Source organism: Phycodurus eques, chromosome 11 (assembly GCF_024500275.1).
Source record: "Phycodurus eques isolate BA_2022a chromosome 11, UOR_Pequ_1.1, whole genome shotgun sequence".
NCBI classification, from domain to species: Eukaryota; Metazoa; Chordata; class Actinopteri; order Syngnathiformes; family Syngnathidae; genus Phycodurus; species Phycodurus eques.
In genome coordinates, this window is record NC_084535.1 from 3,733,183 (window position 1) to 3,877,361 (window position 144,179).

Consider the following 144,179-nt stretch of genomic DNA (forward strand, 5'->3'; position numbering starts at 1 on the left):
AAAATATTGCTTTTTTTTTTTTTTTTGTCAAAACGGCCAAAATAAAAACACTACTATGTTTTTAGGTTTCCACAAGCACAATCTAGTAAAAAGAGTGATTTTGTTTCTTTGCATTTTTACTGAAATGTAGTTTTACTATGCCAGTACTAAGCAAAAAAAAAAAAAAAAAAAAAGTGTATTTTGTGACCATTTTTTGGGGTTATTTGTAGCTAAATACAGTGTTGGGTGGATATTTGCTGCCAGTCTTCCTGAAGTTCTTGTTAATTCTTTTGGCCCCCACACCCGCACCATGTCCTTGTGCCCGCACCCCCCAAACCGCCCCCTCTCCCGTGGGTAATCCTAAACAGGGGCATGAGAGGGTGTGAAATTAAATACATTACAGCATTGCAGATTAAAGTCCTCCGTAGGCAGTTGCTCATCCACATCAAACTGTTTTGCTCCTGAAAGGGGCGAACATTTGAGCCGGGCTCGAAAGGGAGGAAGAGGTCGGAACGCACGCGGGGGGCGAGGCGGGGGCGAGGCGGTCACGTCACCTTCGGGCGCCGTAGGAAAATAACCAGCGTGTTGGACTGAACGTTTACAGTGGTTTGCAAAGCAGACGACGGTACGGTACCACTTTTCGCAAGTCGTAAAACTTAACGCGCCACGATTACTCACGTCGTCCGTCACGGCAGCACAATGTGGGCCACACGTGGATGACATTCAGATACGTGAAAAACCACATTTTTTTGTTCCACTTTCCCTTTAAAGTTCTTGTTAAGATTAAATTACTCCACAGTCTCCACTTGGCTGCGGTAGCCCATTTTTAGCTGCCTTCAGTCCTGGATATAAAATGATGGCATCCTTGTAACATTTGAGTATACATGACTACAATAAACACACACTATCATTAGCGTACCCTGTTGCTGTGCCTAAATTTATTGGTTGTACTCCACAGTCTCCACTTTGCTGCAGCTGCCAGTTTTCTCTCTCTCAGATAATAAATGACTAGATCAACATTAACATAAAGACATGGCGAGAAAATACAACAATAAACCCTGTTGCTGTGCAGAATTACACGCCACAGTATCCACTTGGACGTAGCGGCCTGTTTTTTTGTTGTTTGTTTTTTTGCCCTGAGTTGACTGTAGTAAATATAATTATCACGTTATTTTAACATTTGACGAATTGACTACTAGAAATGACTAAATTAAGTGCACCTAAATGTTGTGTTCCCTGTTGCTGCGCCTTATTCCACAGTGTCCTCTTTGCTGCAGCTGCCCGGTTTCTTGCCCTTAGTGTCTTTTCAAATAAATATGGTCTTACATGACCATTTTTAAACCTTACAAAAAGATGTTTAAATTGCGCATTTGACGTTTGCATATTTTCTTTTCACCGTGACAGCGCCAACTACTGGCCTGGCATGCAAACTTTACAGCGTGTGAACCAACAGGGATGTGATTATTGTTGTCATTCTGTGAAACTTTAACAAAAGGAAACGGAAGAAACTTTACTGTTGTCCCTTGGAGGAGAGAAGAATGGATGAAATATGCGTGTATTCGGACGAAAGGGTCCTCGGGGGGAGGGAGGCAGGGAAAAAAAGTGTTTATAAGAGAAGAAAAGAGGAAGAATGCCACTTAACAGTTTGGAATGCTTGTATTCAAATGGGAGGTTGCAGCTGGAAAATCCTATTGTGCGGCTCGGGGAGCGACGGATACAGTCTATGAGATGAGCATCTATGCGGCCCAGGCGCGTACACTCGGTCTCGCGGGGTGCGGGGGAAGCGGTAATAATTCCCCGGTGACGAGAGCGCACACTGGCTCCTTTATATCGGCCCCCCAACAACCCGCCTAATATCCAATTTAAGGGCTCAGGCCCCCGGCCAGCGCGGCCTTCCAGAACGCCAGCGTGAGATGGAATTAGGGCCAAGTTCTCTTTCTCTTGCCAAAAGTTTGAGGCTTACAGAAATATGAAACCGTTTTCCTCCTTCTCAGTCCCTTCACCCACTTTTGCCTTCAAAATCTCATATGAATAAGTAACTCTTAATGAGATTAAAAGACCTTTTTTTCCCCCCTTTTTTTTTTGGCTCTAAACAACCTCAAATGTTTGTGTTAGAGATTTGTAAAAGTGGAGAGGGACTAGGGGGAATTTAAGGTAGGGGGCAGTGAGGAGAGTCCATCATGCTTTGATGAGTGGAGATTTATTAGTCCCCCCCCCTCAAAAAAAGTAAAAGTTAGCAAGTGTATACATGCTTAAGAGGCGTGATATCCCCCCTCTGCTGATCTCCTTATCCTCTCCTTAGCCGCCCTAAGCAGCACACACACACTGTGTGTTGCCTCCAGCTGTATTTACTCATGACAAGCGCTTCGGTCAATGCGAAACTACTGTATGCTGATTTATTCTGTGACCACTCGAGGATTGTGTTGCTTTTTTTCTTCACACTTTGGTCAACTCTCAGTCACATGCGCGCACACACGCGCGCGCAAACATAAACGCTGCACTCTATTATACCACCTGGATGCTGCAGCGGTAGTATACTCCGCAGTCTCCACTTGGGTGTAGCAGCCAGGTTTCTTACTGCTCTCAGTCTGTATAGAGTGTAAAATGTTTGCGTCATTGTAACATTTGAGGATACACACGTAGAAATTACTCGCACTAACATTAGCTTTGCCGTAGCGTCGGACACAGAACTATTGTACTCCGCAGTCTCCACTTTGCCGCAGCGCTCCGTTTTCTTGCTACCGTCGGTCTCCTAAATATTTGTGTCTCTGTAACTTTTGAGGGTACATGGCTAGAAATTACACATACTAGCCTTAGTTTTATTGTAGCTTTGGATGCAGCAGTATTACACGCCACAGTCTCCTCTTTGCTGCAGTTGCCCGGCTTCTCGGCAAACACAGTCTCTTCTCGAATATATTATTTCCATTAGTTGTTATTATTCTCGTGTACATCGAGCCTCCCCACCCTTGACAGCCTTGAGGGAAAGTTGACTTGTATTTGTAGGCTGCACAAATAAGATGGCCGTGAAGGGAGGGGGACGCACGGGCGTCAAAGTGTTGCAAAAGACGGGTGGCGGCGATGAGCAAAAAGGTCCCGAAAAAGAAGAAGGAGACGAGCGAGCGAGGGCCAGCGCGGTGCCACGGAAGGTTGCTGCTAATTCTTCCATATCTAAGCCTCTTTGCACAAACTCCCTTTGTCTTCCAAGTCGCAGTCATTAGAGCCTAATCCTATCAAGCAGGGGCTAATCTGAGGCCACGGGGTTCAGCCCCCCTCAGATCCGCCGGCCGGCCCCTGACACGCAAACGCACGCACACACATACAGATGCAAACGAGCCAGCAGACACTCCGATAACAGTTTGCCTTAAACAGCTGCAACACTTTGTCATCCACGGCATGGTGTGACCGACATGAAAAGCAAAGATGGGTGGAAAAGATGGAAATGTTCTCAACTTTCCAGAGGAATTAAAACATTTTTAATAAATCGGGGCATGTCAAGGCTCGCCAAAAATGGATTGATTCATTGTAATAATAACAATAAACACAGTGATTCCTGACGACGATGGAATAAGATAAGTCGGTCGTGTCCCTCCCAAAAGTTTTGAAGACGTGTGAACCTCCGGCCATGTGTGTGCGTTTGTGTGTTGGGGATTTGATTGCAGCGCATCAATTCCCCTCACATTCCGGCACAGCCCGTTCTCCCAGGCCCATCATCATCACTCTCGTCTTTATTTCAGCGCAGACGACGGGCTCGAGATTAGTTATTGATCAGCCCACGTATAAATTATGCTCAAGTGAAAGCCAACAACACAGAGACTATGGATCGGCTATTGACCCGCTCCGATTTATCATCCCGTTTCCGCCTCGGCGGGGGGCGGGGCTGGGGGGAGCTGAAAGGATGCCAAAATAATGAGAGGAGAGCGACGTTTACGACCAACCCCGAGCATTCGGTTTCACCTTTCAGACATCAGAAACTGCGAAAAACATGCCGCATTGAACGCGTCATCCGGATTGAGAAACGCTAGCAAACGACGACAATACTGTGGAGCGGACCCGGGCCCTTCTTGTGTTTACGTCTACGTGACATTAGGGAGACCCGTTTTATCCGAGAGGAGACTGAGGGCAGCTGCGGCAAAGTGGAGACTGTGGAGTATAACACTTCAGTGTCCAGTGCTCAGCGACAGGGTGCCCGTACACGTGTGTTTAATTCATGTACTGTATGGCTAATGTTCTAATGAAGCATATTTACATCATCCTGAATATGTTTTATGGCGCATGTTTAATGTCTAATGTAGCGAGGGAAGAGGCGGAGTTTTCCAACGCTTCTCAGACAGTTCACAAGTGTCCAAGAGCGTTCACAGATTTCTTCTCAAACAATTTTCTCCACTTTTAAATTGGTTAATAATGTGTAAGAATGACTGTCGGTGTGAGGACAGATTTGTGCAAAAATATGAACTTGACCAAATGTGGACAAACGAGGTTTGCACCAGGCACTGACAATATGTATATCATATTTAACGTTCAACAGATCTAATGCGTATGCCATATTTAATGCTCCAAATGAGCATATCTTTGCAGTACTTAATGTCGATACACCTAATGTGCCATATTTACCTCATTTTTAATCATGAGCCAGCACAAGTAACCAGCGTATATTCAGTTAAAAATATGTTATGTTTAATTTTAAGACAGTAATTAATTTTTTTTTTAGCTCATTGTTGCATTAAAACTGACCCAAATAATCCTTAGACGAGTGTGAATAATTAGTGACCGGACCCGGTTTGTGACTAAATTTAAGAGTGGGGGGCTGGACTACCTATTAAACATTCCCAAAAATATTTTTGACAAATAAATTTGACCTATACACAAAAAGTCCGATCTTCTATTATTGAAAGGTCAAATAGAACTAACTTTGCTATGGCTTGAAGGACGTTGTCGAATACAAAAACATGGCTCATTTTGTTGAAAAACTAAACAATTGTTGACATTTTTACAGGTTTTTTCCTGGCAAAAAAAAAAATGAAAGCAACAATAGGGAACAGCTGGGAGGAAAATACAGATCTATTGTGAAGATGTTGCAGGTGTTCTCATTGACAACTTGTGATTTTCTTTTCCTCAAGCAGACGCCCGGTGTTCGGCGTCTCAAGGCCGAAAAGAAGGCGGCGTAATTAAAGCCACGCAGGTGCGCCGCCATAACAAAGGACGCCGAGATGGAGGCTGTCACACGTTAGCCACGTTCGTCATAATTAACGGGAAGAAAAAAAGTGGCAATCCCGGGATTCGTTGACAGTTGGCGCGACGTTTGCGAGCCGCCTCGACTCGGCTGTTCTGAGCCGCGTTCGCCTCCTCGATCCCTCACGCTTGGGAAGATTCCTCGTTGGGATCGCCTCGGGAAGACGTCGCGTTACCTCCGACCTCTCGGTGAACTCGGCCACAGAGAGTCACAATATTAGGCACGCCTGCACGGTCTCAGCGGATTTGTCGTCGTGAAGATTCGTTCAGGAAGCCAGAAAAAAAACAATGGGCAAACGTTTCGAAAGGGAAAACAATCCGAAACATGCTCAAATGGTCCCATAATAATCATAGTCAATAATAATAATCCAGTATGAAAATTTGAGGTGTGTATTTTAAAGTGAGAAAACAATTCCAAATCTGCACCAATATTTATTTGATATTTTTCAATCATAATGATAAAAATAATTAAGTTTGTACAAGAAAGCAAGATACATTTTTGAACAATATTACAATTGAAAAGTGAAAAAGAATTCCCAGATCTGTTTCACTATTGAATTTTTATAATAACAACAATAACTGTAATAGTCCTCATAATTAATAATTTAGTCCAAGTAATCAAGAGGGATTTGGAAAAATTATCACACAGAAAAAAAACTATACCTGCACCAATATTTAATGGCTCTCTTAATAATAATAATAATAATAATAATTTTAGTTGAAAATAACCTTTCATCTGCACAATATTTAATAGATGTCTAAATAATAATCATAATTATAATCATAATGTTTATTTTTTTTAAGTGAAAACAACCTTTATCTTCAGAAATATGTATTGGATTTAATAATAATAATAATAATAATGCATTATTTGTTTATTATTATTTTATTGCTTGTTAATTTGTTCATACATTTATACATAAATAGTTTAGGCTTATTTTTTATTAACAATCATATTAATGTGAACATCTTCATCTTTCATGTAGCTAAATAAAGCAAAACTATTAGGCACAATGCGCACTTAGGAAAAAGTCAAAACAAAGCCAGTTTAGAGCCAGTAAATAAATACTCTTTAATCCTAACAATCGTACAATCTTTTTTTTTTTTTTGAAAAGCAGCTTCAACCAGACCGCCATTACATGCTTAGCCCCCGGGGGCCCGCACACCGCAGTTTGGGAAGCGTCGTTCTCTCGCAACCAGAAAAAACAGTTGAGCCATAAAAAAAGCAAAGCAGTGACATAGTACAGCTGTAAAAAGCTGATGAATACGCTGCTATATTTTTACATTTTCATATTAGCTAAACAGTCTTCCAAAAATAAGAATAATCTGGCATTCGCTTTAAAGAGCCGTCTGCTGCCGAGTCAAACAGAGGGGCTTTAAATATGAAATTATTACTCGGCTTTGGAAAATTACAAATCTTTCCCTTGACTGAAAATAGTGACTTGCTCAGCAATAAAACCTGAAGTTTTGTTGTTGTTAAAAGTTTAATATTAGGAGTATTATTAGCGGGAATTGCATCCAAACACGTAATACGATCGTCGAGTTGCTCGGCTAACGTTGCCAGCGGCATCACAATACAGCAATTGTGCAATCATTTATATACTGGAAAAACGTCGAAAGCTTCTCATAGAAAGGATGAATTGTGGAGTAACAACATCAGATTTCTGTCAACAATATCAATGGTATCACGCAGTAAAATTGTATTTATTGCAAGAAAAGCATCTGTATATTATACATTACAACATCTACTGTATACGACTAAAGAAATCTTTTCGTGTGTGCTTAATTTGAACAAACGTGAACAATGCAAGACGATTCAGTCGAATTACAATACGGTTCACGGCAATTGCGATGAAATACTCATCGCCTAATGTCTAAGCGCACTTACGCAAAAAACGTTTTAATACATAGTAAAACATCGCACAGGCTGACGATATTTTTTTGCAGTCTATGCATAAATATCACGATATTTTGCCAATGACACAGTCTTTGCACGATCATTTATGTATTAGGAGTAAATCATTTACGATATGTTACGACATCCATGCAACGAATCCGATTTGATTGCAACAGGGTACGATTCACTCCAATTGTGACGTGATACGATTTCTTGTATACTGTGATACAACACATACCATTGATTCCAATTACGATACGACACATTACAAAATCATTCCAATTATGATGTGATATGATGCGATCCAATACAATACCACAACATCCGCGCCAATTTGGATACGATTCACTCCAATTACTGTGCGATACGATGCAATAACACGCATCGCGCGTTCCAGGTTCACTCAAGATTCACCCCAATTTGAATGCCATTCTGTACGATGCGATATGATTAAGTTGACTCCGATTACGATGCGATACGAGGCATTCCGATTCACTCCGATTATGATGTGATGCAATACGTTCTGATTCACTCCAATTACGGAAACCTTTATGTGTATGTTTCATGCTAAAGCAGACCTAAGCACTACCTAATAATAACTACACAATGTTTTTCAGTGGTCGTGTAGCTGCTATAATAATAATATGGATATTTGAAGTTTGTGTATCGATACTGTTCCACAACAGAAAAACAGTACGACACAATGCGATATCGCTGTTCGGTTCCACCCGTTGTGTTGAATTGCGATACGACAGCATTGCCATAGTTTGTGTGTCATTGTATTATTATGATTGATATTTTGATGAAACTCACAAACAGCAAATATTTATAATACATAAAATCATTACTAAGCATTATTTTGTTCCGTGCTAATTTTGTGCTGTAATATTGTCACGATATGTTGCCAGTGAGGTCAAAATCGTGGTGACGTGTGCATACGAGCAATATGGCATACTGCAAAATACTTGACTCCCAAACAAAGATCTTTTATTTTGTGAAGATGTCCTAACTGAACTCAAGCCATTGGCGTTTTTTGTTGTTGCGTTTCAGAGGCCACCAGGCTTTCGCCACTCACACCCGCCACCATGAAAAAAAATGAATCTTCGCACCTCCCTCCTCTTCCTCCCCCTTCTTAACTCCCCCTCTCTCCTCATGTCCTTCCCCGCTCTCCTTTCTCACTTCTCTCCATCCGTCCCTCCGTCTCTCCCCCTCCGAGGAGCTGATCAATTCGCAGCCTCCCTGCGAGGTGAGACCACCCCTCACCCGTGCACCCCGTCTGTCCTCACCCTCAACACTTTTTGGGGAGGGGGCGGGGCAAGAGATGGTCTTCAGCGTGTGAGGCCATTAGCACACCTGAAACAAAAACTGCAGTGGCAAATGCTCAGCGGGAGGAGGTTAATTCAGCAGTCTGCTATGACCCGATTGGTCTTTGCCGCAATGTGAGAATGGATTTTATGACGGTGGGACCCCTCATACATCTCGGAGTGGTGCAGATCCATCCTTGAGGCTGCCAATGAGACCGTACCTGTACATTCAACGTAGGTTTTCAGGGACTCACGATGCAAGACGATTTATTCCACGTACGATACGATACTGTACAATGCAATGCGATACATTCAATCCAATTAGAACGCGATGCGATTCGCTACAATTCCCATCAGATACAGTACAATGCAATATGGTCCCGTTCACTCCAATTACGATACAATTCACTCCCATTACGATATGACACGATGTGTTGCAAAACGCTCTGATTCACTCCAATTATGCTGCGACGTCACGATTTGAAACTGCACGGTGCAATTTGCAGAAATGACAATACGTTACAAATAATTCAATCTAACTACGACATGATTCACTCCGATTACGATACAGTACGATGTTCTGATTCACGCCAATCCCATTACAATACGAATCACTCCAATGATGATGTGATAGGTTGCGATATGATACGATTCACCCCAAAATAGATACGATGTGATGTGACACGCTACGATTCGTTCCAAAGATGATGCGATACGTTACGTAACGATTCCCTCGATACCATGTGGCGCGTGACATCGCGATTCACCCCAATCTAAATTCAACGAGACAATTCAGTCCAATTACGATACCGCACGCAAATTCCCTTGCGATACGTTTCACATCATTCGACACAAGGACGGTAAGCGCTGTTTCGCCACGTTTAGGACTGCACAAACAGTTTGCTTTTATTGTTGCCTTATCACTTTGATAACACCTCACGTATTTAACACTGAGGTAGGGAAAAAAGTGAACACCGTGCCTACTTAAGTGAGTTACTTCCTCATGTATACATCTAAAGTGTGTGAGCGTGTGGTGGCGCACTGATGTCTTTATCTGCAACGACGCCACACCTCGCAGCGTCTTTGACGCCTCTCGTCCGCACTTCACAATTCACTTGGAATTCCAGCAATAAACGCGCGTGAACACATCTGCGCGTCAAACAGTGTGAATGCCGCACAAGATACTTTTTGTTTTGTTTTGTTTTTCGTGCCGAGTCAGCAAGTTGACTTCCTGACGCGCACGCTTGACATTTGCGATGAAAAGAAAAAACACACACAAGAGGCTCTGTTAAGACTTTTTTTTTTTTTACATTGTGTTAAAGATTAGAGCACAAACAACTTTATTGCACTAGCCAGACACTTTATTAGGGACACCTGCTAATGTCTTATGACATCCAATAAAATCATTTATAAAAATGATAATGCCCAGTTTTGATCTTTGTTAGTACAGTCACACAAATACACACAAACACGTGTATAGAGATGCAATTTGTAGATATAACAGTATTTATTCCACTGTGCCTTATTTGCACTTATGAATTTAGTCTTGGCTTAGCATAGTTATGAAATGATTCATTTCTGGTTCTGTCGTTGCCATTGTTGATCATAGAAACTTGGAGTTGTCAACTAATGTTGTAATATCTGCACCATCCAATGACAATAGAAGATGTCGCTTCTCTCCTCGGCTTCATTAAAATGCGCTGTGTATAAATGTAATGTATTATTATTCATTATTATTATTCTTTTATAATTGTGGTTGAAGTTTGCTGTGCATGTAGCACTTCAGTGTATCCTAAAGAGAGAGAGAGCTGTTCCTAATATTTTGGCCCTAAATAAGGTCTTAAGAGAAGCTGAAAATGATTTCATCAAGTGTATTTGAATTCATTAGAAATATATTGAAAGTGTACAGGATCCGTGTAACGCTGCGGCGTGTTATGCTGACAACTGTTCTTCATAATTTGGCCCTAAATGAGTGTAGGTAACTACAATATTACGACAAAGCACTGTCGTGTTACACTTATTTTAAACTTAACATTGTTTTTATGAATCAAGTGTCACTTATTCATTTTTTCCCCTAAAAAAGATCATTGTACACATCTATTTTATCATAATTTTATCTCGATTATGCATTTATCAGTGCCCTAGCTACCCGTTTAATATGTACTATATGTACATCTTAATAGACTTTGCGGGGGTACCTAATATTGTGGCTGTGCAGATCGATATGTGATCAATGTGATATGTGATCAATCCTGTTTGCAATGTGGCTGCCATTCCCAAAATGTGCGCTAGGAGGCGCACGCGATTAAGTATTCATGTGTGTGAGAAGCGAAAGGAGACTCACGCGCAACGCTCCCAAAAGAAGCCAACAGGACTTTTGGTTTTTTTTTTTTTTAATTCAAATGCGACTGACAACCAATAATCACATAATTTTCAACACTTTAGGGCTGGCGAGCTCACAGTGGTCAAAACCAAAAGCATTATTTGCATTATGACCTCACAACTCCAAATTCACAGTGTTGAAATGCACTGTGTTAATATTGATCAATGTAAGTGCATTGAAAACACAACGCGACGTTGCAAAATGATACAACTTCATGTTACACTGGAAAAACAAAATAGCAGTTACTGTGATTTGATTTCATTCAACGTCTCAACATAAAATGCTGATCGGAGAGGTAAATGTGTAGATACATATTTTTTTTTTTCTCCACCCCACCTTCATTTCATTGACAATTTAGATCGAGTGTGACAACTTGTCAACACGTTTGACCTCACTTTGACTCCTGCAGGCGACCGGTTGCTCCTGGGATGTACAAAATGCATGCACGCAAAAAATAAAAAATAAAATAAAAAAGTCATTTGAATACAATGTTTAACGTAAAAACATACACACACACACACACGCGCGCGCGCGCTCACACAAATCACACCTTAAACGCAACATACTGACTCTTCTTTTATTATTATTATTATTGTTTTTTTGTCAGTCAGCTTGATTTTCTTGCAGCGGTTGCTGTCCCGTGCTTGGCGTTTATAAACGCTAATTGAAGCCACCTAATGACTTTACAATGCCTTTGGCGTGACTTTACTGCATGGCCAGCTGCTCAGAGGGCACCTTTTTTTTCTGTGTGTGTGTGTGTGTGTCCACCTACAGCCACATCAGTCAGTCACTCTTGTTACTATGCTTTAAAAAAAATACAAATAAATATGGCTCATACTCACTAATTGTTTCAAACTAGTCGATGTCGTAAAAATCCCTGCGCCCTGCTCGGGAAAAGGAAAAAAAAAAAACGCATTGAAAAAGCAGACAAACAAGAAGAAGAAGAAGAAGAAGAAGAAGAGGAGGAAGAAGAGGGAGCCCTCTCGCACTTCTTCCCCGCGCCTCGTCGCCCGCAGCCCGGCCTGCTCACCGCCGGAATCCCCGCTGAATGTGACGGAGGACTTCCATGCAGCCACCAAAAAGCAGCAGCAGCAGCAGCCCGCCCCCAACTTAATATTAGCATAATTACCATCATCATCATCATCATCATCATCATCATCAAGAAATACATGGAAGAAGTATTAGGGTGTCGTCATGCAGTGCACTAGTTTAAAGTCCGTATCTTCTACAAAAATGACATGAATTGCACTTTACCTGCACATTTACCCATTTATTTTGTACAGCATTGCTAATAAATGCACGGGAACTGTTAAATATGATGACGTCACTGGCTCTGAAGCCATCTCTCTATACAGAAACCACACGCATATACTGGGAATTTGATGACATCACTGTTTTAAAGTGCTAACCATCCACCTGTGCATTATGAATGGCATTTACTGTTCTACTTTAACTGCATATTTACTCCTTTTTATATGCTGGGAAATGTGACGACACGACTTGTCAAAGTCTGATCAAACTATGTCAAGAAATCACATTTATTGCATTTGAAGGCTATACGAATGCACATAGGAGGCAATGTGACGACGTCACTAGTTAGTCTTATCGACCAAAATTCAGAAATCATATTTCTGTAAACGCTACAGAAATGCACAGGCTAGATTAAAATGATGACGTCGCCAGTTGTCAAAGTACTTTATATATAGATCACATTTTTTAAATATTTGACTTGACTGTGCTTTGAAATCTTCGGATTCCCATCATTAGTTGAAGCCTCATCTCCATCCAGAAATCCCATGGATATTGCATTTAACACTTAACATGCATGCATGCATGTGCTGTACGAGGACATGTGATGACGTCACTTTTTAAGCCCCTCATCGAGTATCATAACATGCGGTTGTGCGTCTTGTCTATGAGAATGAACCTCATTTACGAGGCAAGAAAATGCACATCGCAACTACTTACTGTGACATAAAAGTATTCCAGACGCATTTAAAGACTCGAAATTAAAACCGTGACAAAGATAATTCAAGGATCAAAGTATTGCGCTCATTCGTGATTGCATATTAATTGGGGGATTTTAAAAGTAACCCGCACGGGCCAATTGTCTTATTTTGTACTTTTTTTGTTTTTCTTGAAACAAAAAGTGACCATAAACAAGCGCCACAAAGTTGAAATAAATTACAAGTGTGGCCTGATGAGGAGGATGATGATGATGTGTTTTCTTTTGCACTTTCTCACCAATGTGGCCTTGGAGCAATCAATCAATCATTCCGCGGATCGATCGAAGAAGGCAGCCAATCAGAGCGCCTCCCTCCAACAGCCCCCGCGTGAGGCCCGCCGCCATTGGGCAGACCGGACTGACCCATTCGGCTCAGCAGCAGGGGTAGACACGAGGGGGCCAGTCGGCAAACTACTCGCCAATTGTGATTTAACAGCAAACGAAGCCAACAAAACGCCATCGTCTCCTCTCTAAACTCATTCTTCTTTGTTACACGTCGCTCAAGCTGACACGCAAAACACGAAAGAAAACTTGGGCGCACGAGGAGCGAGCGGGCCCCCGAAACCGGCCGGACGGGACCGGCTAGGTGGCGAGAATGTCACGCACGCAACCGTTATACAACGCATGAATGGCCGCGATGCGGCCATGTGACGCGTGACTTGGCAGCGCCGAGTGACGGCGATGAATTCGGCGTACTTTACGACGGCATACCTGGCGAGGTTCCGGTGGTTCGGGACGTAAATGAGCTCACGGCGGAGCACTAAAATGGCGAGGTTTTTTCAATGGACTCTGGTTTTCACCCCCCTTGGGTTTCCGCGTCACTTACTGCGGTCCGACGCGACCTGTTTATGGCCACCGCTACTTCCGGGTTCGAGCACACGCACACACGCGCGCGTTCATCTCCATCCAAACACGACACCCACGCGGCTCCTTTAAGAAAAGCCCCGAGCCGGAATGATGAGCCCTCCTCCTCCTCCTCCCCCTTCCCCCCCTCCTCCTCCTCCTCCTCCTCCTCCTCCTCCTCCTCCTCCTTCTCCTCTTGAGCTCCTCCACACGTCTTTGCATAAGTGAATCAAGCCGCGGGAGAGCGGGCAGCCAGCAGCCGCCGAAGCCAGGGAGAGACGCTTCATTCCCGGCCGTGAGTGGGAGCGCCGAGCCGGTGTTCGACTCAGCGGACCGAAGCCTGCGGGAGGAACGCCGCAACCGCCGACGCCGCCGCCGCCGACGAGCAAGCAACGCCGGACACGCGGGAGCCGGAAAGAACGAGCCATGAGAACCACCGGGTGTCTTCTTTTAAGGCTTTGAATTTATTTTTTTATTTTTCTGCGGTTGGGGGCTGGGGGGGGGGGCTGGGGGCGGACTCGGAGCGAGAAGGAGAGCCGAGGATCGACTCTCCTCGGCCGGGTTCAACTTGGCCGGCACCGCGGTGACGGGCCGGAGGGGAAAACATCCCCAAAACAAAACAAAACAAAACAAAAACCCAAAGGATTTTTTTGTTGTTGCTGGTTTTTTTTTTGTATTTTTTTTTTTTTTTTTTTTTTTTTTTTTTTGCTTTTTAACATTTTTTTGTTGTTGAATGTAACCACCTCCCCACTCTATTTTTGTTTGGATTTGCTAATTTGCCGTGCAAGGCTGGCTTCCGAGCGGATTTAAGTGCGGGACTCGAATCACGAACTGCGGGCGGCGAGGAGGCTCATGGCGCAAAGGGTACGTACGAAAACACGCGTGCACATCGGAGAGGGTGGGGGGGACCAAAACAACAACAAAAAAAGTTACTTTTGCTGTCTTTTTGTTTGGCACCCACATTACGCACGGACGAGCTGGTTTTGCATTGCCCCCCCCCCCCCCCCATTACCCCCGCCCCCACCTCCCCCACGCACACATCTACGCACACTTCTTTCGTGGACGTGTTTTTGCAGATGACTTGTGACAGCACTGCGTGGATTCTCTGGGTGACAAATCTCAAACATTTGTCTCGTGACTTTGGATCTCCACGCACCCCCACCCTCCAACACACACACACACCCTTCTTTAATAAAATGCCCTCAAACGTATGATCACAAAAAAATAATAATAAATAAATTCGTAGCGAGGCGACGACAAAATGATTTGATTTGTGATTTGATTGATACATTCTGTCCCCAAATCTGCCACGCTTTCGCTTGGAGGTCGCTGTTGTTGTTTTCCCAAATAACTCCATCAACACTGGAACACTTTTTTTTTTATAAATTTCTTGAACAAAGCAGCACTTTGTTAAAGGCAAACAGTGACATTGCCTTGCTATAAAATGGCATTTTAGTGTTTTGATGGCACAGTTTTAAGCCTTTAAGATGAGGAAAAACTGTCCGGAATCTCACTTTATTACTGGCTGAACGATTGTGATAATTCCTCGAATCCCTACTTTGAAGTTGCTGCATTAGAGCAAAAGTGAGTATTAAAAAAGTCGGAATTTAGAAATGAACCAGTCCAGTTTTGAATTGAATTACTTGACGCGTTAACAACTTCCCCATTTGCTGCAATCGTTGGATTAATTTGCACGCTCGCTCCTGTTTTAAACGGATCTTGAATAATGGTCGTATGAGTGCAATTGTTGTGTGTGTTTCGGTGCAGTACGACGACTTGCCCCACTACGGGATGGACGGGGTGGGCATCCCGACCACCATGTACGGAGACCCGCACGGCGCGCGCTCCATGCAGGCCGTGCACCTCAACCACGGGCCCCAGCTGCACTCGCACCAGTACCCGCACACGGCGCACACCAACACCATGCCCCCCAGCATGGGCTCGTCGGTCAACGACGCGCTCAAGAGGGACAAGGACGCCATATACGGGTACGAGCACCGGAGGCATTGGAGTGCGCGGTGGGGGCGGGCGGGGTGGGACCTCCGGGACTTCCAGCGGGGTGCTCGGCTCGCCTCGCCCTGGGACAGTGAGCGCTTGTCGGGCACGACTGTCTCGGCGGGTCGCTGAGGCCGAGCGGACCTCCGCGCACTTTTTTTTTTTTTTTTTTTTGTCTTTTCCTAACAGTTTATCATATTTGATAGTTTTTTTTTTGGTAATATCCCGTTTGCTTGTATGTGTTGTTATAAAAGTACATTGCACTGTAAAATGCGGGAGTGGTCTAATAATTGCACACTTTCAACCGAGCGGGAATAATTACAACCAATTGCTAATTTCATTAATTGTCGCTCACGAACATTTAAGTGTGCATCACATTTTAGACAGGTGCTGCCTGTTAATAAAACATTTTTTGTGGCTTTTTAGCATTTACATAATATATATATATTTTTTGTTTTGTTTTGTTTGTTTCATCACATGAAATGATCGATGCGTGTGTGGCTCAGGCAGTTTGCATTGCTCAACGCCACCCTATGTATTCTATATAATAAACACACTGTACGTGCGCAATTGTATTACACTTTCCAGCCTCTCCGCATGCATGCATGCGTCCACGCGGGGAAGCTCCCCACGGGCGGGTCGCTGCGCGCGCGCGCACACACACACACACACACACACACACACAAATAATAAAAAAAATCCCAAAATCCAGCCTGCAGTGGTGATGACCCCGTCGCTGACATTTGCTATTGTGCGGCCTGTATATAACTGCGCGTGCGCGTGCGTGTGTGTTGCCATGCAGGCACCCCCTGTTCCCGCTGCTTGCACTGATTTTCGAGAAATGTGAATTAGCCACGTGCACCCCCAGAGAGCCCGGCGTGGCGGGCGGGGACGTGTGCTCGTCGGAGTCCTTCAACGAGGACATCGCCGTCTTTGCCAAACAGGTCAGCGAGCAGCAAAACACAAATCGAGCTTGAGCAAGAAAGTGAACTGCATTTGAATTCCCATTTTCTTGGGGTGCACTGACGTGATTTGGACAAAATGATCACATGACTGCTTCATTTATGTATTTATTTTTGTTTAGATTCGTGCAGAAAAACCTTTATTTTCGTCAAATCCAGAACTGGATAATCTGGTAAGTAAATACATGTGTGTGTTATGCACTTGATCTGAATCATATTGGTGGAAAGTGCTGGGAACTGCGCATGACGTCACTTTACGCGAATACGCGCAAATGACTTAAATGGCTTGGTTTAAAAAATATATATATATTTGTTGTTATTTTGGAATTTCTGCAGATGATTCAAGCCATTCAAGTGTTACGGTTTCATCTGCTGGAGCTGGAAAAGGTAAAAAAAATTAAAAAAAATCTCTTTTTGTTCCCCATCATTTGCATAATTGTATTTTTGCTCGTCTCTTATAATTAGCGTCCAAATCAATCACGGTACGGTTTTTTGTTGTTGTTTGTTTAAATTTTGGTGCCTTCGTCCTCGCTGTGCATGTGTTGCCGGACCGGTCCCGACCCATTTCTGTTAAGTCTGCCCACATTGCTTTCTTCGTGTATTTAAAAGAGAGCGAAAAAAACGTCGACAAGTGCACGAAATCCGAGCGTGACGCGGCGGGGTGGCCTGTCTGTGGCGTTTTTTAAAATGTTATTATTTTTATTATTATTGTTATTATTATTATTATTATTTTTAACACGCGTGTTGAGTGCGTCGTGGCCCGTGTGAGCCCTCGTGTCACTGCCAATTTTCGGGGATATCTCCATCCTGAGGGGGAGCGAGGGGGGGGGGGGGGATACCATCGTCATGCACGGCCCTGGCCACCTCATTAGGTACACCTGCACCCAGGCTCAAATATTATGTGTTCATTATGTTTTGTGGCTGGTGACAGCTGTCCCTAATATTTAGCAATGAGAGAAGGGGTCCAAATATCAGGGACACCTCTGAACCACAAGGTCTTTGTACAGTTTACGCGCTGCAAAGTTGGATTTTTTTTTTTTTTTAGCCCGCAGAAGACAGTGCAGGCATGCATAATAGTCTCACTAGTAACAATTATTATTATTATTATTATTATTATTATGAAGTGTTAGAAAAAGTTACTTGGATCTAATCTACTCTTCTTGTCGTGCTTTTTAAAAAAAAAAAAAAAAATCTTTTGGTCAAGAAGGGTCAATATATTAGAGACACCCCTGAAAGTACACACTTTGTAAATTATTATTATTATTATTATAGCTCTTAATATGCAGCGTAGGTGTACCTGTTGTTTTGAAAAATGAATGGTAGTATTTGTATGAATTAAAAAAAAAATGTGGCTGGAATATAATGCCCTTGTTGTGCTGGAACGTACTTTTATGATTAATTTCCCATGGCTAGTTTTACGCTGTATGCGGTTCTTGAACGTCGTTCCTAATAATTTGGTTTTATGAAATTTGATTCATTTGTAGCTCTTAAAAGACAGCCATATATCCATCCTATTTTGACCACTGACCGGTATTATTATTTCGAATTTTTCTAAAACTGTTGTTGGAATATAATCTTTTCTCCTTTTTTTTTTTTTTTTTTCTGTGTTTGATGAGTTTTTATCAGGTAATTTCTGGCATCTTGGTATATGTTGTGTGGAGCAGAAGGGATGTCAGCGACACTGAGGGCGAGAGAGGGTCACAGTATTAGAAACCCCTTTGAAACGTAACATTTTTGTAAAGTTTGTCAGGCTTCATTATTTGTAGTTCATGAGATGCAGTGCAGGTGTGCCTAATATTTTGACCAGGGGTTGGATTCTTCTTCTCCTTTTTCTTCTGTAGACAAAAACAATGTTGCTGGATTAGAATGCATTCTCCTTGTGGTGTTACATTTGTTAGTTTTTGGGAGTAATTTTGTGGCTGTTTTTGTGGTTGTTTTGTTGCGCGAGGTCTGTTTCTAATAATTTGGTTGACACAATTTGCGAAGTTTGTTTGATTATTTTTTTTTTTTGTTCTTTTCCTAGCTCATGAAATACAGTCCAGCTGCATCTGATAGTCTGACTAGTGATTGGTATTGGTTTTTTTATGATTTCTTTTATTATTATTTTTAAAATTGATGCTTGAATATAATCTGGCTCCTTTGTGATTTAGATTAACAATGACAGAATTTATTTTCTTGCTTTTTTTGATATTTATTTTTTTTATTTTTGCTCGTGAAATACAGTGCAGGTGTGCCCAATTTAAAATAAACAAAAAAAAACATTTTTTTTTAGATTGTTTCTTGAATATCGTCTCGTCTGCTGGTTGTGTCGGGTTAATTATTACGAGTCATCTCTTGCCTCTTGTTTTTTCATGGTTTGAGGACTGTTCGTAATATTTTGGTTAGCAGACTTTGTGACTATTGCGAGATTTATTTTTGCGGGGGGGCTCATGAGATGCAGTGCAAGTGCGCGTCATCCTCTGACCAGTGCTTGGCATTATTTTGATGATTTTGACGAAAATGATGCTGGAATATCATCAGATCTTCAGTCCTTTACTGTGCACATCTCGCCGTTTGTTTGTGTCTCGCGCCCACGCAGGTGCACGAGCTGTGCGACAACTTCTGCCACCGCTACATCAGCTGCCTGAAGGGCAAGATGCCCATCGACCTGGTCATAGACGACCGCGAGGGCGGCTCCAAGTCGGACAGCGAGGAGATCACCCGCTCCTCTGTGGCCCTCGACCAGGTACACGCACACATAAACACCCAACCCCCCGCCCTAACTCCCCCTCCCTCCAATCATCCCCTCCGTCGGAATGAGACATTTTCTGCATAAATGCTCTCATGGGCTCGTTAAGACTCGACCCTCTTTCCTGCGCATTTTCCTTCACGGGGTCCGTTTTGCAGGCTCCGCCCTTCGCCCCTCGCCCGGTAGCGGGGCGCGAGGCCGAGGCGCTCCCCGGTGTAGCTTGCGCTCGGTCCCTCCGCTTTTTTGTTTTTTCTTTCTTTTCCCGGTCCTCTTCCTCCTCCACTGCGTGCACGCTTCATTAGGCGTCTCGTCGGTGCTTCTCCTCAGACATGAGTGCACATTGCTTATCGAGAGACCACCGCCCCCCACCACCGCTCCCCCACTACATCACAGCCCTCTTCATTTGGATTGTCAAGCAACGAGAGGCAAAATAGAGAAAAGGTACATCAAGGCGAGGTGGTAAAACCACTGGCACGCTGTACTTAAGTAGATGATAGCTTTATGATAATTGAAAAAGTACACCTTGTATAATCCGCTTTCCCCTTGAATTGAAATGCAATAAATCCTTTTCCAGTCCCTCCAAATAGCGCCAACATTTTTTTGGGGTGCTTTTAATACAGACAAATAGTACTGTATTGTGTATAAATGAAAACATAAAAGTAATAAACTGCTTTTATAAAGTGTAATTACCGTACGCACTGTAGTATTTGTGAGCTGGACGTGTGTCGTTTAAGGGGCGTGGCCTAGTGAGTGACATGAGTTAGTCCGCGTGTGAGCGTCTGGGCGCGAGTTGTGGCCTACAGCAGCTCCTTGCGAATTTCTGTGTCTGACTGACATCAGAGTACCTTAATTGCGCCGTTTCATCTTACGCTTAACACACTACACAGCGGAAGGAGTTAAAAATGGCGGCGTCAAAGTAAAAAGTCGTCGGGAAAATAAATACTCAAAGCACGGTGCCTGAAACATCGACTTAGGTACAGTAGTGAAGTATTTGTACTTCATGTCCCCGCCATTGAGAATACAGTCAAGTGGGTGTTTCCTCTTTTTGCGGACTGGTCCTCCGTCACGTTGCCACCGCGGGGGGGGGGGGGGGGGGGGCGCCCGTGTGCGTGTTGCGTATATTCGCTCACGATCCGTTCGCCTGGGTTTGAAATATCGCAGGATAGCGGTAAAATTCCGCATTTGCGCACGGGGCGACGGTGCAATGAAATTAAAGGCGCGTGCGACATAAAAAAGTCACCAGGCTAAATAATTTAAATCCGTGCGGCGTCCATATGGGTGAGTGGCTGGGAGAGAAGGCTTCAGGGAAGGAGGGGGAGCAAAAGAGGGAGGGAGGGAGGAGGGCTCGTTTTAGTGTGTGCGTGTGTGTGTGAGATTATGGAAATGAAGATCAGACGGCAAAGATAACACAGCGCCTTTTAATCCAGAACGAGAATGAAATAACACACTCTTAAGTGTCTCTTTGAGGGGCTTCGTGTATCCTCTCGAGGATTCCTTTTTTGTCCAAAGTGGTCCTTTTTTTTTCTCTCTCTCTCCCCTCTATAGATGGAGCAGGTCAGCGCAGGCTGTGTTAACCCTCCTGTTGTTTTGTAGCGGGTCAAATTGACCCGTTTTAAAAGTACTGTTTGTGTATGAAACTTCAACATGTACAATGCAACTTTTAAAAAGTCCATTTCACATATTTTCAACAATGTTAACTGAGAACCATCCCCTTTCTGACACTTTTGGATCATCAAACAGGCCCCGGGTCAAATTGACCCAGGGATGTTTGTGCTGTTCCTGAGAAACAAACTTTACAGGAGAGTGAAAAACTCCTCGTTTTTGAAAGGTACATCAAGACAACGATGTTGTCAATCCTCTTATGAAATTCGTTTCTTTAATGCCTCAAAAAATGTTCATGGGTCAATATGACCCACTGTGTCTAAATGGTACATATCTTCCTCCTTTTTAGCCCATTGTGTCACTGTGTCACTCAATATATTTAATAGCGCATGCTAATTAAAAAATGCAGCAGAAGATGTTTTAATTAGAAATACATATTAACATTAAACATTAGCATGGGTCCATTTGACCCGTAATATAACAGGGGTAAAAGTGGACAATGGGGTTGTGCTCCAGGGGTTCACTGATGCAATTCTTGAACACTCCTGCTATGTTTGTTTCTTTGGTTCAAATGTTCACGGGTCAAATTGACCCAACCCTAAAAAATGTATGCCCCTCTTCAGTCCTTTGTGTCAAAATAATAGGATCAATATATATACTATGCAAATTCAAAAATATTCCTCACGTAATGTAGAATATTAACAAGGGTCAATTTGACCCGTAACACAACCATAATGAAATATCGCAAGATAGCGATGAAATTCCGCCTTTATGAAGACCGTTGTGTTGCGCTTCCGTTTTTTTCTTTCTTAGTACAATGTTAATTGGTCAAATTGACCTACTATATGTTTAGCCGTCAATAATGCCTGCCCTTTGTGTCAATATAATAGGAACAGGGTAACAGTTGAAATAGCATGTAAATAAAAAAAACAAATACATGTAATAATTTATACTGTAAAATATGAGCAAGGGTCACATTTGACCCGTAACATAACAGAAGCAGGCGTGACATATGAATCATCTGAAGAATAAAACAACTTTTTTGACACAATGAACATGCATACTTGCAAAGTTAAGTTAGTTTTATTTTTTATTTTTTACATTTTGTGGTCTATTTTTGTGTGACATCTTATCCGCACTGGTGACATCCTTAACGAATTGGCCTTGAATGTGTGTGCATGTTATCTTGCCCCCCCCCCCCCCCTTCCCCTCCTCACGCACACACACAATTGCGCGCACACATACACACACACACACATATATGTATTTTTAATATATGCCCCCGGGCATAAAGTTGAAGAGCAAGAGCGGCCTGCAAATTTGCACAAAAGCTGCAATGTTAACAAGAACGCACATTTATTCATAAAGCAATTTATTCCGGCACGAGGCGTGTAGCAGAGAAAAGAAAATGTCAGGGAGAGAGAGAGAGAGAGAGAGAGAGGAAAAAAGACTGAATGTATTCAACTGGACTTTTTTCAAATGTATATTTTTTTTATTATTTTTATTTTATTTATTTATTTTTTTTTTTTTACAAGACTTGACAGTGTTTTGGAATTATGCGTCCGCCGTACATGTGTCACGCCGCTAATATTCCGAATATTTAAGCCATGTTGTTCTTAGCCTGCCCGAGCAGGCCGTCGTACAGAGGTGAAAAAGTCAGACGAGGCTGGTGAATGCGACCCAGCCAGTTTAGTGTGTGCGTGCGTGCGTGTGTGTGTTGAGGCCGACCTGATAAATGCAGCACCCCCTCAGGTGCTGCGTTGAGTGGAGCGACTGGTTAGCACCGGTTGGACCGAGTTAACCGTTTCCCCGCTGCTGTTCCTCCAGCTCCCCGGCGAGACTCCCGACACGTTCCCGTCCGCTCGCACGCTGGCGCCATCGCTGGCGATTCCTCTCTCGCAGCTCGAAAGTGCTTCACTTGTAATGTCGGAGCATTGAAAAAGTGATTCTATTTTAATTTCATCTGCTTTAATATTAGATCAGTTTAGACGGGAAAGTGTGGTTGACGCAACTTCTTTTAAATTTAGTCTTCCAGAGCTACTACAAAAACATAATTTGTTTATGGCATTACATCTAACAAAAGCAATAATGATTTTTTTTTTTTAATTGACTGCAGTTGTAAGAAGCCGGGGAAAGTTCAATTTTGTGTGTAGAAGTGCTTTAATAGGGCTTGGAATTTTTTTTTTTTTTTTTTGTACGATGACGAATTGGTTACATTTAAAATGGTTGGGAAGTGAGAAGTTCAACTTTGGAAATTGCTTTAAAAGTGTGTCAAATCATATATAGTTTATTATTATGAACTTATACATGGAAATGATGCTTCTTCCTTTTAAATACATCCCCCAGTGCTACGAAAAACGTAGTTTTGCTTGTTTTTTTTTGCACAATTCCGTCTATGAAAAGCCATCATTCTAAAGTTGTGGTCGTGTATAATTGACAACGGCTGTAAGGATCTGGGGAAAAAAGTTTAAATTTGCTTTTAAAAGTGATTTCAAAGTGTTTACATACCTTTATATTTATATATATATATATACATTTTTCTTGGTCAAAATTGATGTGCCGTGCTCGAAATGATCAATACGTTCTTTGTCAAAGCATGAAATGTGTGTATCTCTTTAAATATTTCCTCCTTAAGGTGCTGTTAAAAGTTGCTAATTGACTTTAAAAGTACTTGAAAATTGTAAGAATATCTCAGTTTCGTATTTACTTTAAACTGCCATCCTTGTCTCGTCAAAAAACATGTTTTAAATACTGTTAAGACATCATTTGAATCCATACTGCAGATTCAACATTCACCTTAAAAGTGTATGAACCCCTGACCTGACCTTAATTGCACATGCAGGGGCGTAGGGAGGGGTGGGGGTCGATGGGGCTAACGAAGTGGGAGTGGGAGGCTAATACCGCTAAGGACTCTCTGCGTGTCTGGAGAGCCTCTCCACGATGTCAAGTGGGGCTGCAAAGAACTGAAACTTTCCTTGAAAAATATTCAATTTTTATGATTTTTTTTTTCATTTTTCAATGAAGAGCCAGGAGGTATTTTGGTTACTGTCTAGTTTTTGTGTGTGTGTGTGTGTGTTTGTTTTTGGAGAATTGAATCCGATTTAGCCCGACGTTTATGATGTGTTTTGAGTCCCAAGCGGGCCGTCCTGTTAGTTGTTAGCTTAGCGCACGGACTCGGCAAGACGTGTTGGCGTTAGCTTAGTGCAGGGATTCCCAAATTGTGGTGCGCGCCCCCCCTAGAGAGTTGGCATGGTTCTTTGGCCTGTAATTAGCAACAATAGACTGGGGATCCCTGAACTGCCAGATTTCTTTTGGGTACAAACTTAAAAAGGTTGACTGTTGTTGTTGTTTTTTGAGGGGGCTGAGGACTTTAATCCCATGTTATGATTCCCGGGAAAGCTGTACTCGAGTTAGCGTTCCAATTTGTTCTGCGAGAGCCCTCCAGGGCATGCGTTAGAAAAGTGTAATGTAGACATTTACGTTTGGGTGCAGCAAGTGATCAATAAAGCGATGTCGTGTTATTATTATTATTATTATTATTATTGGCACAGTAGCGATACGCCAGCATTTGTGCGCCAACTCTCTGGGCATGTTGAAGGAGGTGCGCTTGGGCAAAGGGTCGCGTCACATTCCCTCTTGATGGCGGGCACGGGCGAGCGTCTTGTTTTAAGCTATTTTATTTGATATTTATTTTTCAGGTAGGCCAATTCAAAAGGGGTGCATTTAGGGAAAGGCTGTTTTTGGTTTTTTTCACCAATTGAAAGAGTTAAATATGATCTTTTTTTGAATAAAATTTAAATTTAAATTTAACTCTGGAAATGAAAACATTTATACGATTGATCTAATAGTTTTGAATGAAAATAGTTTTAATTATATAAAAAAATGATATTTTTCAAAGATGTGATTTATTTTTCAAGACAGTTTTTTGGCATTTATTGCGGTAATTAATAAACATCATTAAAAAAAACTAAACATGCCTTGGATATGGTGTTCTTTATCAAATTTTAATCTGTACAATCCAAAAATGGAATCACTTTTGGGAGTAGTGACAAAGGTAGTATTTTTAAAAACATTTTTTAAACCAATTTGTGTTGTGTGTGTATATATATATATATATATATATATATATATATATATATTTATATAAGGTTGTATTAATATTTTTCAAGTACTTTCTTTTTTATGGTATTTATTTTGGTAATGAATTTGTTGTTTTAGTTTAGTCAGTCTTTATTGATATGCGTAGGGGTGGGGGAGATACATGGTGTGCAACTTTGGGGGTGCGTCCGGGAAAGGGCCCCTTTAGCACTCTCGGGCTATCTTTCGGCAACAATCGGCTATGCAGTTATGCAATGCGTCTTTCCAGGTCAGCAGTGTTGGTTTAGGTAACACTGCTGGTCAAAGGGTGACCCCCCCCCCCGAGTCGGGAGTGGAGGCGGGGGTGCGTCATCCGCCATTTTCCTAATCGGGTCGGCCCTGGTATCGCTAATCTATTAGCTTGCACCCGCCGGCGTCACATGCGGGCTTCTTTTTGTGCGCCTCAAATGGCTCCTCTCAAAGCAAACTTCTGAGTCGCGGCGGAGTTGGGGGGGTGGGGGTTTGTCGGTAATGGCGGCTTTTGTGGCGGCATAAAGGGGTGGTTTGACCCCCTCCTATCCTCGCCCTCCCCCCGCCTTTCGGGGCGGAGGATTCAACAAGTGGCACAAAAGAGAGGCGACCATGTGACTTGTGTGCCCCTTAGCCTGCTGGAATAGCAAGTAGGCTCATTCAAAGGAGGGGGTCCTTATAGTCAACCAACCCCCCCCCCCAAGTCTAAAAAAAATGTCAGTCCATTTTGTACCACCAAAGTTATGACGGCTGACGCACAGCCATGTTTAAAGTCGGAGCAAACAATAACGTGGCTTGTGTGTACTTAGCTAAAAGAAAGACCCCCAGCCCCACCATCCCTGCACCCCACACCCCCCTTTTTAACTCCCCGCTGGCTGCCCACAATGGCCGCCGTGGCCAATGTGCTCGGCTAGGCTAAGCTAATGAGGAAACTGGGCAGCACAACAACATGTCATTCACAAATCAGGCCTTTCCATGAAGGAAGGCGGGGGGGTTTAGGGGGGGCTCCCTAAGTGTAAACAAGCAAAAAGAGAAACTCATTAACAGAATGCGCACGCCACGTTTGCTTTGACTTTGGCTTTTTTTTTCTTTCCCCACAATACTTTCTCCAAAAGGAGCCGAAGAACATGCACAGGCAGTAATGCAATTTGTGTTTTTCCGTTGTAATATGAATAATGTGACGAGACTCGCCTCCCAGGCAGATGCGCGCGTCTTACTCACACGCGCTCAAAGCGGAGTTTTACACTTGTATGAATCGATACTGAAAATAACCTTGAGAAAAGTGCTTTTGATGGCCACAGAGCAGCACGGTGCGCTAGCGGATGTCACTTCTGCTTCCTCCCACGTTCCGAAAATCCTGCCTCTCCTCCATTCCGCTCCTCTCACAGGCACAATGAATACATAGCGTCAATGACGCGAAAGTGCATGTTTTTGGAATGTGGGAGGGAAAGAACACGCGAACTCTACGCAGGAAGGCCCGAGCCCAAATTCAAACCCAGAACCTCTCGATTGGGAGGCGGCCGCGCTAGCCGCTAGGTCACCGTGTACTTCCTTTCGGCGTGGAGGGAAAACAACTGCGGCAGCAAAGCATTCTGGGGGATGGAGTTGTGTGTGTGTGTGTCGTCTTCGATTCAAGTGTGCCGCTGTGGAAGAGTTAATATGTGTGTGTGTATGGCGCTGGTGGGGATTATGTATATTTACTCCTGCGCCTCTTAAGTATGCACATATGATTATTCCTGCAACCTGGCCAACTGTAAATAAGTGGAACGTCTCCAGAAAAAAAAAAAAAGATTTCAGCACCTCAACCTTAGCCGTTATTATTATTACTGCAAATCAATCAGCGAGGCGACGTTCCTTCTTGCATGAGCGCCTGCTTGCTTGCATGAGGAATCCCCCACCTCCTGCATGCGCGCACACACACACACACACACACACACACACACACACGCACACAATGAGAGCGCACTGGATCGGAATGCCGGATCACAATTTCCAGCAAGAGGAATCTTTTCACGGAGAATTAGGGAAGAAAAACGATGATTTAAAAAAAAATAAAAGTGGAAAAAAATGCTTAACTCAGGATGGGTGGGGGGTGGTATGGGGCTTGTGTGCGTGCGTCGGTGAGCTTCCCTGGGCGGCAGATTTAAGAAGTTTAGCGAAAAGCGAGGCAGAACAGAAGCAGGGAAATTGAATTTACTTGACAATTAAGCGTTGGAATACAAGCTAGTGCGCACGCAGCAAACGGAGAGAGGGAGAGGCAAGGATGGAGGGATTTGGGGAATATGCAGAGGGAGGAGGAATGGCGGCTCATTAGGGGAACAGAATAAATCAAGTGTGTCGCTTTGTGTGCAGTCTGCCTGTCGCGGTCTTTCTTCTCCTTCTACGTCGGGCCTGTTCAAACTTTGGTATTCGTCAGCTTTTGGTGTACTGAACACAGTTAAAACAATCCAGTATGGGTTCTATTTCAAGAAGAAAGCGTCTACATTCAACACTGGTGACAGTCAGTAGTTATCTATCATTAGTATTATGTAACATTTGACATGTATTTATTTTTTTCCTTCCTGACTTTTTTTTCTTTTTTTGCTTTAATCCTCCTTCATAATGTACTGATGGAGGTAGTGTTTAATGATTTTTTTGATTGATATATTTTGTTGATATTTCTATTTTCAAAATTATTATTATATTTATTATTATTGGTCATGCTAAATTTTGAGATGGCATTTTTGGTTTAATAATAATAAATATGACAAAAAATATTATTATTGTAATTATAATATTATTTATTATTATTATTAATGCTGGTTTTGCATTTCCATTATTTTTTAATTTAAATTCATTTTAACACCTGTTTGGAACATCCCACAGGTGAACAGTCTAATTGGGAACAGGTGGGTGCCATGATTGGGTAGAAAAGGAGCTTCCCTGAATTGCTCAGTCATTCACAAGCAAAGATGAACAAGTGGGTGAGAAAATAGTCGAACAGTTTAAGGACGATGTTCCTCAACGTACAATTTCAAGGAATTTAGGGATTACATCTCCTACGGTCCATAATATCATCAAAAGGTTCAGAGAATCTGGACAAATCACTGCATGTAAGCGGCAAGGCCGAAAACCAACTTTGAGTGCCCGTGACCTTCGATCCCTCAGGCGGCACTGCATCAAAAACCGACATCAATGTGTAAAGGATATCACCACATGGGATCAGGAGCACTTCAGAAAACCAATGTCACTAAATACAGTTCTGCAGTACATCCGTAAGTGCAACTTGAAACTCTACTATGCAAAGCAAAAGCCATTTATCAACAACACCCAGAAACGCCGCTGGCTTCTCTGGGCCCGAGCTTATCTAAGATGGACCGTGGAAAGGTGTTGTGTGGTCCAACGAGTCCACATTTCAAATTGTTTTTGGAAATTGTGGACGTCGTGTCCTTCGGGCCAAAGAGGAAAAGAACCATCCGGACTGTTATGGGCGCAAAGTTCAAAAGCCAGCATCTGTGGTGGTATGGGGCTGTGTTAGTGCCAATGGCACGGGTAACTTACACATCTGCGAAGGCACCATTAATGCTGAAAGGTACATACAGGTTTTGGAGAAACATATGCTGCCATCCAAGCGACATCTTTTTCATGGACGCCCCTGCTTATTTCAACAAACCACATTCGGCACGCGTTACAACAGCGTGGCTTCGTAGTAAAAGAGTGCGGGTACGAGACTGGCCTGCCTGCGGTCCAGACCTTTCTCCCATTGAAAATGTGCGGCGCATTATGAAGCGTAAAATACGACAACGGAGACCCCGGACTGTTGAACAGCTGAAGCTGTACATTGAGCAAGAATGGGAAAGAATTCCACCTACCAAGCTTCAACAATTAGTGTCCTCAGTTCCCAAACGTTTATTGAATGTTGTTCAAAGAAAAGGTGATGTAACACAGTGGTAAACATGACCCTGTCCCAGCTTTTTTGGAACGTGTTGCAGCCATAGAATTCAAAGTTAATGATTATTTGCTAAAAACAATAACTTTTATCAGTTTGAACATTAAATATCTTGTCTTTGTAGTGTATTCAATTAGATATAGGTTAAACATGATTTGCAAATCATTTTATTCTGTTTTTATTTATGTTTAACACAGCGTCCCAACTTCATTGGAATTGGGGTTGTATTATATATATATATATATATATATATATATATATATATAATATTCACACAAAATGTGTGTGTGTGTGTGTGCGCGCAGATTTTTTCCTCCATTGAATAGAAGAAAGAAAAAAAGGCCGTTGTATGTATTTGCCAACGGGTGTGTGAGCGCATGCTGTGTGTGTATTGGCATGTGTGTGTGTGCGATCTCAGCATTAATTGCGCGTCAGATCAGCGCTTGTGTCTAAGGGCGGCCTGTGTGATTATAAATAAACTCCCCCCCCCCCCCCCCCCCCCCGTCCCTGCAGAGATGCCATCCGGCCCCCCGTTTCAACGCCCCCGCCCCTTTCCCATGGGGCCTGGGCGGCCACCTCCCAGCAGGCATTGCGTTCTTTTGTTCAATTACAGCTACTGCACAACTTTGCCTCCCCACACTCCATCGTGTTCTAATTATATTTTCACATTTAAACACAAAGAACTTGCACGCATCAGGCTCTCACGTACGCGATGAGCACGTCCGCCTCACAGTTTGGAGGTTGGCGGTTCGAATCTCGGCGACTCCAACTTCCTCGCACCTTCCAGAAAGATGCTTTTCGCTTCATTGACATTGTCCGGAGGTGTAAAGGCTCATTGATTGCGCCCTGTGATGATCTGGTATGTCCCGCCTCTCTTTTGTGTAGCTCCTCTCACCAGCACAATGCATACATGTTTAAGTCATGTCTAGCTCACCCGCCATAGAAAATGAATGGATCCAGTGTCAAACTGGAACCGTTGTGAAGTCTTTTTCAATGTGGAGAGGGCTTTATAAGGTGGAAATGAAGATGCAGAGGTGTATTTAAGGCACAAATAAAGGTCTAGCTATAAGCTTAAGGCAAATTTCGAATGTGGATAAGTGTTTATATGGTGGAAATAAAGATACAGCTGTATGGTTAAGGTCGAACTAAACATGGATTAGTGTTTGTAGGGTTGAAATTAAGGTGGAAAATATGTTTAAGGCGGAAGTTAATTCTACTTTCTACGTTTCTGATGCATATTTTTCCCATTTTATTTCACATCGAATGACCATTTTAGGGTCCCATGCGCTCTACTCATTCATTCAAACTCCTTTTCTGCACGCTGAGCATGCGGTCCGGATTACCTGGCATCCCAAAACACTTCCTCCGTGGCGTTTATCCTGGATTTTAGGGGGACTTTCCTCGTCATGGACTGATTTTGGGGGAAAACAACGACGATATTGTGCATGTAAGCGTCCAGATGATCATCTCACAGCCAGGCGGCATAAAGCCAGGCCCCAATGTGTTGCATTTACAGCGTCTTGTGCATTTAGACGCAACACCATCTTGAATAATGTCCTTTTGTTCCCCGTTTTTAACACTTTCCAACTGTCTCCAGTTGTACACCATGAAAGGATCCAGATTGGAACCAGTTGTTGTGTGTTTTTTTTTTTTTTTTTTTTCTTTTTTTATCCCGGCCCCCCTTCCCAACTTTCCCGTCCTCAACCAGATCGTCCATCACTCACTTTGTCACATCGGGCCCGAAAGCAAAAAAAAAAAAAAAAACTCGGCTCGGATTTGACTCTCACAGGTGGTGTGTTGATGCATCTGTGTGTGCGTTGCGCGCGTGTGTGTGTGTGTGAGGGATGCCGTGATAGATCCCTTTTGAAGTCCTTTCAGAAGCGGAATAAGAAGTAACATCTGGTTTGGTTGCAGTGCGAGGCGGCCACATCGGAGGCGGCTTTTGTGTGTGCGCATGTGTGTTGATATATTTCTGCAGTGTGTGTGTCTGAAAATAACTCGGTCAATGAGAGGTTCCCCCCGAGTTCGGTCACACTTTGGCAGCGTATTCATCAAACTTTCGCTTGAGTTTTGTCACAAATAGTTCTGGTTCTGTTTGGGGAGGACTTCCTCGCTTCTGGTCTGCCTCTGAGGGGTACTTTTAGACCACAGAAACCTTTTTCCCTTTTAGGCTTTTTTTTTTTTTTAAACTTTGGCCCAAAGACAATAAAAAGGTTCATGCAGGCCTGCAGAGACTGGAAAACATGATAACATCGGTTATAGAATTCGACGTATGGAAGTAATGCGACGCCACTGTACGCTTTAGTCAATGCGCACTTTCGTCACGCAGATTTTATGCAGTAGAGCAGTCGTCGTCTTTCGCATAGAACTCAGCAAAGAATGCGACTACCCAAAAAAACAAAACAAAAATTTTAAATCAGGAAAAGCCTACTAGAACAGCTGACCTTCATTTGGGGTTGCATGCTAACTGATGGCAGGTGTGTGCTGACTCATTCAAGCTTGAATGTGATTGGTTTATTCTGAACACAGCCACATCCCCTGTTATAAGAGGGTGTGCGCACTTGTGCAACCATATCTCTGTTTATTTTTACTGTCCCTCTCTATTTTTGGAATTAAGTCGTAAACGTTATAATGGTGAAAAAAGCTTTGAAACAATTCCTCTTGGTCTCAAGATGTGACAATTTCTGCGAGCGACTGCTTTCAACACAACAGGGCTAAATTTCACAGCCCTGTCCCGGCGTGCCGCTAAACCCTTTAACGCAGCTACCGTCCCACCGCTGATACTACCTCCGAAGCTGGACATTTAGTACGTCTGTTTCTTTCACGCGGAAGAAGAAACTGGAACAAAAGTCTGAAGTTTCCGGGCTTTAATGGACGTGTGAAAGGGAAAAATTACAAGCAACAACAGTTTGCTAGTCATGTACGCTAACACTTGTTAGCGCACGCTTCATCCATCTTGACATTTAACGATGTCTTTTTTCACACATTTTGATGTGTTTCCAGAGCCATATTTCTCCACGCAGCTCTTATGTGGCACTGTATATATTTGAATGAATTTCTTTGCGGATGACATCACTTTCGCCGGTTGCTCGCTGTTGTGCTTGTTGTCATCTGCTAGCAGTTTGTCCCAAACGGAGACAGCCGTTGATCGCATGCTTCACAAAGCTGGGAACTCATGCAACATGTTGGCTTGCTGTTGGCTCGTCTTTTTCTTTTTTTCTCCCCACTCTTCTTTTTTTCTTCTTTTTCTCAACCCTCATTCCGTACGATGGTGTCATGCACGCTCGCTTGTGCCTGCACGCCCTTATATGAGTGCGCTACTTGCGCTGTGCGCAGAACAACCAAGACATGACGGCACTCGAAGTCGAGCGGAAACCTCCGCCAAGGCTGAGTGACAATGACACATAGTGTCATGTGTTGTTTTTATTTCAATATGCTTGTTATTTCTGGTACGAGACGGACAGCCGCATACTCATACATATTTTACTGTGTTGTATGTGTAGTGCTGTGAATAATGAAGATCGATGTCGGTACTGGCCAAATAAGACTCCTGGAGAGCAGAGTCTGTTTTTTTTTTTTTTTTTTTTTTTAATTGAGTAAAAATGAAAAGTAATTGTCATCTAAATGAAAATAAATACACTACTTAATATACCAAAGGAAATGATGAAATAAATCAAGCAGTGACATGCGGTTGACTGTTCCACTCCAGTCCTCTAGCTGGCAGTAATGTTTATTTTTAAACCAATTGTTTTGCTGTTGATAAAAGCATCGAGAAAAAAAAATCTTAAAAATGAAGAAATATGATTGAAATAGAAATATTGTAAATATGAAATTAAAAAGTGACAATGTTGTGCTTTTGAGAATAGTGGAAATTAAGTGTTTAACACAAATGATTAAAAATGTTTGCAATAAAGACATCATATTACAACGTAATTATTATAATGAACCATATAGTCAAATAAATACATGAAAGTAGAAAAATCTTCAAAATTATTGTATGATAAATTGAATGTTTTTTTTTAAGATTTATAAATAAACAAATTGATCATGAATTGCAGTCGATGCTATTCCACTCCAGTCCTGTAGATGGAGGTAATGTTTGTTTATAAGCATTGTCTTGCTTTTGATAAAAGTAGAAAAAAGTCAATAAACTGAACTTAATAATACAGAAATAGACAATTTCACAAAAAGAAAGCAATAAAATAAATAAATGAAAAACTTGACACTTTACCATTCCAGTCTTGTAGGTGGTGGTAATAATTCTTAATATTATTTGTTCCAAATAAATGATCAAACTAATGATACAATAAAGTCATGCAAATACAAAGTAATCAATAAGTAATATACCTAATATTTTCATTTATTATGATAAAAATGAATGGAACCAATGTGCTGGATACCCACCTTCTTTTAACCGCATCCACGCTGAATGTGTGAAACCCTAAAGTCGTCCCTTTTGTGTTTCTCTCCAGACGTCGTGGAACCGAGACCACGACGACACGGCGTCCACGCGCTCCGGGGGCACGCCGGGCCCGTCCAGCGGCGGCCACACGTCGCACAGCGGCGACAACAGCAGCGAGCAAGGTAAGAGCGGACGCTTCGTTGCGTATGGCGCTCTGCGCGATACATCGGCCACATCAAAAGGTGGCAAGAGTTGACACTCCCAAAGCCTTCTGGACCCTCAATCCCTTCTTAAGGCGACAGGAGCCTGCTGAGTGATGACAGAAAGCTCGGTCGTCCTCTGGTGCTTCTTACCCTACTGTATTGTATTCCATAGTCTCCGGTTTGCTGCAGTAGCCCGATTTATTGCTGCCCTCGGTCTCTTTTTGATGACACAATTGCAGAGCCTTCGGAACATTTGAGGATGAGGAAGTGATCAAATTATAAACTTGCTTGCAAACATGCCTTAAAGATGGAGGCTGCAGTATTATGCTCCATAGTCTCCACTTTGCTATTGTAGCCCAGTCCGTTGCTGCCCTCAGTCTCCTCTCCATGATATTATTGTAGAGCCTTTGTAACATTTGAGGATACACGGCTAGTGTGACAAAATATAAAAACTCACATGCAAACGTACGACTCCATAATCTCCAATTTGCTGCAGTAGCCGCCCTCATTTTCCAGTCGTTTATAAAATTGTAAATTTGCAAGACACACAGCTTGAATTCATGGTAACGTTGTCATACAATGCTGTATTCTAATCCACAGTCTCCTGTTTGTTGAAGCGCTCCAGTTTCTTGCTGCCCTCAGTCTCCTCCCAACTACAAAATTGCCTTGTCGTTGTAACATTTGATGATTCACAGGACCAACATTAAACGCACGTGCTAACATGCCGAGCTCTGGACTCGGAGTGGTATTATACTCCAGAGTCTCCACTTAGCTACATCTGCCCTCTGTCTCTTCTTGAATATAAATGATCAGTATTTTCATAACGTTTAAGATATATACAGTTAGAAATGACAACAATAAACACACCTTAATGCTTGCTCAGCCTGTTGCTGTGCCTTAGCGCTGAACGCTGTAGAATTATACTCCACATTCTCCACTTGGCTGCAGTGCTACGCTTCTCTTCTGCCCTCAGTCTATTCTCAAATGAAATTGCTGCGTCACTGCAGCATTTGAGGATACACAACTAGAAATAAAAAACACACTTGCTAACTTGCCTTAGCTTTGGACGCTGTAGCAATACACTCCGCAGTCTCCACTTTGCTGCAGCTTGATTTGCACCATGATTTGCACCTCATCAAGTTACCTTGACGGCAGTGCAGTTGAACGGCTAGCTCCTCACAGTGTCAATCACGACTGAGCTTTGTTATCTATGACAAAGGCAAAGTCGTTAGGGTTGCTCGGGCGTACCTAATGAAATGCCCGGTGGATAGTGCCACAGTAGAGAGGGAAAAAGGAAAATTCATACATTATTAAAGGAGAGTTAGCAGGGTTAGCCAGTGGCATGGCATAGACGCCGCTGCCACCATGGCTTCCGCTCCAATGAGTGGACATTTTGTGTGCGTGTGTGTGTATGTGTGTGTGTGTCAACAACACATATTGTGTCATTGTTGTCATTCCTGGTCGCAGACGTGTTTGGAGAAAGACCTCATTTCTCCCATTTGTGGAGTTTTGTTTGGGGGGGGGGGGGGGGGGGGGAATCTGCTTTTGATGGCTTTTTTGAACATGTAGAGTCATTAACTTCTTTTCTACACTTTAAGAATGTGGGATGGGGGAAAAAAATACCGATACGGTGATGTATGGTATTGTTATCTGTCACGATATGATATTGAAAAACCTGTAAAAATATTGCTGTAATATTGTAGCGTGAGTGACTGTGCAATTCCCTAACGCTATCTGTAGAGTTTACTGCTGGTGGTTATTTATGTTATAATAGGAACGTTAAAATGGAACTTTGTTAAAATGGAACTTTGTGAAACCATTGTAGAAGTACCGATACCGCAACGTTTGGTATCATTATCTGCCGTATTGATGCACCCACATCGAATCTCAATATATCACGATACTGTTGATATCGTCAGAAAAAAATCGCCACATTTTATGCTGAGCTCCTTTGCAATTCCCACTCATCAATAGCCAAAGTTTACAGTGAATTATATTCATGTAATGATGGTGACAGTTGGAAAGCACAATTCCAGAGAGGAGTGTGTTACACGTAACATGTACTTTGTATCTACTGTATAGTAGTGTATATGAGGTATGTACTGTGTTGTGTTTGTAGTGTTCCAAGCCTTTCCTTCATGCTACATAATTATGACGTACAGAACTTCATAAGCTTGTCGTGGGCCGCTGTCCAAATATTTTTGGTCATCTGGTGTGTCTTCATTTGAAGTCTCGTTCAATTATGGAATTATGGTATATTCCTATACATCCGTCAGCTTTCCAGCTACTAATCATATACTCGGCTATATTTGCTGTGTTTTCATGCTAAATTCTGCACACTGTTGTGGTTCTTCGGCATCTCGGCGTGAGGCGTTCAGGCTCCCTCGTGCTTTATGTGACTCTAAAAGCCATGGAACGTAATTTAGAAAGAAAAAAAAAAAAAAGTATTTTGGGATAAATATAAATTGTAACAGTATTAATAAAAACAAACAGAAACTATTCACACATTAACATATTTACATATAATACGACACAAAATTAGATACCAAAGGTCCCAGATGAGCCGAAGGAGTCTCTACTTGCGAAGTATTTTTAATATTTTTGAATGTCCAAATAATTCATTTCAATACGTACAAATGTTGCCCTTTATTTTGTTGTTGTTGCATATATTCTTTTAAATGAATAGGAAATGATTGAAAAAATAATTACAAATAAAATGTCAATACCAGGGTAAGATTTTTGAATGTGCATGTATTTTGTCAAATTGAAATCAAAATGAACAAAAATAACAACAATAATTAACAATGAGAAAATACACATCCAGTATTTACACAGGAGGCGCGTACCTAACATGCTATAACGTGATTATTACTTCCTGAATTGGATTATGGGCTGTTAACGTGTATTGTCTTCACAAGCTTCATGTTGCATACAGTATGTTATTGGGACATGGGGTGGCGTGTATTACACGCACACGCGGGGACACGAGTAAGTACCGGAGGCCACGTTGGACGCGTTTCAGTATTTATGTGGGTTAAGAGCGCTGCCGCCGTTGCATATTTGCCTCTGTCAGTCACTCTGTAATCCCGCTAAGATGGTTATTTATCTGTTTGTGGCGTTCCCCCTCCTCACCCTAAACTCTTTCATCTCCCACCTACTCGCCGATGTCTCGTTCGCCGCCGCCGATTGTTTGGCTTCCCACTCGCTCCCGGAAACGTCGCCTTTTGTTTATCTTCGCCTCGCAACTTTCTCCCGCCTCCTCCTCACGTTTTCTTCATATCTCCTCCATCCTGTTGTTGTTGTTTTCGCTCTTGCTTTCTTCTTTTTCTTCCACTCTTCCGCCTCTGATTGCGTTCTCCCTGACCTTTTCCCTCTCCCACCTTCCTCGCTCTCTCTTCCTTCGGGGTAAGATGTCGGCCGGCCGAGCGCTCCCAGCGTTTTTTCTTTTCTCCCTGAACGCCTCATTGGACACCGGTCGGAAACATCCTCCACCGCTCTGGTGCGAGGATACGCAGCTAGGAATGACAGCAATAAACTTTCATGCAAACGTTTCTTCGCGCTGGGCGCTGTCCGATTGTGCTCCAGAGTGTCCGCTTTGCTGCAGTAGCCCGGTTTCTTGCTGCCCTCAGTCTCTCTCCTCGGTTATCCAGTTTGCAAGCCATTGTTACACTTGATACACGGCTAGAAGTGGCAAATGTAAACACGCATGCAAATATGCGTTTTGCAGAATTGTCCTCCATAGTCTCTACTTTGATGCAGTAGCCCAGTTTCTTGCTGCCCTCAGACTCCTCTTGATTGCAATGTGGTAAAATTAGATATAGTATATGGCTAGAGATGACAAAAAGTGAAGAACTGTTAGCTTACCCTGCTGTATTATACTCCACAGCCTCTACTTTTCTGTAGTAGCTTGTTTTTTCCTGCCCTGTCTCTTTTTGAGTGTAAGATGGCAACATTAGAAGGTACCTGGCATTTCACATCCACGCAAAGTGCTGTATAAATAAAATGTTGATTGATTGAAAGATAAAGGTGACAAACAGTGAATACCCTTTTTTTTTGTTTTGCTGCCCACAGTCTCCTCTCGATTTTGAAATCGTCACGTCATTGTAACATTTGAGGTTACACAGCCAGAAATGACAGAAATAAACACACATAATTGCATGGCTTTGCGATGGAAGCTGTAAGATTGTGATCCACAGTCTCTGCTTTGCTGTAGTACTTGGATTTCTGGCTGCCCTCAGTCTCCTATTGATCGTAACATGGCAATATTGGAATATACTGATACTGTATCCATGATGAAATACTGTACGTGGGTAGCAATGACAAACATATAAATACACGTTAGCTTTCTGTGCAGTATTATGCACCTCAGTCTCCCGTTTGCTGCAATAGCCAGGTTTCGTGCGGCCCCGAGTCTCCTCCTGATTATAAAATTAATATGGATTCAATTCCTTTTTTCCCCTCAAAATTATGTGCACATTGATTTGACAATTTAAAATAAATAAACAAATTACATATAAATACATATTCACAGCATTTACTCAATACTTTGCTCATGCAACTTGGCAGAAATTATTTATTGAAAAAATATTATAAATACACACACACACACACACAAAATGATGTTGGCACACTGAGTGTTGCGTCTTGAATTTTGATTGAAAAAAATATTTTATTGGAATAAGGCTGTAACATGACACAATATACTGTAGCAAAAGTGCAGCGCTGTGAATACTTTCTGGATGTATTGTACTTTATTTATTGATGTATTTATTTTTTAACCAAGACCCACACCCTTGCAGATATTGGTGAGTTATTGGCCAGTTTGAGGGCCCCACAAATAAGCCATCCAAGGGGTGCTCGGCCCCAAACGAGACGTCTTAACTGCACTCGAGTCTCAGCCGCCACTCTTGCGTCTTTAGTGTCACGCACTCGAGCCTCGCACACTTGAGCGTAACACCGAGCCTCGCAGGGAGCTGTTTGCCTTGGCGCGGCCCCGCGCTCTCCTCTTTTACAAATGCTGCGGGTAATTGGCGATACATATCTAATACGGCCAGTCATCGCCTCGCTCCCTGGATGCTTCTGACAGGCGGAGGCGGGAGGAGGGAAGAAGGAAAGCCGTGTGGCGGTCCAAAAAGGAGAGCAAACACTCGGCGGTGTGTTATTCTGTTTCCCTCTCGCGCGCCAGGCAAGAAGGAGCACTTTATTCCCTCCGCGGGGCCGCGTACGTGATCTGATTTGAACCCTCTTAACATGTAACCAGCAGTTAATATGAGTGTTGCCAAAACAACAACAAAAACAACAACAAATCCAAAGGAAAAAGCACAACGCACAAGCAGAGTTGATCATTTGATATACAAAGATTGAAATGCAGAAATGTTCCACTTCTAAGACACTCTGCTTCCAAAGTAATTCAATATCCTGACGGAAGAATACAATATACCGGTTTGTTTCATGATTCGAAATAATAAGTGAAATCATAAAGCAAATACAACGTATGGCGCCAAAAGCACTGGCAAATCGGAAAGTAGTCATTGGCGTCAAGGAAGTAATGTTGGAGTGATCCATCTCAACTGAGCGATGAAAAAAGCTGCATGTTGGGGAGTAGTTAAGTTTAGCCTGGGTTATTAGTGGGGAGTTACGGGGAGTTGTGAACCTCAGAACTGTGAGGCGGACGCGCTAACCGCTTGCTAATAGAGTTATACTACAGTTTTAAAAAAATATATATCTTTGTAATTAAAAAAAATAATGTCAAAAAATTCTGCTTGTATTTTCTTTTGGACATGTTTAAAAAATGAATGAACGCAGCATTTGTATTTATTAAAATAGATAAAGAAATAACTCATTTAGAAAATACAAGTCTATATTTTTTACATTTTTTTTAGTAAGTAAAAAATCTGTCCCTTTTTGTTTTTAGGTTATTTATATATTTAAAAAAAAATACAATGGTGCCTTGACTTACGAGTTTCATATCTCATATCATCTTTCCCCACTGAGATGAGTGGAACTGCCTTTAATCCATTCTCGCCCCCGTTAAAAAACAGACAAAAATGTTTGTAGTGTGTTTTTAATAAGAAAGATAGCACTCTACAGTATTGCGCTTTATAAAAATATCAAGTAATATCATTAAATAGAATATAAAGAATTCAGAATTTCATGCTCAATTCCATGGACCTCTTACTGGTGCGCACGCCTTGGCGACCCAGGGGCGGTATGATACATGCATTCCTACACTAGATACACAAAGAAGATGGTCACAACTCATTGACATCGGTAAGCGGCAGTAATATTAGTCATGTTTCACAGAGGATAAAGATTTGAATAAATGCATGAGTATTCGTAGAATGTCTGTCTCCCTGTTTTGCAGCACAGCTTGTGATCAAATATCTGTTTGGTTCAAGGGTTATAACATCGCAACATTGATGCTAGTTTCGTTAGCCCGTCTATGGCATTTTGCATCGTCAGACAAAGGTCTGTGCTGTTTGGTGAAATACATAACGTAATTCTCTGTTTCATGTTTAGTTTTACAGTCAACGCCAGGCGGGAGTAATAAACAGCTCGAAGCAAAGACTTTTTGGAAGAGTTGTTCACGACCTGCCAAACTCAACTCAAACAACCGCTAGTTGGGTCACTTTGAAGTCGAGGTGCCGCGGTACTGTACGTACGCGATCAGTCAAACGTTCGGACACAGTTTCTCATTCAATATCACTACAAAGTGCGTTCAAACTTTTTACTGGTAGCGTATGTAAACAAAAGCACCAAAATAAAAACCATTTACCCCCAAGAAGGAGCAGTTTATTCCCTCCGCCCTCTCTTTGGAGTTGCGGTAGCTTTGACTAGCGCCGATGGCTGCTAAACGAAGGGGCCCCGTTGGCGGCGGCTCGCTGGCAAACAGCTGGGCTTATAGAGAGGGACTAATTAACGCCACCATCACCGCCATTGCTGCTGCTGGCGAGGAGCGAAAAAAAAAGAAAAAGAAGAAGACTGCTCTTTGGAGACGCTCCGTTTTAATGACATGTGCCAGACAAATGTGTGTGTGTGTGTGTGGTTTTTTTTTCTTTCTGTACATTAATGTCGATGGAATCCAGCGAACGTCTAGAAAGATGTCAGCGGGGGGAAAAACGGCACCAGTAGGCTTGTGGTCAACGCATAAACACCCGAGCTGGGAATGCGGCGTGGGAGCCACAAAAAAAAGGGGGGGGGGGGGGGAAAAGAGTGCTTCTCCTAATTGCTCACAGCGAGACGGCGGCGGTGCGTGTGTAAAAAGTCTCGTGAAAGCTGGGATTTTATATTAAGTCACATTAGCACGGTTGCGCTGACTCACGTCTTGGGTTGGCCACTTCAAAGCTGAGGAAAACACGGCGCATTGAACGCACCACGAATACCAACAATACAGTGTTCTCCTTGACAGTTCATTGTTCGCACTGTTTTTGTTGTTTTTTTTTTTTTTGTTTTTTTTTACAGCATGCTTACTGTAATGCCCTCACATGTGGGAAAGGAGAGCCACAGTTGCCGATGCGCTTCATAGAACATTTCGCGAAAGGTGATTTCCCCAATTTCTCGTATTTCCTTGTGAGCGGTAATTATTTAGCACAGCGTGGTCATCTCATTCCCTCCACCCAAACTACCCGGCTTTGGGCTCCCATCGATCCGGCCGGGCTGTTTCGGATCCATACCCTCTGACCTCCGCCAAGGTCGGTCGCGGCCGGATCGCCCTCGTCCAATGACTCGGCTCGACGTGGCGTCCTCTTCAAAGCGGCCAATTAACGGGCGCCGTTGTCCAGCCCAGCAGACTGGAAGAGAGAACTGAGTGTCTCTCGCTTTCTCTCTCTCTCTCTCTCTCTCTCTCGCTCTCTTTCAAACTCCCCGTGGGCCTGGCTCGCTCGCTCGCTCGCTCTCTCGCTCTCCTTTGGAATCAAAGCGTGTGGAATTAGCTCCAATTTAACAGGCCATCAGTGGAGAAAGAACACAGGGGTACGTTTTGGCTACTCCGCACTCAAGCGTAGCGTAGCTTTGGAGGACTTCCATGCTTCCAATGCAAACACTGCCGCACTTATGGCGGTAACAGTAGTTTTTCTGACAGAAATAAGCAGATATAAAGTCTTAATTTGCTTTGGCCCGTGCCTCATTTACTCCACCCAAGGAAGTTATGTCATCACAAAACCATTTGTCCCATAAGAAACAATGTACAGTGAAGTAATATGTTCCAGGGTCAAACAAAAACTTTATTTACACCACTGCCACTTTTTTTAAAGTCACATTTTAACTGTCATACAAGTGTAAAGTAGTTGTTTATTACATGTAATATAAGAGTTTGATGAACTGCTCTATCATTAGGGACAACTAGTAAAATTCCCAACTGTACGACTTCTACGGTAATTCCATATAGTGAAAGAGAAATACAATGGGTGGATTTATATAAAAATGATGACTAATAATCAAAAATAATAAATAACATTCACATATTATAAATACAATGTACATAGGATATTTATCAATGCAATAATAATCAAATATTAGGGTATTCGACTCCTGCTTTTATTTTTGATATCTGCATTTTTTAAAATTCATTTGAATACATTTAGCCTTTTTCATGCATTTGTTTCCGTATTAAAGGAAGGCAGCGTTTGTATTTATTAAAAAAAAAAGCAACAACATTCGAAAATCCATTTTCATTTTCTCTTCCATTGATTTTAACCATTTAAAAAACTAATATATATTTTCAAAAGTTTCAGGCCGACGATTATGTCGCTCAACAAGCTCAAATCGGTAAGGGTGAAGCTTTTCCCCCCTCCGAAGTAACCGTTTTGTTGAAGCCGCCGTAGTGCAGCCCTCCAGATTGACTTTCCCTGGCTTTGCGCTCACGCCTGCTCTAGCAGTTCGCTGTTTTCATCTGTGCTGGTATTAGCAGGCCTTTCGCTGCGTGGTTTGTCCAGAACATTTTGAGAAACATGCCATGGATAGCGGGAATTGTACTACGCATTGGAGCAGTGTGACAAGCATAAAGCCTCTCAAACTGACACTGAAAAACATTTTGAATGTTATTGACAAAATGTAGACACACTTGTATGGACAGGAGGCATGTACGCTATGCGCTTGTGGATCCAAATTAGGATTGTTTGGCTTTAGCGGAGGTCTAGCCAATGCTCACAGAAATACGATTTTGTGTGTGTGTGTGCAGCTATGTTAATAGTGTCTTTAAACGTGGGCAGATAAAGGCGCAAAAGTCATAAAAGTGTTCTCGTTGTTTGCGTAGGCATAAACACTTTTGAGGAAGCTGCAGGCAGCTAGTAGTAGTAGTAGTAGTAGTAGTAGTAGTGTTGTTTGTATTTAGTGCATGGCAAACGCTCTTTATGAGCTCACCTGGGGAAGAAAAAGACTTTACAACTTCTCTGTCAACGCTGTAAAACGATAAACACTATTAAATATTTGATATCGCGCGCGGAGCGATAAGACGAGTCGCTTCCACGGGAATGTGGGAATGAGCAGACAGCGGACAATATGTGCAGAGGGTGACGCTAATGATTTGTTCCGTGAGCGTGGAGGGATGTGAAGCAGCTCTGTGATGACTTTTCACATGACGGCGCGGTTGTAAAAGTGAGGCGAAAAAGAGGAAACGCGGCTCAGGTTCTCACGTGGAGGCTTTGCCTTGCGGATGAGCGGCGAGGAGTCACGTGGAAGACGCAACGGAGACACTTCCTGTGTCCCTCGCGCTCGAGCTTCCATCGACGAGGGCGAACTGCAAATTTGAAGCACAATTAATTGTTGTACACGTACGTTCATCAGAAGCACTGGAATATGCCCACTTTCTATGGAGCCGGACTTTTCGTTCTGCATTCATTATGACTGAGTCACCAGTGTATTAGAAACAGCTGTCAGTAGGATGAAGTGCAGTTAATAATAATAACGCCCATTCTTACATTTGTGCCCCTCTGACTGAGTGCATCAAAACTCATTTTTACTTGATATTAATTTGTAATCTTTATTTCATGTCGAATTATTTGTATGATTATTTTAAAATAGATGAATATATTTTAGATATGTTATTTAGCCAATAAAAAGTCTGCCTTTATTTGAGCTGCAAGGTAATTATTTATTTTAATGAGTACAAATCCTCAATGTATTTGTTTTATTTGAATCCCAACCAATTTTTAGAAGAAATTGGAAAAAAAAAAAAATCACCTAAAAATGAAATTGAATTATTTTTTGGGAATTAAATATGATGAATGATTAGTATGTGTGTTTGTAATATATTTATTTAAATATATATATTCTCATCCAGAACTAGGCAATATTTGTTTTGCATTAATTGAAATAAATAAATACATTTGAAATGAATTTTTAAAATAAATCTGCACATAATAAACAGAGGCATGATTAAAAAAAAAATTAATTTTTCAAAATATAAATATATTTATACTTTTAAACTTCAAACTCTGCCTATTTTTAATTATAGTTGTAATTTAACATTTTAAATGATTTATTTAATGAATCCATGTATTTTTACTTTCCTTCTTGTTATGAGCAAAACTCCTCTCTTCATTTTTCAATTTGTTTTCATCTCAAGTCTTGTGCGCTCATTATCTGTACCTAATGAAGTGGCCAGCGAGCGCCTATTTAATTCGCAAGCTGTTGCGTTTACGCGGAGGGGGTAAATAAAACGAGGCTATACTTCATTGACTGCAGCCAGGCGACGTTAGAGAAAGGAGGGAGGCTGTCGGTGGTGCGTTTGGGGGCTTACTTGGTATAAAGCATATCTTTAGCTTCCATGTTGTAATTGTGGGCCCGCTAATGATGTACGCGCATTCTCGCTCGTTTGTTTCAGGAAGCGCTCTTCTTTAATTTGGGAGCGCCGAGCTTATATCTAATTGCTGGTGTTTTGCTCAAAGATACTATTTCCACAGGGCAGAGTTCAACGCGCAGCAAAGCCCATTGTGGAATGTGACGTTCTCAAGAAGCGTCGCGCGAGGACTCGATTCTTTTAGTTCATGTCGGTGGACGCGGCACCATAATTAGCGCGCTTCGTTCGTCGGCCAAATGACTGCGTGTGAAGCTTTGGATTTTTTGCAAATATAGATTTATAACGCAGTTCAAATGTGGTATCATGTCCATATCAAAAGGTTAAAGAGCAGCTTCCACCCGTGGGAACATCGGAGCGCAGCATACCGTAGTTGGATGCTACATGGACTAAAGCAGTCGTTTTTCAAACGTTTTACATCAAGTACCGCCTCAAAAATGACTTGGCAATAATAATTCTGCAGTTTAAATGTATTCCGCAGAAAAGTTAAACGCAACGTAACTGTACTTAATAAATCTACTGTACTAGATTAAAAAAGGTTTAAGCCACTGTAACATTTGCACACTGAAGTCAGTCATTCTTATGTGTACCACTCGAGGGAGCCCATGGACCACCAGGGATACGTGTACCACACTTTGAGAATCACTGGACTACAATATTGGGCTAATACAAACAAATGTCATTTTTTTCCCCCTCATTGTACCACTCTAAGGGTTCCCACTCTCCTGGGAAGACTTTCTACACCTCCTCAGGTTGTGTTCTTCCACACCAAACTCATCCAACTCATCTCATCTTTGTCATCAACCTCATCTTTGTACCCGAAGAACAAAGATGGACTTTCCCCCCAAACTGTTCCCGTTGAAAGTATTTGTGAACAAAAAACTTTAGGGCTGCACAATCCTGTCTAAAAAGTTGTTCTTCGGAAATGTATCAGCTTGGAGGGATGTACTTTTCAGAGGTTCGTGAAACATTTGGTCGTAGGGCTTACATCTGATTGGAACCTTTAAGGTCCAGGATTAAGAGGGAATTTTGTGTCATTTCTGCCTGAAGTTGCAAGGGCTTTTCTTTATCGTCGCAAGTAGATCCTGGAACAAAAAGGTTCAGTGATGTAGACCGCAAGGTCTCAAAAGTAGTTCACTTCGAGTCAGGTTTCTTTTGGCCCTGATAATTTACCTCAGGACTAAATTTCGACAGTAATTCTTTGACCATTGTGTGTTTGGAGCGTGGGAACTAATGTTTAAAATGTAGTTTTGGGGTAATTGATCAGGGACCACAAGACGCTGCATGTCGGTAGTACTTTTGAGAGGTCCAGGAGCCATTCTGGATAGGAACTGCATTTGATTGGATTCAACAACATCTACAAGTTCCTTCAACTTTAGGTGGAAATTCAGCGATGGAGGAAATACAACAGCCGCTTGAAGTAAGTCCGAATGAATCCGACACCGAAAACGAAGAGAATGAAGCATTGTAGCACCAAAACGTTAAATCAAACCAGCGAATTTTGTCAAATGAAAAAGTCTGCTAGCTTAATGCTAATGGGATCGTTATCGAGGTACGTTATGCAGGTTTCGTATCGAAGTCCGACCTTTGTTATCGTGCCACTACCGCACACTCCACCCTAAGCCTCCTCTCCAGTTCACCAATGAAATGGTCTCATTGAAATGAAATGACCAATGAAATGATTGACTCAGCGCCTCGTCTCAATACATTTGTCCGCTTTTGCAACGAATTCCTCTTGGCTCACACACACTTGCGCAGATGTTTATTTAAGCGTTTGATGAAAAGATTAGTGCCATCGCCATCCTACGCGCTTAAGCCAGCCAAGGGGGGTCCATGTTGAGGAAATCCAGGATTTCCTGACGTGCGGGGGTCTCGGCAGGCGAAATTGCGACACCTGCGTGACGCCGCTCCTAATGACCGGTCAGTCGTGTCCTGCTAATAGTGGGTGAAGAAACAGGAAGTGGTGGTGCCCGCCTGGCAACCTGGTTCTTTGTCGTCTGTTGTTTTTGCAGTTGTTTATTATTAGGCCCGTCACAGTGGTCTGGCTTAGAGCTACAAACAGCAAAGTGCTAATTTTAGCCTGCAAAGAGGATGATGAGGATAAATAGCCTGCTGCCTGCCACTGTGCCATATGCTCTCCTTAGCATTATACCGTTTTGTCTCAGGGATATTTGTACCTCCTGCCTACCCTAACGCCACCCCACTCACTCTTATATTATGATATGGGACTATATCATAAGATATCGTAGGCATACGGAACATTTCGACCGCAGGACCTGTACCTCAAAACTAGGACCCTTTGGAGGACAATTGTGTGTTTGGACTGCATGAACTCTTGTCTAATTTTTGTTCTGTGATCATTTATTCGGGGCCAAAAGAAGACCCTGCTAGGGGTTACTACTTTTGACAGATCCAGGAGGAAATGCCGCTAAAAAGGAAATATACTTCTCAGGTCACTGTATCTGTACTTTGACCTTTTACTTTTACAGACCTCACCTCCAAAGGTTTCTGGACCTCTGAAATGTACGACACCCATTGCAGCGTCCTCTTTTGGCATTGATAAGTTACCCTGGAACTAAACTTGCAGAATAGTTCCTGCTGTCCAAACTAGTCATTGGCCAGTCACTGGTTTCAAGATTTACCGTGGTTAGCGGACAGTGAGCCAGACAACTTTTCCCCTTGTCCCAAAAGTTTTCTTTTGGGAGTTTTTCAGGTACTTAGTGAGTTATTTTTTTCCCATCTTGGTAGAGACGTGCTTATGATGTGTGGCTGTGAAATGGGGCAAATCTTGACATTTCCAAGAGCGCCGCCCATCATTGTTCACATTTTAAACATATTTCCCTCTGGGACAATAAAGTTCATCCTGATCCTTTTATTTCTTTATTTTTTGGGACAAATTTCACTAAACTAGTCCCTATTTTACTATAACGTTGTCCTGAAATAAACGTTTGCAAACAGCTCCAAGTGTTAGCATGTGTACAATTGGTGGATACTATAGACTCGCTACTGAGGCAGATAACGAGCTAAAAAGCTAACTAGCATGGGTGACACAAGTTCGTTTAGTAGCTATTAATTTTCTGAGCAATAAGTGCTTTTACTGTTGTAGTACATTTTGATTTTATTTACAAAAAAACATACGAAGTGCATTCAATCAAAATACCGTATGATGTTATTTACCCAAACATTTTGAAATGATACATTTAGAGCTGTAATTGCAATACTTTGATATTGTGAAACTGCAGTATTTTTTGCTCACGGCTATCATATGATCAGAATTTGATACCGGCCCATGCCTAGCGAAAAACACACACAATGGTGTGTCAAAAGTCTCTAGTTCTGGCAGTTCTGCGGAGAACTTCTTGCGGTCAAAATGCCACCTAAAATTCCAGTTTAGTTTTTATTACATGTAGTTACTGGAACTAAAAGGTTTCCATCAGATCTGTTTAGCACCGTAAACTGTGAATGAGTCTACTTTTAACTCTGATAAATTACCCAAGGACTGAATTGAGACAATCGTATTCATGGTCCCAAAAGACATGGGTCCTACCAAAGTTCCTTGTTCAAGGGTTAAATTGTCACCTAAATTTACAGGGATTATTAGTTTTTGGTACTTAAAAGCTTCCAGTAAGATCAGTAACTCCAAAGCTTTCCCGGAACTCTTGAAAGTACTTGCCCCACGAGCAGGATCTTCTAAATGACCCTCGAACTACATTTCGACAATAGTGCCACAAAGTGCGAAACACAAAATGGTTCTCCAAAAGTTCCTTGCCGCTCTGGTGCAACTGCTTTCTACGTCGTGTGTAAACTAAAAGTGGGTTCATCGCACGCTCAAAGTGGAAATTTCCGAATGTGGCGATAGTAGCGTAGTGGCGGTTCCCTTTCATCCGCTATCGCTTCCAGCTGCAAGGTAACATCCCCCCCCCCCCCCCCTGTAATCTCCCACAATTTACTTGATATTCCCACTTGTAAATGTGAGCCTGCAGTGGAATAGAGATGAGCACTCTCTCTCGTACTCTCTCGCTCTCCCTCTCTCTGCATTATTCTCTCACATGCTCGCCCTCAAATTGAAATAATTCAATTTATGGACACAGTTCCAGACCTCCCCGGCTAAAACCATTATGCACGGACACCCCCCCCCCCACACACACACACACACGGCCTCCTCCCTTCTTGCTGCCCCTCCCCTCTTTTTCCAACAAAAGAACAGGAGAATTTACCAGCGGGCTCTCCAAAACGACACCCACGCAAAGCCAATTTCATGCCAGCCCAGAAGACTCGCGAGAGGCGCCATTTTAACCCCACCCCTGTTTCCCCACAGGATTGTCTTTATCATCCGATGTGGGTCGATACCGCTTTAAATTTATTCTTATGGATTATTTTATCACCTCGCTCTGCCGCATAGCGAGGGTTCCCGCTATGATGTCGCCGGTTTGATCCCTTCAATAATCACCTGATGTTTTATACTCAAGTCAAACCTGACACTTAAAAGGTGGAAAGATGGTGCCTCCTCTCATGGGAATTTAGTCGGATTTTTGTGCAAAAAAGTCTCCAATGTGATTCTACCCCCCGAAAATAACTAAAAAATGGAGGCCTTAATTAGCCTTCAAAATAATGTTTCAGCCGTAAATCTGCCATTCAGCCATCTTAAAAATGCAGTTGTGTTAAATAGTAATTTGGTCAATATAAATAGGCAGATTTAAATAGTTTAGATGAATAAATGTAAGATCGTAAAGAAATCGTGATTGAATATTGAACCCGTATCGCCCACGCCTAGTGGTTACATTTATTGCAGGAGAGCTTAAATTTGACCCAAAGTAGCCTGAAAGAAAATCGTAAATTGGGTTTCCTTAAACCTACAGCGATATTTTTCAAACAATTCAGTATATCGAAATAAATGCTAACATATAACAATATAACTTTAATGTATTAAATATGTAATATTGTCATATTATATTAAAAAAAAACAAATGTTTTGAAACATGAGGTAGAAGGCTTCATATATTTTGAAATATTATTTAAACACATTTTACAAATATTTCTATTCATTTTTTTATATTATTTTATGTCACTATTCATTTGTAAAAATGAATATGTTTTATAATATAAAATATCAGGCGTGGCTGTTTAGAATTATGGTCAAATGTGTAAGTTTTGTCATTTGTTTGAATATATTGTTTTCAGTGCAGCTACATTTGTATAGAAAAAAAGAACCTCAACCTTCTGAACCTCATACCTCGTGTAGCGCTTGACTTTTTCATACAATTTCCGACTAAATTGCCATTTTGAATGCGGTATCCCTGAACGCTCGGCGCTAATGGCGAGAGTGCTTGCGTACCGGCGGGGCCAAAGCTTGACCCGAGGCTGACCCACACCGAACATGCCTCCCCCCTACCCTCACCCTCCTCACCTTCCATTACCTCCCTCAAGACCCCCCCCTCCCCACCCCCTCGTGCTCCCTTTGACATGGATAGCAGCTATAGGGCTTTAAGTGGAAGATAAAGACCTGGCTGAGTTGTGTGTTTAGAGGAAAGCCAGGGCCCAGATAACAAATACCTGTAGGTAAACACACAGGAGGGGGCGGGGGAGGGGGCTTGTTTTGTTTGTGTGTTTGCAAAGCAACACAAGGCAGGCCACTTGTGGCTTTGCGCTACACACATTAGGATGTAACCTGATCGTCCGCTGTTGCTGCGAGTCAGTGAAACCCAAAGAGATAAGAGGTGCTCACCTGAGATGACCTCCTGACTCACGCACGCACGCAGGTCGTACTCTTACAGGAAGTCACCCCGCCGCCTCCAGGAAGTGACTCCACGGGGCTATTCGGGAGGTCATATCACTCGGTCCACACGCAGGAAGTAGGTCTGTAAAAAGCCAGCTTGCGTCCTGTGCCTTGGTGAGGCTGCGTATACATAAGGACACTTGATAGGAAATAGTACTGCCCGCCCCCCAAGGGTCCTCTTTTGGCCTCAGAACTACATTTCGACAATATTGAGCCTCCAAAAGCACCGAGCTCCACAGTAAGGCTCCCACAGTTGAAATGTCATCTAAAGTTCCAGGAGATTTTTCTTTCTCATATTTGGAGTTCTTGGAACTAAAAGGCTCCAATCAGATCTGGCCAGAGACGCAAATTCCGCTGAAAAGTTCTAGGACTGTCCTACTACTGCCCCCCCCCCCCTAATAAGGTCTGCTTTTGACCCTGATAAAGTACACCCAGAACTGAATTTAGTCAATAGTACACATGGTCCAAGCACACAAGTGTCCTCCTAAAGTTCCTATTTCCTGTGGGTCAGATTCCACCTTAAGTTCCTGGAACTTTTATTTCTTGGCACAAAAAGGCTTCGATCACATTGGGTCAGTGCTGCAAACTCCGCTATGGTACACAATGGTCCTCCAAAGGTTCCTAGTTCCAGGGTGAAGCTCCTACATTTCAAACACCGCCTCGAGTTCCCGAAACCTTTGGTTCTTGTTCCTTACAGGCTCCAATCAGATCTGTTTTGTGCAGAAGTACAAATGCCACATACATTTCGTTTAACTTTTAATTCTTGGTAGTTGGAAAAGCCAGTCAGATCTCCCCAAAGGTTCCTGGACCGTTCAGAAGGGCTACCCACTCCCAGCGTCGTCTTTGGGCCCTGATAAATTACGTCAGCTCAGAACTCAAGGGTGTACCGATGGTTGAAACGCACAGTGGTCCTCCAAACGTTCCTCTTTGTGGCGCCAAAGGGCCGTTTGCCGCCCACACGGGGGTCATATCGCTCGGTCCACACGCAGGAAGTACGGCCGTAAAAACCCAGCTCACTTCCTGTTTCTCTTCGAGTCCTTATCTGGTACGCGTGGGGAGACTTGATAGGACTACAAATCCCCCCCCCCCCCCACCTTCCCTGCCATCTTACGCCGCATCCTGCATCCGTCAAGGATGTGCTGACAGCGAGGAGGAAGTTGAAATGTTATATTTAATCCACACACAACAGCTGAAACGTAAATGAAACAACGATGCAAAGCAGCTTAGCAGGTCTGACCTGTTTGTCAGTCCCACTTCCCACACTCGACTCCTTGCCAGTAACCAGAACAACTAGAAATCATTTAAAAGTCCCCAGCATAAACTGGCACGCGGACCCGTGGAATGTAAGAGTCATAATTAACGTGATGAGTCCTATCGCCATCCACTTTGCACAATACACTTCGAGCGATGAATTGCGCAAAACAATTGAAGAATGTCAACTGAACACACTTATCAAAAAAAAAAAGCTATAAAATCTTACTTGAACATGATGTAGCGTTCAACATGTGAATTGGACCTTTTTAAGCTTCATAAACATCTGTATGCATTATATTTCTTCTACAATTGTATGTTTTTTTCTCTCTTTCTCTGTATTGTATATTTAAGTGTATTGAGTTTTAGTGTTTATTATTCTGCACCCCAGGAAGATTAGCGTCGACTTTTTTTCACGATCGCGACATGTTTTCTACGAACGACCGCGACACAAACTTTTTAAATTGTTTTTATTAACCATCCATATACATTCTCTGTTCGAGTGTGAGGTGCCTAAACCTTTCACGACAAGCTGAAATCCACACCCTAATCTTTATCTTCATATCTTTACAAAGAGAAGTCAAAAAACAAGTCGGCAGCACGCACGTGGCGCAGTGCCACGTGCGTGTCGTATAATGAGTTCGTTCCTATCATCACTGTCAACACTGTTGAAAATTACACAGTAGAAATAAGCAGAGCGACTAGAAATAATCCATAGGGTACGGGGGAAAAAAAGGAAGGAGAAACCTCGGCTAAATCTGGCACGGTTTTCAAGACCCGCTGTTAAGATGTATTGATGAAATGGCTGCCTTGTCACATTTGAGCTCTCTCCCTCTCACAATTGTTTGGCTGCGTCTTCGATGGCTTTTGACACCTCCGAGCTTCTGAGCGAAGAGCGGTAGATGGAGAGCGAGGGGGGTCAAATGGAAGAAGGGGGAAAGGGGGCGCTAGGGGTGGGAGGCCACACAAAAGCCAAGAGCACTTAGCGGCACAATGGCACGGCGGACGGCCTTTTTCCAAAAGTCAGCTGACAAAGTCCTTGAATGCGGATGCGGGACAAAGACGGCGACCCTTCGGGCTCAACTAAAATAAAAGGGGAAAACCATACCGGTCTTCCCCCGATTTGGTTTAGTTAAGTAGGTGCTTGAAAAGACTAGAAAATGAATGACATGTCTCAAAGAGTCAAGGACACAGACTTCTACTCTGCCTGGAATTAAGCCCGGAGGTTTCGGGGGGCATCTGTCGGCAGAAGTATCCGGGGAAAGTTGCGCTATCACGGGTGATAAAACAGGATTTTACCCCCTGCTCGCTTATCAGATCGATAATAGCGCTGCGGGCTAATAATAGCACCTCCGCTAAGGTTATTCAAATTTCGAACAACAATGTTGTTACTTTGGTACCTCAAGAATATTTGTCGCTGTGGATTAGTTTTATTTTTCTGTTATTTCGACTTTGTAAGGTGCTGTTATCACTTTTGGAGTTCGTTCATCATCAAACATTTTTATATGTGCCTTTGTAATTTTCTTTTCTTTTCTTTTTTTTACTCTTTGGATTATTTCTTGTCGTTCTGGAACAGTAATCCACGCCTGCATCACATCTCTGCTGAATTAATGTATTGCACTTTATTTTGGAGTCAGCCAGGCCTCCCTCAATCGTCTCCAGTTGTTTCCAAATGCTGCCACTCGCTGCTTAACTGGAACACGCAAGAGGGAGCACATAACTCCTCTTCTCGCTTCCCTCTGTGCATTTTGGAGTTCATTTTTAGATTTTGCTTTTTGTTTTCAAATCTCAAAACAGTCTTGCACTGATTTACTTCGTCTGTGTGCTGCCCCATCCCTAAACTCCTCAAGTCTTCTGACCACCTGCTGCTTTCGGTACCGAACGAAGTCAAAGTTGAAGCTTGGGGGGGGGGGGGGGGGGGGGGGGGGGGTAGCGCCTTTTCTGCCTTGGATTTATTTAGTTTCTCTACTCTGTCACTGTGGAATGTCTTTTTTAATTTTGTGGATTATTTCTAGTCATTCTGTTTGTTTTTATTGTCCAGTAGAGTGGTGAGCGGAGCGATCGCCTTCATCACATACGCTCGTGCGTGACTCGCCTGCTGTGGACTTTTTTTCTTTTGACTCTATGGACTTTTCTTTTTTCTTTTTTTTGTAGTCCTCTGTGCATTATTTGAAGTTGCTCTCTTCATTTCCATTGCGCAAGATGGCTGTTATTACAAATAACTGGCGACAGGAGTGATCCCATTCGTTATACTTTGTAGTACACCGGACATGCTCTGGACTTCTTTCGTTGATTGTGGATCATTTCAAGCCGTTCTGTTTATTTCGGTTGGGGACAGTGGCGGCTATCGCGGTAAAACAAAGGCAAGAGCGGGGGTTAAAAAAAATAAAAATAAAAGAAATCAACACAGGAGCTACACAGGAAAAGTGCTCGACATGAAAGGGTGAACTCATCACCCGACAATTCCATCCTAGCTTGTACCGTCGGCCCCTTTCTCCCGAAAGTGGGAATAAAAGCCAGTGACTGTGTGTGTTTATGTGTGTATCTGTCGTGTGTTTGTTTGTGTGTGTCATAGGTTTAATGTCGTGTCGCTGGCCGGCGCTCGGGGCCGTTTTGCGGCGTGTCAAGGCAGGCCCGTGGTGATGACCCTTTACGGTGGGGAAAAACTGCACCGAGAGAGCAGTCACATTTACGCTGACATTTTTTGCCGTCACCTCTGGCGATGTCAACGGGAGCCCCACCCACACCACCGCGCATAATCCCCCTCCCCTTACACACAAACACACACACACACACACACACACACATAAAAAACCACACTCACACAGCCCTTACATTGTCATAGACACGAGAACAACCATATATTTGATGCTCTTTCAATCGAAGTAACGTTAACAGTCATTTCAAGTCATTATGATGTCACAATATACAGAAATAGTGTTGACCTACATTCAGCGATAACACGCACACGCACATCAGCTGACCTTTTGCTCGACGCATAAAAGCATTCCAGTGTCTCCTGTTCATTGTGTATTGTATGTCTACTTTAAGAGCAGCACTTTGTGTATAAAGGGAGCACAGCTTGCAGGTTCTCTGTGTGAAAAAACGCTACGGAATCGGCACATTATCGTCCGTAGTTGCTCATGACGCCGACTACTAATCAAAGAGATGACTTTTATGAAGTTTAAGGGACCGTTTAATTAGCAGCGCTGTCATGGAACAATACCTCATACAGTGTCTGCAAAAGCTTTTGCGATGACAGGTCAAATCCCAAATTCCGTTGACATCGATCAGATTTCGTGTACTTCAGCACATTGTCCTAAATCCCATAAAGGATGGCTATTTTGGCTCGCAACCTGGACTGAACCGTTTGATCGTAATGTGCGCGACAATGACGACGATCGGATTTCCTCCGCTTCAATACGGGGCCCCAAATCACATAAAGGGAGGATCTTTTGCAATGCAGCTTCTTCAATCTTAACCGTTTGATTGGAACCTTTGCGCGACAATAACGTAGACATTAGCTACCAGCGACATTACCGGAACATTTTTACAACGCAACGTCAAGCAGAACCGTCGGATTGGAATTTGGGTGACGATATCGCTTTCTTCTGTAGAAGTCGTTCGGATTTTGCCCACTTATACAAAGGATGGTTATTTTGCTGCGTGACCCCAATTGGGATCAGAATCCGTTCGACAATAACGAACGAATAATCAGATTTTCGTCCACTTCAATGTAAATCACATAAAAGATGGGTGTTTTGCAATGCGATCTCAAGGGGTAAATAGTTTGATTGGAATTTGTGCACCAATAACGTTATTTTTCATTGACATCGATCGAATTTTGTCCACTTCAACACAAATCGCCAAAAGGGGAGATATTTCGTAAGATACCTCAATCTGAACAGTTTAATTGGAAATCTGAAATTCGGCCACAGTAACGCTTCGTCGGTCGATGTCTGTCAAATGTTTTTGCTAACTTTATTATAACATCATTTTATAGGGAAAATAATTTTTAATGTGTTCACGGACGAGAATGACAGACTAGCACTGGACTCTTTCATCAAATGTACACGCTGTAGTGTTGTTGTCATTAAAACTACAGCAAATTATACTTTTCAACAACAACAACAACAACAACAACGTGCCTTGCTGTATATGTGACTCAGCAGCGAAATTAAGTTGAACCGATTGCACTTTTTTTTTTTTTTTTTTTGTTTGCCATGACAACGCCACTCAATTCTTTTTGTTTGTTTTTACGTTCCGCTAAGTGAAATGTACCCCGGCGGAGGGATGCGAGCCGACCGCATTGCGATCCCAAAATAGTGGCGTGGCTCTCTGGCGCGGGCAGGAAGGGAAAGTCTAGACGAGACGCGCCGCGAAGTGCCGCGCCGCCGTTTTGTTTTGTCCACAGCGCATGTCATTATGCGCCCAATGGTGCGCTGTCGGGGGGGATTTCTCTCGCCTCTCCTCCGTACTCGGACTGAAAAAAAACCCAAAAACTTTCGGACACAGAGAGTGTTCTGTGTCAAGTGTGTGTTGTTTGGAATAGTTTTAGTTGCCATTTTTGGAACTTCGCTCCGTGCAACATCCCAGGGAAGAAAAAAAAGGAGAGATGCTTTTGAAAGCGTACCCCGTTTTTGGAACCTCCCAGGAATTCCGGCATGTTCAGAATATTTGGGAGATGGGAGGGTCCTGGAGGGCCCCCCTGCACGCCGCCCCCCCACCCCCCCCCCGCTTTAGAGCTTTTGAATGGCCTGAATACAATAAGCGCCACTTTTTTCAAGCTCACCGCCCGCCCCCTTCTGCTTTTTCTCGGGAGCCCTGCATAACCCAGTGAGGATTGTTCGGAATGCAGTGTGTGTCTATGAAAATGTTTTTTGTTTCTTTCTGGTCACATTGTTTTTATAAACGCGACCTCGAATCACCGCCCGCTTCAGTTCGTGGTCCTAAATCCGGTAAAGGATGGATTTTGCTCAACGCCTAAAACCTTTGATTGTAATTTCTTACAAAAATAACGTGACGTTCTGTCAAGGTTATCGTCCATCGACGTTAATCAGATTCAGGCCACTTCAACACGTGGTCCTAAATCACATAAAGAGTAGGGAGTTTCCAATGCAAGCTGAAAAGTTTTATTGGAAATGATCTTCCCGAAACCATGTCTTCCATTGACGTCGATTGTATTGAGTCCACTTCAACATGTGATCCTGAATCACATAAAGGATGGTTATTTTGCAATGAAACCTCAAGCTACACTGATTGATCGGAAGGTATTTTTCAGAGATGTTATCTCCCATCAGCGTCAATCAGATTTCTCCCACTTCATCCTGGTCCTAAATCACATCAACGATAAGAATCCTTGATGTGATTTATTGTCAATGCAACGTCAATCTCCACAGTTTTATTGAAAATAATCTTTCGTAGCCGTTAGCTTCCATCAAGGCCAGTCTGATGTCACCCACGTCAACATGTGGTCGGTCCTAAATCACATAAAGGATATGTACCGTATTTTGCAGTGCAATTTGAACTGTTTAATAGGAAATGATTTTTTATAGCCATTATGTTCTATCGACGTTGACAGGATTTCGGCCATTTCAACACGGGGGCTCTAAATCCGATTTTTTCCAGATTTGATTCCATGTCGTTGCCAAGAAAAAGTCATATGTGAATGACGTGTGTGTCAAAAAAAAAAAAAAAAAATCCAAGCTGGTTCTAATTTTCCCCACTGTGTGAATGTTGCCTCTGTGAGCACCACCTGGATTTCAGCTGGTTTTCTCACCTGCTACACAAGAGCCCAGCGCGGAACACGATAGCGAGGCCCCGAGGCCTGGGTCTCGCCCGGCCCGGCCCGGCGTTACGTGAGATGCTCCGGTTGTGAAAGTCCAAAAAGAACCCGGGCCCGCGGGAGGGGTTCACTTGACCGAGCAGAAAGAAGCCCTTATATGACATCACCTCAAAGCACTTCTTCTCCCTCTCAATCCACCTCACGCTCCATCAAATCTCACACAAACATCTCCAAAAAAAAAAGCGTTTAGCCATCTGTAAATGATCCCTGTACTCGTGACAGCTGGCACAAAGCTAATATTCATCACCCTTTGTGCTCTTGGCAAAGTGGGGGGGGCTAACAAATAGACATGTTAGAAATCTTAAATGTCATAATTCTCCCACGTGGTGCCGGGAGTGACACGCCGCAGTTTGGAACATGACCGACTGGCAGAAATTGGCGGACGTTCACTTTTTCAGGCAGCGGAAAAACGTCCGACACCTCCGACGCGGCGCGCGAGCGACGGCTCGTAATCAGATCATAACAGATTAGCCTAGATAGCGCTCGATAATGTCAGCGTTTGCCTTGAGACGTAAGACAAAGGAGATGAAGCGTCATTAGCCACCTTGATAGCGCTGTTTTGTTGAGCCCTCCTCGTATGGAAATTGGACATGAAAGACTAATCCATGCTACGTTTGCGTTTACAATTTGGTAAAATAAGGTGTGTGTGGGTATGACATAAAAAAATAGGTTTCTATTTGCAACAAAAGAAATGCTATAAATGAGATGTTTCTGCCTATTCTTTAGCCCCATGTGTCATTGCTAGGTAAACATTCATTATACCAATGTATGAGGGTCCTAAGTCTGGTAAAGGTTGGTAATTTTGCAATGTGCCCTCAATAGGAAACGTTTGATCAAACTTTGTCGGACAATAACGCATTTTACATGGATGTTCTCTTCCGTCGACTTGGATCAGATTTCGTCCATTTGAATACATGGTGCTAAAGCCCATAAACTTTCAATGCAACTTAAATCTAAAGTGTTTGGATCAGAATTTGTGCGGCAATAACGCTATCTTTTTTTTGTAGATGTTTTTGTCCATCAATGTCAGCTGGATTTCACCCACTCAAACTTGTGGTCCTAAATCCGGAAAAAGATGGCGAGCTTGTTCAAAGCGACGTAAATCTGAATTGTTGGATCGGAATTTGTGTTGATCAACACAATTGTATGTGTTGATCGCACTTACAAGTTTCTTACTGAAAAAAAAAACTTGAGAAACGGGACAATTTGACCAGCAAAATGACAGATTTCCCCCCCCCCCCCCCTCTTCTTTTGCTGAACGCATTCAAATATCCTCTCTCCTTTCTTCAGCAAAAAGTAACGCAGGGATGACGTGGGAATTCAAAACGAAGAATACCAACTACCTGCACCGAATGAGCATGGAAGGGGCTAATGCTAACAACGCTAGTGGAAACGCATGGCCAAACACTACCAAGGCTAACCTACTTTTTACGTCATTATCTGTTTGCTCCCAGAATGTGTGTGTGTGTGTGTGTGTGTGCGCGCACGCGGGCGCGTGTGTGTGTGTGTGTACGTGTGTGTGAGTGTACTCGGCGTGTGAGGCGACTGATAAAATATTCTTTCCCTTGGTTGGCCCCGGGGCATTTCAATTGCCCCTGGCTCCTTCCAGTCACTGGCCTGCTCCTTAATTGCCACACACACACACACACAAACGCGCTTGCACACAGTGCCGCCGTGCTTGGAAACACACATGCATAAAGAAAAGGCCGCATACACACACGTACACAGACCGATGCACATCCATGCATGCATGCATGTTACACACACACACACACACACACTCAAATACGCACCCACCATCCAGCCTCGCACCCCCACGGCCATGCAGCACCCTTCATTGATTCGCCCCTTCTTCAACCTCATCCTCGTCCTCGTCCTCGTCTTCTTCTTCTTGCTGGTCGGTGTCGTGTCTTGAGTATTTTTGGGGCGTTTTGGTGCGAGCGGGGCCATCTTGGATGTGGTCACTCGAAGCTTAATGATGTAATGAGATCGCAGTCGGGTTACTGTTAAGACATAACCTGCTTAGGTTTTCCACTTGTGATGCACTTGGATCGTTTTACAGACCCAAACCGGGTCTTAAAACTCATATTTAAAACCCTAGTCCTGGCTTGAAACCCTAATTTCAAATCCCCACCGTGATTTGAAACCATAACACTGGCTAGAACCCTACCTTCAAATGTTAACCGTGGCTGGAAACCCTAATTTGAACCCATAACACTGGTCTGAAACCTAAACCCTAGCTGGGAACCCTACTTTCGAATTCAATCCTGGTTTGAAATCCTTACTCTGATTTGAAGCCCTATCTTGAAATCCTGAACCTGGCTGGAAGGCACTACTTTCAAACCCTAATCCTGCCCTAAAACTCTAATTTGAAACCCTAACCCTGGTTTAAAACCCCATCTTGAAACCCTAACCCTGGTTAGAGACATTACTTGCGAATCTTAACCTTGGCTAGAAACCCTCATTTGAAACCCTAACCCTGACTTGAATTCCTAACATTAAAACCTAAGTGTGGCTTTAAAACACTACACTTAAACTCTAATCTTGACTGGAAGCCCTACTTTCAAACCCTGGACCTGACTTGAACGCCACCTTTCAAACCCTAAACTTGCCTTAAAACCCTATCGTTGGCTCGAAAGGCTAATTTGAAACCCTAACCCTGACTGGAAGTCCAACTTTGAAACTCGTATTTGACACATTTTGATGCCAATATGGTGAGCTCTGTTTTGTTTGTTGAGATGGCAAATGCTTGCGTGACAGTCAGAGAAGAAAACGAAAACAAGGCAAGCGTCTTCTTTTAGCGCTGTAGTTTGCCATACTTCTCATGGTTTTCCTCATCCTTCCTTCCCTCCCTCCATTTCCTCCCTCCCTCACTCGCTCGCCATTTGCTTCTGTTTTCCCAACTCGCACGGGACGAGCCCCTGGGTTTGTTATTGTAGGCTTTGCTGAACATGAGCTGGTCTTTACAGCGGATTCAGAGCATTTGCTTCCAATGAAAATCTGCTCTTGGATTACAAACGCCTCGGCTGCACGGACGGACCCGCCCGTACACGCACGCACGCACGCACACACACACACACACACACACACACACACACACATACACACATACACATGACTCGCACTGTTTGAACTTCAGGGGTGCTCAGCCCCCAAACCCAAAATTTATTTTTCAAGAAACACTGATAATGGAACACTTTGCATGTTTTTTTTTTTTTTTTTTTTTAACCCTTTAAAGCCTCCGTACTTGATAACAAACTAGCCTGCACAAGGTAGTTTTACAACAAACAGACTGTAATGAGCATATGTATGAGCGACATGACTACAGACCAGCTGTTGCATTCTGCAAAAGGTAGTTTTAGTGTACAGTATATGTTCTGTAATAAAGGTTTGAATATACTCTATCGAGTGTACTGTATATTTGATGGTTCCTGAGCCTTTGGGGAATAGTAGTGTCTTTATATCCGAGAACTGAGTTTAGACAGTAGTTCAATTGAGTCCAAACGCACGATGGTCCACCAAAGAGCCCCTCGTTGTGGAGTAATGGTCAGCCCTGGTTCCTGTACCTCACGAAATAACCCACCTTTGTAGACCCTGATAACTAACCCTGGAACTAAATTCAGGCAATAACAGACAATGGCCCTCCAAAGGTTCCTAGTTCTGGAGTAAAGCTCCTGCTCCCTAAAGTTCCAGGAACCGTTAGTTCTTGGTACCTGCAGTTCCCAGAACTAAAAGGCTCCAGTCAGTTATGTTTAGAGGTCCAGAACCCAACCAAAAGGTTCCTGGAGCTCTCCTAAGTCCTACCTCTTTAGCAAGGTCTTCTTCTGGCCCTGATAAATCACCCCAGAAATTTTTTCCAAACAGGCAGTGGTCATCTTTTAGTTTCTGGAACTAAATTTAGACTTCCAGCAGTCCAAACACTCAATTGATTACCTGAAAATTCCAAGTTCTGGGGTACAGTTCCTGCTGCCGAAAGGTTCAGTAAGTTCTTGGTACTGTACTTGTTGTTCCTGGAGGTGCATAGCCTTCCCCAAAGTACTACCTCCTTTAAAAGGTCTTCTTTTGGCTCTGATGAATTACACGCTGAAATACACTGACTTTAGACGGAAGTACACTTTAGGCAATGTTTCCAGACAGGCAATGGTTATCCAAGGGTTCCTAGATTTGAGGTAAAGTTCCTGTGGTTGACATACTGCCATAAAGCTCCATGAACCTTTAGCTATTGGTACTTGTCGTCCCTGGAACTAAATGTAGACACTTCTAACTAGATTTCGACTTCCCGCAGTCCAAACACAAAATATCTTTCCAAATGTTACCGGTTCTTGTGGCCGATGTGCCTCCTGGGTACAAGTTTGACAAGTTTTGACAGTAAATGAAGTCATCCAAACACATGATTCCTTTAAAATTCTTAGTTCCGGTGTACAGTTCCTGTTGTCGACTTGTCAGGAAGTTCTTGATACTTGTAGTTGCTAAATTTAAACATTTATTCCGATATGATCGGAGGTGCATAACCCGCCGCTAAGGTTCCTGGAACTCTTCAAAGTAGTAGAACCCCGACCAGAGACTTCTATGAACCTGGAAAATTTCCCTGGAACAAAATTTCGACAATAGGTCACAATGGTCTTCCGAAAGTTCCTTGTCCATGTCGTCCGAACACACCGTTTGGCTAAAAGCGTTGCATCCGCACGCTCCGCAGTGGTGCCTGCACATATGTGCATTATTAATGTTCGCACCTGTGTTTCTGGAACCTCTCTTTATCGCTGCAACTTCATTAAAAAGCTCTCCATATGTGCGCATATGCATCTCGGCGTTGCGGGAGCTGGCAGTACGAATCTGGGCGCTCTCGCTATCCTAATGGCGTGTATAATTCAGGTCCCCCGCAGGCGCGCTTTCAGGAATTCTTTTGCCCGAGGTAATGGGGAGCAAAGGCCCCGGGTTTTAGGCCGCTGATTATTCCGCTGATGGCGGCGGGCGTGGAAAAAAAGTCATCTCCAGCCGGATTAGCGCCAACATCCCCATTAATTATCAATGTGCTCGGGGTTTAGCGAGGTGTCACTCACGCGCCGCTGGATGCCGAGCGTGCTTTCGAAGTGCTTTGCGCTTAATCAATAAATAACCGCAGCCAATTCTCGCCGCGCTTTTTATTTGTATTTTACTTTTCTCCGCACTCGCAGCTCAGCTCTGTCGCTTGTTTACCGCTCCTCGTGTTTCTTTGATGAATGTCATCTGCCTTCTTTTTTGAATACCGATAGCAACAATTAGGCTCATATGGAGCGCCTACAGTAATTGGTGAGATGTGCGTGTGTACCGTACATGCGTGCATGCAAAGAAAAAAAAGCCTTTTGAAAGCCCCCGCCCTTCTTAAGCTCTCTTCCCCCTCAGGTGAGGTGAACCGGCCTTAATATAGCACCTTATCGAAGCCCTACAGGTTGCTGTAAGCATCCGTGACGCCATTGTTATGAAAAGCAGCTAGCTTTGTTGGTGCCGTTTTTTTGCACTACCTTCCGTTTGGCAGCCTCCCCTTTTGTACCGCCGTGTTACTCTTTTCCAGTGCAAGTCAAATGGTGGAATAACTATTAACCCCCCCCCCCCCTCCCAAATGCAGAATAATAAAGACTAAATCTCTCTGTCAGTTTCAATTCTGCGCGGGCCGGGATGGCTGAGTGGGGAAATGCGACCTTACAAGTCCTTTGTGCTGGGATGCGAGCTGTGTTTTGACTGGCGGGGGGGGGGGGTTATGAAAGGCAAGGATATTTATAAAAGTATTAAAAATGAATGCGTTTATGATGCGCTATTCACTTTGGGCTATTGTTGCGTTAGCTTACAAAGCCCCCCCAAGCCCCGCCCCCCCTCCAACCACCTGGGAATTCCTCGCTATTTTATCCCCCTTTGAGGTGCTTGACGTCAACAAATGGCGCGTTTAATCTCTCGCCTTCTTTTATTTCTTTCTTTTTTATTTCTCTTTATTTTTTTTGCAGGCGACGGCCTGGACAACAGTGTGGCCTCGCCGAGCACGGGCGACGACGATGACCCGGATAAGGAGAAGAAGCGCAACAAGAAGCGGGGCATCTTCCCCAAGGTGGCCACCAACATCATGCGGGCGTGGCTCTTCCAGCATCTCACGGTGAGTTCGGATAGAGAAAACGGAATTTGTTTTCCAAAATACTCCACCATTACATTCATTCAGTCAGCATGTATTAATCCCCTCCCAGCGACTTCGGTTTCTTTGTATTCCTTACATATTAAAGAAAAAGAAAAAAAGAAAAAACGCCATCTGCTGGAATTATGAAGTAATACCATTGAATCAGTCGGCATGTATTACTCCTGTCTGTGACCTGGGTTTGTAAAGACAAACAGAATAAAACGCTGGGATTTTTAAATAACTCAAGTCGCTGAGTTGGCATTGACTACTCCTCTCTCTGAGACGGGGGTTTCTCTTCTCTCTGGTCAGATAAAATGCTGGTATTTGAGAATAATTCCATTTACGCAGTCAGCATGTATTACTCCCTTCTCTGGGACTTGAGTTTATCCTTTCTCGGGATATAATCAACATTTACCACTGAGATTCCATTCGCTCAGTCGGCACATATTACTCCTCTCTCTGTGACTTGGGTTTCTTAAGTCCTGTACCGTCACGTGCTGGCTTACCGAAAATAGGACGGTGGCCACATTGATTTGAAGATGCCATTTTTCCTGAATTGGCTGAATGATTACTTTCAAATGGCACTCGCTAGTAATATATAATACATTTTGGTCCTCGGTCGCTCTCGGCGTCACATCTCATGTGAAAACATCTCCACGCGACCGCAGCCACTTTGGTTTTTAGCACATCAAACAACACATCGACGCTCGCCAGATCACAGCCGCTCTCATTCTTCTTCTTCTACTATCACGCTGCACCGCTCTCTCACAGACACACGCTTGTGTTGGCGTCCGCTCCGAGCGAGGCACGCCCCCCGGCTCGCGAATCGTGGAGACACTTTGATGGAGCGCTTATTAAAAACAAATATGTCATTCTTTCAAAGAAACGTGAAATGGTGAGAAGGAGCTTGTGATTTGACTCGATGCGCCGATAGCCTCAGCGGCGGCGGACCGCTAGATCACACCAGGGCACTTCCTCGCTTAGTGAAGGCTTGATGGAGTTCATCTTTACACTTGAACTCATGCAACCCGAAATGTCACGCCAACACTGCGGGCTGGCTTCGCTCCATCAGCATATGAGGCTGGTTTGAAAGTCCAGAACTAAATGCCCAAGAGATCTGTCATGACAGTACAGAGAACCCCCGTTTATCGCGGCCGGTACGTTCAAGACGCAATAGCTGAAGATCTGCGACGTAAAGAACATTTGTTTTTAGTTTATCCCCTGCGACTCTCTTTAAACGCATTTAGACTTATTTAAAAAACGTTTTAAAGGCATTGTAAATGTATTCGACCACAAAAAAAAAAAACAAGCATAAAATGCCTGCTGGGGTCTGCGTGTGAGTGTCTGGGCGTGAGCTGTGGCTGGCAGCAGCGCCTGCGTGCAGAGCTTATATTTACGTTTTACTGTTCTCCTGTGGCCGAAAAGTGCATCAGTGACTGTGGCTCCCTCCCTCTGTCGTAATTTGTGATATTCTTCAACTGCTTTTTGTTATCTAAACATTCCAATCTTATTACCGCTATTCCATTCAGTTCTCTATCGACCAATCAGTGAGTGGACAGCACAAGTCAAGCTATATTTTGTAGTGTGCTGCTTAATGGACGCAAGACTATCACGCAGTAATCTGCAGCAGCCTGGTTTTATTGGACGCATCATTTTTACCGTATCGCCATCATTTTAATCGCACTACTCTCCGGTTAATGCCACACTTACGAGCTAGCTGCCTCACTGTCTCAGCTGCCGCTTTTTGTCTTACACCAATTGCACACAAACAACCCCCCCCCCCCCCCCCCCCCCCCCATTATCTTTCAAGTGTATTTAATAATTGAGCGCGCATGCAGGGGAAGATGTTGATACAGCAAAACTAGACAAGAGCAGCGGGCCCGCCGCTCACGTTCGGGCCCTCGGGGGAGGCGCCATCGTGCCTGAGTGGAAGGGAAGGTGGGTGGTGCGATCAAGCTGCCAGGAGATGTAGTGGGAGGCATTCATCCAGCATCCAGCTGGGTTTCTGCATCTTATCTGAGGTTTTGGCATATTTCATCTTATTGTCTTAGGCGCGATTCTAGCAGGAAAAGTTAGTATTCGAAATCTGTGGTCTTTGGATATCATCAATAATTTAGACAATCGTTCAGGGTGGAAGTCTTCATCTGCAAGCCACATTTCCACCCAATTCTTTGGTTCATTACGCTACGTTATGTTTGCTGAATCAGGCTTGCGTTTTCTTGATTTACCCAAAAAGGTCCATTTACGTGACACACGTGGCGTGCATTCCTCTCACTTCAATATTTTTGTTGTTGTATTCTACAATACGGACGTGACAAATGTCTGTCGGGCCAATCGGTGGACAGCAGCGTGTTTAGCTCGGCTAAAGGCTGATTGGGTGATTTAAGATTTGGATGGTGCAGGCTTTGAGACCGCTTACAATAGAAACTGCAAAAAAATTGTAGAATTTTGCGTGCTTTGTTATTAAAAGGCGAGTTTCCATCAAGCGGTGCAGTTTTCAATTTTAGGTACTCAATCAATGCATCCAGCAACACCGATAAACGTGACACTGCAAGGCTAACGTTATCTGTAAATATGGATAAAACTGTGTACAGTCCCGATGATTTATCATATTTTACGACATGAAAGTGACAATTCTTTGTCCAGTATGCCGTATGCTCGCAAACCAGATCATACTACTTTGACCTGGGAAAAAAAACCAAAACCTTTTACAACAGAAACGACCCAAAAAAATCTTGGTTTAGCATTTCAAACCGGAGAACTGGACCACTTGGTGGAAATGTGGCGAAAAGTCAAGTAGAATTGCCCGTACAGCCATGGCGGAAAGTGTCAGCGCTGCACTGATGGCCTCTGAGGAGGAAACATGGTACTGCCTCTTCAAAGCATCCCATCATGCATTTGGAATCTACACCCCGCTGCCCCAACCCCCTTTTGCTTTCATCCAAATGGTATTTTCTTGTTTAATTTAACAAGAAATGAGTAGTAAATGAAAGCTCGGGCCTCCGATCCCCCGACGCGCCCCGTGCCCCGCTCCCCTCTCCCCTCTGAAAAGGCAATTTGTGAAATTATGTGATGGAGTAATTAGATGGAATTCACAAGCACGCCTCTACCGATCCCCCCCCCCCCCCCCACTGTTATTCCCGTTCATGGCTGCCAGCTTCAAACAAGGAGGGGCGATGGTGTTAGCGTGTTAGCTGGCAGACCGGGACGCGATCGCGTACACATTATCGCTAACACTCCCGTTACTGGCTGAGCTCACTGCCCATTTGTACACACGGTCGTTGTCACGAGAGGCAGCCGCGATCGCAGCTCGTAAAAGAAGCCAACCCCGCGTGCGCGCACCCCCTCCACACCGCCACCTTTTCTCCATTTTAAAAAGTATAAAAAGCACCAAGAGAGCGTATTAAAAAATCCGACCGGAAGGCATAATCCACCGTTAATACAATTAGAGGCTAATTTAACCGCTTGCGTACGCACATGTACCCCCCTTACCAGCGCAAAGCACACACACAGACACACACGGGTGTGAAAATGGTTCATTCAGGCACTGGCAGAGGAGCCTTCGGCTGCTGCGATACAACGCAGACCGCCAATGAAGTTTTCTGAATCTCAGTTGTAGCTATCGAATGAAAATGGGAATCTCGAATTTGCCCCGTGTGCAGTCAACACTGCCAGCGAAGCAAAAATTGCGATACTGTTCAAACGGTATCACGATATTGCGAGACAATCGATAAGTATTACAAGAAAAACCTGACACGATAAAGTACGATAGCCGTGGAACTGAGAATAAAACATGATATTTTTGCAGACTCGTCGGATTTACAGCATGTTCGTAAGTCAATAATTCGCCTGTAGTGTGACATCAGACAATATCCATATTAAATCAATATAACATTCAAAGTTTATCAATAGTTTATGGCAAGCGAAAATCATGATCGCTACTTTCGATAATCACAAAGTGTAGAGAACTGCATAGCCCAGCACTATTATTTCAACAATACAATCAACTTTATCCCGATAGCGCGATTGCGTCATAAGTGATATCTTGAATGCATTTAGGAAGCGACGAGGCCTCGTGAATGTATTCGGAACTCAAGAATTTCGCATCAGTCGTCGTGCGAGCAGATCGACGTTCGTCGAGCAATCGGGATCGCGGCGATGCGGGGCAGCCGAGCCGGCCGTAGTCTCTCCCCGATCGCGACAGATACGACAAGCGCTCCTCCGGGCGCTGCGCGAGGCCAAAGTCGCCCTCTGATGGCGTCAGTCTGAGACCGTTTGTTGCTGGAGGCTGACCATGTCATCGCCGTGGTCACCTGGGGCGCGATCATCCGGGCGCCCTCTGCAAAGCTTCGCTTTGGACGTTTTTGTTCTTTATTACGAGGGCTGACCTCATGGACAAAAGTCCTCTTCATCAGTCGACCCTTTAATTGTTCCTCCTCTATCTTAATGCTTCATCTTACCAATACATTTGGAATGTTGCCTTCCGCAACGCTGGGAATTCCCAAGGTTTTCAACCTACAAATGTGAGATGACTGGAAAAAATTGGGAAAATAAACTGAACAACAATGGCAACTCACTCAAAACCTACAGTTATATTTAGCAGCTTTTTTTAAATTTACGTTAAACATCCCTATTTATGCATGGAAAATGGTTTGTAAGTATAATAGATCAATATAATTACATGAGATTGTATTTTCCGATTGAATGAATGAATGGACCATTAAAAAAAAATAATAATAATAATTCCACATTCCATTTTTATTTTTTTAAATTTTGGCACACACACACAAACATATTGTGTGAGGTCATTTGGTAAAATATAAAAAAGTCTTCAATGTATTTTTACTGAAAATAAAGGCTTTTATTATTCTTAAAAAAAATGACACTTAATCCTTTAAATTCAGTATTTAAGGTTCTTAAAAATGCCACAAGGTATCCAATTGAGTCAAACGAGTCCAGTCAATGTTACATTTGTTTAGGTAGACTGAGATAGATTCTACGTGGCACTCACTGCTTCTATGCTGTTTAGAACTCCCTAAAGTATTCACATTTTCACTACAATACACACTCACAAAAATTGGAGAGTTTTCGAGTATGTTGAAGCCCCTAAAAGTCGAAATAAGTATAATTCAAGCTGCAAGCGGCGAAGCCACGAAACGTTGGCAAAAAGCTTCGGAAAGTCGCTTTGCTTATCTGTTTAGGATACGTGCTTCCAATTTGGCATGTTCAGGAGCCCTAAAATTCATCAATTTACCCCAGGATACAGTCATGTGACAAAATTGGAGGATTTTCAGTCATGGTGTAACCACCTTGAAAACCGGTTAGGGTCATATTGCATTCCTCGACATTGTTGTTGAACTGGCGTTCGGCTTGAGATGAAAAACGAGTTTTTTTTTTCTCACAAAGAAGCTCACACTTGGCAAAAGTGGGCCAATGTTCGGCACGTTGAGGCTCCCAAAAAGGTCATTAAACACGCTAAGACTTTGTGGAAAGTCTTCCCGCATGCAGTGGACTGGCCTCGTGTCCCGGCGATGCTTGCCCCGTGATTTTTGTCATCTCGTCAGAGCAAAGGAGGGGGAACGAGACTGCACAACATCAGCTGACCGTCCGTCTTCAGCTCCCATCACAAAACAAAGACGCGATGCCCGTCTCGTCGCGTGCTGCGCCGTCATCTCTCCTCCTCCTCACGTGATTGTGATCTTAATTCATTCTCGGTGGCCGTCGGAATCAGAGGCGCCGGCGCGTTGACGCTTTTCAAAGAGAGGACAGACGGCGGCGAGCATCTGCCAGCGGCCTGGCGTGACGGCTGTGACGTCAGAGAACAAGTCGCTGTTCTTTGCCCGCTCTGTGATACTTTATTTAGGGGTGCTCGATTGCCTCTGGGCTGTGTGACACTGTGTGTGTGTGTGTGTGTGTGTGTGTGTGTGTGTGTGCGCGCGCGCGTGTATTGTGGTCTCATTGCTGTGGTGGGGAGGCACATGAAAGGAGAGAATTTAATGTAGGGCTGGGCGATTCAAAGATTTTTTTTTATCAATGAAATCGAGCTTATTGCTCAGGACAATTCCCCAAAATGATTATTATTATTATTATTATTGAATTTTTTTTTCCCCTATTTGCGGCTTCGTAGTTTAAAGCGATGGTTGTCGAACTCCGCAAGCTATCCTCCCTACCTCAGCTTTGGGCCAATTAAAAGCTCTGATATGATTGCAACTGACCATCACATCATTTTTTTTTTTTAAGGACAAAGGGCGTATTATTACTGGAATAAAGTTGTATTTTTGTAATTCACAAATTGGAATCTGACTTTTGTTTGCTTTACCTCGTTTAACTTTGAGTTTAATGTCAAACAATTACGACTTTATTACGACCTCTATTCTCGTAAAATCACATTTTATCCCAGCAAAATACATCTGTGCTCATTTAAAAATAGTGACTTTTGTTTTCTTTAAAAAAAAAAAGAAAATGTTATTATCATAACATTTTACCCGTCTTTCTTTCTCGTGATTTTTTTTGTTTGTTTTTTTCAAAATAGGCAACTTTTGAATTCATATAGCATTCCTCGGCGTTGGATTTTGAGGAAAGGTTTCTCCCCTGTAAGTTTCCTGGATGCGAAAATTTTAGAATCCCTGGTTTAAGGCGCGTTCTTACTGCTTGCACAAACAAAAGTTTACGAAAGCACACTCACTGTTGCCAAGTTAGCCACTTTTTATGATCCCTCTAGTGACTATTTGTCCAAACAAAACAAAAAAACAACATGAGCGCAATCATTTTCAAATGCCAAAGATGGGGGAGGCGGAGCTTGTTTTTGAATAATGTCAGTCATTTGTGGCAACAACAACAACAACAAAAATAATTTAAAAAATTAACAATCAGTCATTTGCATTTTGTAAAAAAGAAAATCTGATATTTTATTTTCGGTTTTGATGGCATCGGACGAGGGAGGCAGCTGAATCAACCTCCGACGAACACACACACATACACACGCACACACATACATGTATGTGTGCTCATTTTGTGCCCCCAACCCCCACATTGGCCCACACCTTGTAATGAAAACATCATCAATTATCCCTCTTGACAGGCCCTAGAGACTGAAGGCAGACAAGGGGGGCATCTTTTTTGTTGACTGACCCTCGCGCACGCACACACACACACACACACACATGCGCTCACACACACTTGCTTTTGTTTGTGTATTAAAAAAAACGATGGCATGATGAGCCATCGTTGGCGAAAAGTGACCCATGGGAGTGTGGATGCAAGTGGGAGCCATTGGGTGTGTTGCATGGGGTCTTGGTGGTCTTGGGGTACTGGGGTGGGGGTGGTAGTATATGACCAGGGCAGAGGGGTAGCCGGCGGTCCCGACACAGATTACATGAAAGGCCATCTGTTCTCTGATTGATGGACAGAATGATGGATGGACCTTTTTTTCTTTTTTCTCTCTTTTTTTTTTTTTTACGGGGGCAAAGAAGCATATTTGGTAACCCGAGTGGGAGGTCAGAATGGCGCCTCGCTATGAGGCACAATGTGTGACCTCTCCCACACAAAGCCATGCAATAACTAATAAAGCTTGTTTATGGAATATGAGATCATGTCGTGGTCGTTTGTAGCGATTGAAAAAACAAAAAACTTAGGTCGGTAGTAGGGTTTAGCGTTTCGATAGATGATAATAGGTGGGGAGTTGAATGGAAGGAAGGATAGATTGATGGGAGGATAGAGACATGGATGGATGGATGGATGGATGGATGGATGGATGGATGGATGGAAGGAAGGATGGGGAGCCTGCTGGTTAGATGGGTGGTTGTTAGATTGCTATTTGGACAGACAGAATGATAAAGAATAGACAGATGGTAGGTGAGATGGATGGGGAGCAGGATTGATCGACTTTAGCAACAATAAATACAAATATACAAATATAAAATATATGGTTGACCTTCATTTCCAGCTATTTATATTTTACATTTTGGTGCGGCTAACAGTTAGCATAGCAACATGGCCTCCGTATTGATATATACATTACAATTAATGCACCCACTTGCATGATAACAAAGCGTATGTATGTGTGTGTGTGTGCGTGTGTGCGTGCGTGCGTGCGTGCGTGCGAACTCACCATCAGTGACGTGATTGATGGTTTCATGCTCACGCGCCCTTTAACATTCTTTCTCGCTTTCATTATCAACTGTGTGTTATCAACACGCCCGTGTGTGCGTGCGCGCGTGCGTGTGCGCGTGCTGTTGGGGCTAATAACTAAGACTAATAACTCTAGAACGATAAATCGTTCTTGGTTGAGTGCTACCAGCAGACACACACACAAGGGTGACATCAGCGCATGGGTGGGTTGCGGACTTCCGCACCATCGCCGTGGTATTTATTCGAGTGTGAGTGGCAAGTGCAAGTGTGTGAAAAATACGGTCAGAATTTCGCCGTCGAGCTGGCATGGATGGAAACATCCGGGGTGGCGTTGCACTTTGACCTCCGCCAAGGCTCAACAATCCTAATTGGATGTAGCAGCCCCTGCTAATTTGTCATTAAGATTCATGCATTATTCATTGAGAAATTATGAAACACATCAATGAAAAAAATAAAATAAAAATGCTCCTTTGAGTACCCTAAATTAATAACATTAATAACGACATAATAACGCTTGTCTCACAGTCGCATTGCCTCGACGTACTTCCTCGACACGAATGTACTATTTTCGTATTAGACAGTGCTTTGGCGCCATCTAGCGGCATCTTCAGGTGTTTAGGAAAGAGCACAAAAACACGAAGAGGTTAGTTTATTTTTCGCGAATAGCTGGGTCTTTGGTTGCACGGGGAAAGAAACGCAAACAGGTAAGTTTGTGACGAGCGAACCACGGCAATGCGGAAGCGTTATGGTTTTGTCTACTTGGAAGTCCATGGCTTGATCCGCCCCCTTAACCGGCACTTTTTGCAAGTACAAATCAGCAGTTTTACATTAAAACTCCTTAAATAAAGTTCAGCAGCTTTGAAGAAAGTTTAGCATACCCTTGGCGTTTGTGTGCGCTGTGCGTGTGCGTGTGTGACATGGTTGTGTTCAGCCAGCAATATATTAACTCTGCTTCAGTGTGAAATCACATTAGCGCTAGCTGTTAGCCGTTATCCGTTAAGGCTGTTTTGGTGATCCGGGATTGTCGGATCTCTTTTCTGGCTGGAGTCAGCAGCTCCATACCTTGTACTTATATGGCCACTGCCCCACACATTCTACGTGTGTGTGTGAGTGACTGTGTCGTGCCCGAGTCACTTGAGTTATTTATTTGTGCGTGCGCGTGTTTTCGCTTGGTGATGTTAGCTGCCGTTTTAAGACGCCGATAATCTGCAAGCTCATTCATCAGTGGGTTTGTGTTGCCTGATTGTGTATCCCTCTCGTCACACCACTTCCCCTTGACGCAATCTTATGCAAACAAATATTCCCAACGCACGGTTAAGGTTTTTCTTATATTCATGCATGTCCAACATCATCAATTTTTCAATCAAATATCAAGAAATTAAAAAGTGACTAAAGGTAACTAAGCGATTATTTTGTTGTTGTTGTTTTCTTCAATTAACAGGGAAAAAAGTCAGATTTTTCATGTGTCGATATTATACTCAGGTCATAAATACAAAATGGAAAAATATTCCCCAGGACGAAATTTCCTTCAAAAAATAAATCATCAATCACGTTTTCTTCTTTGGATTTTCGATTGCCAATTGAAAATGGAAAGTAGGAATGATCAAGATTCAACGCATCCCACCACTCTGCTGGTAAATCCCGCTTCTCTGTTAGGTCAGTGGAACCACTTGTCAAATTCCACTTTGCTCGCAATTTTGAAGCCATTTCCCCCCGTAGGACATCCTGGAAATGCAAATGATGCACTTCATGGTCAAACTGTCACCTTCATAAAACGTTGTTGGACTGCACAGGCATTCTTAACTCTCATACAAATGTGAAAATATGTTAACCGCTACTTTTAGCAACACTCAGCCTTAACATTGATGACAAAGCCGTAATGCGACCTCACGTGTCTCACTCTTTAGCAAGTGTACAAAGAACTGTAAAAAGGTCAAATAGACAAAACAGTCCATCTTAGCTTGGATTTACAAAAAAAAAAAAAAAAAAAAAAAGAAGTATAACAAGAAGTGAGGCGGAGGTGCTAAACGCTAGTCCAGCACGAGCCGCGTGACGCTACCGCTGAAGTCGCTGTCGGGTCACGTGGGTGCGTGTGTGCGCGTACGTGTGCGTGCACTGTTGCGAGGCGATTCCTATATCCAGTCAAGCAGGTCGTGAATGCCCACCAGCAGCTAGCCGTGATGCTGGAATTCAGATCTAAAAAAAGAAAGAAACATGACATTTTCCTCACTTTCCCCCATCTGGATGCTATTTTCCGTTTTCTTTTATTTATTTTTTTAACTCGAGTTGTCTTATTTCCCGACTCTTCTTGTAAATACCTTGCACACTTCACCTCCGTCCTGAAATCGGGAGGTGAAGCAATTGATGCTCACTTGTTTGTTACCACGGATTAGCTCATTGATTTGTCGTAGTGGTGCACTGATGGAGAAGATGAGGAAGAGGAGGAGGAGGCCGAGCTGCGCACTTAACGGCAACTTAACGAAAGGATGAGGAGGAGGCAAATGGAAGGACAATAAAAGAGGGGGAAGGGTATTGGGGTGTTTGTAGCATGAGAATGCTTGGCAAAAAGCTAAATATAGAGCAGATGGATGGAAGAGGGCAGGGACAGGTGAGAAGATCTTGTGTGTGTTGATGTACTCAAAATGAGACGTCACAGAGCTTCTTCGTCCTCCGGAGCATCAGGGAGCAATTGTGAAATGACCTCACCTACTTTTCAGCATTTACCAGCCCTCCCCAAAGCTGACTTTCTAATTAAAACGTCAGGGGCAAAAGGGTAATTATGCTAATAACGTAATAATATCGGCAAGGTTATTAGTGTGCGCCCAAATTGCTTCCTCCGCGGGATCGGCTTTCGGCGGCAGTCGCATTTTCATTCGAAGTCTGGCCGCTCGAAATACGCCACGACAACGGGAAAGTCGCAACGATGCAAATCAAACGTGCTCGGTGAGCGCTCGGACAAATGAACATCCCGAACCAAGTGTCTGCGCTTAGAATGTCCTTAAAAAGGCATTTACTCATCACTCATCATAATATCATATCTAAACATAGTTTAAGGCCGAAACAATGACGGCTTATGTAAGAGTCCAGACCTCCGCCAAGACCAGTCAAATTCTCGTCCTCTTGATAACTAAACCAAGAAACAGCCAAGGATTTCCCTCCATATTAATTGTTCCGGCGGCCACCTCCACCTAATTCCGGGCCGCTCTGACATCTTGAAAATTGGTGTGATCAGACCAACGTTGCATGAGTTGGGTTTTCCAACCAAGCACGTCTGATTTCATGGGGGGGAAAAGAAAAAAGAAAGCTTCATTTAGATTTAAACCGTGTTTTGCGGGCTTTTCAGAGATGTCTAGTAAAAGAAAAAAAAAAAAAGCAAATATTTTTCAAGGCAGGTGACGTGTTTTAAGAAAAAGATGATGTTAAGGAACAATGACAAAAATATGAATTTTATTTTTGAATGAGTGAGTGAATGAGGGGTTGCGGCCTTCGCCAACCTGCTTGGCTTTTTGAATTTATGCTGTTTATGCTGAATCTGCTGTTCTATGGAGCATCTCACTGTTACCCTCTGTGGTGGCACACCCCCGCCTACCGGCACCCCGCCTTCACGGTGGTCAGCCTCCAGCTGTGGCTGCCGTTCACCGATGCTTTTTGGAGTACCTCCCCTCGCTCAAATAGGCAGTAATTACGGGCTTAAAGAGGTTTAGTGGTCCAGCAAACTACATAATCACCCCTTGAATTAGCCCCGGCTCATCAGGCGCAGTCCAACGAGCAGCCCGCCGGCGAGCCATAAACGGGCGGCAGGTGTCGCGAAACGTTCGGGCCATCTCCGACAATTCCTCCCCCCCGAGCAGGAATGGCCACGGCTCACGAAGCACGCCCTCGTTCTTAGCACCAACCGAAATGGAGCTTTGTCAAGACTTGGCTGTCAGCGATCATGCGCGTACGTGCCGGAATCGTCCATGTCTTCTGAAGCGCCAGAGGTGGCCAAAAGACTCACACTCCGTACTTAAGTAGAAGTACAGATACTTGTTATTAAAGTCCACTAGCTTAATGCTAACACATAATGAGAATCGCCATAGACGGGTAACACATAGCATCTCGGTGGTGGTGTTACGAAGCAATGGATATTTGAATGCAAATATATATATATATATATATATATATATATATATATATATATATATATATATATTATTTGTCCTCTGCAAAAAATGACTAATATTACTGCAGTTTACTGAGTCACCGTAGTTGTGAAACTCTTCTTTGTTTGTGTATGCGTGACTGTATTATACTGCCCCTTGGTGGCCATGTCGTGCACACCAGAAGGAGTCACACTGACTTAATCACGATGCACGAACTGTTTCATTCTTGACATTCCATGTAATTATGTTGTATCTATGTTTTTTTGTGAAGTACTATATTTTTTTCCTGAGTAAAAACACTACAAAAAATGTGATTTCTTTTTTTAAGGGGAGCTGGAAGGGATGAACGGCTTTTCCGTTCAATCCCATGGGAAAAGATGACTTGAGGTGCGAGTGATTTATGTTACGAGCTTGGCTATGGAACGAATTCAACTCGTATTTGAAGGCACCACTGTACTGAGTTATCCTCTTAAGTAAAAGTAAAAAAAAAAAAAAACAATGGAGAGTCTAAATTGTACAGCATTGAGGGAATTCCCTTAACCAACAAAAGCTGTTTTTTTTTTCTTTTTTGCCTGGAAAGGTGCTCATTAATGCATGAAAACATCTGTTTTTTCCCCTCTCCCTTTATCTCCAGGAGATAGCGAGAGACACTAGATGACAAAATGCCAATTGCTGAATTATTCATGTTACAAGCTCGGAGACGTTTAAGCGCATTTTTTGGGGTGTTATTATTTTGGAGTGTCTTTTGTTCTTCTGCTCTGGAGCAGGCCCGAATCAGAGGAAATTAGGTTAGACGGGCTTTGTTTTCTTCTTTTGTTTGCTCTCTTTTCTTTCTCTTTAATCCCGTCTTTTTCTCGCCTGGTTTTGTCCGGCCAGTGTGCCCCGTTTCCCTAACGAAGTCAAAGGGATGTCGGCGGACACGTGCGGCTCGTCCTGTATAGAGTGGTTGGAATTTTTTATTCCGTTTTTATTTTTTTACATTTCATTTATGAGACTTTTTCCCTTTGTTGAAAAAGTCGTCGGAATGTTTTCCTGCTACAGGAAGTATATTCAAAATGCGCTTACCAAGAGTTGCCGCTAGAGGAGCGCAATACGTCCAATATGATATCACACTTCAAGGTTACGTTAATATATTACGATAACGCTGTCTTGAAACGAACGCTCGCGACGAGCTATGAACGTTAGCGTGTCTACAGTTGGTGAAATAAATTCAGTAGACTTGCTACTGAAGCAGATAACTGGCTAACTAGCATGGCTAACATCAGCTCGTTTCTACTTTATGATAGATTTCACAAAGCGCAGAAAAAAAGAGAAGTCGCTTCTCATTTTCTGAGAAATCCGTACTTTTACTGTTGTACTACATTTGATTTTATTGAGATTTTTTCGTTTACTATATTTTTAAAAATCAAATAATTTGCGTTCAGTGGGGGAAAAAAAGAATATTTGCCCGAACATTTCAAAATGACACAGCTGTAATTGAAACCGCAATATTTTTGCTCAAGGTTATCGTAAAGATAACCTTTGTTTGCTAGCAAACACTTCTGATTTGATTTTGTAGAAATGCGTAACGAAAATTGTTTTGGGAAAATCATCGAAGAGAGTTGGAGTAAAAGTGAAAGTTGACAGAAATATAAATGACGACGCAAACTACATACATAAGTAGAGTTATGAAGTAGTTTTACTCCATTACCTTACAAGACGGCAACTAGACGACGACTGAACAGGAAGCGAATTTGTGGAGTGCGCGCGGCTTATGTTGGAAAGTCTGCACTTGCTCAGAGTTTTGGCATAACAATGTGCTCACCTCCCCAAATATTTAAGGCAACCTCATACTGGTCTGGCAGCACTCGCAGTAAACAGTGTGTTCCTGAATGTGTGTGTGTGTGTGTGTGTGTGTGTATCTAACCCTCGGGCCAAAAAAAAAAAAAAGGCCCCCCAGATTAGCCGTCTGGGAGCGGGCCCGCTGCTCAGCTTGTCGCTCACCTGCCAAGTCAACAAGCAGGAATCAACGTCCCGCTTGTGGATTGTTTACAAAAGTCTTTCCGAGGCGGCCATTAGCGGCATGCTAGCTCTTGTCAGCGTAAGACCGTTTTGATCCTCCGGGGGCAGCCCGGTGTAAAAGGGGTCACGGCCCAGGCAACGTGACAGTCACACTCGTAGCTGCGCGCTAAGGAAGTTAGCATTGGCAGAGGTGGGGAAAAGTACGCACACTCTTTACTTATGGGGAAGCAAATATGACTGTGGAAAAAAAAAAAAAAAACCTCTGGTAAAAAATAAAAGTACTGATGGAACTCCTGTACCGGAGTAAAACAAATAAAGTACAAAAAATGTACATTTGACAGTCTAATAAGTCTGAAAAGTACCAATGTGACAATGACAATTATAAACAACACCTGCTTTAATAGTTTGGCACAATGAGAAAACGTTTTGTGCTCACAAAATAAAATAATACAATACAAATTTATTTCAGATTCATTCAAAATAATACAAAGTAAAACATTTTAAAAAAATACAATTTAGTACAATACATAATGTAATAAAAATCTATGTAAAATTCATTAAAAAAATCAAACAAATTATTTTTCAAACTTAACAAATACATTTAAAAAAATACACAGCAAAGGCACAATAGTATTATGCAATATTGCAACAATACATACATATATTAAAAATAGTAAATAGAATGTTTGCTATATATCAAGTATTTTTCATTCGAAATGTCTTAATTTAATTCCGTAATATGAATCAAAAATAGTTTTGATGACTATTTTTCAGATTAAAAAAAAAAAAAATGTATTATTTTTTTTTTTTATGTACCTCGAGTATTTGTGTCGTGTATTGAGGCAGTACTCAACAATTTGTCATTTGGAATTGTCTCATCTGTTTCAGCATGCAGTGATGCTTAAGTTGGATTTTCTACAAAATTCTGCGTAAAGCAATGAAACAAAAAGCAAAACAAAACAAGGGTTAGCTCGTAAAGATCGCCTTGCAATCAAACAAACGAGCAAAGATGTTTACTGCGGTTGTTGTTTGTCGTGGCTGGCATCAGGGCGCCTTGTGGCAAAGCCGAACATCTGCTGATAAAGCATCTCCACACCACCACTCTGCCAGTGCAGCGTCACGGCCTCTATTTGTTATTTTATTTTTTCGGGAGCCGTATCACATGACTGTGACGGCGTACAATTCCCCCCCATCCCCTTTTGCGCTCTGCTTTTTAAAAAGCTAATGCGCCGTGTCGAGCCAGCGTCTAGGCTCGGGGAGCTTTAAGTAGAAAAGATGCGGCGCGATATCGCCACAACGCTAATAAGCGAGGAGGCAAGACGAGGATGGAGTACGGCGAATAAAAAGCCGTGCATGTACGCCGTTTTAGACATCGCGGGCGGTTGTGAAGTTGACTGGAGTTGGCGACGTCAGCGCTTATGTTTCTTGTCAAAGTGTATTTTTGATGCTCCTCGGGGGGGGGGGGGGGGGTTGTTTGTGCTGACAGTGCGAGATGAAGACGTTTGTGAACTAATCCTCCCCGTCACTGTAAACTAAAGCATCACCGCAGCAAAAAAAAAGTCTTTCCAACATGTGGCAGTTACCTGCCCTGCAGGGGGAGACGTGTTTTTATCGCAGCATTACGAAAATATGACACTTTATTTGTGTGGTGATTAGTCATTATTCCAGTCAAACTTTAACATTATGATAGAATTTTTTGCCCCATTAGTATGTTAATGCAGTAGAATTGCACCAATTCTTTTGTCCTGGGGTAGGGAGAAGTGTCTCTGTAATGTAATGAGAAGTCCTGTAATGAAAGTGAAAGAAATCGTGAAGTATATTTTTGCGTTTGTTGTACGTTGGTTTTTAGTTAGCAGGCCACTTGTTGGTTTTAGACAGTGGGAGAGGCGTCTCCGTTTTGACTCAAATGGAAAAAACAAACAGTCAATTCCAGTGAAAAAGTCATGAAATGTCGTGTTGCGTTTATGTCGAGCAGGTCAGAATCAATCTTTATCTTATAATGCAACAAAATCCAACAATTCAATGAAATAAATCATACTCACTAGATATACTGATTGTTAAATGTATTATGTGCAGTTTGCTACAGATGTGTTTTGTTCGTCGAACTGTTTTTCTCTGACCAACCAATCGGAGGCCGGAAAAATGGTGCGGTTGTCGCCTTGTGAGGACGAAGTTGAAATCTGATTGGTTAAAGAAATAGTCCCATTGCTAATACAGTTGAAGTTGCATCCAGCAGCACGACTGATTCTGACGGCCCTGGGCAGATTACTGTAGATGAACATAGCAACAAATAGAGGCGGAAATATGATTGGATAGAAGAAAACAAATCTGACATACACATACAGGAAGCAGTGCATCCAAAAGGAATGCTACGAAATGAAGAGAATCGACTTTTAGGACGAAATACAATTTTCTGGAATGAGAATGAAAAAAGTGCAGCTCAATGCTTCTGATGATGTCCGTGCTTTTTCTAGAGAATCTTAATGACAAAACTCAAACAAATACATGAGCTGTGTATCGGCGAAGGCCTTGGCGGAGGTCTGCGCCTTACCCCGTTGTCGTTCGGTTTGGCAAAGGAGCACTTACTTATATTAACACGCAAAATAGCACAGAGTGGGACTGATAAGATGAGGGAAAACATAACCCTCCCTCGCGTCCCTCCCCTCTGTCCTGGCAGCCACATGCTCGCAGAGACCAGGCTGCGAGTTCTCATGAAAGCGGTTGTATATTTGGAGAAGACATATCATTAAGATAGAGCAGAGGGAGCGAGGAGGAGGAAGAGGAGGAGGGGAGGATGCGCAGAAACTTTCCATCTGCTCTTTTCAAGAACACGTTCTCGCTCTCGCTCTCTCGGCACGCTGAGTCCAAGCCAAAGGCCATTAGGAGACACAGTATCACAAACCATATTAAAACTTCACAGTTGTGACAGATTGGACTTCATTTGGCACGCTACAAAAGCAAGAAGGGAGGATAAGAACGCATTGTGTTCTTCAATGTGCTGTATGTGTGTTGTTTTGTTCAAAAGATGCTTTTACTTTTGGCTGTTTGCTTTGCACTCCGTCATTCTGCAGCTCTTTTCGCAGGATAGGAAGCATGTTTGCTAACTTAAGATGATAAAAATGCGTTTTTCGCCACAAAGGTAGATCTGTTCAATGTCGCCAGATTATTTTGGCAAAAAAACAAAAATCAAAAAATTACAGAAAAGGTATTTCGGCCATTAGTTTAGCAAGGTGATGATATATAGTGACACTTTGTTATGCATTTAATGGCTAGAAATTGTTTTGTTTTCCTTTTTTTTAAAGGTTATATACGAGTGGTTGTCAAGGGGGTCCACGACTTTTAAGAATTGTCAAAAATCAGGTGTAGAAGAAGCGGGGCGTGTAACCACGCAAACAGGCTGCATTTGTTCTGCACTGTAGCCAGTGGCGTGGACCCTCCCCCTTTATCGGGCCTCCCCCCTAAATCACGAGTGAGACTCTCCTGCATTGACCTCAGCCTCCTTTTGTTTTGCTGACTGGAAAACGTATCAAACGCTCACATGACGAGCTCCGACACGCTAGCGGCACGTCGTTTGTACGCCGGATCGAAGCGAAGCAAAAGCCTGAACAATGGCGTTTTATGACGAGCGGCGCCTCGAATCAGCCGTCCCTGCGCAGCTTTGCGCTTGCATCTGTCCGATTTTGACAAATTCCGATTTTCCGGGATAGAACATTTTGTATGAGGCGTACCGAGTTACCGCACAGAACATAATAGGTAAAGGGCAGGAAGTGTAACTCCGTCGTGCTCTCGCCAGAATTTTCCTATTAACACAGTGCAGCGCAGCCTCAGGCTAGCAGACATCATGGCGAGTGACACGTTTTTGGCCGTACATCGAACTTGCGTAACTCATTTCAATATCATAATTATTCAGACTGAACACTAAACCTGTCTGCACGGTTTGCTTCCCAAAAAGAAGACAAACTATTGATGTTGCACTTTGCTAAGGATAAAAAAAGAAAAAGAAAAGATTTGAGCTGTTTTGTTCCCTGACTTAACCCTCAGTAAACCAAACAGTGAATTTAGAAAACCAAGGTACTTACTTTTGGCGGACCATTTCACACCATATTTCTATTGTATTACATATGGTGGAAAGAAATCTTTCATCAAATATTTGAAAAACGACCTTTTTATTCCAAATGTTAGCGGATTAGCGGGAGATGCTAGCGTTGTAGTCTACTTCTCGACTCAGTGCACAGACAGTTGGCCTTAACGCACGGCAGAAGATCGAAATCGAAATCCTTTTGTTTCCAAAAAAATGCGCAATGCATTGACTGTCCGAGTTTATCAAGCCAATGGGAATAGGTACAAAAACAGGAAGTAGAAATCTAGCAAAATAAAAGCAGTAACAGTGCTAACAATGGTCAAATCTGGTGTCCAAGTGACGATTTTGATTTTGATTTTTTTTGTGAGTGTTTTTCTCCAACCATCCATTTTCTGTAGCACTCGTTGAGGTCGTGGCTGAGCAGCTTTGGGCAAGTCTGGTCGCCAGCCAATCACAGGGCACGTATTAACAAACAGACATTCACACTAACATTAAATAATGCAGTGATGGATGAATAAATCAAATATTCATCACTGTGCGCTTCATAATGTTAGCTTGTTTGGGGTTTTGCCTCACACGATGACTTGAAAATGTATTCATTGTGCTTGTGAGAGGAGCTACACAGAGGAGAGGCCAGATACGCCCCGGACCGATCGCCAGCCAATTGCAGTGCGGATATAGTCAAACCAGCATGCGCACCTGTGGACAATTTATTTTTTTTCATCTTTAACATGCTACCTGAGCATTTTTGTTACATAGCTCGTAAGTATCCTTATATATTATAGTTTCCCTTAATTTCTTGATATTGTGATGTATCGTAGATGGTTTTCTCCCAATGAATTGATATGCACGTAATCAGCGTATTGTGGTATTATTATTATTTATTTTTTATTTTTTGCAAACTATTGTGAGTTATTCTAAGTGTAGCTTGTTTGAATAGACACACAAACAGGGTGGACAGCAGTTTGGCCAGAGGCGACAATGCAGTTATAACTTGCTGCATGGAATTTGCGTCCTTGTGTTCCTTCTCCTTCCTCCTCCTCCTTTTTCTTCTCCTTCGCCACAGCCCATCACATGGACAAGGGGAATGCTGGGAGGGGGGAAAAAAAAAAAAAAAAAAAAAAAGAGCGAGGCTCCTCTCTGCTATTTCTGCCACCCTTCAAACAAAACACAGTCCTGTTCATTATGCTGCATGAAAGACTAAAAAAAAAGAGAAAGAAACAGGCTGGCGCCACACCAATTTTGCACGTCCGATTGTTGTGTTCTTTGTGCATGAGCTCATGCTGTATCCGAACTGTTGTTGCTCAGTCAATCTCAATTGCATGTTTTCAGCGCATTATATGATCACGTGTATTAAAGGAACACTTAAACAGACCTGTAGCTGGGAATATACACTTTCTGTTGGGATGATGAAATACAAGAAGACCAAACATCTAAACGAGTGATTCCATCTATTCAATAATGTCGGGAATTTGGGTCCAATCTAGGTATGGATCCATGCGCACTCACATTTTAGCCTTGGCAGAGGTCTCCTTCACACGACTTTATGCTTCCTAATGGGAAGTTGATTGATGCAAAAATACAAAAAGACTGAACATGTAAACAAGTATGATTTGACAGACTTAATGTTCCAACCGTCCAGTCGCACTCGAAAGCCAAACCCGAGCGCGTGTACACTCATCGTGAGCGTGAATGTCATATTAATTTGATTCTTTTGATAATTTATTTTAACCGTAGGGTAGCATAATTATACAACGTACATCTTCAATGATTTTTCTTAAGAAGAAGAAGAAGAAGAAGAAGAAGAAAAAAAAAAAAAGAGAAAAATAAGTTTGAATTTATTATGGATTTTCTCTAATCAAGAATGATACATAAAGTACGGGCTCAAAGATATGCATACGTTCACCTCGATCTTTTAATAGGTGCAAGAAAAAAGGTTCTAGAATGTCTTTGAACCTGACATTCTAAGCCGTAGTTGATTTGACCATTTTTCAGAATATTTGGATTGGCCGAACAATTGTAGATGTACACAACATAACATCTTCAACTTGTGATCGAACATATTAACAACATTCACTTGAGTCTAATAAGCCCCTCCCCTGAGAGGAAGTGGACTAAACCGCGCTGATTTTCTCTTTCCCGTAGCATCCGTACCCGTCAGAGGAACAGAAGAAGCAGCTGGCACAAGACACGGGCCTCACCATCCTACAAGTCAACAACTGGTAAGAGAAGCTCGCCATCACGCGTGTGCGACGCCATTCTTTCCCTTAGGCCACGCCGGCTGCCGCTGGTCGGAATTAATGCCGCCGCTCCGATATCCCCCCCCCCCCCCCCGTTCCCCAACACAGAAGCACTCCGCTTACGGAATCACGCTGCTGCGGATCAATCTAAACAGATATGGCCTGAAGTCATTTTCCAGAAAGCAGCGTTAATTAAGAGTCGAGCAAGCGACGGAAAACATCCCCCAAACAAATCATCATGCGTGCAGAAAGTTAGCAGCGGTGATTACCACGCGGATCAGGCTACTTTTTAACATGGGCTTATTTTCACATTTTTTAAATCAATTTTGTTTGTTTTTTTGCAAGGAACTGATGAATATTTGATTGGGCCCCACTGAATTTCACGTTTGGAGTGCAATACAACAGAGACAAAAAATTTTTGCATTTTGTTATTTTTAACCTGGGTCATAATTTTTCCAAATAATACAACAGAGACAAAAAACGTATGACAATTTCAAAAATAAACCGATAGGGCGTGGGCTGAAGCTATTTTAGCTGATTGTTAACTAATTGATCATCCCGATTCAGTGCATTGTATCCAATCCGATGTCTTGTCAAGTGATTCCGATCTTTGGTCATGCTATTTCACTCTGGCTTTTTTTTTTTTTTTTTTGTCTTCATGCTGCCATATCCAAATTGTGCGACCTGGGAGCAAACAAATCTGGATTATGGGTGATAATTCTTTGAATAATTTCTGTTCTGTTGTCATATTTTCAAGCAATTTTGATCTGAGAAAGTCGGATTCCATGCTGTCTACACTGCCATGTCCGTATTGTGCCACACAAAAAAAATATGGAAATCTGTCACTCAACCTTGATGACGTTTCTTTGAAGATTTGCAGTGTTTCCGCTAAAAAATGTAACATCATCATTCATTAAGATTTTTCACTAGCTGCTCAGCTTTACAGGGATTCTTTTTGAATAGGGTACCAAGTTTGACTCAAAACAAGGCTTTAAAAAAAAAAAAAAAAAACCTAGCTTCTTCTTTTAACTTGAGTTTCTACTGAGCTGGATTCACAATTCAGTTTGCGTTTTTTTTCTTCCCACTTTCCACCTTAACTCTAAATTGTTGACCCTTGATGATGTTTCTTTGAACATTTGCGGTGTTTCTGCTTAAAAATTCACCGTAATATTCATTAAGATTCTTCACTTGCTGGTTAGCTTAGCTTGAAGCGGCCTTTTTTTTTTTTTTTTTTTTTTTTTTTTTAATTGGGTGCAGAGTTTGACTCCAAACTAAGCTTTTAACCGGAGGTAGCGTCGGGGGGGGCGGGGGGGGAAAGGTAGAAAGAGGGTCGTCTTCACGTGGTCTTATCAGAGATGCACATCAGCACACACACGACGTTATTAGCCGCGGCTAATTAAAGGGCCGGCGCGGTCCGGCTAAGCTTGCCCCCCGTTTGATCTGTAAAACTGAATCCTGGAAAAAGAGAGCGGGAGAGCCAAATTGAGACGAGAAGAAAAAAGAGGAGAGGATCAGGAGGGAGGAGAGCAGATTAATCCGTCTAATGATGTTAACATGATGCCCGCCATTGTTCAACGGGAAGAGCTCCAGAGACAGGCGGCAGATTAGCATGCCAGGCAGTCTATGGAGAATTCATCACACACACACACACACACACATGCACACGCACACAAAGGGTTGGAATAAGGACCTCAGGGAAGCCCATGTGGAGCCTATCACATCAGTTGACCTCGCCGAAATCCATCGGGGATCAATTCTTTTAGCACAGATAAAAGCTTGCGTGTGTGTGTGTGTGTGTGTGTGTGTGTGTGTGTCGCCTCAGTCGCCTTTTGTAGGCATCAAACATGGCTGAAAACTCACCAATTTGGGCAAGTGCTTGTGCCCTGGTGAAAATCTTTGAAATTGTAGAGGTCCTGAACACGACTGCCACAAAATTCACTCAGTAGCGCCCCCTAGGAAAATCAGCTCCTGACACCAGTTTTACGGAGTAAAATGAAATTTGGTGGACATGTCTGCCATAACAGGATGTACAAAAAAGTCTCAAGGACCCATGTCTTAAATTGAACAGGATGTCAGCTATTTTGGTTTAAAGCAGTATATTTGGGTGAATGCCAGGGCTTGGAGTTTGGTCAGCTCGGGGAATTCGCCCAAATGAGCACCAATCGGAAGACACCTGGGTGATGCTAAACTACCAAGATTCCTTGCCTACGCCATCAAATGTGGGCAGAGTTTGGTGTCAGAGTTTGGTCGTCATTTTAAGGATTTGGAAAGTTTGAAAACAAATTTCAACGATTGACATGAAATTGGGTGCACATGTCTATCATAAAAATACGCCAGAAAATGTCTCAAGGAACGATGCCTGAACTTGCACAGGATGTTGGCCATTTGACACATTTTGGTGTGGAGCAGCCATCTTTGGCGAATTTCGTCCAATTGAGCCCCAATTGGAAGCCGTAATGGTAGACAGATGGGCGATGCTAAATTGCCTCGATTCCTTGCCTACGCCATCAAATGTGGGCAGAGTTGAATTTGAATTGTTTCCAAAGTTGAAAAATTCCCCAAACACCAGTCAGATCTCCATCCATCCATCCATCCATCCATTTTCTGAGCCGCATATCCTCACAAGGGTCGCAGGAGTGCTGGAGTCTATCCCAGCTATCTTCGGGCAGGAGGCGGGGTACACCCTGAACTGGTTGCCTGCCAATCGCAGGGCACACATAAACAAACAACCATCCGCACTCACATTCACACCTGCGGGCAATTTAGAGTCTTCAAAGAACCTACCATGCATGTTTTTGGGATGTGGGAGGAAGCCGTAGTGCCCGGAGAAAACCCACTCAGGCACGGGGAGAACATGCAAACTCCACACAGGCGGGGCGGGGGGATTGAACCCCGGTCCTCAGAACTGTGAGGCAGACGCTCTAACCAGTCGTCCTACCGTGCCGTCCCAGTTTGATCTATCAACATGAAATTTCATAACAGGATGCACAAAAACGTCTCAGGTTCCCCTACCTGAAAACAAAGGGGAAGTTGTCCATTTTGGTGCAAAGCCACCATTTTGATTCAATAATTTTTTTTCTCCTATAGGGAATTAATTTGATTGTCAACAAAACTAGTTTTTATTTTACAGGATATCATCTAGGGACTAGACACACACGCTGAAGCTGTCTCTCTCTGTGTGTGTGTGTGTGTGTGTGTGTGTGTGTGTGTGTGTGTGTGCAGTGTGTACATCGTGGGAGGGTAATCTCTGTTCGCATGTGGGTAACCGGGGGTGGTTAATCTGGGAGGTATTAGCTGTTAAAGCCAACATGCTCGGATCCTGCTGCCCCCTCATATTGTGCATTTGAGATTGTGTGTGTGTGTTGTTGTTGTTGTGTGTTTATGTTTTGCATGCACTGTGGCAGGGACGCACACACAACAACAACAACAACAACAACAAAGAGAGAGCGAGAGGTTACATGAGGGGAGAGACAGAGAGAGCGCAGCCATTTCACTGGCATGTTGTTGTGTTGTCGCGCTGCCCTGGAAGCTCTGTTGCCATTGGTTGTCGCCATAGTAACCCCCCGGTGATGTTACCTCCTGACCCGTTGATTTGGTGGAGTCAATTTGCCTGGCTGCCACTCACACACACACGCACGCACGCACGCACGCACACGCACAAACACACACTGAAAGCCATGTACAGTAAAACAGACACACTGACTGATGGAAAAAAATTCTACAATCATAGATTAATTTCTGTACATTCTTAGACAACTGCAAGTCTCGCAAGAATGACGATGTTAAATTTGTTCCATGACCACGCTTCTATCTCAAACCATATTTCCCCATTGAAATGCTATTATTCCTTTCCAGTCCCCCCCCCCCCAAAAAAAAATTTTTTTTAATAAGAAAAAAACCACTCAATAATATTGTACTGTATATGTACTGTACAGTAATTGCATAATTGAATTGATTGTAAAGAAACTCAACAGTTTTTGCCACATTGTTTGCGTCAATTCAATGGACGTTGTGCTCCTCTTTCTGGTGTGTGCACCTTGGCCACCTGGGGGCAGGATAAATGCAGACACAACAATATACTACTGTACATGGAGCAGGTCTGAGCTCCTCAGTAAGCCACAGTAATATTACATCTGCGCAGAGGATAAAGAATATATGCCCGTGAGTATATGCCCGTTTATTGTCTGTCCATGGGGTTATCAGACTGCAGCACCGATGCTATTCGTTAGCCAGTCTATGGCATTTCCTATTAAGTGTTAGTGTTAAGCTAGCGTAAGTTTTTGTATTAAATACATGTGTAATTGTCTTTGTTTTATGTGTAGTTTGAAAGTAAACTTCAAGTGGGAGATTCTTTTTTGAAGAATTGTTCATCTGCTAAACTGCTGCGTGTTGTGAAGTGAGTTGAGTTTATTGTTATCATACAGCACTAGATGCAAAAACTGACATCATTGTCAACATCAGTGACCTGGCGCAATACTGTGGATATATAAAGATAGATATTAAAGATTAAAGATATTAAATCATCTCTAAGGTTTGTTCAGATCGATCTCCTCGATATTATTGAAGTCCTTTTAACTCTAACAATGACACATACTGGCCGTCCGTGTCCCTCACGAGCACTCCGGCACGGCGTTGATGTGTTAACACGCGTCGCCGTGTATTATTGATGAGCCAGCAGCAGTAGTGGAGCTCGGCGGATTAAATAAAAAATGCTAAAGGCCGGCGAGGGGCGCGGATCACTCATGAATTATTGGCAGCGTGACGCCACACCAGGGAGGTTCCCCCTTTGAACGGAGGGGAGGGAGGAACACCTTACACCACCGCCACCATGTCCTTAAGGGGACCCGCAGTCATGTGATCCGTCCGTGTCGAGCCCTCGGTTAGCCTTTAGTTTCTCGATGACTGCAGTTTAAAGCATATTTTTGAGATTATAAATAAAAATTCCCATAGGAAATAATAGAAATGGAAATACAATGGATCCTCCACTATTTACGGGGTAAAGGGACTGAGCCCTGCCGCGAATAGCGAAAATCTGCAAATAACTGACTCTCCTTATAATTGTCATAAGTGAATAAGCGGGGATCAGGTTTAAAAAAAAAAAAAAAAAAAAAAAAAGGGAATAAGCAAGGGTTTCTACAAATAGGTTCCCAAAAAATCCAGTGTACGTTTTTTTTCCGTGGAACCTATCCTCAGCTAGTTGCTGAAACACTGTACTGCCACAAGATGGTGACAAAGCCCTGACTCATATGAAAGTAGCAACTGGTGTCTCATTAAGTATGTTGAAGTCATGCTTTTAGACTGCGATACAGTAAAGTGGACCCCCACTATCCACAAGGGATAGGGACCGGGTTGGACCGTAATTAGCGAAAAATCAAGGATATGTGATAACCATAATAATTTGATTGTAAAGAAAAATAAAAAAGATGTTCACATTTTTTTTATTTTGTTGAATCCGCAAAAAAAGGGGAATCTGTGGGTGCCGAAACGCGAGTATGGGGGGATCCACTGTACTAACATCGTTGTATGTCTCTCAGCCGAGCGCGGCATAATTTCTGCTAACACTCCAGGCTAAATTTAGCTCCTCCCTGGCATACAAAAATCTTTGACTAGTCAAGATGGATCACTTCAACATACCCACTTGACACCAATTACTACTTTCCTGTTTGTCAGGGATTTCGCGTCATCTTGTGTCCTCTTGGGGGTGTTACAAAAAAAAAAACACAAATAGTGACATTTGTGACTAGTGAACCACAAATATGGTATAGTAGATGTAGCTATACTACAAAGAAACATCAATGTCCCTTAAGATATTGGATGACAAACGCAGGTTAGCGCCACCTGCTGCTGGGCCTTTCCAACTCTGTTGCTTGCAGCCCCACGTGCGTTTCTTGGCATAGGATGTGCCAATTCTGTTCTTGCTAATACAATTCTGACACGTTTTAATGAGCGAAGCAATACATATACAAAGGTAACGTGGATTGTCTTAATTACACACAAATTTTCTTTCCACTTAACTCACCTGAGTATTTCCTGTGTCATGTCTGGAAATGGGCTGCCATTGTTATGAACTCCTTGTGGTTGGTTGTTCATTTGGTGTCATTAGGCACTTGTCGTGAGAACACACACACACATTTACCAGGAAGTGATATTTGTATTGTAACACACACACACACACACACACACACAACCAGAGGAGATTTTCCCTAAATTGCGCTAACATGCTCTGCGGATGTAAAAATCAATGCGAGGGTCATCAGGTTTCTTCTTCCTGCGCGCAATTTAATCACGGCCCTTTAAAAGGCGGCGTTTGAGCCATTGTTTGGTCAATAAGGCCGCTTTTAGCAACGTCTTAAAAGCCGGCAGAAAGCGAGCAGAGGCTACTTAAGGCGGGAGGGGCCCTTCACGGTGTTTCTGGAAGGACCAACACGGGAGGGAATCATACTGTTTGAACTTGTTGAGTGCACAACAGCATTGAGCGACAATGCTACAAACGCGTCTTTGCCTCACATTTTCCATGTGGATCCGGAAAACAGATCTTGCAGTTGCAGTTCTAGGAATTGTTTTGAACAGATATCCTTTTATATCTCCGAATAATGCCTGAATCGGACATCTGGTCCAAATTAATACTGTTGAGCCTCGGAGGAAATGTACTTAAATTTTATGATAAAAAGCACGATGCGATTTGGTGCTGATCCTGATGCAAATTGTTGAGCCTTGGTGGTAGTATGTGCTCAAGTTTGACAGTTTAAAAATGGGGTGAAAAAAAACAAGGCTTTTAGGGGGTCGTGGTTGACATAAATGTCACATCTAATATATTTATGATTAAATTTGTATCATTATTTTTATGGGTTTTTTTTCCCCCACCGCATGCAAATCTTCCAGAAATTTTCATCACAAAAGTAAAAAAAAAAAAAAAGAAACTAATGAAAAAATTGCAGTTTGACACCACTTTCACAAGAAGCGTGTCACAATACTTTTTGGCCATTCCGTGTACTTTTTTTCCCATGAAGAAATGTTGATGGTAAACAAGTTGTTCCAGATGAAAGTCATAAATGAGAAATTGAACTGGTTTTATTACTTTTCTGGGATCTTAAAGTAAAAAAAAGAGGCAAGCGGGACTTCTGGGTTATCAGGATTTGACATCAGCTCTCGGGGAATCCCTCTGCCCAGCGATAACAACGACTGCGGTAAACTGTGAAGGGGACACGTTTATCAAGACCGGTGCGAGGACAACCGGTCCGATGAGTCCGGTAATCGGGTTCATTTTTGCGCGTGCGTTGGAATTAGAGGAAGTCTATTTTCAGTTAGGCCGGTTGCGCATACTCACTCACATGCAATGTTGTGGACCATCAAAATGTCCATGTTATAAAAGTAGGATGTCAATGGATGTGCCACACAAAGATAGAAAGACAAGAAAAAACATACACACATACAAATTAGACGGTGTCTATTTTTGTCTTCCTATGTTTGTGCGGCACAGACCCCCATACACACACAAACACACACACGACTCTAATATTTGGTGTATAGGGTTGTGCCGGAATAAAATAAGAAGACAAGAAAACAGAGTAAAATGTTTCATGTGTGTGCGGACCAGCCAAAATGTCAACATCGAAAGTAATAACGCCCACATGATAAACGTTGACTTTGTGCGTGGTGCCACACAAAAAGTAGGACGACAAGGACGCACTCAAACATTAGTTGGTTTGTTTTCTTGTCTTTTCTGTCAAAATGTCAACACAATAAACGATAGAGAAAGGGGTGTGCGCGCACACACACACACACACACACACACACACACCACAGGGTACTATTAAGTCACATGTAGCGTCCCTAAAGAACTTTTGTCATCCCCATCCAGTGTCCTAGAACCTTTAGCCATTTTATTACACTTTATCTATTACCATGAATTTGTGTAGTGCCTTCGTGTGTGTGTTATGAATTCTTCTGCTCACTGCTCATAAATTACCTCCATCTTCTTCGCCCGCCGGCTCACGGCCCGGCCCATGAAGTGAGGAATATCAATTCATAGACGCGTATTAATACCGATACTATCATTTCTTTCTTGCACTGTTAATAACTGCGCTGTTTAGCAGGGCCCCTGTGAATACTGTTTCCACGTTAATCTGCGGATTTATGAGCAATTTCACTGTCGCAGATCATCACGCTTGTCGTAGGCGAGGTGGAAGGTGTTTTACCTGCAAACCTATAAACACACACACAAAGTGCACACATTTAACAAGCAGAGTTGTCGCGAGGTGAGGCGGGGGTCACTTGGCTGGGTCCATGCCAGGCTGTTATTAGTCAGGAGGCCTCGCTGGCTGTGTTCAGACATGTGAACACCATCTTTCCCTAACACGAACACACACACGCACTAATGCGCACGCACAGACACACACACACACACACACACACACACACACACACACTGTTGGATACAGCCCCTCCTAACAGGAGGCGGAGGATTAGCATGCGTAGGGAAACATAAGAAAAGTGTGAAATTTAAAAGAGGCTTTAAAGTGAGAGCTGCTGTGGGGGTCACCTAAACGAACGCTAAACTGGTTTTACAGAGCAGGCAGACAAGTTGGGCAACCGCACATACACACACACGAACATGCACAGATGCATGTTTACGTAAAACTGTGTCCATGACAACCATCTGCTTGGGTAATAAACACAGCTCTGCAAGGTCTAACACAATCCCTTGGAAGCATTTTTTCCCCGAGTATGAAATATGAAAATGAGGAGATAATTGAAATAATCCGTTCCAGGATCGAACTGTTGTCTTTGTGACGTCGTTATATAACTGTGACGTATTGCATGTAAACATTTGTGCTATTAAAACATCAGAATAACACGAAAACGAGCAGTCTTGACTTCATTCTTAAATGACCAAGGTGTGAATGATTTGCCTCACACGTCTTTTCTTTATTGTCAAGAAGTGTAAAAAGTTCTTTGGAATGGTATGTTACCAAAAATAATGAAAAAACTAAGACATAAAGTTGACGTTTTACAAAAACAATTTAAAATATCTCGAAAAAAAATAAAAGGACCAGACATGGTTGACATAAGTGTCCGATCTGAGGCCTCTCTGGGATGGGCAACGTTTTAGACAGGTCTGGGTGCTTGGCTCTGTAGCTTCCCCCAGCATGAAGACCAATTTAAAAAAAAACATTTGAAATTATAATACATTTTAAAAGAAATCATATTATTTTATTATAATTGCATTTTTCACTATATTAAAATCTGAATTATTAATCTGTGCTTCTCCCTCACAGATACAACAGATTATTTAAAAAAATATTTGGTTTTAATATATTTTTTCCATTGAAAAGTTAAAATTTTTTTATAAGTAATATGAGATTTTATGTAATAAATGTTATACACATGTTTAAGAATGGCCACAAAAAAAAAAAAAAAACACAAGGTCCGGCCAGTTTGGAATATTCCGGAAAACAAACAGAAAGCTGGACGGATGACTGTTACGCCCTGCAAATGTCAGCATGTCTTCGCAAGACACGCACGCACGCACACACACGAACACACTCTTCTTGATTGCAGTTAGGAAAGTGCCCAGTGTCAGTTGCCACGGTTACACCAATAACAAATGAACAACATGTCCTTCACATACTGTAAATACATGCATCATCAACATGTTAGTTGCAAGTCTTTCTTTTCTGTTGGTCTTTTTTTTGGGGGGGTGCGGGGTGGGGGGGGGGGCGTCTGTCCAAAGCACACGCTTGTGCGTACAAGTCCATATAGGAGCCACAAAGCGGGGGAGGCAAATGAAGAGAAAAGCAGGTGTAGCCTCAGGTGGCGTTGGGGCAAGTTGTGGGGCGGCTGTAGGGCGGACAGCTCAATGTTGAAGAGAACATTAGGCATGTCGACGCAAGCTAAAGAACGTGTTGTTGTTTTTTTTTCCCCGGTGTGTCTATTTTTAGCACTTTGTTGCTTCTAATCATGAATATACATTATGGAAGTGACTCATCTAATGTACAAATTGCATCTGTTATGTTCTTAATGAATATGTCAAACAAACAAATGAAATCCACTTTATTTATTGACACCATGATTGCAATTGTATCCTGAACAAAATAACGTGATATTGTCAGTTTTGGGATACGATGAATATTATTGGGTAAGTATGGTGAGACGATCCTATCGTTGCCAGAACATTGTGGTTTTGTCCAAGGCAAACTATTATGATACTATCAGTATCGCTGACAAATATCGGGACGCTGTCTCTATCGATACCTGATGGCAAATGGTGAAAATCTAATTGACGTTCACCTGTAATTGTAATTGCTATGTTGGAAAAAATAAATAAATAAATAACGCAAATCTGCTATTGTATCGATGGCAATGTATCTCAATACTATGGGTATCGCTAGCCAATTATCTCAAGTATCCATCCGTTTGAGTGCAAAGTACCGTGATACTATCAGTATCACAGTATTGTGATGCTATTAGTATAGGTAGCAAAGTATTTGTGATACTATCGGTATCTTTAGCAAAGTTTCATGTTGTTGTCTGCTGTAGGCCAAATAGTGTGATACTATTGGTACAAAGTATAGCAATACATTGTCAAAGTATCGTGATACTATTAGTATCCGTGGCAAAGTACCACACAGCTATTGATATTGTGATACTTTCAGTATCACAGGCAAAGTAAAGTGATTCTATCAGCATTGTTGGCAAAGTATCACGATACTGTCTTTCTTGTTGGCACAGTACTTTGATACTGTCAGTATCGTGCTCAAGTATCGTGATACTAGCGGTGGCAAAATATTGTAACGCGATCCGGTACATTTGTCAAAAGACCGTGATACGATTGCGTATCGTCATCTCGGTATCATATTTCCAAGCATCTGTTTTGTTGCTGATGAAGAAAAGAGAGTCAACTTTTTGTTTACCTTGTTCTCTGCGTGTTTTAACAGCCTGATAGTGAATTTTATCACGCGCAAGTGTAAACTAAACCCTTGTGTCTTGCTGTCAATTCATATTTGTCCCTGTTAAAGTGTGACAAATGAGCCGTTTTCTTACTCTTTGTGTGTGTCTGTGTGTGTTTTAACTATTTGCTACTAAATCCTGTCATGTTCAATTGCTATTATGCTAATAAATCTTCTTTTTCCCAGTAAAAGTTTAACCAGTTCACTGTTAGTTTGTGTGTATCGCGCGTGTGTGTGTGTGTGTGTGTGTGTGTGCGCTTTAATTCTTTGCCACTAAATCCTGTCATGTTCAATTGCTATTATGCTAATAAATCTTCTTTTTCGCAGTAAAAGTTAAACCAGTTTACTGTTAGTTTGTGTGTACAATGTGTGTGTGAGCAGGAAGCACATGTGGGCGAGGCGTTAATTGCGGTTTGAAGCGCAAACAATGGATGTCATCGGCGCACTGACAAGCCGACGATAAGCGCCCAAGCAGAGTCCTCCTCTTCTCCTTTTTTTCCTCTTTTTCTTTTATTTATTTATTTTAGCACTCTTAGATCACCTTGATTGGCAGCCGGCGGCAGCGTGTGCGTGGCGGCGGCCAGTTATTTCCAGCTCGCCCAGATTTTGAATATGCACCGTGGACCTCTGTTGCCGTACCCCCAAATAAGCCAAATAAGTCCTGCTTATTGTGTGTGTAGTTGTGTGTATGGTTTTACTAATGTTTGCTAGTTGGCAAAATGTGTTTGTGTGTGTGTGTGTGTGTATGAGTTTGTATGGTGAATTTAAATATGCGCGCTTGCCGCGTAACCTTTTGTAGCTCCAATCTGCATCTTTCCACCAGCTCGTTATTAAATTACCTCCCGATCGGTCACAGCGCCGAGGCAGCTGATGAAAAAGACAATTTCTTGCTTTTAATTGGCCATTTCACATGTGCCGCGCATACACCTGTGCGCGGCGCACGGCGGCGTGTGTGAAGTACATACTCCGCGTGTGTGTTGTCGTGAGACTAGGACATTAGCTCGGCAGTCGCAATCGGTTCCACTCTCTTTGTGGACCAGACATGAGCAATCGTCGCAAATGACGAAAAAATGAAACAGTTTTTGCCACGTTTTGCTTCAATTCACCGGACATTGTGCTGCTCCTTCTGGTGTACGTGCCCGGGGGGGCAGTGTAATACGGACATACGGATACACATGAAGCCGCAGTAATATTAGTCGTTCTTCAAAGAGGATAAAGAATATACGCCTGTGAGTATTGCTATATTACGTCTACGTGTTTTGCCGCCGTTTGTGTTCAAATGTCTTGCTTAAATGATTGTAACGCCTCAACACCAATGCTATTTGTTAGCCCGTCTATAAAAGTTTTAGAAGGAATAAAATGTGCATAGTGTACAGTACTACTGTGCGTTACTGTATGTTTAAGATTTTAAATGTTTTTTAAGAATACAGAAAGTGTTTATCGTATGGTAGCGGTTAATATGTTAATACAAGTCTGGAGATGGTCGTACCGCTTCAAAATATGAATCAATAATCCAGCAAAAAAATATGTGGTCACTACTAACCCCTGCAATAAACGAATGATTACTGTAAACATTACTAACTTGATGAGTTTTGTTTCTTGTTTTCTCGCAGTGTGGTGCCCTGCTACGGCACCAAGAAAGCCAAAGAAAAAGGCAAAAAAAGCTTAGTGGAGTTACGCTGATGTAATCAAAACACAGCTCCGGGGCGTATCCCCCCCCCCCGAAAATGTTGGTCCCCCTCCAAATCGTACAGACTTTGAAGGCCTGGAAATGTTGAGGTCTCTCTGTGTTCTGGAGGCGCATCAACAAAGACCGCATGGCGTCCTCAGTTGTGGCGCAACACATGGACGGCATGTGTGTGCGAGCCCCCGCTGAGACTCCGAACTCCAGGCGCTTGGCTCCCACGGTGAGGCTACGGGGCTCCATTTTTATTTGGGGTCACCCCGAATGTGTCGCCCCGTTTTGGGCACGGCTATTGTGGCCGCGGCTGACTAGTGAGCCTCATCGTGTTGCCTCGGGGGAGGCCGTAAACACCGACCGGGCATGTGCGGTGGCCGGGGCTGGGGGTCGTGCCAAGGTGAAGAGGAGCTCGGCGTTTACTCCTCGTCTTCTCGGTCCTTCTCGGCTTGTTAACGCTGTCGGTGAGAGCGTCTGCTGTTCTTTTTTTTTTTTTTTTTTTTTTCCGTCTCTCTTACTCCTCTGTCGTCGTCTTTCCATTCTGCTGCTATTATGAGAGGCATTTTCTCCTTTGTTCCAGGCCCCGTGGTGCATCTGGCCTCAGATACGGGCACGTCGGGGACAGGAAGCTGGCGGGAGAAAGGAGGGGGGGGTTGTCCAGTACGAGTCGGAACTGGACCGCCGCTTTCCACCAGAGAAGGGAGGCATGATAAGAAGTGATAAGACAGGCCGAGGAAGCAAATACATGAAGGGGAGGAAAGGAGGCGTAACAGCGAAATCTAAAATGAGACGCTTTTCCTATGGAGTTTTGGGTGTACAGTAATAAGAGTGCACACTAAAAAACTTTTTTTTTTTTTTAAATCTACATATCGCATGACACTGTATTCTGGGTAAAGTACAAAGTGTCATGATGCTTTGGTATTGGTGGCAAAGTATCGCGATGCTTTCAGAATTGTACGCAAGTTATCGCGATAGCTTTAAAATGATTTGAAAGCTTGTATACTCGATATCCGAATGGTTGACAAACTATCATAATGGTATTGGTGTTGTATGTAAAGCAACAAATTGTGATAGCCGTATCGTTGGTAAACTGTTGTGATTGCGATACTGTCTGTACCTGAGGCAAACTGCTGTGATACGATCTGTAATGCTGCTAAAATAACATGTTATCAATATCATATAATAGATCAATATTGTCATATTATCAGAATCTTAGACAAAGTATCATGATGCTATCAGTAGCTGGCTAGGTATTGTGATACTTTCATTTATATAATAGCGTGCTCTATCATTGGTAAAGTATCACATGGGTATCGTTGCCCATATTGTAATATCGGTATTGTTGACACAGTATTGTGATGCTAATAGCATCGGTTGATGCTATCAGCATTGTTGGCAAATCACGTGCTGCTTTCATTGGCAAAGTTTTGTAATGTTATCAGTTTGGTAGGTAAAGTATTGCTACACTATCGGTATTGTGATACTTTCAGAATCATTGGAAAAAATAATGTGGTGATATCCATATCGAGGACAATGTTTCATGATACTAATGGTACTGGTGGCAAATATTTGCGATGCTCGCTGAATCGTACGCAAAGTATAACGTTTTCAGAATTGTTGTCAAAATATTGTGATGATATTGCTATCATAGAAAAATGATTATGGTGTTCGTTATTGTTGACCAAGCATAATGATACTGTGGTATCATTGGTAAATGATCTGTATTGTTGGTAAATTATTGTAATACTCTCAGAATCATGAGCAAAATATTTTGATATCAGTATCTGTAATCACGATACTTTCAAAATAGTTTGCAAAATACGCTACCCATATCACTGGCCAAATATCGTGATCCTATTGGTATCGTTGGTAAAGTACTTAGGCTAATTATCGTGATACTTGTTGTTATCACAATAGTGTTATTGTGAGCAAAGTTTTGCAATACTTTTTAGAATCGTTGGCAAAATATTGTGACGATATCATTATCAGTGGTAAAGTATCATGATACTATCGGTATCGTAGGAAAAGTATTGCGATACTTGCACAAGTGATGCCCCTGGTAGTAGTTACAAGGTAAAAGCAGGCGAAATGCTGCACTCTTAAAAATGGGCCATTTTTTTTCCTGTGGAATTTTGTATCTCGTAGTGCAGTAGTAGCTGCAACTAAAACATGGCGAAATAGATGCAGTTTTCACAGTGCTCTCTTAAACGAAGCAGTACTTTTGTCCTTTTTTTAAAAAAATTTTTTTAATTATACGTACGGTAGTAATGGTGCGCTCTAAAGTGACTCGGTTTTTCTCCATAGTTCTGTATGTGGTCTTTGCGATCGACCAGGAACAAACACGTGGCTTTCGAAGAAGTGCGCCTTGTCAAACGCTCCTCCGTCTTGCATCAGCACATTTGTGGATGTGTTGCAGGAGAGAATATAAAAAGGAGGCTTTCAAATATATATAGGGGGAAAGTGTGTGTGGGGGTGGGGTCAACAGTTAGCCAACGCTGGCCCACGGTTGACCTTCTATAAAAGGCCCGCAGAGGAGAGGAGTGAGAGGAATGCTTCTCGACGCTCCCATATCTCCCCCAGTGAAACAGGCCCCTGCCAGGGAGGGATGGTGGAGGGGGGGAGGAAGGGGAAGGGTGGAGGGGGGAGTGTTGGTGATAAAACTCCAGACGTTCCCTCATTTGATGGTGCTCTGCCATGTCAGTGCATTCTCGCATTCCTCCCTCGCTGTCCTCACACCCCGAAAACAGACACAGAATTCACCACATTTTATTTGAACAAAGTTGCAAAAGCCCCCCCCCCCCCCCCCTCCATCCACTTGAGGCCAGTTTCACTTAAGAACATGAAATTTGGGAGATATATATTTTTCACAAGTAAACCCGCAAAAGTGTCTCCAGAGCTCATGTCTGAAAAGACACAGGATATCAGCCATTTTGGTTCCAAGCAGCCATTTTGGATCAGGGTATATTTAGAAAATTCAGCCCCGGAAGCCAGTTTAGCGTAACTACATGAAATTTGGTGCGTTCGTCGACCTACAAAAAAGTCTCAAGAAGCAATGTGTGAAAAGACAACAGAATGGTGCTACTTTGGCATGAAACAGTCATTTTGGATCATATTCAAGGGTCCTACAAAGACAAACTATTGGAATATTTTGAAAATTCAGGCCCGGCAGACACTTTAGGGTAACTACATGGAATTTGGTGGGAATGTCTGTCATGAGTAGACCTGCAAAAAAGTCACCGGAAGCCATGTCCAAAAAGACACAGAAGGTCTGCCATTTTGGTTTGAAATGGTCATTTTAGGGTCATTTTGGCCATTTGCAGGGCTCCTTAAAACACCAACTTGTCCCAGATATTTTTCCGATTGCTACCAAATTACAGCGTGTCGCCCATATACGAGACAAATTGGTGACACTAAATTGCCGTAATGTTTTTTCGTCATTGCGTGCGGGTGGAACGTGGCAGCCAAGTGTGATGACTCGCCATAAAACCCAAAACTCCAATAACTCAACTCAACAACTCAAAGTGCAGATTTGTCCAAAGTTTTTTGTCTTTATTTGGGGAAATGACGCTTAATGCTTCACTCCGCATCTCGTGTTTGTTTGTTGTTTTTTTTCCTGTTAATTTGCCAGCACTTTGTAACCAAAGGGGGACACGTCCCTTCAGTAATGAGGGGTCAAATGCGTCCCTTTTGTTTTGCTTCTCTCCTCCTGCTGCTCGCCTTTAAATGCTCTCTTTTCTTCGGGACCTTTGTTTCCTTTACTTTTGGCGAACGCGCCCCTTTTAAGACGTGAAATGCAAGAGTCCGGCGGGGGCAACAGCAGGAACACATAAATCAAGTCCCCAAATCCCCGAGAGGCCTAGCTCTCCTCGGGGTCATCGCACTGGTCAAAGGGTCGATTCACCAGGGGTTAGGTCACAGCGGGTCAGCATGTGTTTGTGTGTGTGTGTGTGTGTGTGTGTGTGTGTGTGTGTGCGTGCGTGCGCGCGTTTGTGAGAGAGGGGCTGAGAATGAACAAGAAGCAGATTCAAAAATGAATGTTTTTACTATTTTGAATTCAAATATTTTTATGATTTTATGTCAGTCACATGGTTAAAGGGTAGGTCCTCGTCATAGATTTTTTTTTAAAAATTAAAACATGAATTTTCCGTATGTTGTCTTTTTGTCAACATGTATACTCGCTAAAGCTCAGTAAAATGTGTTTGTATTCATGACATATTTTTTTTAAATTGAGGACAAACACTTTGCAACGTCAGTATTGTTTTTTTGGTTTTGTTATTCTTGTATGCAAGCTTCATAAGGAAATCATTGAAAAAACATAAGTTTTAACAGATTTGTTTAATTACGTAAAAATACTAATTATTCAAAAATTATGAAAATTGTAACACATGCAGTCGTACATATTGTTATACTTTAATATCGTTTAAAGTATTCTGTATGAATAAAATGAAAAAAAATACTGTTTTTTAATTTAACTGTGTTGCCATTTATTAAAAAAATAATATGATAAGGATTTAAAATTATGAAAAAGTTGCAGAGGTTCCAAAGCTTTTATGTAGTTAAATTTTTACTATAAAGGAGCAATGAAAAAAAATAGTAATGATTTTAATAAATATAAAAATATGTTACTTAATTATTATATAATTGTCTTTCATATTTACTCATCGCTTGATCATTATTATGAATGACTGTTTTCACTGATTGGCTGGGAGAAAGCACATGGTTCTCGTGAGCGGCCCAATGGGAATGCCCAAATATGGTCGTCCTTGCCTTTGAAAGGACTCTGGATTGACCCCACTCCACTATCAGTCCATTGCTATGATTTCCCCCTTTCCTAAAGTCGTCTTTGTCGTTTTTTTTGCCTTTTCCTGCACATGCTTCTCATTGGTTAGGAGTTAGAGCGCCACCTGTTGCTTTGGCATGAGCTTGACAGCTTATTATCCTTATTTTGAAGCATTATATAGTGTTCAAAGTTGTGCGATGGGTCCCACTAAACCTCGCTTTTGGGATCCCAACTTTGACTGTGTTTCTCACTTTCATAGCAATGTGTGTTTTCATCTTGTATTACAAGCTTTTCAAGGTCGCCTCACCAGCTCTTTTAATCGTGTTTCTCTCTTGTTTTTCCATCCTCTTCCTCCCCTTCCTCTTCCTCTGCCTCCTCCAGGTTCATCAACGCCAGGAGGAGAATAGTGCAGCCCATGATCGACCAGTCGAACCGCGCAGGCAAGTCTTTTCATGTAGCCAACAAGTTTTAGGGGGTTGTTTGGCTTTTTGGCTCCAGACCTCCTTCCACACTCCCCCTGCCAGCCTGTCCCCATTTGTTGCCGTTTTAGAGAGCGGTTATCCTCCCTTTACACGGCTTAGTTTGGACTGCTGTAAACTTTATTACCTGTAATAGGGGTGAGAGGTCAGGGGGGGTATTAGGGGCCGCAGTAAAGTTCAAAGGCATCCAGAGGGGCCGAGATCTTGCTTCTGCTCCAGTTGACCCGCCGACGGCCTCAGTGGGAGCTAAGTGGATTTCTATGAGGGTGTCACAATGGAGGCGAGCGCTCTCGGGTTTCACTTATGCGCGCACCCCCCGATTTATGACGTGCACGCTTTGTGTTCTCCTGCCAGGTGTTTACATTAAAACAGCAACAACGTCCAAGCGTAACAACATGAAAGAAATAGTCTTCGAAAAGAAACGCGTGGCACAAATCAAAACCAAAGCAAAAAAATAATCTTTTTCAGTGATTTACTTTGAATGCCAAGAAGAAAAAGCACACACACACACACACACAAAACAGTCACAAAAGACAAACCTGGGGTTAAACAAGGAGAAAAGACTTCGGAGAAAGAAAAAAGAAAAAAAGCTAAAATAACAGCAACAACAGTTGGAACTTAGGAATACTCAAAGATAAAAACCTGCAAGAAGCAATTACAAAAGACAACAACAAAAGCTGTTGGAACCTGGTTGGGGACCACGAGAATAGACAGCGAATGAAACGACGGCAAAAAAACAATAACAAAAGACAACAGCAATACCTGTTGGAACCAGGTAAAGGACTTTGGAATGTACACAGAAAAGAGAAAAAGAGAAAAATTCAATCGCCAAAGACAACAACAACAACAAACCTGATTGAGGAACCTGGGGGAAAACCAGAGGAACAGAGTGCAAAAAAAGCAGTAACAATGACAAAAAAAAAAAACAGCACTACGTGTTAGAACCTGGTATACAAGCTCAGGATATAGAAAGAAAAGACAACAAAAAACAAGAACACAAGACGGCAACGACACCGACTGTCGCCCAAAAACTGGAGAAGGGAGGACAAAAATCAACAAGACTCAATAAGAAAATACAGCAGCAACACCTGTTGAAGCCTAGTTTCAAAACCTAAGATCAACAGAGAAAGAAAAGAGAGCACAAAAAAACAATCACAAAAGACAACAAAAACAATCGTTGGAACCTGGTTGGAGAACCTGAGAATAGGCGGGGGGGAAAGAACAAAAGACAACAACCAAACCACGTTAGAAACGGGTTGCCAAATGTGGAGATAAACATTGAGAAAAGTGAGCAAAAAAGAACAACACCGGTTAGAACCTGCTTGGAGAGCCAGGGACAAGACGGAGAAAGACAAGAGTGCAAAAGACAACAACAAGTTCAGTACTAGCAACATGGTTGAGAGAAGCTAGAGAGCGATTAACAAAGCATAGAGAAAGCAAAAACCATGTTTACTGCAGGACAGACGGCAAAAAAACAAAACAACAAAATGACCAAAGGCAACAAAAACAACCACTGCTGGGACCTGGTTGGGAAACCTAAAGAAAAGCGCATGCAAAGAGCAATCAATAATGAATCCATTTGAACCTGGTTGGAGGTTTTGCTGATAGACAAAGAGAGAAAAGAGAGTAAAACACAACAATTTGGGGGGGGGAAAAAAATACACCCCTGAAGTAACCCCAAATTTTCCTTCCATTATTTCCAATGAGGAGAATCAATGTATGGATTTCTCCTGCAGCGATTGCTCATGTTTGCTTCCGTCCTGCAGACTGGAACTAATTCAGACTTGCTGCTAATGCACACACTGTCCATAAAGTCTTTATCATGAACTACTGCGTGTATACAGTGTGTGTGTGTGTGTGTGTATGTGTATATGTATATGTATGTATATATATATACATATTTTTTTTTTTTTTTGAATGGTTTGTGTAAAAACTTGTATTGTGTAATGTGTGTGCTGGTCAAAGCTCATTAAAGCACACCAGGATCTTAGCGGTGTAAAAAGTCCGTTACAAGACAACGGGCGCTCCTGCTCCCGCTCGTGCGTGCAGCGGTCGACAGATGATCCTGCTTCGGCCACTGAGCCTTAATTAAAATCGCTAATCGACCACTCTGCCCCCCCCCCCCCCGTCCCCCCCCTTCTATCTCCTCCATACGCACACACAGTAAGTCAAGGAGCTCCCTATAATCCAGATGGCCAACCGATGGGGGGCTTCGTCATGGACGGCCAGCAGCACATGGGAATCAGACCACCTGGTGAGGCCTTTTCTTTGTCAACTTTCTGTCGCCGTGCTCGTCTTTCACCTGCTTTCGTGCATCGTGTACAAAATGTGGCTTGCATCTCCAAGATGGTGCTGGCTGCGTCAGCTATGTAAAAAGCATGACATTGTAGCGTGATGTCATAGCGTGGTATGCGGCAATCTTCGAGATGGCGCTAGCTGTGACAACAGCATAAATAGTGCGACATCGTAGCATGTGCGGACTTCATAGCACACGACAGCCTAGCGTGACATCGTAGCATAACATCATACCGTGCCATCGAACACGGTATTGTAGTGCGACATCGTAGCGTGAAATCACAGCGTTACGTAGCGTTGTAGCGTGACATCGTGACTACCTGGTAAGTGCCACATTGTCATGTTCCATCGTAGCTTGACGTACCATGACGTTCTAGTGTGACATTGTAGCGTGACATCTTAGCATGGCGTCATAGCATGACGCAGTAGCGTGATGTTGCAGCGTGATGTTGTAGTGTGACATCATGGCATAACATTGTAGCATAACATCGTATCTTAGCTTCGTAACGTAACATTGTCGCATAATATTGTAGCGTAACATCGTAAGCATAACAACGTAAGCGTAAAATCATAAGCGTAACATCGTACCGTAGCGCTACGTCGTGGTGTCGTGACATGCTGTGGCCAAGTGAGATGGCAATCTCCGTGATGTGCTAGCCGCATTAGCTATGAATGTAGCGTGACATCATAGCACGGCGACAGTTTGTTTTTTGTCGCAGTGCGTCACATTGACACGTTCGAATGTTGTGTTCCGCAGGACCAATGGGCGGCATGGGTATGAACATGGGCATGGAAGGTCAGTGGCACTACATGTAGCCCCGCCCCCACCCCGGGGCCGACCAATCGCAACACCAAGGCGAACGTAAGTGTACATTCTTATACTGATGTACATCCTTGTACATTGATTGCAGGTGAGGTGTTTTGAGGGTCATTTCTGATATTTGGGGTCCTACAAGAGATTAATTTGCTATTCATTTCTGAGATTTGATTTGATTTACTTGCCGATGCTACTTCTTGGCTATATTTAAGGTACTTGACAACACTAATGTACGTCCTTTTGTACCTTACACAAGAGCTGATTGAGAGATTTCTCAGATTGAGGTCCATAATTTCCTTTTTGATGGTACTTTTTGGACATGTATAAAATACTTTAAGGTTTCTTGCACACTGGATGTGATTTGAGGATTTATTTCTGACATGTATGCTCCTGCACGAGGAGATTTGAGGAGTATTTGATATTCCTTTCTGAGATTTAGGGTCCTCGATTGACTTGTCAGTGCTACCTTTCGGCCATATTTCCTACAGGTTAAGGTTTCTTGCACACTGGACATGATTTGAGGAGTATTTCTGAGATTTATATTCTTCCAAGAGGTGATTTATGTTGGGTCCTTCAATTACTTATTTATTGTACTGATGTACGTTGGTGTAAATTGATGTAGATAGAGTATATCTTTTCAACATGTGATTTAAGGATTATTTCTGAAATTTAGGCTCCTTGGTTTGCTTATAATAGGTACTTATGTACATTCAGGTACATTTATTAAAATATAAAGTATATCTAGTTGAAAGTATATCTCTTTAAAATGCGATTTGAAGATTTATTCAAAAATGAATGCATCCCTCTAGCTGACATTCCCTCACTTTGTGGTTCTTCTCAGTAGGTCATTTTTTTTCTTTTTTCTTTTCTTAAATCTCTTATTTCCTCTCTCGCTCCATCCCTCCCTCGCTCGTCCCAGGGCCAATTCGCCTCCCACATCATTCCGGAACGTACCGTACGGTATACGCCGAGCGATCGCTCGGGCCGTCTGGTGTTTAGAAAGCGCACACGTTAGCGTCAGTGAAATATAAACACGTATCGAATGTTTGCGTGTGTGCGCGGGCGGATGTATACGTGCATACGTGCGTGTGTGGTAATAGGATTACTGCAGGCACGGGGAGGGGGACGCAAACTAGTGCAAAAAAAAAAGAAAAATGCAGGAGGAGGAGGAGGAGGTAGCCAGCAGGCTATGGAGCTTAGCGGGGCCTAATTGACTAGATCCAAATTAAATATGCCATCAGCGGAGGGGTGACCAATGGATTTGACTTATTCAGTTTACCAAAATGGACGCCATTAACCCCTACGCGGCGTGTGGCACTATTAAAAAAACAAAAAACAAAAAAAAACAAGGATCCCATCGTGAAGAGGTGTAGTTACGGAAACACTGTATATATTTGTGTGTGTTGGGCGTGTCCAAGTAGCCTCTCCTCCTCCTCCTCCTCCTCCTCTCCTTCCTCCTCCCCGGTAGCAGCTGCTCGCCTTCCCAGCAGACCTCGCTTTAAACAGCCGCAATTTGCCTGCTCAATCCCGTAATTGGGCCACCAGAGGAATCCTGGCCGAGCGAAGACGACCAAGAAACACGGAGGGAGGGAGAGTAAATGACGGAGAGGAGGAGGAGGAGGAGGAGGAGGAGGAGGGAAAGATGGAGCGGACCAAAGGGAGGAAGGAAAAGGGGGATCTTACGGCTTCATCGGCTTGTGTTGGCGGCGTCTTTTCTAGGTCAATTAAACGATGAAAGTCTTTTGTGAGCAATTAAATTAATAGCGTATGATGATGGGGGGAGGGGGGGGGAGGGGTGGAAAAGGTTCATTATGTCTCAGAACTATTTTTTTTTTTTTTCATTCTTCTCGGTCTTGATTGCGACATTAAAGCCAATTAGTGACGTTCCAGTTGGATCCCCCGGATCCTTGCGAAACAATACACCTGTCAGCGCGCATGAAGTCGGCCAAGCCGAGCAGAAGCGAGGACCCCCGCCGCGCCCCCCCCCCCCCCCCCCCCCCCCACGCTCTTCGAACGCCGCCGAGGTGACTCCCGTGTCACCTTTGACCCCGTTTGCCGTCGACGACGGACACAAATTTGGCTCGCTTATTGTGCAAAATTTGCCAAAGGTGGATTACGGCAAACTTTTCCGAGCCCCCAACCCTCCAAAAAGTCCAAATAAAGCCCTTTATAGTCAATAAAGCCCTTATTTTTTTCTCCAACAGTGTTTGGAAAAGTTGAACTTTAAAACATTTTTTTACAGTATATATATTTTTTCATTTTTTAACCACTGCTTCGATTATTCAGGTATTTTATTAATTTTTTCCTTATCCATAAACTATCGAGTGTTTTACATATTTTTGACCATTTTATTGAATGTATTTACAATACATGTTAAATTGTTTTAAATGTATTTCTAAAACATGTTAAATACTTTTTTTAAAATTATTTTAAATGTTTTTAAATGTGTTTTATGTTGACTGTCTTTCAAAATGCTTTTTGTAACAGTGGAGTTTAATATTTGTACGTGTTTAAACATTTTCTTTCATTTTAAATTCCAACAGTTTAAAATTATTGTATTGCAAATATTATTTCCATCAAAAAGGAATTATTTTTGAATTTCCACTGCTGATAAGATTCTTTTTAAATTCCGACACAGTTCCTCTTCGCCAAACGTGAACGTCCGCCAAACCCCCGAATCGCCGTCTCAGCCGGAGCCGCTTTTGTCCCGCAATTCGCGGCTCCGATCGTTAAGCGCAAAGTTGTTAACCCCGGCGCGTCGGCCGAGGGGGTCGGGACGCGAACCCCGCCTCCCCGCCGTTTAACGGTCCTTTTTGCCGGATGGACTTTTACCGTTAACGAAGGCGGCGGCCCCTCCGTAGTGTACGCGTGAATTCTCGTCGCCGTCGATCCGGCCCCTGCGGAATCCCACGCGGGAAGCCTTAAAGCTCCGCGTATCGATTTGCTTATTAGTGGGAAACCTTATTAGCAATTTGTGCTACTTCAAGCTCTTTATTGGGACTCGACATCCATTGACGCAACACGCATCGACTCTTGTAGTTCTTGTTAACCGCAGCAGCCCGCCCGTGTGCAAAATATGGATTTTTTTTTTTTTTTTTTTTTATTACCACATTTACATGCTCTTGCTTTGGCGCTGGAGGAGAATTTTTAGAACAGGAAAACAGTCTCAAATGTGATTTTCCCAAGGGAAGGCCTTAATTATCCTTAAATATGTCCTATCATCCTTAAATACGACTTTAAAAGGTATTAAAAATGCCACAAATATAATAAATGTTGGCATATTTTGACCACTAGCCAAAGCTTCAACATCACCCTTTAACGTTAAAACCATTATCGGGGAAAAATACTTTTTGTCACGAAAAAATACAACACAAAAAACACCTTGATTTTTTTTTTTTCCCCCCACTAAAAAATGCATTTTTAACCAAAAATACAGCTTTTTTTTCCACACAAATGTAGAACTTTTCTTCAGAGAGAAATGATATTTTTTCCGAAATTTCTTTTTAAAAAATACATCTTTCTTAAACAATAAAATTACAACTTTCTTCAAAATATAATACAACTTTTTTTCATGAAAAATATGTAAGAATGTGATTTTTTTTTTAAATAAAATGAGCAAAATTTTAGTATTTTTTTATCTATTAAAAGTATTACTTTTTTCTCCAAAAAGTAATACTTACAGCAATTCAAATACATCATCATTGTTGTTGTTTTTTTTATAAAAAGATATCACTTTATTTTTGTAAATATAATACTTTTTTTTTCGAATATGATTGTTTTCAATTGAAGCTATATTCTCGAAACATAGGATACACCAATTTTACCCCCTCAAACAAACTGATTTAATTTTCATAGGACTGACTTTGACTTTTTTTCCTCTAAAAATCCAATTTGACTCTTGAAAAAAATCATTTTTTTTCTTTTAAAAAAAAAAAAAGAAAACAGCAAAAAAAAAAAACTTTTCTTCTAAAGTTACCCAAGTTACCTTGTGTATGAAATGCGCTATATAAATAAATTTGCTTTGCTTTAAACAAAAAAATTCTCACATGTCAAAAAGTACTACTTTAGTCTTGTAAAATGTCACCTTAATTCTGAATAATTTTTTTTTCTTTACTTGCTCTTGAAAGCTACAACTTTTTTTCGCAACTCCAGCAGGAGGTCACCTGGTCTCCAGATTTATGAAGGAAGAAGATTTTATTTTGTATGAAAAGTCGTCCAGCGTGTCCACGCAGGCCATGTTTGAAATTGCGCAGTGGCCCTCGCGTATCACATCAAGTCGATCGTGCGTGTTTGGCCGCTAAGCTAGCTCCTGCTGCTAAAGTAGCATTAACGATGGCGGGGAATTAGCGTCGGAAAGAAATAGCTCTTAAACGTCCCGCTGTCATGAGCGTGTGTGTCACTTCACGTGGGATTCTGCCTTTCTCTGGCTTCTGGGTTATTCTGCCTTTGTCGACTACGTTTTCCTTGCCAATAATTAAATGGAAATATATATTTTTTAAAAAGCTCTAAAATTAAATAAATTAAAAAAAAGCTGCTGCCCCCGCAACCAGACCTGATAAGCGGAAGATAATGGAAAAATTCCTGGCGGGATAGAAATCTTGAAAATATGCCCAAAACAAATAAGAAAAAAATATTTTTACGAGATTAGACTCTCCCCCCAAAAACGGAAACTTTTTTCAACAAATAATCTAGCGTCATTCTCACAAGATTACTACGTATTTCTCGAGAAAAACTGTCTTTAAAAAAAAAAAAAAAAAAACGAAACAATACCTACCCCCCCCCCCCCAAAAAAAAAAAAAAAACTAAAGAAAAGTGTATTGCCATAATCTTTGGACTTTTCGCTTGAAACATTGCTCCCTTATTTTCTCATGCTGTAATTCATATTTCTTGATTTCTCCAAACTAGCGTGGTCTCACTCCGTTTTTGTCATGTCGAAGTATCAAGTGCAGAAATGAAAATGCAGAATGAAAAAGGAAATGAATGAAATGACGAGCAACAATTTTACGGATGAATCCAGGTCCAAATCAAAGTTTAGTTCCAGTTCTGACATATAGGGGGCAGCCCATTATTGCACTCGGCGCTTTTGGTTTCGCTTGGGCGCCAGTAGCCAGTTGTGCTCTTTGTCATCTTTTGTGTCATATTGATGGCTTTGACGGACGTTTGGACTGAGACCGCTATTGCCCCGGCAGCAATAAACGCTTTCGATGACCGTGTTGCCAAATGACAAAGGCGGAGTTAGCCCACTCTAGTTCTCAGCGGGCTCATTTCGAACGCCGTTTCGCCATCCGAACGTCCTTTCGCACGCTTCGACGTCCTCTACGATCTGCTTTGCATTAGCATTAGCACCGATGAGCATTCCTAACCGTCTTTGGTGCGCGCGTGTGTTTTCAGGAGCGCAGGGCGCAGCAGAGGCGTACGTACGGATTTCAGGGGACGGGATTCCAACGGCGACCTGCGCACTTCCGAGACCCCTTCCACTTGTTTATTATGACCCGGACGAAAAGCCCCCAAATCCAGACAGACCGGCCGCCACTTTCACCAGTTCGTTCGCCGCCGCTTTTCGGTCCCGGTTCCCGGGACTCTTTTGAGACTTCCTGCGGCGCTCCCGTAAAAACTGTTTCGGGGACGACCGCCACCGCCACCGGCGCGATGACGACGACGACGACGACGAGAGCGAGGACAAGCCAATGTCTGTAAACCTGACACGACACTTAAGAAACCAAAACAGAAGGTGCCCAGTTAAAAACAGGAAGAAAAAAAAACAAACAACAAAAAAAAAAGCGAGAAAAATCCAGAAAAATACGGCCAAGGGAAAGGACGTGAAAAGTTTCCAAAAAAAGTATATGGAGCCCGTTGTTTGGGAAGCAAGCAGAGAGAGGAAATACGTAAACTGTAAATGATGCTGGACTCTCACAAGAACTGCAAAGTCAACTATTGTAAATGCTATTGTATTGTTCTGCATATTATGTTGTTTCTAATAGATTTTTTTAAAAAAGCTCTCCTCTTTTTTTCCCCCTTCCTCTCTATACACACTACATATACACATGGATAGCTAAATATAATATATACACATCCGTAGAAAAAGCGGTCATCTGATGAGAGAAAATTGAACTCAAAAAAAAAAATGACAAAATGCTGCCTTTTTTTATCTGGAAAAATAATCTGATCTCAAAAAGTTTTTTTCCTCAAAAATGCAACTATTCTTCAAAAATAATTCACAAAAAAATAGGGCTTTTTGTTCCTTGAAAAATATAACTTTACCATGACTTTTTCCTTGAATTTTTTTTTTACTGCTTTTAGTCAAGAAAAATATAAATGAAACATTTGGAAATAAATATTTTCATTAAAAAGTATCACTACATTCTTGAAAAAAGGGACTTTTTTCTTGAAAAATAATTAACTTTATTCTTAATAGCAAAAACTCTTTTTCCTAGCAAGTTTTTGTAATACCATCGATTTTTCCTGGGGGGGGGGGGGGACTTTTTTTCCTCCAAAAAAAATACAAATCTCCAAAATTGTTAAAGAAAAATGTACAACTTTATTCTAAATAAAAAAATACTTATTTCCACGGACAAAAAAAGACCTTGATAGACAAAAATTCCAACTTTTTTTCTTTAAAGTGTGACCTTGGAAAATACAATTTATTTCCGGGGGGGGGGGGGAGTCACTCAAACAAAAGGGACTTATTTTTTCCTTTTCCCTTTACATTTTTTTCTCCTAAAAGAAACGAAATTAACAGAAAAGTTGTGTGTGCGTGTGCGTGTGCGTGTGTTCTCAAGTTCATGAGTTCATGCTAAAAAAAAAACAAAAAAAACCATTGACTCCTTTGAACACGCTTTTTTTGTTTGTTTGTTTTTTTACTTTGAATTTTGTACATTTGTGTTGTAAATATCTTCTCTGTGCTGTCACAGCGATCCCTCTTGGAGCCGTATCCTAAATATATTCTTTAAAACCCACACAAATAAACAGGTGTGTTTACATGCTCTTAAAGGAACCTGCACGGCCACACGCTGGTCGTTTTTCACCCCGTGCCGAACTTCATAGCCACTTTCGAATACTTTGATATCCTGCTGCATTAAAAGTGTTTTTGCTGCTTTTGAACCGCTATATATTTTTTTTCGAAGTCCGAGGAGCACATCGGCGGCTTACGGCAACGTTGCGAGCCCACCTGGAGGCTTCGCGGGGCGGCCCGACTGGAGCAGAGGAGACGCTGAAGGGAAAAGGCCGTGTTGGAGCGCCCCCTATCGGGAGGCCGCGGAACTGTCCGAGCGCCGAGCAGAAATTCACACTCCATCAGCCAAATACAACACGCCAGTAGTATGAAAATTGATATTATTTGACATGTCCTATATCAGCGATGCTTTTCTTTAATTCAAGTACAATTTAGAGCAAATAAGCGGTCAAATGATCAAATAAACAAACTAATATGCATAAAAAGTCATTTTAATCCCCTTGAAAGGTAACATTTACTGTACATTTTTATATTATTAAATGGAAGGTAATATAGCAATTACCTTTAGAGCATCGTATTTTAATAAAACTTTTTTGATATGCTCAGTATTAATTGTCTAAAATGAACGGAAAATGAAGCGTTTTTATTGGCCTCGTGCCTTATTTTATGATACGGATTTCTCTTGGACACGCATATTGATCCAAAATGTCCTTCCAATAATATCGAAACGCGTGATATGAAACACAAGAATGTGTCTTGAAAGAAACAACGAAACAAAAGATGCAAAATAAAGGCCTGCCTACGTCACTCATTCCTGACCTACATTTCCAAAGTGGGATTGATTGAATTTGTTTTTAACTGTCACGATATACAATATAGTTTTAGTTTTTCATTGAACACGCTTTTATTTTACGTGCCCGTGAATGCAATCGCGGTCACTTCATTAGGTACACCTGCTTCACCTCAGCAGAGACAATTTAAAAAAAAAAAAAAAAAAACTCGCCATCAGTTATGAATAACTTAACATCATGACGACGCTGACATATTTAGCACACGATGCGCACCATCATGTTAAACAAAAACACGATGACAGGATTTCAACTGACTCAAGGGTTCGTCGTATCTTTTTACAATCATTTAAATAGCAATCATTTGGCTCGTAAGACACGTCAAACAAGAAAAATGTGTCATTTCATTTCAAAGCTTCTCAAATATAACTGGGGGGGGGGGGGGGGAGGGGCGGACAACTTTTATTGAAACATATTTTTCTTGTCCCAACAATCTTATATAACAATTTCACAACAAAACAAAAAATTGATTGTGAACATTGTAATTAAAATAAAAAGGAATCTTTTCTCAGAAAATGCCCGATTTTTTTCTAACCACAAAAATAAGTCATTAAAAAGCACATTCGTTTTCTGAAAATAGAACTTTTATTTTTTTTAATGCACTTTATTGTCCCGCAAAATTTACAACTATCCTCCAAAAGAAAGACATTTTTGTCTGTTACGTTTTTCGTGTAAGGCTTTTTTTTTTGCTCTACACTGAAAAAAACGTTATTTGATTTGACTCAATTGGAATAATAGTTTGCACAATTGTTAAACACGTACACAAGTAGATGATTTATTTTATTACTTTGTATTATTTACAACTATTGTACACATTTCTAAGATACTTTTTCTTGAAAAGGTTTGACTTCATCTTGATCATCATGAAATATGTGACTTTTATCTTTTTAAAAAATACAATTATAACAAGGTTAGTTATCCTCCCCAAAAAAATTAAGAATAAATAAAAAATGCAGAATTATATTTAAAAAAAACTTCTTTTCAAGAAACAAAACCACGAAAAAAATAGTACTCTTTTTTCTTTAAAAAATGAATTTTTAATCATATTATTGATTTTGTTTTTTGGGGGTTTTTTTTCTTTTAAAATGACAAAAGACAACTATTTTGCCAAAAAACAAATATTGAAAAAATACAACTTTCTTCTAAATACAAATGCAATAAAATACTAACAAATATTTTAAAATATTAAATTTTTTATTTATTTTTAAATAATATTTTATATATTTTATATATTTTAATATTTTATTATATTGTTTTTATATTTTATTTAATATTTAAAATATTTAAAATATTTTTTTATGCAATATTATTCCAGAAAACAAATACATTGTGTTGAAAAAAATATCTAACTTTATTCTCATATTATTATTTTTTTTTGTTGTTGTTGAAAAATGACTCTTTCTGGCAAATAATTTACAAACAAATCCAAAACTGCAATGTTATTCTAAAAACAACAATAATTGTCCTTTTCATTCATACACATGAAGTTATCTTTATGAACAAATAAGACTTATTCCTAAAAAATCTTTTTAATTATTTTCCTTTACAAAATTCCACTTCTGTTCCCCCAAATAGACAATTATTCTTAAAAAAAAATCAATACATTGGGAAAGAATATATAATGTGCAATAATGATAATAAAATAATAATAATCTTGAATTCCAATATGACTATTACTGATATTCTTCAACAATAAAGACTTTCTTGATTTAAAAAAAAAATCTTGAAATAGTAATCCCTTTCCCCCCTGTAAAAAAAAAAATATATATATATATTTTCTTAAAACAACTTTATTCTTTATTTTTTTTTAAACCAAAATGGTTTCCTAAAAATGTTTAAAATTTATTTGTGTAAGAAATAAATACAATTATTCTTGGGGGAAAAAAGGGGACTTTATTCTTGAGTCAAAAATATACAACTTGAATACAAAGAAATGAAAATGATTCTTGGGAAGTAATACATCATTCTTGGAAAAACCAATTCCAACAATGTATGACTATTTTCATGTGAGTATAATTCCTATTTTTTGCACATTTCAAAGCTTTTGTTCCGAATAAATGTTGAGCGGCTGTTATTAGAGCGCTCAGGTGCAGCATTGTAAAAATGATCAATATCGTGTATGCGGAAATGCGTATTGATTGGCTGTTGCTCATTTGGATCGACGGCTTCCAATGTGAAAATCGCTGCGAGGGGAGCAGACGCCCGCGTGAGCAAAATCGGGCTTTTCCCCAAAGCTGCAGCGACATTTCCGTGGCGTCGACAAAGGTCAGGCGGCCGGCAGCTGGCTTTGAAACAAAAGGAGGAGTCCCAAAAGTCAAAAGCGGCTGCACGGGGTCCATTTTGGATGTCATCTGTCTCCTTGGCGACGGACGGGGTCGCCCTCTCCCCTCGGGCCCGAGGGCGGGGGGGGGGGGGGGGGATTGTTTGCGAGGAGGCCGCCTGGTGGGGCGCGGCGTCATTTATCACTGTCACCACATAATGATGGGCCCTCGCGGCTCCTTATTGATGTTTGTAATTGCATTATCTCATAAGGCGGTGATCAATGGAGGCGGCGGCAGCGCCCGGGGGCCGGGGGGGGGGGGGGTTTGGGGTCACGTACGACGGGCCTCCTCCACGTGCGCTCATTATCTGCAGCGCTCGACGGACGTCCTCTCATTTGTTTAACCTCTGCGCTCAAATGCACGCAAAGTCAGAGTGAGAGGACGACGGCGCACGATCGTTTCTGAAGATCCGAAGAGTTTTTTTGTCCTCCAACTGAGCAAATCTGTCGCTGTAAAGAGAGCATTTGACAATGTGGAGACATTTTTATTGTATTTTCATGTGTTATATACATTTTCATTTCTAATATTTTTATGACGGCACGGTGCCGACTGGCTAGCACCTCTGCCTCACAGTTCTGAGGACCGGGGTTCAATCCCCGGCCTCGCCTGTTCTCCCCGTGCCTGCGTGGGTTTTCTCCGGGTACTCCGGTTTCCTCCCACATCCCAAAAACATGCATGGTAGGTTCATTGAAGACTCTAAATTGCCCGTAGGTGCGAATGTGAGCTGCTGACGGTTGTTTGTTTGTATGTGCCCTGCGATTGGCCGGCGACCGGTTCAGGGTGTGCCCCGCCTCCTGCCCGATGACAGCTGGGATGGGCTCCGGCACGCCCGCGACCCGAGTGAGGAGAAGCGGCTCAGAAAATGGATGGATGGATGGATGGAGGTTTACAAATTAGGGTTTGAAATCGAGGTTAGCGTATCAAATTAGGGTTTAAAACCTAGGTTAAGGGTTCAGATTTGGGTTTCAAATCTAGGTTAGGGTTTCAAACTAGGGTTTCAAATCTAGGTTAGGGTATAAAATCTAAATTAGGTTTACAAATTAGGGTTTTAAATGTAGGTTAGGGTTTCAAATGAGGTTTGAAAATCTAGGCAAGGGTTTCAAATTAGGTTTTCCAATCTGGGTTAGGGTTTCAATTAAAGATTTCAAGCAGCGGTGACAGTTTCAAACAATACGGTTTCAATACGGCGATCGGGTTTCAAGCTTCGGTTCCCCTTTCAAAAGAGGGCCTTTCGGAATCGACAGGCTCCCGCCGACTGGATTCAACTGGTTTCGACGGTTCGCTAAAACCTCCGTGAGCCAAAACAGACACGCGCCCCGTTCCCGTTGACGGCCAATCACCAATTAACGCGTGCGGCTGCGGCAAATGTGATTGGATGAGCGACAACATCCTGCCGCGGAAGTTTGATTGAACCGGTGTTTTTTTTTTTTTTTTCACATTATTATTATGATTTCATAAAAGTGCAACTTTAGCAGCACACGCGAACGACTCGACCAGTCGGAACTTGTCTCCTTCTGAGCTTTTCGACTAAATTCTCCCGAGAAAACCCATCAAAGCGTCGGACCGGTTCATCGAGAACGAACGGCCCTCGTTAACGCTCCCCCTCGTTCAACGAATTCACGATGTATTTCCGTATTTCCGTTCAATCCGGCGAGCGTCTCTCGCGGCGGCCTCGGCGCGGGACGGGAAGGGGCCGGCTGTGCGCGGCGTTCTGTTTTACGGAGCGCGGGCGGTTCGTGAGGATCAATGTCGTCGGTCGGCGAGACTGAGGAAGAGGGGAGCGGGCGGGCGGGCGGGGGTGCTTTCCATGAAGGGAGCTGCATCGTGGAATAACACACTGTGATCAAGATGTTTCCCCCGCGTCATAAAACAGCAGGGAGCACCGACGGCCACTTTCTCTTCCAAGCGCCTGCGAGCTTCGCTCGACGCTCGCCCGCTTAAATCATGATGTCATCTGCTGCTGGTTCATCATTTGTCTTCATCGATTTATTCAGCGGGGAGTCGACGGACGGACGGATCGGGTGGCTTCTTTTGGTTGCGTGTAGGGTCTCAAAAAAGGCTTCGGGTTTCAAGAAAAAAGGTTAGGGTTTCGAGTCAAGGTTTAGGGTTCGAAGGAAGAGATTCGACCTGGCTAAGGATTTCGAACCAAGGTCAGGGTTTCAAACAGAAATGCGGGTTTCAAGACAAGAGTGAAGGTTTTCGAGTCCGGGTTAGGGTTTTAAATTTGGCTGTGAACCAAGGTAAGGGTTTCAAACAAAAGTTGGGGTTTCAAATCAGGTGTAGAGTTTTGAACAAAGTTTCGTGGTCAAAGCAGGGTTAGGGTTTCAAACTGGGGTTTCAATTCTGGGTTAGGTTTTCAATTTAGGGTTGACAGGTCATGGTTTCAAACAAGACTTAGGGTTTCAATCCAGTTTCACAAATTAGGATTTTTAAATTCAGGTTTTAAGCAAGGGTTAGGGTTTCAAATAAAGATTTCAATCCAGGGTTAGGTTTTCAGCCTAGAGTTTTCAATTCGGGTTTTAATCCACGGTTGGTTCGGGCTTCTACTGAGGGTTCCAAATGACGGTTGGCGTTTCAAGTTCAGGTTTGAAGCTAAGATTAGGGTCTGAACTCAATGGTGAGGTTTTAGGTTGCGTGTTGTGCTTCGAACCGGGGGGGGGGGGGGGGGGGATTCAAAGTGAAGGCTTCAAATTCGCCGTTCAAGCCCGGCTGGGCTTTCAAACGAACGTTGACGTTTCAAGTGAGTTTCGAATACAAATACATGAGAAATGGAAAGATATCAAAATGAACTGGAAAAGTGTTTTGGGGGTCCTCGTAGCGTACGTAAGGACTCTTGAGGGCCGGCTGAGGTTTATTTGTGCAGGAACCTCCTGTCAGCCTTCTCGTATTTTATATTCCTTTTTGTCCGCGCTTTCTTTATCCGTCTTGTAAAAAGACCTTCCCCTTCGTCTTCCTCGGCGACCCCGAGCCGGGCTTCATGCCGCCGCCGGTCTCGCCGTTCGTCCTCGGCGTCCCGGGCGACGCTGAGTTGCGGCCCGGCCGTTAAAAGTGCGCCGCGGCCGCTGTCGACCTTTATGTGCACCAATCAGAGGCAAAGTGTTGATGTTATATGGGATTATGGACGAGGAGGCCGTGTAAAACATACAGCGACGCGGCGGGAGGCAGCAGGGAGGGCTTTACGGGCCATTGAGCTTTGGAGAAAAATGAAGTGTTCGCCTGCAAGAGCAAACGCGCAGAGCAGACAGTTTGACGTTCGGGATGCGCGCACGCCAATGGACAAAGGATTTATTGGAGGATTTATTTGGGGTTGGGGATTTACTCGTGACGTATTTCCGTCTTTGGGCCTTTCACGGCTTGCAACAATAGGTCATTGTCTCGAGTCTGTCAAAAGTTAGAAAATCTATCTTTTTGTGCATATTGGCGAGGTCTGTACCGGAAAGATCAGTTGGTGACTAGATGGAATTTCGGACAATATTTGCACATTCAATTATGACAAAAATGACCGTCAAACAAAGCAAATTTGCAGAAATTAAAATAGGCCTCATTTTCCTCTGAGGAAAAATCTGTACTTCATGTGTGTAAAAAAATAAATAATAATAAATAAATAAATAAATAGTTTGTTTTTTTGCATTACACCAAACATTGTACAACAAGGCAATGGAATAATTAATTAAATATACTGGAATAGAAAAGTAAAGTTATATATTGTAAAACAATAAATACATGGACAAATCCCACTGGGTATACTGTATAATACAACTATAGTTATGGGTTGATTTTAAATGGTAAATATTATACAATAAACTACATTATATAAATGATAATACGTGTGCATGTAAATAAAAATAAATAAACATGCTATTCCTTCAAATACATCAATTACTTTCTGCGCAGAACTGTAACATAATGTGTAATAAAATACATCTATGATTGAGTCAATCAATCTATGACATCTATCTATTGACATCTATGAGGGACCGATTTTAAATGGGAAAGTTTTAATCCAAAAATATACAAATGATCAAATATACGAAGAAAGGAAGAAATAAATAAACAGATTTTTCTTTCCATGTTTAATTGAATTTGTAATTGTGTACATTTTTCTCATGAATTTTGATAATGTTGCTTTTGAAAAACATTTGATTCTACCACGTGTATTTGTAAATCAAGAAATAAATACATCAAACATTTTTTTTGTTGGTTTCTGGTTGTACATCAGCATCGATATCAGCATTACTATGCTAAAAATCAAATACAAAAATATATATAAAATGATAATACAAATAAATAATACATAAAGTATATTCTTTTTATTTTACAAATTGTATTAATAAAACATAGTACACTGTGTGTGTGTGTGTGTGTGTGTCTATTTTCATTTTTTTATTTGACTTTTCATAACTTGGGTCCGTGTTTTTTTTTTTTTTCTTCACTTTATTATCTTATGTTGAGTCAAACACTCCGAATGAAAATGAGTACTGTACTGCTGGCTCCAGTCGTCGCCCGACCAAAAGCGTCGGTCCGCCTTGTCACTCGAGAGCCGGCAAGACGGAGGACAAGCTGAACATTGTTCATCGCGCCCGTATGGTCCGGATAGAAAGTTGGCAGCTCAGATTTTGCGGCCGCTCAGCGGGAAGACGGATCGCGCAGACTGCGGTGCGAGTCTCTCGCTCTCCGAAAAATGTCAAATCCGCAGCAAATGGAACCGCACTTCCTCTTTAAATTGCCCGCTGAATTTCCTTGAGATAATCACACTCTTTCATGTTGGAGTTGTGCAACCAGAGGTTGAGACCCCCCCACACAAAAAAAAAAGGAAAGAAAAAAGAGTCACAAACTCTTAACAACTTGGTCCTTTCCAGAAGAGTGTTTCGCAAATGCTTTTTGTCCCGTAAAGGCCACTGTAGTCGTAGCCAAGGTGCTGACCTAAGACCAAAGTCGATTCATTGATGACGTCATTTATTTTGCGATGGTCCATTCCAAGGCGGGTTCGTGAATAATAACAATAGCACAATCACTTTTAGGTTTCACTGGGGGCTAATTTACAGCAACGAAAACAAATGTATATATAAAAAAAAAAAAACAAAAAAAAAAACGTGACATGACATTTACGTCGTGTCGGAGAACGCACGAGTTAGCGTTCCGCATGGATGTCAGAAAGCATACTTCGTGGGACTTTAGCAAACATTTGTCCCAAATATTTGTTTGCAAATTGTTTTTGTAGAAGTCTGCTCCCAGTTTCTCATTTGTCAGGCTGCTGGAAAAGCATTTTGAGACAAATTAAATGTGGTAAATAACTAAAGTTTCACAAGAGCACCGAGCACCGTGTCAGCCGCGCCCCATTGATCCGGTCCCCTTCACGGCAGCGACAAACTATAAAAGCTTTCAAAAACTTTCCTGGACCTCGGCTGTTTTGACAGGCCCGACCAAGGTGTGATTTTCCTCAGATTCTCAGCCCGAAACGTTCGTGCGGTTTGACGTTTGGTTTTTTTTCTTCCCCCGACGGGCCGACGGAGCGCTCGAAGCGAGATAAAAACGTTGCTGAAAATCGCTGACAGGGCGAATGACGGCATCAAAGCGGCTTGAGTCATCGCAGGGTTTGATATCGGCGCGTCGGGGGGGGCTGGCGAGCCAGGGAAAATACACCGCAGTTTGTTTGCTAAAAGCATGAAATATATCTGGGAAATTTCAAGCATAGGGAAGGGAACAGGGCGCACATCCATCACGGCTTGTTGCTTCTCCCTGATGACTGCTTGCGCTTATCGCCTGCTCCACATTTAATCAAACGCCAAATTCCTCAGCAACAGTTTATGTTGTTGACTTTTATCAGACCCTTTTAGGACTTTTTGTTTTTAGGAGTTTACCCTTCATCCGGTGACACGGGGAAAAAGACGGGCTTGATGGGCAGTGTGAAAGGGGCAAAGGATCCACGGAAGAAGTCCATTTGAAGTCAGCGTGAAAGGGGATTACGGCCCACGGGAGTTGAATCGAAGGCAATTTGATTTCTAACTGGTTGTGGAAAACGTTTTAGTCGTTCCCCCACATTTCTGTCGTTGTCCCCTTTCACACAGTCCAGCGGCTAAAGACCCACGAAAGTCGAATGGAAGGAATTTGGACTTCTTATTGGTTGTTAGTCATCACTCACGATTCCGCGTCAGTCCCTTTCACAGAGTGCAGGCACACGGGGAAAAGACGGGCAGTGTGAAACGGACTAAAAAAACGCACAAACGTTGAAGTCGAAGGCAACCGGATTTGTTATTTGCTAAAGTTCAGTTGCATTTGGTTCACATTTGGCTGTCTTTTCCCACCGTTTCTTGTCTGTGTGAAACGTAGCTACAGTACATCCATCTATCTGCAAACGACTCCGCTTTGGAAGCATTATCAAAGATGGGATGGATGGCGTCAAACAACCGATACTCGTGCCGATATCGTCGCGCTTCCAATGATCAAATTGTGCCAATGAGGATGACGGCCGGGTTCTGTATGAAAGGCACCGACAAACGAATCCTCTCCCATGAAGTCGGCAATGGCTTACAAAGAACTTTTTCAGCTCAGGTTGGTCAGCGAAAGATGACGTTCAGTCGTCAGTGTGTCCAAAGCACACTTTTATAGATTTATAGATGAATAAGACACATTTCCTTCAGTTTCCATTTGCTCACACTGTAACTGTGTGGTCCCTCATCCAAATCCTTTTGTCTCAAAAGCAAAGTGGATCGTCCCTTTTCTCATCCCCCCCCCCCCCCCCCCCCCCCCACGTCCCTCAAAACACTGTGAGCCACAGAACTAAATCCTCCCAAGGTGCTTCCAGACAGAACGGCGTATGTCATGTCACCGCCGGAGCCCGACGAGAGCTCGGGAGGACAGCTGGATCCGAGTAGACTTGGAGGAGGTTCCGCGGCGAGGGGATTTACTTTGGCGTATTTCATGTGAGGAGACGTCGGGGCCTGTGCCGCCGTCTGTTTTGCACTCGAGTGATGGGGCGTCTCGCGGGGCCCACGTGTGGACAATGGTGCTTGGACTGTCACTGTGCTGACGAACACCAAGTTACGCAAGGAACTAAATAGCCTCACTTTGAGTCTCCGATGTGTTGATGTCATCTTACTTTTGTGTTCCTCGGGTGTGCTAAGTGTTACCATAAGCTGCTAACGCTAAGCTTCTCCAGTATTTAAGTGGCAAATCACATCGTAAACTGGTTTGAACTGGCCTCACGAATATTGGTGGTGTTCCACAAGTGTCCGTCCTAGGACCACTGCTTTTTCATTGATAATTACATCTATGTGGATGATAGTCATTTGCTGATCAGCCATATCAAATCTGGTATTCAAAATGTAGGTAGCTGGATTGACAGGTTTATTCATTTGGTTTGTTCCTCATCTGATTTAGATTAAGTCTTGACCCTGGTTAAAAGTCTTTTATAGTTGAAGTCAGATACGTCGCTTTTGCAGCATTGTCCTAAATGAACAACGCTGAACTAGCCAACTAACAAAAAGAAAAACCTCACGCCTCTGAGGTAAAATAACTCACCACATCAAACGCCATCTACCCGACCAAAACATACAGTTTTGTTTTGTGAGTTTAAAGAGAACTATAAGTCAAAAAGTCAAAGGGTTTTTGGCTCCCTAAAAGAGAAAGCCTTCTGTTGATTGCACCTGCAGCTGGTGTAACCGGACCACGCAGTCTTTTTCTCATCTGATGTTTAAAAGGCCGTGCACATCACGACCGTAGTTGTCCGTTTATCGCGACCGTACACCAACGAGACGAACACGATTTGAATTCACGAGCGAGCGGCCTCCTAAGCCGATCAGATGGCGTGCGGCAGACGATAGAACGCTCAAAGTGACACTCGACGCTTGGAGTTGCAACAAAAGAGAAGAAGAAGAAGAAGAAGAAAAAGAAAAAGGGACTTGAGAGCATTCCTGGCTCCCGCGTTGGAAAACGTGTTTCCTGTTTGCTGCCACGAGTCAAGACAGGATTTGGAAAACCACAATAAAAGTTTTTATTCGGGGCTGAAAGCTTTTCCAGCTCCGATGTCACGCCGGATTTGCATGCTTGCTACTTTTGCAATGTGTTTGCGGGGATCACCTGTAAAGTCCCTTAAATTCAACATTGTGCTTTCTTTGCCCGCACAATTCTAAACGATTCCACATTTGTATAAATTCAACCATTATATAGCCAGGTAAATCAATTGAGAACAGATTCTCATTTGCAATCCTGACCTGGCATGATCATGTTTCACGCCTTGTAGTTCGGCCGTGGCTTTAAAAGGGGCAGATCTTCACCCAGCCTAGCTCCCAAGTCATGGACGGAGAAACTCGGTGTGGTGTCAAGACAATGTAAATTAGCTATATGACGATGTCGTAATTTCAATAGTTTGCTGAAACTCTAGACACATTTTCAGAAACGGACACGATGGAATTTTATTTTTTATTTTTTATTTACCTGCGCAGTGGACACATGGCCAAACACAAACAAGCCTGCACACCGCCACGGAATCGACAACTTCACCGAGCGATCGTGTTTGTGCGGCTAATCACTAGCGGAATCTGAACATCCGACCGAAAGTCAATGCAGCTCTGCTTACCTTTTGCAGTGTTTCACACAGCGTAGTCACAGCCGTCGCTTGAAAATGTCAGATTTGCCCCTAGCTTAGCTGCCAAATTGTGGGCGGAGAAACTTGGTGCGGGAGTGGTATTATGCAAATTAGCCGACATGTGACGTCACCATTCAGCAAAGTGAATAACTTTCCGCTCAACGACACGTTTTCAGAAAAAGGAACACAACAGCAAAAATGACCAGGTTGTTTAATTTCACACTCGACGCTTGGCAGGCACTCCAGACACCATTTGGATGCAAGCTGTTAAAAAGTCAATTTTCCATATTTCCTAATACGCAAACTAGTCCACAGTGCAACTGGAGGCCCGACTCAAAAAACAAAAAGTCACGGAATCCACTTGAAAGCTCTTCACTTCAAATAAAAGTCATATCTGGCATCTTTTCCCGTGAGTTATTGTTCGGTTTCACCCCCCACCCCGAGCGACGGGCTTTTCCACTAAATCACGTGATGGCCGAAGCGCATCGAGAGCTCCAAACTACGAGAAGTGTCAATAGCCATCTCAGATGTCTTCCACGGAGCTAGCATGCGCGGCATGCCGACCGCTCGGGTAGAAATGAAGATGAATGGCGACGTCGCCGCGGCGCTCCGGTCACCCGAACACATGTGGCGGATATTGGCGGGGGGGGGGCAGGAGAAAGAGGAGGAAGAAAAAAAAAAAAAAAAAAAAAAAAGTTTAAAAAAAAAAAAAAAAAAAAAGCAGAGGAGGTCACGGAGAGGCTACGAGCACATGGAAAAACATTTAGAAAAAGGAAAAAAAAAAAAAAAAAAAGAATTTATAGTTTATAGCTTGCTGCATTGTGGAGAGTTACACAGTTACGCGATCAAAATATTTTTGTGACATCCAAATTTGAAAATAATCTTGATGTTTGTTGGTTTTCTCTCTTGTGGTTGCATTTTTTGTTGTGAGCATTTTCTTGTATTTTCTGTTCAGCTAAGCCAACCAACGAGCAAATTTTGTTTTCGGTTTCGTTCTCGTTCTCCTCAATTTCTCCAACTTTTTGAAGGAACAAAATAATCAATAGTATACGATAATGTGTGATGCGACTCTTAACAAGATAATACTGTTTCTCCTACACACGTTATATATCTTACAAGGCTAAAATCGTAATGTTACAAGAATAAAGTTGTCAAAATTGTTCATTAAGTGTATAGCTACGTGCATTAAAATCAAATCACGTTACAGGGATGACGTCGCAACGACGTGAGAACGAAGTTGTAAAGTTAAGACGATAAATTCGGAACATGACGAGAATAAAGTCAAAGTTACACGAATAAAGCGATAATGTGGAGAAGAATAAGAGTATAAGTTGTTTCTTTGACAAACAAGACACGACATTATCAAGACAAATGGCTTTTTTCCGATATAGCGAAAAATGACTGAAACGTCGTAAGTTACACCGGTAAACGACACAGCGCTCGTTTCGTTTTCACATGAAACCGTACAAACGACATGTAATGTCCGCCGTTCGCTAGCAACTAGTGGTGAGACGGACGCACTCAAGTGGAATATGCTTCATCCTCGGCGTACCTTTCCCCCGCTCGCTCGCTTTTGCTCCTCTTCCGCCTCGACGACTAAATCAAAACATTTGCCGAAGTGTCGGGGTGAGGCGGAGGACAGCGCGTCTTGTAAAACATATGCACTTAATATCCAGCTCGTAAAACTTGTACAATTAAAAGCTATTTTGGAAAACAGAGCGCGGGTGAAATATTTATGCGTCTGGCGCTTGGATAGAGGTCGTTTTAGCTCGGGGCAGCGAGGGCCCGCTGGGGCACAGGTAACAACTGTCAACAGGCCACGGAAGGGTGCTGAAACGGCGTGGGGGCTCGCGGCGGGTTCCCGCCAGATGTGAAGGCGCGTTTCACTGCTTTTAAGCCTTACGTACTGTTCACGTTCCATGCGCACAATAGGCCTGAGCTACGAAAGGTTTGCGGGGGCGAAAACGGGCGCACGCAACGAGATGTGAAATATACGACACGACGGAGCGTAAGCAGAATTGTATCTGCGCTAAATTGCTGTGCGGTTCATTTGACGCGTTGTGGGAGGAGTATGTCGGGCGGAACCCCGGCATCACTAAAACCCCGACTTTTCAAATAAACAAAATAAAAATAAATTAAAAAACGACCTAACCAGCTAACGCCTGCACTGTAACTCAGTAATATGTTTGTTTGTCTTCCACTAACACTTCCAATTCCATCGCTTGGAACTTTATCTTGCGCTTGCATGATGGAAACCAACGGAGCTACCGAAAGCGCAAAATCCTCTTTTGCACCTGCTGCAGATAGCGCGCGCAATCTGTTAGCGTGAAAGATCACAATCTTCAAGTCAATCACACAATTTAGCGCCTGCTGTTTGCGATCTTAGTAAACCAGGTACAGAATATCGTCAAAATAATTGTCCTTATCAAATTATGACCTACTTGTGCAAATGAGATGGAAACACAAACACTTCTTGGGATTGTTTCAAATTGCCTCTTGAACACTGTTGAACTTGAACACACAAAAAAAATAAACACATTTATTGTAAGTACAGTTTCAAGATGACCACCATTTTTCTTCATTTAACACGCACTGATGAATCTCATTTCGGTAGACAGGTTTCAAATTTTACCCAAACATTACGTAGGTGATACAATGTCTCCGTTCGGACAAGGGGGACTTTTTTCTTTTTTCTTTTTTTCTTTTTTTTTTACGAACCAGCGAGAGTCGTACGCAACAAGGCAAGTAAAAAGAAAAAGAAAAAAAAGAAAGAAAAGCTTGTAAAGTTTAAGCATCGTTGCAGCTACTGATGGAGAGTTTAAAAAAGAAAATACACAAACAATGTCTGTGCCGTGCAGTCAGGTTGATTGAAAAGCTGCAAATTATGAACGTGAGAATGTGCAGAGCCCTCGTCGTCGTCGTCGTCGTCGTAGCGCACGGCAAACATCGTAAATCTGGCGGCGCGCTCTGTTTACGTTGCGCTGACCCCGCCGTGCCCTCTTGGCGGGGCGCGGCGTGAGCCTCCAAGTTGTTGATGCACACGCGCGTGCTAGCTCGCGTTCACATACATGCAGTCGCTGGGCTTTCGTGTAAATAGATCCATTTTTGAAATGGTTTCTACTGGAGGTCATCAAAATATACTAGATTAGAATGCTTGTATTTCATTTCTGGGCTCTTTGCCCAGATTCAAACTAACCGCACATATTTTTAAACTTGTATTTGCATCACATGTATATATTATTTATAAAAGTATGCATTATTACTGTAATTGTTTTCATTTTTATTGTTGCATTTGTTGTTTTTGTATTTTTTATTTTTATTTCAATTGCTCTTTTTCTCCTATTTTTGTTGCGTCATATTTCATTGTTGGATTTATATTTGTGCTGAATTTAGATTTTTTTTCCTTGCTGCCTTTTTATCATTTCTGTATTTTATTTAAATGTTATTGTATTTATTTGTATTTGTTTTGTATTTTTATATTTAAATAGTTATTTTGACAAAAAAAAATTCTTGTTCATTTATTTCATTTAAAGTTTTGTCCGCATTTTTAGTTGCTTAAATTCAAGTATGCAACAGATACAACCGAGGGACAGTTACGTCTTTGTTGGAGTTGGAGTTGTTGGATCCACTTCATGTTTTGGTCTTTAATTCACCCAAAAAAAAATAAATAAATATATATATATTTTTTAAAAGTCAAGTCAAATGACAAAAATTCAAGTTTACAAAAAAATCTGTGAGATTTTGCACCAAAATGCACTGCAATTAGTAGAAAAGTGATATTAAAAAAAGGGTTCAGAAAGCAGTTCAGAAAATGGACGGATGGATAGTAAATGCAACATTTCATTTTTGGTTTGTTTCAAAAATGAACCATAATAGGTAGAAAAGTTACATTTCATAAACTCCAATTTTTCAATGCGTTTAGTTGTTCGGCAATATACCTTAACCCTAAACTCACAATACAGTAAAAATGTGTATGAAGACATCACCAAAATTAGTGGAACATTGATTTTTTTTTTTTTTTAAATCTTCAATTTTTTTTTCAATTTTTTTTTAATCTTCAATTTCCAACACATACCATAGCTCTTGCCTTAAAATTATTTTTAAAAAAAATAATAAAACAATTAATTAAATAATTACAAATTATTCATATTTTAAAATGTGTTTCAAGGGCTTGCTTTGAGATCATTTCTCCAATATATGAACTTACATAATTCAGAGAAATTTACATATCACCGTAATTAGTAGAAAATTTCCATTTTAAAAACAATCTCAAATTTTAATTAGGCGTTATCGCCGTGCCCTAAACTCACATGATTTAGTGAGAATTTGTGAAAAGGAGTGCATCGTGGTTCGTAGAATAGTGACAGAAAATTTGACATTAAGTCATTCTACATTATACGCTCGCCCTAAACTCAGAGTAAAATTAGAATTTGTAAAGAAAACAAAAACAAAACTACAAAATAATGCTGCACTTATAATTCAATCATTTTTTTCAGTGGATTTTGATTTTATTTCTTTTTTGATATCCGCTCGTCTCTTATATCCATGTATGCGGCAGATACGACTGAGGAACTATGATGTTTTTGGGGGGGAATAATAACGGCGGAGGACGCACAGCCTCTTCTTGTTGTAATAAAGCGCGCGCGCGTGCGCACACACGCACAAAGTCGCGCACACCTCAGAGCGGTCCAAAATGCCGTAAAAATTTACGGGCTGAACATTCCTGCGGGGTCAAGCAATTCATCAAATGCTGCACATTCTGGTTTCAATTACGCGGGCCATTGTTGAGCGCGCTGCTTTTCAGCAGGTTCACCGGGCCCGCTCCATCCAGTCGCCGCAACCTCGGGACCACCGCGCCCACCGCCTCGTCCGCCATCTTGCCGCCAAAAGCACCTCCGTCGTTCTCTGAAAGTCACTCTTTTGATTTTGTTGTCTCCCCCATCCTGATCTCATCCCACTTTCGTTTCTCTCGCTCTCTCTCTCTCTCTCTCTCTCTGTGGTAGAGTGGTGATAAATCCGCATTTTATTGCCGGAGAATTCCTCTCTCCCGGCAGGGCTGACAGCTCCCCACCGTGGGGGACGCGGCCGGGTCCAAACCCGATCCCCTCCCCGTCCTCCATCACTCCATCCCTGCCTCCATCTGGCCCTGATTAGGGGGAGAGAGTGGAAGGGTGGCAGGGCGTGGCGGAGCGGAGGATGAGGAGGAGGAGGAGGAGGAGGAGGAGGAGGAGGACGCACACACAACATGTTGTCGGGATGGGGGCGGTGGGAAAGCGAAGGACAAGGTGAAGACAAGCGTGGTCGCGTAGGGAGGTCCGGATGAATGATACTTGGGGCGGACGGAGCTTTTAAAGTGGAAGTGAGAAAAGAAAAAAAGAAAAAATCAAATCAAATCAAAAATGATTGTGAGAAATAAGTAAACACTGACACTCGCCTGCTTGGCTTTTCAAAACCGACGACAGCTACGAGGGAGAAGAGTGATGAAACGGATGAAAACGGCGCACGGAACAGAGCCGAAATGACCGTTTGGTCAATTTGGTCGTCTTGGTTTCAAGGTGACCGTTCGGGTGGAGTGAGGGAACAAAAACGCAAAATGGAGAACAGCTTTTCTCTGGTGGACGTAAAGCCTCCAATAAACGTAAAGCCTCCAATAAATGCACAATTCTCAAATAAACTAAGTGATGCACACCAAAAAGTTGATTTCCCGATGTAAAAAAAACTTACATTTTTTTCTTTTTTGGAAAGCGCAACACCAATGTTTGTCTTCTTTTGAAGAAATAACGCATGCAAGTTCAATTGAATAATGTGTATGACAGCTTTTTTTTTTTTTTTTATGGAAAGTGCAACACCAATACTTTGTCTTCTTTTGGAGAAACGAAGCAGTTGAACACCGTATGACTGCTCAACTGTTTTCTTTTTTGGAATGCTACCTTCAACAGTTAGCTCATGAACCATGCACACAAGTGCAATTTAGTAACAGATAAGAGCTTCAAGCTTTTCTTTTTTAGGAAAGTGCAACACCAATATTTGTCTTTTTTTTTAGGAAACAAAGGATCTTTTCAGGAAATTGACAATGCAAATGAATTGAATTTAATAATTTAACACAAATCTTTTTTTTTTTTTTTTTTTAGGAAAGTACAACGTCAATAGCTTGTCTTCTTTTTAAGAAATGAACCATTTTGATACAATTTAGCAACATTTTCTTGATCAGGAAAGCGTAACACGAATAGTTTATCTTCCTTTTCGGAAACTAACGATGCAGACAATTTCATAATATGACAGCTCGAGTGTTTTCCTTTTAGGAACGTGTGATTGACAACTTCTTTTTTAGGAAAGTGCAACAACAATAGTTTGTCTTTTTTTTTTCAGGAAACGAAAGGACACACACGTGCCGTTGAATAACGTGACAGCTTAAATCTTTTCTTTTTTTTTTTTTTTTTTTTAGGAACGGGCGCCATCAGGAGTTGGTCTTCTGCTCGCAAGTCAGTCACAGGGCACAAAAAGAGGGAAATAAACATTGGTTACATTTGTTTAACTAAAAAGGGGTTCAATCAGTGCCCTATAAACACAGGAGGACTTACATCAATACAAGAACATCATTTAAAAATCCATACATACAAACCTCCGCTATTTTAAAAATACTCCACTTAGCTTTGCCCGCTAGCGTTTTACACAACTGCGACGGGGAAAAGAAATCAATATCATCAAGTTTTGAGCGTGCCTCTGTTGCTACATGTCGTCGTCATCAAAGAGGAGTCGGTAAAATAAAGATGATCGAAGCGGGCTGCCAGAAACACTTTAGATTAAATCTTTACGACGTGTGAAAGGTTAGCAGACGTGAGCTTGTCTTCGCTAATTCCGCCGTACAGCTGAGACGTGATAATGGCCTCGTTTGGACCCAGGGCGCGTGCGTGCGTGCGTGCGTGCGCGCGCGCGCGTGCGTGTGTGTGTGTGTGCACGCACGTTGGCAGCCAGCGTGTGCCATGCAGGCCAGCGTAATAAACACAAGTGCTTTGGACAAGCTGGTCCAAAGCACATCAAATGCTACATAATGTACTTTGGCAGGCGCAGCTCCACATTAGTGGAGTAACTGTGTGCTCATTTATGAAAGGTATTGTGTGACCGAATCGGCAGAGATTCGGCCTTTACAAAGATAATCATGTGCAGTTTGTAACCAGGAAATATGAATGTAACAATAGGTTTATTATTGTACAATGTACTACGCCATATTGAGAGATGTTTCTAATATTTTGACCATCTGATATGGCTAAATACAGGAAATAGCTTCTTTTTGTCTTTTTTTTTTTTTTTTTTACACATTTCAGGACAATTTTTCCTAGTACTATTTATTAACTGTACAGGCAATGTTTAAAAAAAAAAAAAAAAAAAAAAAAAAACATTCACATTTTAACCTTCTTAATAATCAAGGCAACAGTATACATAAATAATTGTTTAGAATACCCTTCCTGAGATATAAAGACAAATAAATAAATCAACTAATCCGGTGAGGTAAAAGGTCAAGTTTTGGTATACTGTTGCAATAAATAAATAAAGAAATTAATAACAAATACTACTAATAATAATTCATTTTATTTATAAAAATAAAACACAAAAGAAAAACAAGTCCGTTAGTAATACATTTTCCCCACAACTGTGTGGTACCCCAGCCTAACTATTAAAAAAAAGCAAAAAAAAACTTTAAGTAATGTGACACTGAAAAAAAGTAGTTAAAAAAAACTAAAAAAAAAGGTAACTGCTGTTAAATGCTGTCGGAAAAAAGCCAAAATAAAGCAAAATGCACGAATAAGCCATTGAGGTCGCAAGACTTTTGCTCAGCATGAGCATATTCTGTTATTTAGGTGAAATCTCGGCTGTCGCATTTAACCCGCAATTCCTTTTATTTCAACTCTCCGGTCTAATTGAGACTCGCTCAGAAAAATATGGAAAAAAAAAACAGAGTATGATTTCGATTCATTATTCCACGTCCATTTATCTGCGCGAGGAGACGCGACGGGGAGGACGGGGGTATAACTCTGAGGAATAACAATACCATTAAAAAGCCTGCGCGGCGAGTATCAATCATGCTAGCCGTTAATGTCCCTCCAAGCCTATTCACGCGCCCCCTCGACTTTCTTAATGTCCACCCATCTGTGTGTGTGTGTGCGCGTGCGTGCGTGCGTGCGTGTGTGTTACATTCAAAGCCCTCTAATCAACAATCGCTGCATCTGGGCCAGATAATGAATGGCGTTGTTTATCACCTCAGGTGATAAACGCGACGAATGCCGTCATCTGAAAGGGAGACGAGAGAGGCGCTTTACTTCTTCTTGATGTTATTATGATTATTTTCTTTTTAATCTCAAGGAACGATCGTGTTAATAACGTTTTCCCGCTCGCTCGCTTGAGTCGCCGCGATGATGTTGCCGATGATGATGACGATGTCAGGCGACCCGTCGTGGCAATCGAATGGCAAATGAGTTTCTGGAGCGATCGAGTTTGATCGTTTACCCGCTGTATCAATAGTGATACAAATATCGATGCCAATAGTACCGATGTGATACCAAGCGTGCCACCTCGTCTAATAGCCACTGACGCTGATATTGATACTTTCAAAACATGTTCTTAGTACAACAGTATCAAATATGGAGTAGAAATAAAAACGTCACTTGAAGTCCGCCTGACGTAACTGGTGACGGGCAATAACACATTTCTATAACCATACCAAGTAAAATAAAGGTTACCAATAGCGACACTAAAGAGTAAAGGAAGATTGAAGGACTTGATCGGTATATCCACACCTGTGAAACAGGTACATGGCATGCCGTGTGGTACAGTTTGTTTCTAAGCAACCCAAGTATCGCTATTTTGTCGTAGGAGTCAATTCCAGTATCAGGTTGAAGGCTGGTATCGGATGATCGATAGTTCCGTATCGACACTCTCGCTATGTAAGAAATGTTGTTACATTGACAAGGGAGGTGGTGAGAAAACAATTCAAGTCTCTCTTACGATAAAAAAAAAAAAAAAAAAAAAAAAAGATTTGATGAGAGTTCAATTTTAGATGAAAACGTATGATTAACTTTTGCATTTAAATGATTCGCCGGACTTGCGTTTGTTTCTCTCAACCTCCCAAATTAAAAAAAAAAAACTGTCTCAAAATACACTCCCCAAATAATTCCCACCATCACGTGGTCCAGTCTTGCGAGTAAAGCATTGCGCCTCCGACATTTGCATGTTTTACCTTTCAAAGTTACAATACTAACTGTGGTTCAATTTGTGAGTATTTTACAATCCCATAAAAGCAGAACAACAACAGATCCTGTCATAAAAATTGTTTTTTTTTTTTTTAAACAACATTTCTCTGTACTATTTTACCGTGCGTTCGTATCCCAGTGGAATAACAGGGGCTCCGTGTCAGAGCCCTGTGGGACGCCTCAGTGGAATACAGACACAAGCAGCTCTCTCGATGGTTTTTAAGCAGTCCCCCCTGGCCCTTTATCTGTGGAAGAAGCCCCCCCCCCCCCCCCAACCCAGCCCCTCCCCTGTATCAGTATCAGACACAATCATTGCTAAAGACAGCCTTTGTGATAGCTTCTCTACAAGTGATTTGCTCGCCATTTGCGCTCCGTGTGTTCGGAACCAATGAGGCTGCTGAGACACCAGCGACCAAGTCGCAAATGTGCATTCAAATCGAACTATAATTGCAGCATTAGTGGCTTGTTTACTTTTTAATCACACGTGCCAGCTTTCTCCTCATTTTTCCACGCACGTACAGCAATCGGCCAGTAAAATGTTCAAATGAAAATGTTAAGTGAGTTTTCTTAAGGATAAAATATTGCTTTGAGCTCTGTGGTTGGTAACAATGTTTTGCCCGCTGAATGCTGGACATTAATCATCAAAACATCACGTTTGTTATAAGGCTGTTGGAAAGAGAATCGTATGAAGAATGAAGCAACTGTATTTGAGGGATGAAGGCATTTTTTTAATTTTATTTTTATTTTATTTTTTTTTCCATGGGAAAATGTGCCTATTGTGACACACATGTATGTTGTTGATGAGGAATTTTTGGTCCACATCAGAAGGCCCTTCAACCTTCATTAAAAATAAAATGTTTTTTTTTTTAAATCCAGTCATTGTAATTATTGATGTTTTTGTTTTTTTTCTTCATTTGTTTTTTAAAAAAATGTTTCTTATTATTTGATTTACGAACAAATTATTGTTTTCATTATACTGCACTTAATTTTACAACCATACACCATATACAGGTGTACTGTATTCGAGCAAATGTGAATATCATGGAAAATGCAATTGATTTCACTAATTCATTTCAAAAAGTCAAAATTGTGATATTACTGTCGATACACTCGCTTACACACAGAATGAAATTGTTTGAGATTTTATTTTTTAGTGAGAATATAACATAAGTCAACATTAAATAACATTTTAAATGTAGAAATTCGGTAAAAAGTGCCTCTCTACAAAGTATTTTCCAACATGTTGAATGAATCTTGAGTTTTAGATTTGAATTGAACGACTGTTTTGTACTACATTGTCATTTATTGCGATGCACTTGCATGTCATATATAGCATATATACATACTGTATATACTTATATACACTTTATCTAAATGTCATATACATAGAGGGTGTGGGTCCCACACAAGTACACCCTCAAAAAATAAAAAAAACACCATATTAACTATCATTAAAATACAGTGGCGTAGTAGGCCCAAGTGTTCATCAAAAAGGAGACAGAGGTTTAATATTTATTGAAGATGCAATATTAATGTAAGCCACTCTCACGTGATGCAGTTTGAACATCAGACAGCAAAATGCAAAGCAATTGAATTTTAAAGCGAAGCGCAACTGAACAGCACTTCGCCGGGTACGCGTACCGCACTTTGAGACTCACCCATACAGAGATAGGCTGACTTGATGGAGAGCATAGATATGACGCGATATGACAGACAAATGGATTTTCAACTGCGTTTCAAAAAGCGCCTCGTTGTGCAAAAATGTCAGCTAAAAAGTTGATCCATTTCACTGGTGAAGTGCTTCGTGATGGTTTTCATTTAAGGCTCAGACACTCAGAAGACGCCGCCTCAACTCTTGTGTGCCATCACTAATCCCCCTTCCCACGACCACACGACCACACGACCACCTCTTCATCCTCCCTCCCTCCTTGCCTCCTCATCCTCTTCGTCCACGCCAGCTGGGCTCGGGCAGGCTGATGGCGGGTGCCGCTAGGTGCCACTGACAGCTGAATTATCCCGCAGGCCGCGACGGTTGATTATCAGCGGAGGAGTCATCAGGGCGACCCCGCCCCTGTTGCGACCTCCCCCGCGCCCCCCGTGTCAGGCCTCGTCAAGACAGGGCCGCCTCCTCTTGACAGGTAATCTCAACAATAACAATTACCGCCATTACTGGTGTCGTACACAAGTGGCGGGCCCCGGACAAAAAAGGCCTTTCGAATTCAGCGCGCAGACGCCGACAGGTAACAAGGTATCAGCACGGAGGGGCACTGCCAGGGTAAATTGAAATGCAAATAAGAGGGGCCATTAATGGCACTAGGACACGCTTTCCTATCATTTTACAGCTCGGTGAAGACATTTTTGCTTCCTGAACTGACTAAAAATAGCCCAGCGTTGCCAGATAACAACAACATGTGTGGAATGTGCTTAAAATTCCCATTGGAAGGCTTTTAAGTCGGTGAAAAACTCCTGCGCGTGGCTCCGTTGCGGTCGCCGCCATTTTACTTTTGACATATTAAGACCGAAAATACAACTTTACTCCGTATTTTGAAACATTCTTAAAGTTAACCACTTAATAGTAATAAGAAAACCTAAAGTGATGAGGCGTGATGGTGTTAAATGACCCCGCCCCCCCCCCCCCCCCCCAAAAAAAAAGTGGGATAAAATACATTTTCTCAGACTTTTGAAGCTACGCACCTCGTACAAGTTGATAGATGTGCTACAGCCTCCAAATATATATACATATATATATATATATATGGCTGTCCAAATGCACACAGCAGCTACTTTAAAATGAATTTCCATTTTATCTTGGACATGAAGATAAAGCATCATAGATTTTTCTTCTTCTCAATGATGCTAATATTAACACCGTTTGTTGTGGGCACTCAGTAAATTGGCATAAAAGGTACAACAACAAAAAAGGCAAATAAGGCAAATAAGAATAAAATGTTTTTGTTTTTTTTTACAGATGAACCAAAACAGATGAGCAAAAACATGTATCTTGAATTTTGAATTGTCGGACTTGTAAACGTGACATATGTATGGAATGAATGATATGAATTAAAAAAAAAGATAATAGCACTACTTCCCAAACTTTATAAGCCAGAAACCCAAAATAAATCCAAACAAAATCTATTGAAAGATCATAAAACATGAAGAAAACACATCGAAATTTAAATAAATTGCTGAGCATAATTCTAGAATGTAGATTTTTTTTTTCATAGATGAGATTTTTCTATTGTTTGCTTTTTATAGTTAAATGTAACTGTTTGAAGAAAAGGTTTTCATTTTATTCCAAAAAATTCACACGTAAAAAAAATACAACATGATCATTATTACACTTTTATTGTGAATTCCTGGTTTATGAGCATTTTACTGGCCACAATTCAAATTGACTGCAAGTTTTTGGAAAAGCTTACATCAGATACAATTTGATCAGCGGATCTCATCGATTGTGTGCACTTCTATTCATTTCTTTTTTTTTGATATTTTATTTTATTTTTTTACGAGGGACCTGGAAATCACAGGAGGAAGGGGTGACAAGTGAACGCATCAAATAATACATTTCATAAAGGGAAAACCGGGGGGAAGCTAATTGAGAACACAAAACGACGGCATTTATTGCGAGAATAAACACCAAAGTACTACTGGGAAATGTGTCGATTTATGATTTACTTGTTGTTTGTCGTTGCTTGGTGAAGTGCGCGTCGCATTGCAGGCGTCCACATAGGATGTATAAATACTCAGCTTTAATTCGGCGCATAAATAAAGCCAAAATCACGCAAGCGTGTTGGGGAGGAACCGCAAAGTAAAAACAAGACCCGCGGCGAGAGAAGACCACTCTCATTCTTCTTCCGAATTAAAAAAACAACCTCAGATCTACTTTGTTGGCTTGGCGGAGGAGGACGGCTCGGATGTGTGAAGAAAACTGACGCCACCGGAGGATCTTTATCGCTCATTTTTCGTTAGTTCACCACGTTTTTATTTTTCTGCAACGTCTCGGCTACACAATAATAATAACAATAATAAACATTTTCAAAAAAATACTGTTACTTCCAAAAGTAGTAAAAAAGTACACAAATGTATTAGATTTAAAAAAAAAAAAAGATGACAAATTGCAACACCGGAAATATGTTGTTGCATTGCACACTACAGAATAGAATATTTCAAATTGAAAACAGGACTTCAAATTCAAAAAAATCGCAATTCCTAATTGAAATGATCAATGATCTGAAGTGAAACGAGCCTAAAAATAACATTTTATTACAGTAGTATTTTTTAAAAGATGAATACACAATGGATAAACAACGTTAAGTATTGTAAATGTAAATATGTGATAATTGTAATCTATTTTTTTCCCCATCTAATCTAAAAATTAAAATGAAAAAAAATAAAAGAGTAGGCAAACAATTGTTATTGAATAGTTGAATCAATTTTAGGTAGCTACAACGGAGTGTGCACTAAAATATAATACAAACTAGCAAACTATCAAATACAAATAAGGCCACAAGAAATAACGTTTTGCAATTCTTTTAAATCTTTTTTTAGAAATTATTATTAGAGTAAAAACAGTAAAATGTCACTTAAATAAAAACAAAAACGACTCACTTATCTCATATTCATTTATTGTTTTCTGTTACCACGTGTGACAATAAAAAGGCGGGAAATTGAAATACAGAAAATCTACCTAGCAACAGCCTTTTCCTGCTCACACACGGGCCCAAATAAACATTTTGGTCGCACCGTTGGCGTTCTCCTGACCTGAGCCGCTCGTCTTCCTCGGTAGCTCGGCCGGCGTTTTCTTGGCCCTCCCTCCTGCCTGGCATCCTTTTTTTGTGTGTGTCTTTTTTTGTTAGTTTTAAATCTTACGCATTTCATTTACATTTGCTTTTCAGCGCGCTGGCGAGGCCCGGCTGTCGCGTCGTCGCCGCCGCGGAAACCGCTAGCTTCTCCGTGGACGATTGTGGCCGGCGGAAACAAAAGGCCGAGGAAAAGTGCGGCGAGGAGGGAGAGGGAGGATAAATGAGCCCTCTGTGTAACCCCCCCCCCCCCCCCCACACCCACCCCACACCCCCCACACCCACAAGCAGCCCGGCTCTATACGTGACTCTTGAACCAGGCTGCGTTTTGTGTTAAGCAGCACCCTCTCATGACAGATCTGCAGCGGGGTTGGCGGTCAAAGTTGAGGACCGGGTCGTGGAAGGGTTGCGGGGGTGGGGGGGGGGGGTGTTGTGTACTCTGCCTTCTTTCAAACTCCCCCCCCCCCCCAAGTTTCCCGCTGGCCTCACGTCACTCGGCGGCCCGCAAAACAAAGCACACCGCCGAACGTTGACGTATTTGCAGACATTTTTCTCGCGGGCGTTAAAAGCGCGACATAAAGCAATAATTCACACGCCGACTCCATGTAAACACGGTGTCGGGTAGCTAGCTCATGCTAACGTCAAGGTTCAACACTTTGGAAGTTATTCGCATTTAAAAAGCGACTGCTGAGTTGGCGACAGACAATCGCGCAAATTTGAAGTGAAGTGAACTCAGATTTCATCGTCATTCTCGCTTGTCAATAAGTTGGCACAGAAATGTTCGACATTTTGCTCGAACCGTACGACTGCTCCAAATGTCCGATTGGGGTATGCAACATAGCGACACCGCTCGATTCCTTGCTGTCGTGATACCACAACAGTATCGGGTATCACCGATACTTTATGGGAAACAAATGTGTCGAGCGAAGTGAGGTCAAAAAACAAAACTTTCATTTCATCATGGTTTCAACAAGCCAATATGAGCGCTCAAATATGGATGAAAACTTGTATGAGTTTACAGAATCCCCATCACAGATGCACGACGTTGAATTCATGAATTCCAACACTTTGTTAAATGAGTGGAACGGGAGATCGACAGACGGATCGGTGCGGCGTCCGCGGCGATACGGACTTTGTATCGGTCCGTTGTGCTAAAGAAGGAGCTAAGCCGACAGTTTACCGGTCGATCTACGTTCCTACCCTCACCTGTGGTCACGAGCTGTGGGTCTTGACCCGAAGAACAAGAGCCCGGATACGTCTCTCCTCCGCTGGCCTGGGAACGCCTCGGGATCCCCTCGGAAGAGCTGCATGAAGTGGCTGGGGAGAGGGAAGTTTGGGCTTGTAAATATCACTCAAACAAGTTGTATCAACACATTTCACAGTCTGGGATCTTTTGAAAATGGAAATGTTACGGGAAAAACGCACTAGCGACTTTTGGATTTTTAGGAACGTACTTTTTTTTTTTCAATACTTAAAAAAAGGTACTGTGGCTTTGTCTCACGCACGCACACACACACACACACAAACACACGCACTTTGTTTGATCTAAACAAAGGCGGAGACGAACCACATGAAGCGTCAAACGGCCGACCACAAGCAGCAAGATGGAGGGAAAGTGTGATGGAGTTGGACTTGAGGATCATACAATAAACAGTCCATTAAGTGTGTGGTGGTAGTGGTGGGGTGGGGGGCAAAGCGGGTTGGCAGGAGTGGGAGAGAGAGGGGGGCTCATATCTGGAATGGGGGGGGGGGGGGGGGGGGGGGGTTGGCAGCATAGGAATGATGGGAGTTTATTTAAAGCATACTGACCCCGTGGCCGATGGCTGCCTCAGTGCAGGGATGAATAAAACTTTAATGGCTCATAAAAAACAGAGACCCCCTCTAACACACACACACCGGTTTCTGTGCGACTTTGCTGCGTTTATTCCCGCCGGCCAATCAGATGGCTGGACTCTCCAAACACCAGCGGTGCGCGAGTGTGAGTGATGGAGGGCGCGGAGGGGGGCGGGGGGGGCGGTTCATGGTGGAAAGTTTGGGGAAGTACGCCCGTTAGTGTTCAACTTCAGAACGTCTTTTTATCGACAGGCTGCTTTTAAACGCGCGTAACTATGAAAACAAACAGTCCGCACACAACTGTTGTTTTGATTGTAAAAACAATATACACATAAACAATACTTGCAGGAGTCTTGTCGCTAGTGGATGACAATTACTATTGCGTATCTTTGGGGAAAGACTGAGAGCAACCACATTTTTTTTTTTTTTTTTGCTTTTCACGCCACTATTGTCGTCCGAGCGACATCAAGTGTTGTAGAACCAGCTTAGTTCATCGTAATTCCTCACTCACTCAGTCAGAATGACTGTGGAATACGATGCTATTGTTCATGCTAAGCTAGGCTAAATGGATCCCGATATCTGGATTTTAGATGAAGGACAGACTCTGGTTGTTTGAAATTAGAATAGAAACAGTTTAACATGTAAACCATTTGGAACGCAACCAAAAAATTTCATGGACAGATGGTCCAAAACTTGAACAAGAATCCGGAAATCACACCAAAAAACTGGGCCACACAAGACAAAGATAAGATAGGACAGCTTTTTCATTTATTTTCTGTGTGTATATAACCTTTTCACGCGGTTATCAGTGGTAGGTTAGAGGTGATGACGACCAAAAAAAAAAAAAAAAAAAAAGAACTCAAATTGTTTCTCAATACAAGGTTAGCTACACGTTTGGTTATTTTTATTAACAAACTTGTTACTTATATAACTTCCTTTTGTACTTGCCAAACTAAAAATATAAAAAAAACATGTCTCAAATGTTACTGAAAACATTACCGGTATAGTACAAACTACAACATTTTCCGATGGCAAAAGTTAGAAACCCACAATGGATTGATTACATGTTTTACAATTCCAAATTCATCCAAATCCAAATAAATAGCAAGTCCTACTGAGAGACACGTTAAACAGATGCACTATATACTTCGCAAGTGTTTGTTAATTTATCACTCTCTCCATCATCAATCCCAAATGATCACAAAAAAAAAAAAAAAAAACACCCAAAAAACTATGGTTCTGCATATTTCATATAAAAATAAAAGGGCATAATAGGAGCAGTTTCAACGTATGACTGCAGAAAAGTAGATCGGGGGAGGAGAGCGTATGAGAAGCCGGAAGTGAGGGCAAGGAAGAAAAGGACAAAGCGAGCGATGCGCACCATTCCTCTCCTGCTAAGCTTTCACGCAAGCGTGGAAATCACACACAACCTTTGCACCTCTTTTGACAGAAAACTGTGAAGGTTCAAAGTGTCGTCGGCGGTCAAACCAAACCGGCGCGAAGAGACGAGGGGCCAAGAGCCCGTTTGCCACTCTGGAAACCCGCCCGGATCGGCCTGAACCGGTCCGGACAGGTCAACAATTGGCGGGAATGTAGAAAGTCAATAACGAAGTTCTTTCTAACACCCGACCGCGGTCAACGAAGAGCAAAAATACTTACGTGTGAATTATGCATTACATGTTGACGTGGCGATACAGTACAGTTTTAAATGATCGTTAGCCTGATAGCATAGTTGTCTCGGTCATATTTGTATGTTTTCGTAAAACGAGAGAAAAACACAACCTCGCCTTGACCTGCATGACTGACCATCGGCACAGACATTAAGAAGAAACACACTTTATAAAGTTAAAAGTTGCTAAGGGAATTATGCTATGAGGGTAATGTTGTACCAGACAACTGGCAGCACCAAAAAAAAAAAAAAAAAAAATCATTATCAAATATTGTACTATATCATCTGTTTGTAATCAAAAGTAGATACAAGTGTTTCATTGAACAATAGCCCACTCTTAGGGGTGTCAAACTCAATTTTGTTGCAGGCCGCACTGTAGTTATGGTTTCCCTGGGAAGGCCATTATGTGGAAGAATATAAATGTATAATTGCCTCTGTTATTACATAGGCACACAAAAAAAATGTACGGATAATTTGTTTTGAAATATGAAATCAAGGAAAACAATTTGTTCAACTGTTGTTCAATTTATTTTAAAAAGTGGTTTGGAAACAAAAAAATACTTGTAATCTTGACGGACATTTGCAATTTTGGAACAGATTTTAGCGAGAAAAATGCACATGGTTTGCATTCGCGGGCCACATAAAATGATGTGGCGACCAGATGAGGTCCCCGGGCCTTGAGTTTGACACCGTGGATCTTGAGCAAGTTAACATTCAAGTAAGGAAGAATTGAGTTTTATTTTTTATTTTTTTTGTGCTCCCCAAGTAGGAAGTGTAATTAACGCGAATAAAAAAATATATATGTTTTTCCGGTTTGAATTGAATTGGACACACAATTTTCACCGGCCAGACAAAAAGGACTTAAATGCTAACAAAACTCAATTAGACAGCTGCAATAAATCCACAAGCGAAAATAAATTCCTGGACTGCAACATGTGTGCAAATTTGGCTAACTGACTCGGTCATAAAGCATCTTAATGTGCAGAACTTGCATTGGTGTGGTCCGGTAATGCGTTCACAGTCAGATGGGATGCGAAGGACTCGACCCCAGCAGAGCGAGTGAGTCATTGCGGGACTTCCTGTGCTCAATTACATGTAATCATCCAGTCATTTAAAAGACTCGATCAAAGGTGTGAAAAGTGGCTAAGAGTTTAGGAACGTATTCTCCACGCTTGACAGCCTGGCAACGGTTTCGAGCAACTATCCGGGACCGACATCCAAAATCTTGACATCATCTCCCGCGTTGACATCACTCCACGTGTGATCTCGGCAAGGCGGGAAAAGTCGTTGCGAGCCATTATCGTGTCATCAAAGTGTCCGGAGGGGGAGAAAAAATAAAAAGTAAAAAAAAAAAAAAAAAAACACAGCTCCCCGGAGGCTCGCACTCGCCCAATTATCTCTCTGTTGTGTCAAGTGCATTTGAGCCCAAAATTGCTGCGAGTTGGCTCGTTCAAAGCTATCGGGTTGCCGTGTGAAAACACAGCGACCGTGACATCACTGCCACGCAAACCAACGTTAACACGCACGCATGCATGCGCACCCGTTTTGTCCCAACGGGAGGGAAGGAAAGCACGGGCCACGCTATCACGACTAACTTTATGGTTTTATTGCCATAGCGAAAGGGAGTAACGTGTGATGCTGCGACGTCTTAGAGAATGATACGGGAGCAGTATCGCCGATAACGGTGCGCAACTTTGAATCATTGAGGTGGCTGTATCATCCAGTTGCTCAATCTGAAGGATTTTCGCACCATTTTCTTATTGAGTAGTTAAAACCTATGATTGACAAAAAAATATCATCATTTCTGATATCATCATAATAAAAGATAGTAGTGTGATTTGGTATCGATCTGATGTACATTCAGGAAACGCATTGCGGGTAACTGACACTGATACTTTTTAATAATTTAAGTGGGCGCATCATCCACTTTTTGGGGTGATTTTTTTTAAATTATTGATTAGTTGATTGATGAGTTAAAAACTTTGAACAATGCTATGCTATAATTAATTTTACTGAAATAAAAATGCACAAAATTACCACCAGAGAAAAATATCTAGCATATTTTAGGTACAAGAATACAAACATTTGATAAAAATGTGGCCCTTAATTGCACTTCTTTTTTGCTTTTACAAAACAACCCCCAGAGCCTCGCGTAAAGAAAACAACAACAACAACAAAACATTCACCTCGTCAATGGTGCTGCTTAAGGACTGACTAGAACTAGGAGAGGCGATCATTAGAAAATAAATCACCCTATTAGATCACATAACTTATAAAGTAAAAATGTTTTGTTATGGCTCACCACTAATTCTAAGACTACAGTATTTTGGTGTTTTTTTGTAATGTTTTTTTTTTTTTTAAATTTCCATTTCAGTGTGGTTTGTGGTGGGATGATGGTTAAAAAAAAAAAAAAAAAAAAAAGACAAACCTTATAACCGCACTTTCCTAAACATCATTTGTTTTCTTTTCAAAGCCCACGAACGCCATGACGGCACGTGTTAAACGGCGGCATTCAGCGGCTGGAATTCACGCCGTCGTGGCATGATTCAGCATGTGTTCCATCTTCAGTGATTGTTAACTTTACTAAATCAGTGAATTGAACAATTTCCTTAACAAAAAAAAAAGAAAAAAAAAACGGAAACTCACACAGTGTAATTCAAAATATAAATATAATGTTACTTTGCCTGCTGCCCATTAAATCTGTGCATGAGCAACACCATACGCTAAATGCGCTCTTGAACGTCTTTACACCAACACACACTAAGGTTTGTGATTGCAGGGTGTGAAAAGTTGGTCAGCCCACCGAAGGATTCTTCTGCTGCAAGATGCGTCGCACCATTACGCACGACCTCTGACCCTGGCGGGCACCTTGAGGTGAAACGATGCAGGCCTGCGCTTACTCAACCGAAACCAGTAACAGTGAGAGAGGCGCCTGTGTGTGCGTGCGTGTATAA

General features: G+C 42.3%; 1 protein-coding gene across 1 annotated transcript; it reads left to right on the forward strand.

The window, feature by feature from the left end:
• Positions 1-13,807: 13,807 nt before the first annotated feature.
• LOC133409511 (homeobox protein Meis1) lies at positions 13,808-112,057 on the forward strand. The gene is made up of 13 exons (XM_061689613.1): positions 13,808-14,504; positions 15,408-15,628; positions 16,438-16,579; positions 16,720-16,770; positions 16,934-16,984; positions 19,176-19,322; positions 33,435-33,546; positions 63,213-63,358; positions 83,876-83,952; positions 101,759-101,817; positions 104,021-104,110; positions 104,909-105,013; positions 110,360-112,057. Exons 1-12 carry the CDS (start codon positions 14,493-14,495, stop codon positions 104,965-104,967), a joined length of 1,167 nt encoding a protein of 388 aa, XP_061545597.1. The 5' UTR covers positions 13,808-14,492; the 3' UTR covers positions 104,968-105,013; positions 110,360-112,057.
• Positions 112,058-144,179: the final 32,122 nt, after the last annotated feature.

Bases quoted from the DNA above. Each gene is read 5' to 3' on its own strand.
- LOC133409511 (XM_061689613.1), top strand. The intron at 16,771-16,933 runs GTAAGTAAATAC...GAATTTCTGCAG, and splicing joins ATCCAGAACTGGATAATCTG to ATGATTCAAGCCATTCAAGT. The intron at 33,547-63,212 runs GTAAGAGCGGAC...TTTTTTTTGCAG, and splicing joins CGACAACAGCAGCGAGCAAG to GCGACGGCCTGGACAACAGT.